The sequence below is a fragment of the Solanum pennellii genome, chromosome 8 (genome assembly GCF_001406875.1).
Source record: "Solanum pennellii chromosome 8, SPENNV200".
NCBI classification, from domain to species: Eukaryota; Viridiplantae; Streptophyta; class Magnoliopsida; order Solanales; family Solanaceae; genus Solanum; species Solanum pennellii.
Genome location: NC_028644.1, coordinates 69,330,221 through 69,474,399, shown reverse-complemented (window position 1 = coordinate 69,474,399; position 144,179 = coordinate 69,330,221). Strand labels below are relative to the sequence as shown.

General features: G+C 30.9%; 15 protein-coding genes, 1 long non-coding RNA gene and 1 pseudogene across 21 annotated transcripts; 7 read left to right on the top strand and 10 right to left on the bottom strand.

The window, feature by feature from the left end:
• Positions 1 to 1,863: 1,863 nt before the first annotated feature.
• On the bottom strand, positions 1,864 to 3,652 carry LOC107027210 (ethylene-responsive transcription factor CRF2). Its single transcript, XM_015228390.2, has one exon. It carries the CDS (start codon positions 3,132 to 3,134, stop codon positions 2,115 to 2,117), a length of 1,020 nt encoding a protein of 339 aa, XP_015083876.1. The 5' UTR covers positions 3,135 to 3,652; the 3' UTR covers positions 1,864 to 2,114.
• A 19,503-nt stretch (positions 3,653 to 23,155) lies between these two features.
• LOC107026689 (SUMO-conjugating enzyme UBC9-like) lies at positions 23,156 to 26,595 on the bottom strand. Its single transcript, XM_015227758.2, has 5 exons — positions 26,457 to 26,595; positions 26,276 to 26,359; positions 24,470 to 24,597; positions 24,035 to 24,139; positions 23,156 to 23,576 (listed from the first exon to the last, which is right to left on the bottom strand). Exons 2-5 carry the CDS (start codon positions 26,343 to 26,345, stop codon positions 23,433 to 23,435), a joined length of 447 nt encoding a protein of 148 aa, XP_015083244.1. The 5' UTR covers positions 26,346 to 26,359; positions 26,457 to 26,595; the 3' UTR covers positions 23,156 to 23,432.
• Positions 26,596 to 27,814: 1,219 nt separating this feature from the next.
• LOC107028599 (probable inactive receptor kinase At4g23740) lies at positions 27,815 to 32,645 on the bottom strand. The gene is made up of 2 exons (XM_015229728.2): positions 30,398 to 32,645; positions 27,815 to 28,622 (listed from the first exon to the last, which is right to left on the bottom strand). Exons 1-2 carry the CDS (start codon positions 31,659 to 31,661, stop codon positions 27,958 to 27,960), a joined length of 1,929 nt encoding a protein of 642 aa, XP_015085214.1. The 5' UTR covers positions 31,662 to 32,645; the 3' UTR covers positions 27,815 to 27,957.
• A 6,112-nt stretch (positions 32,646 to 38,757) lies between these two features.
• LOC107028741 (putative glucose-6-phosphate 1-epimerase) lies at positions 38,758 to 42,813 on the bottom strand. Its single transcript, XM_015229921.2, has 8 exons — positions 42,224 to 42,813; positions 42,054 to 42,128; positions 41,614 to 41,670; positions 41,353 to 41,516; positions 41,073 to 41,207; positions 40,619 to 40,721; positions 39,444 to 39,543; positions 38,758 to 39,254 (listed from the first exon to the last, which is right to left on the bottom strand). Exons 1-8 carry the CDS (start codon positions 42,329 to 42,331, stop codon positions 39,085 to 39,087), a joined length of 912 nt encoding a protein of 303 aa, XP_015085407.1. The 5' UTR covers positions 42,332 to 42,813; the 3' UTR covers positions 38,758 to 39,084.
• Positions 42,814 to 46,198: 3,385 nt separating this feature from the next.
• On the bottom strand, positions 46,199 to 53,616 carry LOC107026773 (hydroxyproline O-galactosyltransferase HPGT1). Its single transcript, XM_015227856.1, has 12 exons — positions 53,271 to 53,616; positions 52,736 to 52,799; positions 51,768 to 51,817; positions 51,472 to 51,665; positions 51,123 to 51,186; positions 50,934 to 51,006; positions 49,734 to 49,857; positions 48,718 to 48,805; positions 48,580 to 48,630; positions 47,855 to 47,926; positions 47,421 to 47,533; positions 46,199 to 46,539 (listed from the first exon to the last, which is right to left on the bottom strand). Exons 1-12 carry the CDS (start codon positions 53,384 to 53,386, stop codon positions 46,517 to 46,519), a joined length of 1,032 nt encoding a protein of 343 aa, XP_015083342.1. The 5' UTR covers positions 53,387 to 53,616; the 3' UTR covers positions 46,199 to 46,516.
• Positions 53,617 to 56,184: 2,568 nt separating this feature from the next.
• Positions 56,185 to 61,416, top strand: LOC107028727 (V-type proton ATPase subunit E). The gene is made up of 6 exons (XM_015229904.2): positions 56,185 to 56,438; positions 58,146 to 58,246; positions 59,013 to 59,175; positions 59,691 to 59,884; positions 60,115 to 60,214; positions 61,114 to 61,416. Exons 1-6 carry the CDS (start codon positions 56,337 to 56,339, stop codon positions 61,147 to 61,149), a joined length of 696 nt encoding a protein of 231 aa, XP_015085390.1. The 5' UTR covers positions 56,185 to 56,336; the 3' UTR covers positions 61,150 to 61,416.
• Positions 61,417 to 62,086: 670 nt separating this feature from the next.
• On the top strand, positions 62,087 to 69,270 carry LOC107028659 (translation initiation factor IF-2). Its single transcript, XM_015229818.2, has 8 exons — positions 62,087 to 62,302; positions 63,601 to 63,651; positions 64,167 to 64,290; positions 64,756 to 64,825; positions 66,764 to 67,097; positions 67,209 to 68,279; positions 68,399 to 68,548; positions 68,653 to 69,270. Exons 2-8 carry the CDS (start codon positions 63,625 to 63,627, stop codon positions 69,085 to 69,087), a joined length of 2,211 nt encoding a protein of 736 aa, XP_015085304.1. The 5' UTR covers positions 62,087 to 62,302; positions 63,601 to 63,624; the 3' UTR covers positions 69,088 to 69,270.
• Positions 69,271 to 70,759: 1,489 nt separating this feature from the next.
• Positions 70,760 to 79,378, top strand: LOC107028795 (ABC transporter C family member 10-like). 5 transcript variants are annotated; one of them, XM_015229995.2, is made up of 14 exons: positions 70,760 to 71,046; positions 71,537 to 71,877; positions 71,968 to 71,997; positions 72,118 to 74,130; positions 74,243 to 74,563; positions 74,643 to 74,729; positions 74,835 to 75,422; positions 75,503 to 75,667; positions 75,944 to 76,238; positions 76,308 to 76,522; positions 76,604 to 76,909; positions 78,318 to 78,381; positions 78,547 to 78,786; positions 78,878 to 79,378. In XM_015229995.2, exons 4-14 carry the CDS (start codon positions 72,127 to 72,129, stop codon positions 79,012 to 79,014), a joined length of 4,422 nt encoding a protein of 1,473 aa, XP_015085481.1. In that variant the 5' UTR covers positions 70,760 to 71,046; positions 71,537 to 71,877; positions 71,968 to 71,997; positions 72,118 to 72,126; the 3' UTR covers positions 79,015 to 79,378. The 5 variants fall into 5 exon arrangements, with proteins under 5 accessions (XP_015085481.1, XP_015085482.1, XP_027774893.1 ...); XM_015229996.2 differs by lacking the exon at positions 71,537 to 71,877; XM_027919092.1 differs by having other exon boundaries at positions 71,968 to 74,130.
• A 657-nt stretch (positions 79,379 to 80,035) lies between these two features.
• On the bottom strand, positions 80,036 to 80,732 carry LOC107028222 (BTB/POZ domain-containing protein POB1-like). Its single transcript, XM_027919344.1, has 2 exons — positions 80,528 to 80,732; positions 80,036 to 80,382 (listed from the first exon to the last, which is right to left on the bottom strand). The coding sequence occupies exons 1-2, from the start codon at positions 80,730 to 80,732 to the stop codon at positions 80,036 to 80,038; spliced, it is 552 nt and encodes a 183-aa protein (XP_027775145.1).
• Positions 80,733 to 82,218: 1,486 nt separating this feature from the next.
• Positions 82,219 to 85,989, top strand: LOC114078329. Its single transcript, XM_027918952.1, has 4 exons — positions 82,219 to 84,164; positions 84,258 to 85,205; positions 85,295 to 85,450; positions 85,531 to 85,989. Exons 1-4 carry the CDS (start codon positions 82,356 to 82,358, stop codon positions 85,765 to 85,767), a joined length of 3,150 nt encoding a protein of 1,049 aa, XP_027774753.1. The 5' UTR covers positions 82,219 to 82,355; the 3' UTR covers positions 85,768 to 85,989.
• A 232-nt stretch (positions 85,990 to 86,221) lies between these two features.
• On the bottom strand, positions 86,222 to 86,845 carry LOC114078271. The gene is made up of 2 exons (XR_003579853.1): positions 86,709 to 86,845; positions 86,222 to 86,620 (listed from the first exon to the last, which is right to left on the bottom strand). It is a non-coding gene; the product is annotated as an uncharacterized LOC114078271 (long non-coding RNA).
• A 3,069-nt stretch (positions 86,846 to 89,914) lies between these two features.
• On the bottom strand, positions 89,915 to 96,876 carry LOC107028980 (annotated as a pseudogene). The gene is made up of 6 exons (XR_003580022.1): positions 94,598 to 96,876; positions 94,220 to 94,341; positions 94,073 to 94,136; positions 93,173 to 93,452; positions 91,701 to 93,077; positions 89,915 to 90,737 (listed from the first exon to the last, which is right to left on the bottom strand). The product of XR_003580022.1 is annotated as a BTB/POZ domain-containing protein POB1-like (transcript).
• On the bottom strand, positions 90,037 to 90,963 carry LOC114078457. Its single transcript, XM_027919343.1, has one exon. It carries the CDS (start codon positions 90,961 to 90,963, stop codon positions 90,037 to 90,039), a length of 927 nt encoding a protein of 308 aa, XP_027775144.1.
• An 11,741-nt stretch (positions 96,877 to 108,617) lies between the features above and the next one.
• LOC107026841 (uncharacterized protein At5g41620) lies at positions 108,618 to 113,315 on the bottom strand. Its single transcript, XM_015227931.2, has 3 exons — positions 112,622 to 113,315; positions 111,147 to 111,272; positions 108,618 to 110,613 (listed from the first exon to the last, which is right to left on the bottom strand). Exons 1-3 carry the CDS (start codon positions 113,012 to 113,014, stop codon positions 109,096 to 109,098), a joined length of 2,037 nt encoding a protein of 678 aa, XP_015083417.1. The 5' UTR covers positions 113,015 to 113,315; the 3' UTR covers positions 108,618 to 109,095.
• Positions 113,316 to 120,500: 7,185 nt separating this feature from the next.
• LOC107027250 (cation/H(+) antiporter 18-like) lies at positions 120,501 to 125,189 on the top strand. Its single transcript, XM_015228432.2, has 4 exons — positions 120,501 to 120,642; positions 122,121 to 122,383; positions 122,681 to 123,682; positions 123,769 to 125,189. Exons 2-4 carry the CDS (start codon positions 122,186 to 122,188, stop codon positions 124,975 to 124,977), a joined length of 2,409 nt encoding a protein of 802 aa, XP_015083918.1. The 5' UTR covers positions 120,501 to 120,642; positions 122,121 to 122,185; the 3' UTR covers positions 124,978 to 125,189.
• Positions 125,190 to 133,628: 8,439 nt separating this feature from the next.
• On the top strand, positions 133,629 to 138,934 carry LOC107026694 (cation/H(+) antiporter 18-like). Its single transcript, XM_015227763.2, has 4 exons — positions 133,629 to 133,745; positions 134,909 to 135,160; positions 136,461 to 137,462; positions 137,549 to 138,934. The coding sequence occupies exons 2-4, from the start codon at positions 134,966 to 134,968 to the stop codon at positions 138,758 to 138,760; spliced, it is 2,409 nt and encodes an 802-aa protein (XP_015083249.1). The 5' UTR covers positions 133,629 to 133,745; positions 134,909 to 134,965; the 3' UTR covers positions 138,761 to 138,934.
• A 3,577-nt stretch (positions 138,935 to 142,511) lies between these two features.
• LOC107028029 (disease resistance response protein 206-like) lies at positions 142,512 to 143,374 on the top strand. The gene has a single exon (XM_015229083.2). It carries the CDS (start codon positions 142,528 to 142,530, stop codon positions 143,095 to 143,097), a length of 570 nt encoding a protein of 189 aa, XP_015084569.1. The 5' UTR covers positions 142,512 to 142,527; the 3' UTR covers positions 143,098 to 143,374.
• Positions 143,375 to 144,179: the final 805 nt, after the last annotated feature.

The following is a 144,179-nucleotide window of genomic DNA, read 5'->3' as shown; positions in this document are numbered from 1 at the left end:
ATTATTGCCTCATTTTCCTATAATTCCAACAATATTATTTGTGTTTCTCTAACTGAATTTTCTGACTACATTTCATATCAAAAATCACAATTCATTTTTCAACAAATTATTCCTTCATTCATTAGAAGATATTACTTATTGGTGCAAAAATTAGAAGAGAAATTAATGTATTGACAATATACAATTACTAAACTAGGACAACGTGATAAAGCTTATAAGCTGATCAAAATTAATCAGATACTTACTAAATCAAGATAAACATTTTAACTTATAAGTTGATCAAAACTAGCGAGAGTATTTACTAAACTAAGACATCAAGGTAAATTAGTCAAACGAGTAACATATTAGATAAACTAAAAACAAATCATAAGCTAAACTCAAACAAAAATCATAAGTTGGTCAAAACCAAATTGTAGTTTTAAAAGTTATTATAAGTATTTTTTGTTTAACGTACTAACATTTTGCTATTTGATTATCTCCGTTTTCAATATTTGCTAATCATCCTTTTTTATGTAAAAAAAAAACACTTCTAAGCATTAATTTCGATATTTAATGTTTTTAATTTCGAATGCTTATCAACTATTTTTAATCCGTTAATTTGCCTGATCAAATAAAGGCTCACTAATAAAATAATTGTACTATAGTGTGGCATTTAGTTAGTTAAGTCCTTTTACAACTCATACATGCCGTTTTTAATTCGTGTGGACTAGTATTTATATATCTACAAACATTATGCTAAAAGGCTATATTATAATTAATAATTATAATGTACACATGTGACCTATTTGTCCCGCTTTCTTGCAATTTACTTTACATGATTAAACACTATACTAAATTATTGTTTAATTGCACTAAAGATATCATATAATAAAACCATAAAAATATAAACAAATATAAGAATGTAGTCTAAGAAACTACAATAGTAGTAGTTGCAAATCCATCTTACATTCTTTAAGTGTAGAGTTATAATCCCGCTAACAATTCCCCGAGAATATTTGGTACGTTAGAAGAAAATTTTGTATTGTGTTTGATTGAAGGTATAAATTTATTCTGAATACAATAGTAAATTTTAGATAGAATGACATCGAAGGTTCTTGCCCTTGGATTGAAATATCAACTGGATCCCTTTACTCACGGCTTTGTTAGCTGAATACTTATTTATTAGTTGGTTAATCATGAATAAAAAGTCATTAGTACCAATGCTTTGTGAATCTTGAAATGCAACGTGGAAAAACCAAAACCAAAACTCTCATATTGTCCTCTATTATATAGTTTGTGGTACCAAAAGTTTCATCCTATACATTTATTGGTAAAAAAATATACCTTTTTTCCGTTCAACTAATGTTGGAGCACAATTAGTTAGGTAAAAAGTTCATACATTTATTCCTTTGTGTGAGCATTTTGAATTTGAATTAGAATAAAATACAGAGTGATGAGTTGAACTTAGTGTATACATATAAATAAAGGTTTGTACTATTAAGTCTAACTCTAAGATAAAGCATATGTAATCATCAAACACATTAATAATACAAGAAATCTCTAGAGTTGTGAAGATAGAAATTCTTTATTAAAAATTTCGAGTTCAATATATATTTAAAATAATCAAAACTTTAAATATTGAATACAGATATGAAATATCGAACAAAACGAATTATAAAATTTGAAGGATTGAGAATGTGTTCAGGTTAAGCATGTGTTAATGCAGGCTAAAAGCATTCATGCCATTTCATTCTTTCACCTAATTCTTGTTGCTACTAAAGTCACGTGTCCGTACACGTGCTTTTATCAGACCCCACCCCACCCCCTTCACAATAGAAAAATAATAATAATTAATTAGCAATTAAAATAATAATTAGTGAATAATTAACAATTGCTAAAGTCGTTTATTGTTATTAACAAAATAGTAATAGAAGCACAAAACACAAAAATAACACTGTACCGCAAAATCTCATCCATCATCATCACCGTTAATGTGACGGAGCTGTTACATATTAATACTACTAATCACTAATCACTCACATTAATCAACAAATTTAAACAAAACTGGTAAACTAAACATAAAATTAAATTTTAAAATACGAATATTAGACCATTTATACTTATCGCCGATGAAATCAAAGAGCCACAAGCGGGTCAGACCCAAATACATCTCCGAAATCCTGAAAGAAGTCCTCTTCGGGCCAGGATGAAGATCCGAAACTGTAATCAGTAGTACTTGACCCGAATAACATGTTATTGCAGTCGGGTAAAGTATCCGGTTCAAAAAACAAGTCGGATATGGTAATCGGATTCTCGAACTGAAACAAATCATCGGGGAAGAAACTCTCGAACGGTGGTAAATCGCAGAAGTTTTCCGACATGGAAATGTCATTTTTGTCCTTGATATCGGAGGGTAAAATCGATAATGACTCAGCTTCAGCTTCCTCGTTATTCTGAGATTCATCAAATGAAGTTGAAGCACACCGTAGAACGGACTTCGGCGAGCGTTGATCGTTGTGGGATTCTTCGCCGGAGTTGTAGCCGGAGCAGCTGGTTTTCGTCGCCGGAGGAGTGGCGAAGTTTGTGAGCGCGTCAGGTCCACGTAGCTGAATAGCCGCGTGGTCATAAACCATGGCAGCTTCTTCAGCAGTATCGTAAGTGCCTAACCATAAGCGTACACGTCTCAGTGGATCTCTGATTTCTGCCGCCCATTTGCCCCAAGGCCGTTGCCGTACGCCGCGAAACTTTTTAACATGGTTCACTTTTAGCTTACTCGCCGCCGTCGTTGCTCCGGCGGTCTTCTTCCTCCTCTTCGGTGCTGCAGCGACAACGGGAGCAGTTTCCGACGATGACCCATTTCTCAAAACCCCATTTACACTTCCATTACAGTTGCTGCTCTGCTCTATCCGAACTTCATTCACAAACTTTCTCACTCTTTGACGGCCATAAAACCCCTGTTCCCCTTCATCACTCGAAGAGTCAGTAGCATCAGCATCAGTAACAGTAATCCTTACAACTCTAGGACCGGCAGCATTCATCTCAGAGCTTCTCCTCCGACCAGTAAAAGTCTCCGGAGGTGCTGGTCTAACCATAGTGATTTGCTTTCTATGTTCAGTATACTTAACACCACTAGACAACATGGTTTGTTGGTCCATTTTTATGTGATTTTCTCAGATTCGCATTGAAAGCGAAAGTGTGAGAGAGGGCGTGAAGTAGAAAAGGGGAAAAAGATTCTACGAATAAAGACGACTAAAGAGAGAAGAGGGTCTTTAAGTTCACAAGCTTTTGTAACAGTTTTTAGTATGAAAAAAAAGTGAAAAAACAAAAATCTTCGAAGAACTGATTATGTTGGAAACCACCCCTTTTAAACCCAAAAAAAAAAGTAGCATATAAATAAAAAAGAAGATTAAGAGCTTCAAAATCTTTTTTCAAAGATAAGAATATCAAAAAAAATATGGGTTACGTCAGTTCTGCAACACCAGAAGCAGAAAAAAAGTTTCAGAAGAAAACAGAGACAGACAGAACTGTATAAAAGGAGCCCAAAAAAAAATCAACTCTGAAGAATCAATCACTTTGTTATATAAGAAGTAAAAATTAGTGAAGAAATTTGAAATTTTCAGAGAGAAAATGAAACAGAGTACAATATTGAACTGAGTGTAAAGAAGGAAGAGTAAAGAGTGGAGACCGAAACAACTGGAAATCCTATTATATAGGATCTTCTAGTCGAAACAGTGCAAAAAAAATAAAAATAATTAATTAAGACTAATTAAACAGTAAAAATGTAATTAACGGTGGGGTTCTACCGGAGGTTTAAGGTACCGGCGAATGAGGTTGAGATATTTTACGAGCCGCCGCATTTTTGGTGGAAGGTGATGGCGACACGTGGGTTATGGTCCCATTAACGGCGTGAATTAACGGTGTAGATAAGTTAAGGTGAGTCAGCAATGGGCGGAAACTTGTGAGCCTTGAAAACTGTGATTCAGGTCACGTGATACCGGACCGGGCGGTTCCGTTAATTTAGTCAGTCAAATGGTTTAAGTACTACCACGTCAGTCTATCTTTGACTAAAAAGTAAATTTAATCTCCCATATTAACATTAATTTATTTGTATTAAGTGCTTACCGATCAAATGATGTGGTGCAGTTGATACGATTATATTTTTTTTATTTAAAAATCTCAATTACGAGACCTGGATATGGAAAACACTTGTTTGAGAGAGCTTGATAAGCTTTATATGGCGTGAATCTAAATTTGAGATATCATATGTATGTTAGTAATATTATGTATTACTCCGTCTGTTCTTAATTATTTATTTATTTCTTCATTTAGATTTTTTAAAAATTTTAAATTATCAACTTCATAACTAATAAGACTAAAATGGTAAAGTTAATTTTTATTTTTGTAATAGTATTATCAATTTCGATTTAAAGGAACAAATAATTAGGAGCGGATAAATTATTATTATTTATAGCATTTTCATGTTACTTATGACCTTTCTTAAATTACTGTGAAAAAATCTATCTGACTTTTCAAAAACAAAAGCTTTATCTAAATGCTTTTTTTTTTTTATCACACAAGATATTTTCTTACTACCACCTTAATAGAAACATAACAAAGATGATTGAATATATAAAATTATAAACTTTACTCTAGGAAAAATGGCAAGTAACTCATTATAATTTTTAAAAAATTTCCTTCTGGGTAACATGTGTAAGAAAGTTTTATATTAGAATAATAAAGTCGATCTCATATTTAAAATTCAAATTTTAAATAATTTATTATATTGATTAAACTACTCTGAAATATAAAATGTAAATGTATTCTGAATTATATACTTGGATTACAGGATTTAAACAATTTAACTATATATTTCCTTTGTTAATAATTTCCTTTATTCTGTATTTGGCGCTTAATGACTCGAGGCCTATAAACAGAAAAAAAAAAGTTTAATCTTTTACCCCACTTGACTTGTTTTAAAAAAATTTTAATCAATATATTTTAAAAGTTTAAATTACCTTAATTACAGCTTATGAACAGAACAACGTGGGAAGGCAACCTCGTTTTTTGGTAACATTTTAAATAAAAGTTCTGTTTTTTTAATATCAATTGATTAATAAATTAATAAATTAATTAATTATTTACTGAGACTCTGTTCCCTTCCACTTATCTTTACAAAATTTGTAGTAGTTTCTGTTTCCCCAATCGTCACCAACTTTCTCCTATAATCAATCTTTTCATTACACGTGGCATTTCTTTTTCTAAAATAAAATTTTTAATATGAAATAAAAATTAAAACTTATAGTAAATAGATTAACTTTTAAATACTTAAAGATTTTATTTCTCTTAAATCGACATACAAATAAATTGGTTCAATTTGTTATTCGATCATTTTCAAGACGTTGATGCAAAGTTTTTAAGAAGAAGTTGATGCAAAGTTTTTAAGAGCGGCTCTCTGTGCTTAAGTTACTTGTAAATTGTCTGTTAGATTACAAGTCTAAAGATATTGTTTCAAGGCTTTTCACGAATCTTAATTACAAATTATTTGCATTCTACATAAGTTACTTGATTGTAAATTTTTTTAATCAACAAATCATAAGAGTATTTATATAAATATCTACAGTACGTTATATTTCTAAGGTTGAAATATCTTAGATATTTATATAGTTTTTATCTTTTATTGTGATAATATAGCTTAAAATTTTTATTTTTTTTATAATCAAAAAGTGATATAATTAATGATGAAATTTAAATATAATTATATCATTTATAAAATTTATGCCACGTAATACTAATGCAGATATCCTATTTTTTTTTCAAGATTATAAAATATCATATTTTAACATATAGATATAACTTCATATTTTCAAGATAATTTTTTTTTTTTTTTAAAAAAAAGTAGATGAAATATAAAGTTTGATCCAAAGGAATTTGAAGGAATATGACTGTGAAACTTATCTAGTTCGTACAGTTGGATTCTTGATTATCCAAATTAACAGATTCAATCCAAATAAAACGGCCTAACAGTATCTACCTTCTACCAATGGGTGCAACGTGTAATAAACTTACTAGTACTATTTTTTTTTACAATATATATAAATTTTAATATTTATATTATTTTCAAATGGGGAAAATATGAATTTATTTCATATATGTTATTCAAAAATAAGTAAATTGGTATCTTTTAAACTTCTTATTAAACAAGTATGAGAAGTTGGTTGTATTAGTAGAAAGGAGAGGTAAAATATGTTTAAAAACTATTATTTTAAGAAAAAAGTGATTAAACAAGATATAATTTTTAGATAAATATGTATAAATATCGATCATAACAGGTGTTGTCTCGTTTAATGTAGGATCGTAAAGGGCAAGACTCCTCCTTCACAATTTATTGGTAGTCATATCTAGTAATGACATTGTCTCTTATTATTTTATGTGGGGTATTATTTTTTGCAATTTTGCTTTGATTATATTCCTTGTAAGTTGAAGATTTATTTAAAAATAATACTTTAACCTATAAAGATACAATATACATATTAGTCAAAATTTAAATGTTATAATCATGAGTTATGTATGACATGTACATATGACATTCGTTTTACGCATCAAACTAAAAACTTCATTAATTTTGATTATATGATAACAAATAATTTTTTAGAAATTTATCTGTATCGATTCAAATTGTATCGCATATTATATTACATAAATAAGTGTTACCATCTAGGAAACAAGCACAAATGATGAAGTAGCAATAACTTGGGAAGTAAAATTGTCTGAGATTACTAGGAATTAATTAGAGTACTTAATTAGCCGGATTAAGCTAATTGGATTATTGCTTAATTACCTACAAACTCCAAACATTTCTTAACACCGTATCAAACAAACAAAGCCGTCTTCTCTTTGTTTCATTTGATCATTTTTGTTTTTAAAATCAAATTATAGAATTAATTATTGTTTTTTCTCAATTAAGAACGGCTAATCATTCAGAATTATTGCCATAATGCCGGATTAAAATTAAGTGATTTTTCCCACTTTCGTAGTAAAAATCGAACTTGTTGTATTGTTGGAATTATCTTTAACATTATATTTACTTCGAATTTTAACGGTCAAATCACTATAAGTAATTAATTTATCAGTCAATTATCAGCATGAATAAGTTAGTTTTGTGATATGGAATAGTTTAAAGTAATTCGACATTTATAAGATTGATCAAGTTTTTATAATGAGTGAATAAATGAATTTATTCGAACTCAATATTTTTAATCTCAGAAAACTTAATATTAAAAATTTAAAAGTTAAAATCGAATTAAAATTATGAATTCACCTTTCGTATTAATATACGCAACAAACAATTATAATCAATGCATGATGTTTGTAACTAGCTAAGTGCTTTAGAGACAATAAGTACATATCTTTCAAAATTAGTGGTGTTTTTTTTGTTTTGTTTTAAGTAGTGTTTTCATAATGAAGAATTAAGAATTAATTCTCGTCTTTTAAAATTATCCTTATTTTAATATATGAAGTTTTATACCATCGAAGAGTAATTAATTTATTTTGTTGAGGCATTTAATTAAGGGTAAAATAGTAAGTACATCCCTCTTAATATGAGTTAAACAAAAAAAATCGATACAAAATTTAATTTAATTATACTTCAATATATATACTATGATATTTAAAACTTTATAAGCTAATTAAGAATATTTTTTGAGCGGCCATTAGAAACAAATGGTGTTAGATGTTCAAATTAAATTCTATTTAAAATGATTGATTGCATATATAGAGAATATTATTGTCAAGTCATAGTTAGAATTATAATATGGTTCCAAATTCCACTTGATTTGAGTCATATATTCATACAAAAAGTCATAATCAAATCCAAAATTAGTAAATATGAGAATCATTCGATGCAAACAAAATTGTCCTAACATGTATGAAAAAGTTGATTTAAGTCTTTTTCTTCTTTAGCACTTAATTTATGTAACAATTTGGATAAAGGTTAACACGTCTTTATTAAGTTATTCCCTTTCAAGTAATTTTGTCTTTAAATAGTTTAATTCCATATTTTTGTACGTTTCACATTTTATTTCCCATTAAATATTTAATTTTTTTTTTTTTATAATTTAATACATATATTATTCAATATATAAATATCATTATTTTTATATTATATTATATTAAATGTGTGAAATTTTATTATGAATTAAGTGGTTTAATTACTATCAAACAAAAGGCACCTTTGTGTTTGCCTGGCAATACCCTATTAATTTGAATTATTTGGTGTTTAAAAATTTAAATTCATAATTAATATTTGCCGTTTTGTCTTTTACTTTAAATTTGGACCTTCTATGATCACTTAGTGCTTAGTTTTGAGTATTTGTTTTTATATCTCAAAGTGGGGCAAAAAATTCTTATTAAATTTTATTATTACATTTTTTTTCTACCTCATCATTAAGAACGTGATTAACATATAGGAGTTAAAAATTATACGAAAATATTTATTTGATTAACCTTATAGAAATTTGTCACTTGTTTACGTGGTTGGCGAATATCAAAGTATTTATAAATTAAAAATTAATCAAAAATCATAAATTGAGAGTGATCATATTATGATTTTACAATTTATATGTATAAAAAGTTATTTACCAAGCCTATTATGTTTTATCTCTAATATGTTTTGTAATCTCTAATATATACTCTTCCCAAAGCAAAACTTTTAATTTTTTTTCTCATCTCATGGTCAAAAATATTTGTAAAATTACTTTTAAGTTATTTTAATAAAAATAAATACTTATTTATCTTTTTTTAAAAAAAAAAAAACAAACGCGCTAAGTATTATTCTATTCATTACTATTAATTTTCACATTTCCATCCAAATTTGTGTTCTTTTTATATTAACTTAAACATTTGATTTTTATCAACTATTTTTAATCTGCTAATTTAAACGCACTTTGTATAACTTATAAACTTGAAAAAATAGATGTAATAAGACATTGAATTTTGCACAAGTTTGACCATCATATTGTCTTTAAGTAAAGAGGATAGATTGATGAATGGTCATTATAAGATTATAGTCTAATTAAACTGTTACTCCCCAACTTGACAAGTTGATTCAAGAAAAGACTGCAGTGAAATTTGATCAAAATTGATTCCTCTTGTTTTATTAGAGATATATTAACTATATGCTAAATTATTAATCGAATAAAAAGAATCTAATCAAAGAGAAGAGAACAAAGTACACACTGCTATAAATTTTGCTACAAACTTTATTGTTAGTTTGTCCTCTCATATTCATTAAAACAATAAAGGTTGTTGGAGAATATTATTGTCCAAATTATTTTGTCTTAAGCCTTAACTACTTGTTTCAAAGAGGCAGCTATTTTTAGTTTGTTTTATTTCTAGTCCAACGTGTTTTGAAAATAGCCTCTTCATTTTTATGAAGTAAAAATAAAATTTACGTACATATTCTATTTTTTTCAAACTCCATTTTTAAAACATTGTATACATTAGGTTAGTGTTCTATATGGTTACTCAACTTTACTAACTATAATTTACTTTAAAGTTATGATTAGTTGGAACGTGAATTTTCACATGTCTAGTTATGACATATCATCTCTATATTAATAGAAGTGGAGCTATAGTATAGTTTATGAATTAATCAAATTTAATTCAGTAATTCTAATTCAAAACTTACATTGATAGTAAGATAAATTTAGCGATTATGTATCAATTACTAATTTAAAAATTAACCACTTTAAAGAACTGAAATAACGAGTTCATAATTTTTAAATTCTGACTATGTCACTAAAAAAATTATTCATATTTTTTCCTCTTTGTTTTATTTAGGTTGGGAGTTGTGGGTGGTGGGGGTCGGTGGCTGGTTGGAGACAACCAACAATTTCAAGGACGTTTATGAGAAACAATTAATAACAACTTAAGATGATTAGTAAATGAATAATAAGTACAAAGGCACTCATATCATTAATAATATCTAGGGGTTAGAAAGTTTAGTTTAAGTTATATATATTGTCAGTATATGATTTTTTTATAATAGGATTAGTTGATTGCTTTAGATATTGATCGATTGGCAAGTTGAGTTTCTTTAAATGCAGTAAATTAAATTTGTAATTTTAAAAATAAGAAATGTGATTTCATGTTGTAAATTTTTTTATATTAATATCAACGAGGATGATGATTGATATTCTTTTATTTTTAAGTAGGAATTTCGTGTTCGAGTACTAAATATGAAGTTTCTTTTTTGTTAAAATGTGTTTACCCTGCCCGCCCCCTCTTGGCAATGCATGTGAGATTTTCCTATACTTGGTCGTGTTTCGATGTTTATATTAGACATCGAATGAGAAATAAAAGAATTCAAAATTATAGTAATTGTGTGAGATACTTTTTTATTTTAAATTAAATTAATCTTTCGTTCATTTTTTAGTTAAAAAAAATATTTAAAATGATAAAATAATATTAATAAAATATTATTCTGGCTAAATTTTCTGGCCAAACAATTTTTTCCGTACTGTGTTACTAAAGCTTATTCATTTAATAAAAGTGAAGAATATTTTGGGAAATCTCAAAAAAAGAAAGTGAAGCATTTGAATCATAAAATGTGTGTGTCTGTGTGAAAAGACTTGAAAAAGTTCTTGAAAATTGCTTAATAGTAATTTTTTTAATGTTAATTAATTTTAATTATAAGTGAAAAATACAGAAGGGTATATAGATTAGCACAAAGACAAAATAAGAGCTAGTTGTGGTTTTCTTTTTTTCTTGGACTAAACAAAAATTTCAACGTGCATGAGACCAATCACAAAAAGACAAACAATTAAGAAACATTAGAATCGACAAAATTATCTCTTAAGAAAGTTTCTCGTTAAAATTTACATTGATATTTGTTTTGATTTCTCAAATCTTGAAAAAAATTTAATTTCGAATATTAACAAAATAATTGAGATTTTTATTTTTTAATCGACAGTTTCAGGTTGAAATAGGAAAATTTTCTTTTAGGAGAGTCACTTTCAGAAATAAATCTTGCAATATATAAATTTAAATTAGTAGAGTTTTAATATAGATACGGAACAACGAATATGAAATTTTTAATTAATAATTTATTTGCAAGTGGTGATAATAAATTACAAAACAACAAAGAAAATTTATCAACCCCAAGATAGCAAGTGGAGTACTAGTTTGTTACTTCGAGCTACGAAAAAAATGGAGAAAAAAAAACAGTTCTATTATTAATCATTTTTAATTGGAGACAGAATTATTAGTTGGTTCTAAAGGTTCTAAGAAGTCAAGATTATGCATCAAGTTCCAGATTAGTACCTTGATTTATGCTAAATATAATTGAATTATGAACCTATTAATTATTGGGAAAAAGAGAAAACAAAAACATGTTTGGGAACACTTAGAATAATATTTTTTAATTCATGTTGGACGCATTGTATTTTTAGATTTATTCGTTCACTTACATAGAAATATTTTAATTTGACTGAGTTTTAGAGTTTAGAATTTAGGGTTCCACCTACAAAACTTATATCTCATATTAAAAATATCAAGTTCAGATGAACTCAACTATATAACAATGCACTTCTCATGAGCATTAAGTAATACAAATTAATATAAGATATTTTCAAATTAGTCAGTAAAAAGAAAAAAAATTGACTGCAAAATTGAACACACACTGTTTAGTTACCCTTTGGATTTTGGACAATAAAAATATATTTTTTAATCATAATTTTTTCAATACTTTCTAAATATCTTTTTTTCTCTCTTAACATTAAAACAAATCAATAGACATGGAATATTCGTTAAATTTTTGGCTTTAAATAAATAAAAGAGAGGAAAAAGATGATACTTGTCTGCATGCTTATATATATATATATATATATTAATTTTTTTTAAAGTTTTGTTAGTGTTAAATCAGTATTGTTGTTTGTAATACGTTCAAAAGGACATGAAATAAGACAACCGACAATTCATTCCAAATTTTATTTTTCCACATTATTATTACAATATTTTAATTAATATAATCAAAGTTGAAAATAATAATTATATCCATGCAGGGACCTATAAGTAATTAGAAGACAAAACTTGGATCTTCTATATATGAGGTTTAGTTCTTCAACTTAGAATTTAGATACCTACTTTTATTCATTTTTTATTTTAGTAGTAATAATTTATAGTATAAAAAGTATCCCTACAAGTACCAACATTAAATTTCTTGGAGTTCAGTATATTTTTTCCTTTAGGTGTAATAATTTGATACGTATTTAAAGTTCACTGGCTCGACTAATTAATCCATATTCATACGAAAAGGATTATTGGTGAGATAAGTTTACAAAAAAATTTCGTTTCAAAACTTAAAATTCGAGATATTCAATTAAAGTTGAAGATATCAATCCTAACATCTGTCACATTGCTCGATGATTATTTTGATATTTTTGCATGTAAGTATATGAACTACATATTTGATGTTAATTTGTGTCCTTTGAATTTTTTTGAAATATCGGATGAGGCAAAGTTCCAAGTTAAGCTTCCAAATTCATGCGATGGTACGTACAAGCAAAGTCAATGACTTTTGCTATATGCATGGTTTAAATTTTTATGAATTTGTGATTTTTTTTTCGTGATATGTGTATTGAGACTCGACTAAATATAAATATATTTATGTTAAAAAGTCCTACAATGGAAATAGATATAACTCCTTGACAAAGGTAACTACTCTCTTTATATATAGAAGTTGATCTCAAAATTTTTAATTTAAAATGAAAAAATACTGATCATTTCACGTAATGGTAGTTGGTATATATATATATATATATAATATTTTGCATGCGTGTACGTGTGTTTTCATCTTCAATTTGTTTTTTTCCATCGTGCAGGCTACTACTCGAGCACTACGAACTACATTCTACTGCTATTTGACTTTCATAAATACTATTACATATATATATTAAGTTTGGATTGGAGCTACTTTATTAATACTCGATCCATAGTTTATGATTAAATTTGTAAGTAATTTATTTAAAAAATTAATAGTTGAGTTATGTTCTAGAGTTTAAAATCTACATACTCTCTCCGTGCATGTGCAGACCTGTCAATTAGAGCATTGACGACATGATATGTGGGTTCAACGCAGGGGCGTAGCTAGACTCATGTCAGGGTGTTCAATTGGACATTATTTATCGGAAAACTATACAATATATAAAAGTAAAATGTTTAAATAAAGTGATTAAATAACATATTTTGGAAATCCTTAATATAACAATATGTAGTTCAGTGGATTCAGGCCCCTAGAAAGAGCAAAGACATACAAACTTAAAAATTTTGTGTGTTTGAATCTAACTAGCTAGTGCCAACTCTTTTTTTTTTAACTTTTTAAGTAGAGGACACTCTTCATGAAATTTCTGATTCTATCATTGATCCAATAATATTAGAGAAATCAAGAATTGAGAAGAGTCTATATTCTAATTTCATTATAAATAATGAATTTTGGGCCTAACTTGAATATAAAAAACTAGTTGAATGGGCAAGAGTTTCCTATGACTATTATAGTATATACTAATATACAAGATATAAATTAGTAATTTTTTGTAATATATAATAAATATGAATTCTCGTGACTTTTTTTACGTTATACTTTATTATTTTTGAAATATTTTTAGTGAAAATTTTGAGTTTATTAGCACTATTAATAAATAACAATATCATTTGTTTTGTCTGATATGCTATAATGTTATTCACGGTGATTATATTTACCTAAAAATGAAATGAAAATTAAATTACCTCGTGTTTCATCCTTGGATACATAGTATTTGGACATAAATATTATAAAGGCTTGTGACGTGTTAAGAATATTTAGAGTCTAATTATTTGATACTTGTTGTAAGCTGAACAGTCAAAATAATATCAGATGATTAATGTTAATATTCTGTCTAAATCGAATTGCACATTGAATTTAAAATAATATAATTACATTTATAATTAAACATAACGTTTGCTTGTGTGACTTGATTCAAGCCTCATAAACATAGTAATATGTTTGTAAATCGATCTACTAACATTTAATATACAAATTAGAAGTAATACGATCATAACGATTTGATAATTACATGAAAAAGGACTCTCGCTCAACAAATTTAATTTAATAATCATTGTTATTTCATTAACATTTTAATTTCTTCTATAAATATTAGTAAAGAAAAATCATGTAATAGAGTAAATAAATTTATTTAGGAGAGAAAAGGCTCATAGGAAGAATAACCGGACCGTACGGGCTATGTCTCGAAAGTCCAAAATAATTTAATGATAAGACATTATTTATTTGCTAAATCACTTTTATTTATTACGATTATTTAAATTAATATTTTAAAACAATCTTTCTTATATTAATCCGAGAAAGATTACAACTCTATTTATATTTCTTCAGTCCTAATTTATATAACATTTTTTATGTATTAAGAGTCAAATTATTAAAGTTTAATTAGAATTTTATATGTGTATTTTTAATTTTTTAAATAAAATTTATATATTTGTAAACTACGTAAAAAGTATTACGAGTCACAATAATTGATAACTCAAAATGATTATAAGGTCTTTGAAAAATTTACGATCAAAGATAAACTTATTTGGCTCTTGAAATCGTAGATTTTAAAGAGTAATGCTAAATGATCAGAAAATTTGATCAGAGTTCGGTCAAAAATTTAAAAATTTAAAAATTCTTTTTTATTTTAAAATAAACTGATCCTTTTTTGATTTTTAATTAAAAAGTATTAAAATTAAATTAATTTAATTCGATAAGTTTTAAATATTAGTCAAATTAATTAAATATTAAACGTGACAGGTAAAAGTGAACGACTCGGAGTAAATGGGCCCACCTGCTTCCACACCGTCAACCCATTTGAATACTTCCGTTACCGGCACCGTTTGTGCTCCTCCGTTAGATGAAACGTGTACTACCATGTGACGTCGACGTGTCACCGTCATGAATGGCTTGGAAATTTAAGAAGTAATAAAAAAAATCTTTCACATATTTTTACTTAAACGATTAAATATTTAAAATTTTATGATTTTTAAATTACTTCGCGATTCCACTATTGCTCAAGTGAGTAATATTGTCTTGTATTTAAATTAAAATATGTTTTAGGAAGGAACATTTGTACATTTTTTCTTATCATATGATATTTTTTTTAATAAAAAATAGAGTGAAGAATCTAAAATCTTACATAAACATGCAACAACACTATGTTCTACAATATTTTAGTTAATTACATATGAGTAGTAGCTAAAAATTAATCAAGTTAATCTAATTGAAGAATCTATTTTCTTTAATTAATGTCAATTAGTCTACATAAAGCATGAAGCATGACGTTTCTGTTTGAAAATTTGACTTTCTTTTATTTTTCGTTTAAAAAATACAATTAATCCAGTTAGGAGTTTAGTAAAAAAATAATTTATTTATGAATTTGGTCGCTAATTATTCGTATCTTATAGAAATTTGTTGTTAATTTGTTATTAAATAAGATTGGCAGACAAATTTTATTGCTTAGATATAAAATTTATCCTAAGTTTTGTTTTTTTTAGTTTCAAGTGTTAATTTAGTTTAACTTGATATGAATTTAAGAAAGTAATAATTTTGAATATTATAATCTTAAAGTAAAAATATATTGAAATATTTTTAAATTTTTTAATATTAAACATATCACGTGGAAGAGTGACAAATAAGTGGAGAAATATTTTTTTTTTTAAATCAACTAATATTTAGTGAAAAATTAATACTATTTCACCTTTATAAAAAAAAATTCAATATAAAAATAGTTTTTTTCTTCACAAAAGGCTAGATTCATGGGACTTTAATTTGTTTTAGCTTAGTACTCTGGTGCCTACCTCTTAGTCAATTAAATTTATTTTATATTTGCTGTGAATAAATGTGGCAATTACTTCTTTTTCACCCAAACAAAATATATTTAATTTATTATTATATACATCTTATAATATGATTAATATAAATGTAATATTATGTTTAAAATGTGAGATATAGGTTTAGGTAAGGGACATTAAAATACTGAAACACTCTTGGAATGTATGCCTATATTGCTAGATATATATATGTAGGTATTTTTTTAATATATATTTTTAAACATTTTAATTTTTGCTTCATTATGAAACCATATCAAATTAAACTAAGGTTGACTATAGTTTTTTTTGTAGCATTAATTCTGTCTAAATTCGTTTTGTTAACTTAAAGTTCACTTTTACTTCTTACAAAATGCATATATTCTTTTGGTCCTCACTTAAATTATTTTTATTAAAATAAAATTAATAATTAAAAGAGATGTATGAGTCATCACTACTATTTGTCTAAAATGAATTGAAGTAGACAACTCAAAAGTAAATAAAAAAGGTAAAAATTATTTATGCCAACACATATTATTGATCAAAAGCACAATTTTTATAGTACAATTAAGGTACCCCAAAGGGCAATTTAATTATCTTAATAAAATATTAGAATCAAATGATTAATGAAAGATTATACAAGCTTAAGAGTGATTAGGGAATTATTAAGGTTGATGTTAATTATTATAAGGTTTTTTAAAATGAGAATCAAGGAATTCCAAGTCAGCAATGGCTAAGCATCCATGTGGGGAACTCAGCTAGCATATGGAGTTATGGATTAATACCATCGGAAATTAGATGCGATTTCAGAAATTAAACTTAATAATTCAACGTTTAAAATTTTTAAGATTGACTATATTGTACTTTTAAAAATGTGTTTAAAATTTAAATATTTGTCAAAACAAAGTAACAAAAATATTAAGTTTAGTTAAATTCGTGATTTATTAGTCATACTAACGTCTAGTTTGGATCATAAAATAGGAGGAAGGATGTAACCTTTCGACTTTGATTCATCCGAATTCATAATTTTCGACACGAGATATTAATATATACTTCATAAGAATCAATCAACGTATCAAGAAATATTATATTCAGACCCATAAATAAGTTTAAACCTTAATTTTTTAGAAAAGTTCAATGAAACATGAATAACAATAATAATATATTTAGTATAATTCTAAAAAGTTGTCCGTAAAAATGATAAAATTGGAAATATTATTTCTATATTTATGGAATAAGGAGGTTGTTTGAGATTCATAACGCAAATTATTCGAAAGATTACAAAAATATATATTATAGAATAAATAAACCATATGTATATTGTATTTTTCATCCACTAGTTTAAATTTGGTCTACATTAGGTGGATTGTCAGGTTGTAATTTTTATTTTATTTTTGGTAGAGAAGAATACGTTGTGATTCTTTAAACTGTTTTAGTTATAATAGAGACAATATCTAAGTACATAATTAAGGAATAATCTAGAGGAGATTAGCATTAATGTATTAGGTATAGTGATTAAAATATACAGGGTTTAATATTAATTATGATTAAACTAGAGAAGTTTAATTAGAACTAATATAATATCTAAAATAATAATGTAACATATCACTCGTGTGCACGACTATACTTTGCCTGAATTAAAATACAATTTTTTTTAATTAATTGTTTTTTTGATCTTCAATAGGGTCTGCACGTGCCATATTTTATGCTGAAAATACAGATTATTATTTTTTTGAAAAAGTATCTTGTAATTTTCCTTTCATACTAATAGTGTTTGTTTAATAAACTATTTTTCCTAATTTTAGGAAAAATGAACAAGCACCCTCTCAATCTATATTCGAAATTTCAGAGACACACTTATACTATAGGTCATATTACCATCTGAATTTATTTTATAAATAATTTTCTACTTTTTTTCGATCGACGTGGCATTAGCTTGAGAATAAAGTCAACAGCATTTGACTTACAAGATAGTGTCATGTAGGTCAAAAAGGGGTAGAAAATTATTAATAAAATTATTAATAAAATAAGTTCAGGGGGTAATAGGACCTTAGTATAACATAAGTGTGTCTCTGAAATTTCGGGCATAGATTGAGTGGGTACTTGTGCATTATCCCTAATTTTTATTGTTATTGATATTCTTTTTCTGAAGAATATATAATATTTCTTCTATTATTCGGTAACTTTTTTCCTTTTCATATTATTGTAATATATGACTTATTTGAGTAGAAGATTTTTTGAAAATAACCTCTTGATCTATGATGTATAATCTGTTCTTTTCAGATTAAAAATGTGAAATTATATTGAGTATGCTATTATTATTATTATTATTGTTATTATTATTATTATTATTATTGTTGTATCTTAAATGATAAAAAAAAGGATTTTAATTAATGATGGGAAAAGGTTGAATAAAATTCCAGAATAAAAGACAAGGGTCACAGTGTCCCATACACATAAAGCAAATAATTAAAAGAAGATACAAACAGCTCTTTATTTGCTTTAATTCCACTTTCTTTTTATGGGAAAGATTAAAGAAATCCAATTTATTTAAATTATAATTAAATTCTTTGAATTTTGACTCCGTATTTTCCGCTGTCATTAATTCTATATTTACTGCAAATTATATATAAATAGAATTGGTGATCTTTATAGTAATGCTTTTTTGGTTCATAAATATACAGCAAATCTATATTTATTTCCATATTTTTATATAGTGCGTATTGAAGTAGTAAGAATCAAGATTCTATCTTTTGGTGAATTGAACTTATTTCTGAGTTTAATTCTCTCCAAATATCGTACTTCCTTTTTATAGTAACGATCACTGGTGGAGTTAGAATTTTATCTAAGAAATATCAAAATATAAAAAAATAAAATTTTGTAGAAGTCAAGGATTCTGAATTAGGTAATATATATATAAAGATATTCTTACCCTAGTTTTCCGACAAAAAAAGTATCGATCGACACCCCTAAACTACATTTGGCTTTGCCATTGGTAACAATGTTCGAGTCAGCTTGCATGTTCGAGTCAACCTGCTTCTCGAATATTCTACCAAGTATTTGGTCTTCGATCTAGAGATATAGAGCTACATTTTCTCAAGGTTTTAACTGAACGTCCTTCGTTGAGAAATTATAATAAATAAATAGACTCATATGAATCTCATTACATTATATTCATACTTTGCCAATCAAATTTAGATAAATGGTACTTCTTCCGTTTCAATTTGCTGTAACTCATATATCAACAATGTTTTATCTTACTCGTTCATCTAAGAAAATTAAAAGAGATCTTTTAGTATTTCTTTTTGTACCACATTTAATATTAGATAATTATGTAGAGTAGTAGTAGTGAAATTAAAAGTTCAAAACATTATTAAGAAGATTATAAGTGTATAAAAAAAGCACGTGTCAAGTCAATAAGGATCAAATAATATAAAACGGAGGGCGTATCTCTTTTTGTCTCTTTTGATGTATTTATGAATTATTATTGATCTTAACTAACCATAAGGGAGAAACTCTGGTGTTGGGATTTATTGCATTTAAGTTGACATGAATGTTGGGTTTATCATTATTGAGGTTTTGAACATGGCAAATACAATAAAGAAGAAATATTACATCCTACTAAACCTTTTCTACTTTGAGAGTCTGATTGCATATACAAAACGAGATCAATATAATATATCTTATTTTATTAAAGGTACCTTTCACATATAGCAAATAAAAAATTCATATGTATATGTTATAGCAAAGTTTGTGTAATTGCGCTCCATAGCAAATATAGAAACTGTATAATTTGCTATACATATACAGTTGAAGCAAATTGTATAAAACGAAGTGTATAAAACAAGAAAGAGAAAGACACTTGGGCAGAGAACTGTATAAAAACGAAAGTGTATAAAACGAATTGTATTATTATAAGTGTATAGAACGATTATATACAATTTGAATTTGTATAAAATGAGAAAGAGAGAAAGACAAAAGAGACATGACAAGGAATATACAATTGAATCGAATTGTATATAACGAGAAAGAGAGAAATTAGATACAATTTGAAATTGTATAAAACGAGAAAGAGAGAAAGGCAAAAGAAACTGGGCAGGAGAGTATTTTTATTGTATAATTATAAGTGTATAGGACGAAAATATATGTACTTGCATGTGTATATACAATTTTCTCACGCTTTATACAAACAGAAACACAATTTATACATTTCGCTTCTGTTTGAATAAGTGAGAAAGGCGAGGGTGGCGAGCGAGATTTGGGAGAATGGAGAGCGAGATCTGGAGAAGGGAGAGAGGGGAACAAAAATATATGCATTTATACAATTTTCTCTGCTTTATACAATTAGAAACAATTTTTATACACTTGTGTTTGTATAAAAAGTGAGGAAGCGAGCGAGAGATTGGAGGAGAGTGGCGAGCGAGATATTTGGGAGAGAGGCACCTGACAATTTTTTACAAACGTTTGCCATGGAGTACAATTAAATTAAACCCTAGCTACTCCATTTATTTTAGGTTATTAGTTTGCTATTATATACAATTTTTTCCCTTTTATTAATTCTTTGATAAATATAAAAGGAGAAATTCTGTTTGGCCAAAAAATTTGGCTAGAATTTGATTAGAATGATATTTTACCTTTTTGAACATTTTTACCATTTTAACTTTAATATCTTTTAGCAAAAAAATAAAAATAAAAAAATTTATTTTAAAATAAAAAAGATATCATAGTTTTTTTCAAATTCTGACTAAATTTACGATCTCAATAAAAAAAACAAAGAATAGAAAAGCTCGTAGTGGTAAAGTCGTGATGTTATAAGTACTATATATTTTGCTTTGGAATTAGTTCAATTCATTGATTTGTATATATTATATTGCTCATAAATGAGTATGGTAGAGTAATACCTAATTCTTTTAGTTTTCATAACTCTCTAGTGTGCATTAAATATAAAACTACTTTTTCAGATAACTTCAAATGCATTTATGCAAAATATATTTTCTTCGATGCTCTTCTATATTTCATTAATTATATTTGGTTGATGAACAAAGAAATACTAATGGAAATGAAGAGGAAAGTAAAAGTATATTATTGATCCAAAAGTATTATATTAATTATTGGTTTGGGACTTTTGGTGAATTGATAAGTTAACTTCTATAAGCGCCCTGACGTGTATTTTTCTATTTTAAAGAAGTTAGTGTTTATACTAACACAAAGCCATTGCTATCACAAACAATGACGTGAGCTCAATCAATTGAATAATCAGAGACATATTCAGGATTTTCGGAAGGATAAGTGCACTATTACCAAAAATGTATCTAAGATATAATTTGATCGATTTGACCTTTACGTGTTTAAGATTAAATCGTTAAATTTTAAAAGTTATAGGTCCAACATATATAATATTACTATCACCGTTCCATTTTATGTGTCACCTTTCGGAGTTCAAGAGTTAAACAAGTCTATCTTTGACCGTAAACTTCGCATAAATCTTTTAAACATTTTGAATTGTCAATTATTGTGACTCATAATACTTTTTACGTAGTTTACAAATATATAAATTTCATTTCAAAAATTGAAGACTTAATGCGCAAATTTTCAATCAAACTTAAACTGTTTGACTCTCAAAACATAAAAGGTGTCGTATAAATTGAGACAGAGGGAGTACTAGTTTTAAATTTTAATATTACAAATTTAATTTATTATATAATTTTTTGATAATGCTATATATATTTTTTTAAGAATTTCTAATGTAACACACTTGAAAATTTTGAGATTAAAGCCAGAAAACAATAGCTACTAATTCACGTAAATCTAGAAGTTATCTTCTTTAACCGCCGCTAATATATATTTTACTTTGAAAAGTCATGGTCCATACTAACACTAGCCCTTATTATCACAAGCTAAAGCCAAAGCTCAAACCACTTAGGTACATGACTGGATAGATTCGACTTTTTTAGAAATCAAATTAAATTATTTGTGTCTGTTTAATCAAATCAAATCAAAGAAATTCGAATTTTTAAACCTCGAGTTAATTTGAACCTTTTTGGATTTTTGAGTTTTTTTCAAAATTTTCCGACAAAATATTCATGCAAACGTATAGTTTATTTGTACTTCAAATATTCTACTTTGAAAAGTCATGGTCCAATGTCCATACTAACACTAGCCCTTATTGTCACAAACTATAACCAAAGCTCAAACCACTTAGATCATACCTTAGGTAAGTACTGCTAAGAGCAATTGACAATACACATTTCTACCCAAGGCCATGATCACCAATTGAAATCATCTAGATATGTTCAAATGATACAAAGTTTGGTTAAAGAAGTTAACAAATAAAGGAGAGGAAATGATTTCTTTCATTTTACAATTGAGATGGGCTGACCCATAAGAGATGCTTGGGCTTGCAATTAGGCCCTTCATGATATTGTCTCACTTGTAAATTTTCAAGAGAAAATTTCAGAAATAACAAACATAATAGATATAATAAGGCTCTATAATTATAATATTGATAATTGCGTTTCATATTCCATCTACTATGGAGGTTTTGGTTTCTATTTTTCTGCCTATTTGTATATTTCACTTGTGAATATATAAATAATTCAATCTAGAATTTTTTTCAGAACCTTATTTATATATTTCTCTTGCCTAAATATAAATTAGGTAATTTATTATGAATTTTTAGAAATAATATATAAAATAACTTAGATAAGCATATACACGATTCTGAGTCTATACAATCAAGAACCGAATAATATAAATCAAACGAATAGCAAAAATTGAATAAATTACAATTTTCTTAATATACGCAAAATATTTATTATTCTACTTCCCCAATTTTTAGAATTGGACACTTTCTACTTCTTAAAAAACCGCCGAAAAGTGATCAACAAGAACATATCCAAAGCGTACACAAATTTTATTCCTATCTTTACGATGCAGGAGAACTTATTTTCAATAAACAAAAAAACTATTACTACCTTTGAATCCTTGAAGGAGGAGGGGAGGGAAAGACAACATACTTATTCAGTTTATGGTGTGTTGGGTAGTAGGAAAATATTTTCTAATTCCTCATGTTTAGTTGGCCAAATTATTCTTAAAAACATTTTCTTTAGAAAAAAGAATGATTTCCTAAATAAAGATGAGAAAAACAAATTCCATTAGTACATTTCAAGTTCCTTATTCCTTATTCACTCACCCACTACCCCCAAATCCCTTAACCATGCCACCCCATTCCCCACATATAAATACTCTTTGGTATTTTTTTACTTACTTACCCAACAACACTAAATAAAATGTAAGAAACCCATTCATATTTTAAGGAAACATTTTCATACACATACAAAATGGTCAAACTGCTTAATTTTGACCTATCCATAAGAGTAGCATAAACCGTTGGATTTTACAAAACAAAAGGCAAAGATTTGTGTTTCAAGAGACAAAAACACAACTGTTCCCCTTGAACTGATTAAGCCATAAGAAACACTTCATATCTAAACACATTACTGATAATGCCCAAAAACACAGAGGGAAAGGAGACCCCCTCTACAGATGCATTGCAACAGCGACTAACCCATGGCGTACTTTTGGGTCCAGCTCCGAGCAGTTGTTTCATACTTGTTTCGATCAGTCTTGTACATATGAGCAATCTCCGGCACCAAAGGGTCATCAGGATTAGGGTCTGTTAGCAGAGAACAGATGGACAGCAACACCTGCAAGGAACGGACTTTGATCAATCGATTATGTTTAAAAGATATTATGAAACAAGGAGCAGTATCTATTTTTAACTGATAAAAGATCTTCATTAGGAATGAGGTAGTCATTTTTTTGTCAGAATTAGGAAAGGGAAAGACTAAGGTGCTGGTTCTCACACAACTTCAATCTCAAAATATCGAAGATGTTCCATAAGAACTATACAAGCAGTGTATTAGGTGAATATATTTTAATCTCACATGTTTGAATCACTTATGTTAACCTTGAACGAGAACTAGAACTAGATAATTAATGCGTTAAAGTCCACATAGTCGATCATCGATATACAGTTGATAACTAACGTGAGCACTCTATCCAAACAGGGATGGTTTTAGACCTGAGAACTCTTGGGGGACGTAAATAAGAAGAAAAATCAAAAGATAATTTCAGCATGAGAAAGAATACAAATGAACCTCACCTTGGAGATTGTAAGAGCTGGGCTCCACTGCTCCTTCAGAATGTCAAGGCAAATACTACCATTGCTGTTGATGTTCGGGTGGAAAACCTTTGTCCTAAAAGCAACCTGCACAATTATCTTGTATTAGTCATGGTTTTTGTCCAGGAAAAAGCGTGTCAAGGAAGAATAAGAACTACAACACATCATAGAACACAACATTCTCCAAACCACCCAGTTTCCCTTTTTTATGTTTTGAAAAGCAGTTCTCTCCCTACTAGTAAAATTTAATAATGAACAAATATATTTGTTTACACAAAGATATCGCAACGTTACAAGCCAAGAAAATGATTGCACCTCTGGGTCTGCAAGAGAATCTCTGCACAATTTACCATACGTAGGAAACCTATTAAGCAAGTCATTTAAAATTGTGTACAATTCATGCTGTAGGTAAAATACCTTGGGTGGCTTAAATGGATAATCAGGTGGAAAATGAATGGTAATGAGAAACAGTCCACCGGTATAGGGACTGTCAGGTGGACCCATGATTGTTGCTTGCCAGTGAAACATATCTTCGCCAACTGGACCTAATATAAACAATAGGAGGCAAGAACATAACAATCAGAAATCTCCAAATGCAGACCTCGGGCAATTTTTCACATAATATTTGGGGATTTAGGCTTAATACAGTGACATTTACATTAGCTTGCCTAAAAGAACGGCACATAGATAAAAGCACACAGAATCAGAGATCCACTTTGGAGATGCAGACTACAAACAAGTCTCAAGCATGAGCATGGAGATGGTAAGCTTGGGAAGAGATAGGCATTTCTAAATATACGGGTCATTTCCAAGTTTTAGAATCTTGTCTCGTCAAATTCTTAGCCTTCACCAAACCAAAATATATGTTTCTGTTCCAACTCCTCTTCCTAATCTTTCTAATAAACGAAAATGTTCAAGGACTATAGTTATTTTGGATAAAGAACTAATTCAAACACCAAAAGATCATATAACTTGAGATCAATGTAGGAACCCAAAAACTTAAAAACCTGGATCCACCTCTAACCATATCATATAACTTCAACCCTCAACTATCCACAGTCACAAGCTTGCATCATAATTCACTCTACCTATTTTCTCAATCTTGTGATAATCAGCAACAAAAACCCAGGTCGAAATACCACAATTACATCCCCTTTGAACAGAAGATTGGTAATTAAGGGCCCAGCTTTAGTCCAAATAGCATAGGTTGGGATCAATGGTAGGCCCACATCAGTACTTTGATTCTTCTAAGCTGAGTCTGATGATCAAGGGTGCGTTTGGTATGGAGGAAAACATAATGTTTTCCAATTTTTCCATATTCGGTTGGTCAAACTATATTAAAAACATTTTCTAGGAATACAAGTTCCTAAATTGAGGAAAATGACTTCCCTAGCGAAAGACTGAAATAAGGAAAAACCAGTACCACAAGTGGCATTCCACATTGATTGTGACCTCCCTGCCCACCTACACAACTCATCTTCACCTCCCCTTTTGTAGCCCCCATCCCCAAAACCTCACCTCCACCTCCTATTTATATACAAATATTTTTCGAATAATATTATTTTGCTTATGTATCGCACAAAAGAATATAAGTAAAACTCACTTATTTTGCTGATTTTTTTTCCAGAAAATCATTTCCCTTCATACCAAACACGTCCTAAGTGGAAAAGGGTAGAAACTGCCTGAGGCTTCCCATTATCCACCAAGTTCCACAATTAAAAATAAGCTGATTTCAAGTTTAACTTCAGTTCCTAACCTGTTCATCTAGACACCTTGTAACCTAAACTCTCTCATTTTCAGCACAATCGAAATCATGCAGAACAACCCACAGAATTTGACTATTTCTCACCCATACAGCAAAAATCCAAAAGGAAATAACACTTAGCAGATGAAAATTCCGCCATCACTTCGTCGAGCTGCTAATAACAAATCTAAGCAAAAATCAACTAACTTCGCATGAAAAAACACAAGCTATATATCACATGAAGATAAAACAAAACTTCAAACTAAGAACAGGAAGTTTCTAGAAACCTTTAACCCAAACAAACGAAGTTCCTAGAAATTTTAACACAAAAAACAGAAAAAACGTGCGATCACAGCATCGAGCTGCTAAAATGCTAAATCTAAGCAAAGATCACAACTCACAAGCAAAATGAAGAAACACGAGCTATATCAAGTATTTTTGAAAAAAAACAGTAGTTCAGGAAGGTTCTAGAAACTCACCAGCACTGCAAGAAGTAGGAGGATCTTTCTGCAGATCCTTGAGCTCTTTCAGAATCCGCTTGGACGCCATCGCCGACTAAATCCCTAGAGAAAAAAAAAATCAACAACAAAAAATTCAAAAAAATTAACAACTAAACATCAAAAAATAATCAGAACTGATCGAAGAAGATGATGAATTTACCTGAGAGATCCTCCTACAAAGCTTCCGATTTTTTTTCCGATTCTGAGAAGTGAAAGAGTTTTTGCTTTGAACTGAGAACAGTTGTTTATATAGAAGAAAAAAAATGGCTTTTGGTATTTTTTGTTGCACAAATTTCAATTACACCCCTAATGGTTTCAATATTTGGCACTTAGATTCCTTTCTTTCTTTAACATGTGGCAAATACATCCAAATTTTCTTTTTAAAAAAAAATAAAAAAAAAATTGTTAATATAATTTTCAATCTAAGTAAATACGAGTCAAATCAGATTGAGTATATCTCATGCCAATTTCAAATTTTAAAAAAAAATAAAAATAAAAAATTGTTAATATAATTTACAATCTAAATAAATACGAGTCAAATCAGATCAAGTGTATCTCATGCCAATTGCCATAAATATACATTTATAAATTATACTCAATATTTACTCTTATGATTATTAAAAAAATAATTATTTTTGTATTAGCTAATTTAAAACTAATTTAGATAGTGGAAACTCTTTGTCCATTTTTCTAGACAATTTAACCATTTAATACAACACATATAAAATAAAAGGATTAATTATGTCATGGTTAAAAGTGATGAGTAGTAAAGTGTGTTTGTGATAATATGATGTGTTTAGTTGTTGTTTATTTATAATAAAATAAAAAAACACGTTTGTATACAAAATTACAAACAACAGTGGAGCTTTTCTAGCTTAAATAATTAAAGATAGAGTTGACAAGTGTTGAGTTTTAATATTTTTAAATTATTGATTTTATGATTAATTAACTAGTTGTGTATTTGAGTAGCTCAGCTTAAATTAATAATAAAGAACTTCTTTTTCTTCTTTTTTTACCCTGAGATCCCACCCCTTTTCTCACTCGAACTCGCAACTTTCGAAGTGAGGGATGCTTATTATTCGAGCAATTTCCTCTCCATCAATAAAGAAAAACTTAGCAAGTATTTTGTTATAAATTTTGAATCAAATTCGGAATATTTATCTTCAAATATTTATTCGTTCATTGATCTTATATCAGATTTTGAAAATTTATTTACAAAACTTTTGATAAATTCGAGAAAGCATATAAAAAATTTGTAAAACAAAAAATCATGTTTACAACAATTAAGAAGAGAACAAGTAGCATTACAAATAACTCGATAGTTGAAGCAAGGAAAAGAACAAGTACTACTATAGTCAGAAAATAGAAGAAGATACACATGCATACGAAATAATGCACACCTACTCGGAACTTACTGACTCTAAATCTTGAATTCGTCCCACATCAACCATGTTCTTGTGATCATTGCATCAAGAACATGGAAGAGATGGTACTTTGAGAGTGAGAAAGAGAGATTTATAATCAAAGTACTATTTCAAGAATACTTAAAATAAAGTGCCTATTGGAATAAGTTACAAAGTATTCAATATTTCACTGAGAGAGTGAAGTAAAGCATTTTTCAACATGAATTAAGATGGTAAACTATGATAAAAATGGCAAACTCATTGAGAATCAGATTGTGTATCAGGCAGAGGTGTGGCTTCTTCTCTTGGTGTTGAAGTTTCTGCTTTTCCTTCAGATGAAAGCTGATTCTCTAAGCTCGTGGGACGAACGTTCTCGATCATTTTAACAACTTCAAACATTTTTGGTCTTTGATCTGACATCCTTACCACACAAGACATTGCTATCTGCAACATTTCCACCATTTCTTCCTCTATGTTTGGGTACCTCAATAGTTCCAAGTCGAATACTTCAGCAGTCCACTCCTCCCGGACAACTGAATGAACCCATCGGACTAAGTGTATGACCTCATCTCCGTTTGTTGTATGGATGGGGGACTTGCCTGTCAAGAGCTCTAATAACAACACACCAAAGCTGTACACATCAGAAGGTTGAGTGGCTTTACGTGTGTCTGTTACTTCTGGAGCGCGAAAACCAGCAGCACGTGCAACTGGATGAGCTAACGAGCTCATTATTGTTGACAGACCAACATCAGATACACAACCATATTGTTTTGAGTTCAGAAAGATATTTGAGGATTTGACGTTTCCGTGGACTAACTTGCCACCATTCTCAGTATGTATCCTAGCAATACCTCTAGCTGCTCCAATTGCTATCCGAAGTCGAGTTTCCCAGTCTAAAGGGATCCTGTTTTCTCCCCGTTTACCTATAAGTTGCATATTAATAGGTGTCAACACAATCGAGTAGCAAAAGAAATATTTGATAACAGGCAACACAGATCACAATGATATGAACTGCTAACAAAAGGTAGAGAATCGAAAAGGAGAATAACTGGTAGCACAGTCAATCCTGGAATATCTCGCCTTATCCTGCATACCAGACGACCTCTGATACCACAGGTAACCATTACAATTTTAACAAAAAGCGTGTTCGATCCTTTGTCTCTCATTTGTTCATATTTTAGTTATCATTCTATAACATGCCAAATATTAGAGTAAACAGTATCCTTGTAGCTCCTGGTCGATCCTTTAACTTAGAATATGCAAAACGCAAAGTGCTTAAAAGTTGGAACATCCCTTGCTGGACTATTAGGTAGCATAACTGTGATACAATAAGGAAATAGTGACACTTTCTACAAGTTTCCATTTCACTTCATTTCGTTCGAGAAGAACAAACAGAACTCCTAGCTCTAACAGCAAAATTAGGAGAGTAATAAGCAAATAACCAAAAAGAATTTTGTTGTAATGTTCTCAATAGATACTAAGCATATTAAGGTTGACATTAGCTTAGGATTCCTTAACCTAAACTCTTAGTTAATTAAATCAGGTCCCACCAGTGAAAATTGTAAGGAAAGATGCCAACCAACACCAAATAAATTATCACACAAGCTTAGCCATTCATGCACTTTGACATCATGTGCATTTGCCTGGTGGACAAAGAATTAGGGAAAAGGAAGCTGGGACCTCAACACAATCATGAACTATTTTGACTTTGCTATAGATAAAAAGCAGAAACAAAAATCCACTACGACAAAACCGGCTTACACCCACAAGTGGGGTCTGGGGAGGGTAGAGTGTACGCAGACCTTACCCCTACCTCGTGGAGGTAGAGAGGCTGTTTCCAAAAGACTCTCGGTTCAATTGCAACAAATCAAAGTAGTTATGAAAAAAGAAAGAACGGCAGTGGAGAAATTAATACGAAAAACAGTACAGGACATCAAGAAAAGGAACAGTAACAACGACACAAAATAATGCGGTAACTGAAAAACAAGAGAGTAACAGATACAAAGGCAGAAATGATTATCCACATGCAATGAAATAATTCAGTCATATAGTCTAATAGCTGAAAGACTCTAGTGACAAAGGAGAAGTGACAATGATTTGTATATTTTTAAGATAGAGTTAGCATTTTGCTTATTTTGTTAACAGAAAGGAGTCACTGCCCCACAGAGATGCGTAAACCACATGTTAGGATCATTTACATTTTTGGTACAACTAACTATTAAGCTGGAAAGAGAATATATGGAGCATATAATATATGTGGATTCCCATCTTGGCCCTACCCATAACACAACAAATTATATTAGTTGGCCTTTTAGTTTGGAAGATTCTATGTTGTTTTTAATTGCTTAATGTTTTTTCAATTCACTAAACTAGCAAGTCTGGTTGTAAGCACTCACTTAGGGACTATGTAGCTCGGACTCCCCAAGAATGTTGTCGTACCCTTGTCGGATACTCTAAAAGTGCACTAGTTTTGGTGGATCCGACATGCACCCCGTGGCATTTTTTGAAGATTCGTAGCAACTTAGAGTCTACATAGTTTGGGATAACAAACAACTGGTTCCAACAATTATACTCAAAAATACTAACTAATCTACCTATTCAAAGCAAATAACGGAGCAGTATGAATATGCTAACAAAGTGTGACAAAGTTGAAAAGTTCAAAACTATGAAATTAAGACAGTGCGTAAAGTGATCATACCATGGAGCATTGCAGCAACACTACCCTCACTGAAATAGTCAGAGACAGTAAGCTTTTCGTCTTTTGAATAGTAATATGCTCGAAGCTCAACAACATTTTCATGTTTTATGCTTCCCACAACCTCCATTTGCTGCTCAAATTCCTTCTTCCCAGCACCTACATCTTTCAACCTCTTTACCACCACTGTGGTAGCATCTTCTAATATTGCTTTATATGCCATACCAAACGTGCCCTTCCCCAATACCTCTGCGGAAGCTCTAAGCAAATCTTCTAAATCAAAAGCATAGTTACAACCCTCAAAGAAAACCAATCTATTATTAGCATCTTGACTCCTCGAGATCGCCTTATCAGGAGACATATCTCCCTTCTCCATCTTGCCAGGAAACGAACTATGTTCTTTCTTTCTTCTAAAACAACAAACAACCATCAAGAAACCAAATCCAAGAATCCCAGTTACACTACTAGCTACTATAATCCCAAGCAAAGCCCTCTCACTCAATTTACCACCATTATTGAGTTTTGGATTTGGTTGCTGAGGTAGGGAAACAATAGAAGAATTTGAAACGGGATAATCAAGTAAAGACATATTATTACCAATGAACACATTCTTTGGGAATTTTTGAAGTGATTTAGGCACAGTACCTATAAGGTTATTGTTTGACAAATTCAGTAGCTGCAAGTTGGGCAAATGCAAATCAGGAATGGTACCAGAAAGTGAGTTGTTAGCAAGATTAAGGGCAGTAAGATGACTTAAACCCGATATCGAGCTAGGAATGGTGCCATTGAATCTGTTGTTTGACAAGTTCAAACTGGTGAGATTTTGCCAAACAGAGAAATCAAAAGGTAGAGGACCTGAAAAATTGTTGTAATGAAGGTAAAGATAAGACAAGTTTTTCAGGTTATCAAAGTCCATGGGGAAAGTGCCATTGATACCATTAGATCTAAGGCTCAAGATCTGCAATGCAGTCAAACGACTCAGTGTATTACTAGGAATTGGACCATTGAACCCAACCCCAGGTAACCTCAGTGCTATAACTCTAGAACCATCTTCATTACACCCCACTCCTGTCCAGTTCTTGCAAACTGAAGAATTTGCATCCCAGTTCAAAGGGTGCAAATGAGGCAACTGATTAACAAAATCCAACAATGCTTGCTTATCATTTTCAAGAAGAGCAACAGTGCCTTGTGACAACAGAAACAACCCCACCAAGAAACCCAAAGAAACAATCCCCCACCACTCCCTAAAGTTCAAAACTTTAACCATTTCAAAGACTCTGAATGCCCCCAACCCCTCAAAAACTTAGCTTTTATAGTCACATAAGAAGAAAAAAAAGAGCATCAAGAATCTAAAGTTCAAAACTTTTCAAAAACTCTGCAAACATCCTCAATCCACAAAAGGAAATCTAAAGCACAAAACTTTAATTCAAAAAAACCCCTCCAGAACTTAGCTTTTGTAGACACATAAGAAGGAGTAAGCAAGCATCAAGATTCTAAAGTTCAAAACTTTTCAACTATTTCAAACATTCTACAAACACCCTCAATCCACAAAAGGAAATCTAAAGCTCAAAACTTTAATTCAAAAAACAAACCTCAAGAACTTAGCTTTTATAGTCACACAAGTAAGCAACCATCAAGATTCTAAAGTTCAAAACTTTTTCAACTATTTCAAAAACTCTCCAACAACACCCTCAACCCACAACAATCTAAAGCTCACAACTTTAATTCAAAACCTCATTAAAGGTAGTAGCAGCAGCAGCTTAACACAAGCTTAAAGTGAAAAAAAAGAAAGAAACAAAAAAGAGAAATGCACTCTGACAACAACAATATGTAGATGCATGTGTAAATATATATAGGTGTGAGAAAAAAGAGTCAAATTCCCAAGAATGGTGTCTGCAAAAAGCAATGTGGGGTTCTGAAAAAATGTGATTAAAAAATTGGAGGTCACTCACAAGGTTTGAAATAGGGGAAGTTAGGGTCAAAAGGGTGTAATTTTAAAATGAAAGTAGCTGCTAGTCAGAATCTATAGTAGAAGAAGCTTTTCTTTTTGTTCTTTGTGCTTTAACTTTCCATTTGAATGCCAAAACCAAGACACTTACAAAAATTCTCACATTTTCTTGATTTTTTCACTTTGTGTTCTTATTGTTCATGGAGAACTGCGGTTTAATTGGTGGGGAAGAGAAAAAAATTTGATTTTCATTTACATAAAATTAACAAGACATGTGAATGGACATCCAGCTAGTAGTACAATTATCCTGTTTTGATTAAAAAACATGAGTTATGATGGTGCGGTAAAATTTTTTATATATTCGAAATATGAATATAAAATTATTTTTACTAAAAGTTACCATATACAAATATAAAAGGAACTCGTCTTACAATAATAACAATATATTTAATTTAGTTTCATAAATGAATTGTGGAGAGAATTGAGTGTACACTTATCTTATTTCTATTGCGTAGAGGTAGATTATTGTCATCAACTCAAATATGACAATTCAAAGCCGTTATTAAAAAAAAATTATAATATTAAAGAAAATAAAATAACTAATAAAAAAAAAAGTTTTATCAAAATTTGAAATATGGAATAATGAAATTTATTATACACCAATTTATGATGCATTTCTTTTTTCTAAGAGAAAAAAATATTATTTTTCACTGCTATCATGAATATCTTGTCAATGATTTCAAAGGTGTCTTGTTAACCAAAAAATCAGGTATATATATATATATATATTAAGTCCAAACTCTCTAGTACAAAATTTGTGTATTATAACAACATTGAATATATAACAACATTGAATATATGTACAAAAGAAATAGTGAGTAGACCCATCTGTACATAAAATAGAGTTAAAAAGTCACGAGATGAACAAATGAAAATGATCTTATTGGCATTTACCCCACAATATTTTTTAAGAAAAAAATATAAAAAGGTAACTATGACCAACAAAATAACACTAACAAGAATATATAGTAACATATATAATTAAAAATTATATATAAAAAGGTAATCTATGACCAATAAAATATAACAATAAGAAGAATATGTAGTAATTTGTTATTACTTAGAGTAAATATTTTAAAAAATCACTTAAAAATGTAAAAGTGTTACAAAAAGTCACTCAACTTTATTTTGTATCAATAAAGTCATTCAACTTGTGGATTTTTTTTTTTATAAAATCACTCAATTTGAACTATTTTTCCATAAAATCATTATAACCAAAAAATAAAAGAAATAATTACACAAATCACCCTTGAAGTTTAGTTTTGTAATACTTATTTTCGTTGTAGTTTATAATATTATGCTTAACTCTCTTATTTTATTTTCTTTAACAAATATTTTTTTAACCTAATTACTATTAACATAAAAATTTATGATATAATTAAATTTTCATTTATCATACTTTTATTTAATTTTTTATGATTGATATATTTTCTTCCTTCCATTAATATATACCTTTGCGATTATTTGTATATGATTACAATTCACAGACGTGCATCCATAATGATTAAATGAATATATTTGTTGTTGATTTTGGCTTCATTAAGTTGATTTGTACATTCTTTTCATAAACTACGTATTTTGTTTAAGTATTTATTTAATTTTTTTCTTAAGAAATTGCATGTATGTTGACCAATTAAATAAATGTGTGATTGAAAATTTAATTAAATCATAAATTTTTATGTTAATAATAATTATTAGGTTAAGAAAATATTTGTTAAAGAAAATAAAATAAGAGAGTTAAACATAATATTATAAACTATAATGAAAATAAGTATTACAAAACTAAACTTGAAGGGTGAGTTGTGTAAATATTTCTTTTGTTATTTTAGTTATAATGATTTCCTAGAATAATAGTTTAAGTTGATTGATTTTATAAAATAAAATCCATAAGCTGAGTTACTTTATTGATATAAAACAAATTTGAGTGACTTTTTGAAATAATTTCACACACTTGAGTGATCTTTTAAGATATTTACTCTTATTACTTATTAGTATCAACTTTTCTTTAGGGATACCTTTTTAAAAAATCATAACCAAATAAAACTAATTTGACTTAATGGTGATTGTTGATCAAACTTTCTATTTGTATGCGAAATATTGTTAACCGTTTTTAATCAGTTGTGAATAATCACAGACGAACATATAATGTATAATATGAATTAAATAAAATTCAATAGTTTTGAATTAGATTATATATATGTATACAAAAATAGTTGTAAACTTAACGACATAAACGAATTAGGGGTTTAATAGTAAAGGAGACTTGTCAGAATCTATGAATTTCATACTTGAATATATTTCGATAAACAAGAATCGCATGTCGCTATAAACAAATCAAACTTCAAAAAAAGGAAAAAAGGAGGTAAAAAGTGAATTAGTACATATTCACATGATACATACTTCTAAACTCACTAAAAATATAATCCAATTGAGAAATTCGTGAAATTTATTAAATTCAAACGTATAATACATGTTACGAACTTAAATCGTCACACTTATTTTACCTTTTTTTTGTTTTCATCACTTTCTCGATATTTTCATATTCCTTTTCTTTTTTATTAACTTAAAGCCTTAATCTTAATATCGAAAAAAAAATAAAAAAATATTTACCATCTAAATAATTCGTTCTCATCCCTCTAGTACACTATTGGGTCCAACTCCAATTAACAATATTTGTCGTAAAGTTAGTATTTAATTATTAGTACAAATAAGTGGGGACTATTAGGTGTATCATTGTCATACATACAAATTACAATTATACATATTGCAGAGATATAAAAATAGGACAAATTTGGAAATGATGACAACTCTTGTGGCTCTCTTCTCCAAACCAAACACATCTTTTATCTATCCAACTATAATTACCTAATAATATTTTATCAAAGAAATTCAGATGAATATATTTACTTTCTCCTGAGCTAGCGTTTGGTCATAAATTTTTAAATATTTTTGGCAAATATTATTTGAGTGAAGATTTGGTAAAATTTCACCATGTGTTTGGCCATAGGATTTGGAAAATATATTTCACCTTTTTAGAAAAATATAATTTATACCTATAAGATTTAAAAACTATCAAAACTAACTATAGGCTTGTATCACAAGTCAATTGGATGTTCGTTACGACAATAACAAATAGTGTCCATGACACTAGAGCAATGTGGTAATTTAGAGTGAGTGCAACAAACATCATTCCATACATCGTGAAGTATACAAAGCACGTGACTTTGTTACCTTGAGCCAATTTTTCATCATTTTCATCAACAATCAAATCATTATTTAATATTCAGTAAATATTTCATCACTATTTTGGTGTTCCACGTAAAAAATTATGTAATACAACACAAACAACTACTATATAGGGTGTTTTTGTCAAAGATAAAAGTTTGGGGTAAAAATTTAATTTTTAAAAGATCCCAAATAATGAGATTTGACCCAAATATTAGAAAAAACTTGTATTTGAGAATTTGAGATATTTACCAAAAATATTTGCCAAATAATGATAAATTGTATGGACAAATATTATTTGTCAAATTTTTTCCAAATATTATTTGAGAAATCTTATGGCCAAACGCGCCCTAATATAGAAATGTTCGAATAAATCATTGGATTTTGACAAAAGATTTTAGATGATTATTATTTTTCCTACATGTTTAAGGCTAACAAAATGAATTATACGATATATATACACAAAAACGTAGTTGAAATTTAAATTTTATATGTTTTTGAACTTTAAAATGCCTACACCAAGTGTTAACAACTTGCCACTCTAAACTTAATATTTATACAATTAAGTAAAATGTTAACATATTTAAACAATAATTATCAAACTAACTGAACTCGTATACAGACTTTTAGCTAGTACATATATTCATTATTTCCTTCGAAAAAATACATGCCAAGCTAGATAATTGCAAGTGATGGTCCATATAATTCCACGTGAATGACAAATGAACATCCATACTTTATCAGAATATAAATCTCATTAATTAATATAATATATATCCTCTGAGTTATTTTTTGAATTTATTTTACAATCCACAGCTGTGAATTATTAACAACAGATACTAGTATAGGAAATTATTTTAATCGAGATTTAATAAATTAATCGAGGTTCACTAACAACCTTCAATTAATTAAAATACTTGTTTTAGATCCCTTTATACATATTATATACTGTGATAGTTAAGTTATTTATAACTTATCACCTTCAAATATAAAGTAATAGTACAAATTTAATATAATACTTTGACAAATTGAATAATTCTGTACTTAATAATTCATTAATATTTTTTAGAATTTACAATTTGAGAGAATTAAAGTGCATGTATCGATTAAATATGTTTAGTCAAAAATCAAGGACTAAAATGATAAATTATAATTTAGTGATATTTAAAGAACTAAATTCAAATCATTGATTGGTTTTTCATGTTGGTGGGTAGAAAATATTTTGTCAATATGGAATTATTAAAAGGGACTTGCATCATATCATAAATTAATGAAATTAAAATTAAAAACTAAATTTTTTTTAAAAAAAAAAAGAGAGAAAAATCAACTTGGATAATTATTAAGATAATAAAGATAGTCAACTGCCCTTTTGGGAGTATCCAATGAAAACAGAGACAATGCACTTGTAATTTCTTTCTTTTCACTTAACCATCAACATTCATTTGTCCCATTTTTTGGATTTTATCGATATTTCGATATTTATATTAGATCTTAATTTATTTCAAGTCATATATTATATGAATTATTTTTTTAGCGTAGCGTTCTCAATAAAGAATATATGTTGGTTTTAAAGATTTTGACTCGAAAAATTTAATTAAAAATAAAAAGAAAGTATAACCATCTTTAACACGATTTAGTTTGATTTGTCCTTAAATATACGGATGCATATATTTGAAAGGGAACGATTTCAATTATTCCTTTTGCTTTGTATGGGATATACATTAGAATAATAGAATCCATGTGTATTGTTTTGCTATTTAAGTTTTTAGATTTGACTATTTCTTTGTTTTTTGGTGATTTGTATTATGAATGTCAACAATTCCTTGGCCTCTAGCTTCTTGATGTAAGATTGGTCCAACGTTTTTCTATCAGTTTGATTTGATTCGGTAGATATCATGTTAAGATAAGATGATCTTTTCAATTATGTATATAGGTATTGACGGAGCTAGAATTTTCCCTAAAAAATAATAATATATTCAGTGGAATACAGAGAGGGTAGATTGTCAGGACACCTTGTAGAGATAGAGATGTTTTCAGTAAACCTTCAGCTCAAGCGCATCAAAGCCAAATAAAAGAAGAAAAAAACAATACAAAAAAAACATAGTCAATAATAAGGGAAGTAATATAAAGTTTACAAGAAAGAAATAAGAATAATAACAACAAAATAGTGTAATCAAAACATAATACACATCATAGAGCAAGAACTATAAAGATATGAGCTGTATTACAACATGCCCTAACAAGTCTAAACCTACGCATAACAAGACACTCGTTCACCTCTACTAACTGTCAATCCTAATCTACAACCTGCACTCCTTCCTATCTAGACCTCCACTGAAAGAGTTTAAAATTCGAAAAAGTAGGAGGCTGAAAGAGGGTCAATCCTCAACATCGACTCTATATACATAAAACATGATTTTATCCGTATACAGAATAATACAATTTTTTAACCAATAAAGAATGTGTATGATGACAGTCCGAGATAATAATAAATTCTACAAGGAGTTTCTGAAAATTTTGTTATATTAGTGCTTTGGGCAAATTGACAAAAAAAATCAGAGTGGCGCAGCGGAAGCGTGGTGGGCCCATAACCCACAGGTCCCAGGATCGATATATTTTATATCAAATTCTAATAGTGTGAATTTCCTATTTTAATTGAATTCTAATATGAATTTCTATAAACCTTCATTCTTGCAACAGAAAAAGGTTAAAAATGTCCTTTACCTATTTGAAATAGCTTATATTTACTCTTAAACTATATTTTGGTTCAAAACTATCCTACCCTTCAAATTATACGGGCAAATTAACAACTTTCTTATTAATGAAAGTTGTTAAATGTCATGTGGATACCAGATTGCATGCCAATACTAATTACTATATTTTCCACTGCCACATAGACTAAATCTCTAAATCCTAATTACTCTTTTCCCCCTTCATTTCATTATTATTCATAAACGATTTCACCCCTTCTCCCTCGTTACTTCAAAAGTATGCATAGACGTCAACACATTTCCAAAAAGATCCATGCGAGCAAATGTTAGAGAAACATAAAGCATATAAAAAAGTATGCATAGACGTCAACTTATTTTTGCTTTTAAGTTAGTAATTTGCTTAACCCACCAATGCACATTACCTCTGGAAAACAAATTGATATAAAAAGATTCATTCAAATTACACCAGTTTGGGGACACATTAAAAATGACCTTTCCCCAGTTCCATTACATGCTCTGTGTGATGTACACTAACACAAGAATGATAATTGGAACTTCTAAACATCAATCATCTAAGTACATAATGATTTCATATAAACATGAATCGTCTAAGTACATAATAATTTCATACCAATAAAAGAACATTGACATTGAGTTTTAGTGTATGACCTCGCTGCTAATATTAAGGAGGTCATAAATTAGGTTGTGTTGTGCATTTGAGTTGGACACGAGATTAGAGTGATCCTTCAACTTGTAGGCGTGACAGACAGTTCCAACCTTCCGGTCCATTCTTCACCTGGCTTCAAGGTGATTGGTTTCTCAATAGCTGCTCCGTCTACACAAAGCATATGCTTGTATTCTTCATCTCCGAGATCAGCTATGACTTTAGATTTCTTCTCCCATGGATTCCAAACCACTGTCATAGGTTAATGTAGAATGTTGAACGATAATCAGACAGGAAAATATGCAGACACTAGATTACAAACTGAACATGTCCAATGTTTTGAAGTTACCATACAAGGGCTGGTTGCACCGGAATATTCAAATTTAAGAAAAAAATTGATGAATGGGATGAAAAGAAATGCAAAAGTATAGTTGAGCTCACCAACATCAGGAAGTCCTTCTTTCTTTATCAGAAAAGTCCTCTTTTTCTCGTGATCGAAAACTGCTATCACATCAGATGAACTAAGATAAACTCGATCCACCTACCAACAAAGAATTTTTGAAAAAGGTGTGAAATTACAAACTCATTAATTGTTAGGAAACAAAAACATGAATCAAGTTCAACAAATAATTTGCTCCCACAGATTATAATCCAAACAAGGTAGACATTGATCTACTATCATCGTTCATTTCATATCTACTTATTTCTTTTTGGGTCAATTTTGCTCTATATTGGAACAAGAATGTAAACGTAAATAAAAAGTAAGATCTCGGGGAATGTAACCGACAAAAATGATCTGCAGCTAACATCATGCTTATAGAACAAGACATCAGCGGCTGCTTAGCATACATATTTAGAACAAATGAGGAGGAGGGACATTAGTAACAAAACCAACACCACATAGCATAACTAAATTAATATGCATGCTCAAAAGAGTGGAAAAGTAGGTAGGCGTAGAATCAATAGAGGTACTTTTCAGTTCTCACCCATTTAGGAGCCAAAATTATTAAGCAATAGCAAGGAGAAGAAATTTTTCCAAAAAGTCACTTAACTATCATTTCTAACACAAAACTCACTAAACTTTGAATAGACTAATACAAAAGAAAAAACACAACCTGAAAATACCAACTTTCCGATGGATACTCATGTTTTACTCAAAGTTTAGTAAAAGAAGGAATATATTAAAAGAAGGAACAGAACCGCACTTCCCAAAAACGCTGTTGAAAATTAGGGAGGAGGCAACAAAGTTTCAACCTGATTTTTCAGAGGCCTGTTCAGTTCTTTTGATATTTTACTTTCTTCATATGGGTTTTTGGGTTTTGGATCAGGTCGGATTAGAGCTTTTTAGTTGATTTACTGATTTTCTTTTTTTAAAAAAAAAGCAAAATGAGTTATCAACCGGAAAGTTAGTATTTCATGTTGTGTGACTTTTGTGTTAGTATACTCAAAGTTTAGTAATTTTTGTAAATGATCGTCAACTGATTTTTGTCGAAAAAGATAGAAGCAATAGCTAGGTGACCATATGAGAAATTTACCCACCAACTAATAGCCGAATCTTGGGAGTACCTTATTGAACTATGAAATGCTAGTTTGATAAGATGTATGCTGTAATTTACCTCGGATTCAAATGTTAAGGCATCTCCTTGCTCTGTGAAACGTTCTCTGTTGCACAAGTTGTCAAGGTAGTCGAGAGTCTCCAAGCCTTCCACTCTCACTTCACTGTCACAAGAGCAGTTAGTTTAGCTTAGCTATCCATCCAAGGAAGACGGTATGGATATTTCATAACTCATAAGTTTATTCGAACATGTGGAAATAGAAGACTAACAAGATATAATATGACTTTACCAATACAATATACATATTTGGCTTATTAATTGGAACAACAAAAAGGTGTATGCTCTAGGATTAAATTTTAAACAACTAATCATATTCTTGTGTTCATATAGAAAGTTTGACTGTAGATACTCCTCAAAGATTCGATAGCAATTTTTCAATTAGTCAAAACTAGAGCCGGAAAACCATCATTATGCTTAAAAGAATCCTTCAGTAACAAAAGTTTGTGATAGTTACCTGATATCTGAGACAGAAAAATAAGTATGGTATGCAATGGAGAAACTAAAAGGCTTGCAATTAACATTCCTGATGCGTGATGTCAGGGTAAGAGATCCATCAAAAGCCAAAGCCACTCTCAGGCGGAACTCAAAACTGGAGAAAGAGAAAAGATAGGACTAACATCACTAGCTGAAAGTTTACTAGTATATCGTTCAAACATGTAATAGTTATACCTAAGCTCCACAACAGTATAACTATGTTGCCTATTAAGAAAAGAAATGGATTATAAAGTTCGTACCCATGAGGCCAGATTTTAAGATCATCGTCAGATGAGTTAAGTAGTAAGTCAATATATGTTTTGCCATTGGAATCATTTGGGTGCAGTGGGGGAGGATTATCGTCAATGACCCACATCTTATTTCTGGCAAATCCATGTTGCTCGAGAGAGCCCCGGTTTCCAAACTTCAGAAGTATACATACACATCAGTCACATTCCGAAAGGACTAGTGTGAGCATATTTTTAGAGGAACATAAAGTATATAGAAAACTACCGCGTTACCTGAGGAAAACAAATTTGAATCCCTCCCCTCACAGCTGTTGGTGGCTTAAAAGTTGCCTAAAACACATAAAGGAGAGTAAGCTATCAGTTTTCACATAGCAATAGATTCTTTGTTTCACACATATTAGCTCCTCTCTTCTCTTCAGTTTACAAGATTTCCTTTTTAGTTTTCATTGCAAGATTAGTGAAAATATGCCCAAAACTAGACAGATTTAGGAGGCTTCTATTGTTTCAACTGAACTCATTACTTTCAGCTCGAATTATGCATGTATCAGTATATGCCCAAAAAGATTTGAAATAACTGCATATACAATCATGGTCATACTGAACTCACAACTCTAAATTCTGTTTGCCTCTGCTTACAAGCTTTTCATCTGCAAATCAAATCGAGAAGAAAGACAAGAACGATTGTTTCAGCACAATTGGCTTCAGAAATGTACCTTGCTACTTATAAAAAGTAATTCTTCACCATGGTCAGTCTTCCATGAAAGAACCTGTCCTCCATGCAGGCTAACCTGGATACATAAAACAATACAAAAGGATTTACAAAATTCTCATCTTAAACACCCTTCGGTCAAACACAAGATATCAATCTCAAAAGTAAACTAACTCGAACAGAAGCGCCACGTAGACTTCGAAGCAAAACTTGACCAACCCCATTCTTATCCTTTGCAAATTCTACAGCTTTATAATCCTTATCTGCTGCAGAATGATCCATTTCAACAACACAAACTGGATATTAATATGAAGAACTATCTTGTGTTTTTCTCTGATATAACACAGCATAAATCCTCTAAATTTTATACAAATTTCTAATTTAGACAAAACAACAAACACTTGAGCTGCAATTACTCAAAAGCAGTTGAAAATTGATACTTTTCCCCTTGTGACAATCCCAGTTTTCCTGTGAAAAGTCTACCAAAATCCTAACAAACTCAACTCCACTAATTTATCTTTCTTGTGGAAATTATTAATGACCATTAAAAGCAAGAAATACCCTTTTTTACTCAAAAAGATTTGAACTTTTTTACTTTTTTCTCCAAAAATGAAGCAACCCCAAGAATCTACAGTTCTGTAGAATTTCAAGAACAACAAAGGGATGATTCAAATTCTCTAACCAATTATTTTCTTCAAATAGTGATTTTATTTTCTTTTTATCATAATGACTCTTTGGACTTATTTGCAGCTATTAAAGAAAATTAATTAATCTTGAGAAAAGTCAGATATTTGAACAGAAAAAATGTGGAGCATGAATGTATATACATTACATTAAATTATATTATGAAAGCTTAGAATTTGTCATTTCAACATTTAATTGGACGTTGATTACCTGAATTAACGGCCTTTGAAGACAATCTTGGTCTAAACATATGTTCTCTTGACTTTTCCTTTTTTTTAACTTTTAATTTCCGACTCGGTTTATGACTTGATTAAATTCAAATATATGTGAAAACGTCTAATACCAAGGGTAAAACAATGTCACAACTCATATTTTCTTTTTTTTTTGGATTTCCCACACACTATTCGAAATCTCGACTAACTCCAAGCTTCATATTTAGGGTTCAAATTCGAAACATATAATTTAGGGTGAAGCAAATTCACACTGCACCATAATCCATGTTGATCATGAAAAAATATTTATTACTTCATAACAAATCTTATCAATGAAAATATTTATTAAATTCAAGAAGAAAATTCGATTACATCTTAATCATGAACAATTTATAACATTAGATTTTGTATTAGAGTAATTTAAGAAATTCTCATATAAGTCTTGTTTTTTCTTTTTATTCATAATGACTATATAGTAACTTTCATATATATGAAGGATAATATTTCATTCTTGTAATGATCAAATACATTATATCCAATTGCATAATATTTTTTTGCTCTTATCGTCAACTTTTATAATTTTTTTGTCATTTTATACCTTGTTTTCTTTTTTAAGCATCCTAGGAATTTTATTTGATAGGAACATGATTAAAGATGTCTAGATTAAAAGCATCATCCTTGACTATTGAACCAACCTTTTGTAGTTGGTAGGTGGTATATAGCTGTTGAAACATGTTATATATTTTCTTTTTTTCGTTTCGGAATTTGGTATTTGATTTGAGATTTATTAATTTTGAACTCATATTACGTTATTAATTTGTTTCTATTTAAGTTTTTTTTCATCCATTTCATTTTGCTAGTTGGTGTAACTTTTTCTCTTTCTATAGAATTTAATATTGATTTTTTCACTTCTGTAATTTTTTTTCAAATCTGTTTTGAATCATTTTTATTTGAGCAGAGTATCTTTCGAAAATCACTTTGCCATCTTCACATGACCAAAGTTTACATATGCACCATTTTCTTAAATTTCACTTATAAAATTATATCGAATATATTATTATTATTATTATTTTTACTTAGCTTTCTCTCTTACTTATTTCTCCCAACAACCATCTAATTAATTTTCTTAGATTTAATATGGTATGAGTCAATTCCAAGGAGGGGGAGGAATTTGATTTGAATTAGTAGGGATATAGTTGTTGAAATATCCAACTATATCTTTTTTCTCTTTTCTTTTTTGTAATTCGACTTTGATATTTATATTAGGATTTAATTTATTTAAAATTGAAGAGTCCATTTAATAATAAAATATTTTTTATTAAAGATGATTTTATTTTCTGGAATTGAACTTAGTCCCACTGTTTTTATGTTAGGGCGACAAAGAAGGAGAAAATAAAAAGGGAGAGTAAAAAAAGTTAAATCAACATTTTATTCGATGTCAGATATTTACAATAAAGCTAAATTATTTTAAATTTATGTCACGTAGAGTCCAGGGTGGAGGAAATGCTCCCTACCATTTTTTGACTAAATAAATTGCAAATATAGTTCAAATTTAAGCACAACTTGGATGGCTAGTGACTCCAACATGATTTAAGCACTTGTCATCAATTTTTTAAAATAAATATTTTAATGAAAGTATATATAGAATCAAATATAATTATCTTGAACAAGAGATAGTCAATAATTGGATTTAATCATATTATAATTATTATTGCCATTTGTAAAATAATTAGCCCATTTTTGTAATTTGTAAATATCAGTGAATGTCCTTTATTTTTTATGCTATCTAATTATGTGTCCTAAGTTGACTCCTAGGAACAATTTTATTTTATTTTTTCAAATTTTCACAATAATATTTGACCTTGATTATTCAATATTTTGAAAGCAAATGGCAGTCATTTTCGAAAGTAGAATAAAAGTACTTGTCAAATAATTAAAATTTAGCTACAAAACAATATTTTTAACTAATAATTTTTTGGATAAAGCTTTTTCTTTTATGATGAAGAGGGATGTTTCAAGCCAACATAATTAGTTAGATTTGATGTATTCAATCTTTAGATAGTTATCGTTGAATTAATTATACCTTTAAAATTATTAATTCAAAAATCAATATAATAATAACATATTCTCCTTGTATCGAAACTGTTAGATTCGATCAAATCGAGAAGCGAAACTAAGGACATACCTTATCGAAAATCACACTATATGTATAAATTCTGTCTCCGCCATCATAGATCAAATCATTATTTTTTGTAAAAATAATTATTTTATACATAAATTAGCTAACCAACAAAAAGGGACATGGGGACAAATGGTTGGATTGAGGAATAATGCCAAACTCCATAGCCATCTCAACATAAAATATAGGGCCATCCCCAAAACCAAATGACAAAATTCATATAACATCACTTACCCCATCATCATTAATATGAGAATTTTAAAAGTGTGTCACTAGAATAGCCACAAAAGCTCATGTTACATAAGTTTTTGCATATCTCTTAGCTTAAATAAAGGGATACATGACACATGTCTTTACGTATACTCAATATATACCAAATAAATAGCACTAGTTAATTATCCACACATTCTTATTTTAATTTATGATTTATCTCATAATTAGAATATATATGAATATCGAAATAATAATAGAGTAAGTGCATACAAGATACGAACTAATTAAGAATTTAAGACATAGTTGATGTCTTTGATGAATTAATCTAAAGGAGCAAATATATGAGACTGAGTAAAAACAGAAATGACATTATGCCTGTCCACAACATATTAGACCTTTTCCATAAATATTGTTATTATTATTATTATTAGATCTTTTCACCTATTGACTATTATGCACAATTACATTTTACACGTTATTTAGTGATATTGTGTCATGCTCAAATCTCTAAAGAAGATTTAATTCCAATTTGAGGGGATCTTGATTTGGTACAATTTGTAAGAACATGTGATACGTGAGTTAAACATACATCACGAATTCAAATTAAGATAGAAAATGTGATGTTTTTTGGAGAAAAACATAGCTCATGATATTGAGTAGTTGTGGGTCTTGAAGGTGGTTGATCTTGAACTTTTGACCCCACGTACTCATGGGTCGTATCTAACTATTTAGGCTTGTAAATAAGGTGATCGCACAAATCTACACGATATAAGTCCTAAGTTCAAGTTCAAGTTCAAAGCTCACTAATTCATATTTGAAATTGCTATAGAAGCAATCTCAAGAGATTTGACAATCCTCACATAGTTCAACAAACTTAATATCTGCATAACATTGATATTAATAGTCCATGCTTAAATAATGGACAATGTGCACTCTGTGAATACATCATGCAAATAACTTTTCTGACCATAGTGTCTTACACTCCAAGAACCCTTTCTACATTCCTACTACAAGGCATGGTGATGTCAAGAACTAAGGTGTCTGCTCTCTCTATCACGCGGCTCTTCATGATTGGAGTGAAAAACTTCAACCACCTTTGTACAGGGCACCAAAAGGAAATTGCAGCAAAACTGATCTCCAGTGACTTGTTCTCTATATGTACTAAATGAGGCGATCCAATCAAGCTGCTGCACATACAGACCCTAAAAAAAGAAGAGCAATTTAGTATACCATGATGTCACAAGGAGCAATGTGACAATAGCAGTAAATTCCTTGTTCATTTTCTACGACGCAATTGTATAGAGCATCTCTCGACTCTCAAGATACAAACAAACAATATCTATATGTCTCAACTCGTCAGGCAAGAGAGCAAAATGACCTAAGCTTGATGAAAACAACAAAGTAATTGACCTCAAAACAGTTCCCTAAATAAAGACAGGAGTAACTTCAGCTGGCCTCACCAATACAGGAGTTATTTTTTCTCCACCCCTCTTTATATATGCTTTCTTTAACCAAAACACCTACTGACACAATAACTCTGGCAACAATTGTCTTCAGTTCCTTTTCTAGCACCAAGATTTATCTCTTCTACCTTTCACTTCAAAGTGGATCTTCTACCATTCCCTTCAAAGTGGATCAGTTCTATTTCTATAGAAGGAAAAAGAAAATGGGATGCAAGTAAAATTTACTCCAAAAATTACCAAGACAATGTTATCAGTATATTATAACAATGATGTCCATATGTGAAAACTTTCTTTTTTCCTTGTAATAATTCTCTGTGTACTCAAACCGCTCTATCATCTATATTTTTAACGAGGAAAAAACTATTTATAAATAAATAGCTCTCTAATTATCAATTTCTAATAGGAACTAACAATTTTCATACTCAAATTAGAGATACTCCCGTAGAACCTCCTAAATAAAACAATCCACAACTCATACAGAGACAGCAATTCGTTTATATGGTCAATAACTGCTGCAAAAGGAGGCGCCAATCACTTTTTTCTCTCTCCTATTTCCTATGGGGGGAGAGGGAGAGGAGAGGGAGAGGGAGAGAGAGAGAGAGAGAGAGAGAAAGAGAGACCTGAAGACCAGGAAGAACAGCAGAACTTCCCTTCATCAACATACTTCACATCAAGTCCAATGAACCAGGATCCAGCACTCACATCATCATGAGCATATGAGCGAAGCATTGATCTACAAAGTGGAGGGAGACAAAACAGTAAGCATTTCACTATTGCCATCACAATTAATGGAAACATATGGCTTTGTTTTTCTTTTTAAGTGGAGTGATGTGCATAAAAGATAGCCTACTAACAGATACGATCAATCCAACATGGAAACAATTATGGAGAAGTAAACACATGTTACAAACAAAACCGACCCTTTACTGAGAGTAGAAACCCAGCTCAAGGTTCTTGGCACCTCAGTTGTTGCTACTTCAACATGCAATAAAAACATAATGCTAATCCACCTTTTTTCTGATAATAAGTACACAGTCAATCCCTCATATTTTACCTGTTGATAGAAATAAATTGAGCCAAGGCCTTCGATATAGCAAATATTTCACCGGAAGCATGCCTGAAGTATCTGGTTGCGAAAGAGTACAAAAAAATGGAAGAATTAGCATCTAAACAAGTTGAAGACTCAACAGCATGCAGATGCTGGCATGTCATGCCTGATCGATATCAGCAGAATAGCAGCATGACCAAAAAAATTAAGTAATCTCCATTCACAAATATTTTGTGCAATTTCTACAACAAATATTAACATAACTAATGAAATTAAAACTCTTCAAGTTTGCTAACACAAAAGATAAAGAAAGAAGAAAAGGAAGAAGATACGAATCCAACACTCATAATGCAATTTCCCTTGAATATATACTCATATTTATTTTCCTTCTCCAACAATTTTCCTCTTTTGCAATACTACTATATTTATTTTCCTTTGATCATTTGAAATAGTGTATCTTCATTTTTGTTTGGAACATATATGTCAGAAACCATAATTAATATATTTCTTGTCTATCTCGGCAAAAAGATTGTCCTCTCCCTCAGTTTATGAGGGCTGACTCTGAGATTCAAATTATGTATGATCAATATTTCCAACCAAGACTCACGAGCAACTAGCACTAGACAGAGAAGAGGTATAACTACAATACATGCAGCAGTGGGTCTCTGCAGTATATCTAGCACTGCCTGCTTCAGCCAGATGATTTCAGTAAATAGTACAGAAGTACTCACGATTTTCCATCCCCAAATTTCCACCACTCTGGCTCATACCATTTCTGTTCCCTGTGAACAAGAAACAAAAATTAGGTTATGAAGAACTAACACTGTTTCAGCAAAACAGCAATCATCCAATAAACAGGAGAAACTTACGGCTGTGAAAAAACTTCGCCAGATTTCATACACCCGATGTAGGCACGAGGCTTATCCAAATAGGTGGTAAGTACAGTTCCAATAGCATCTGTGGATAAACTAAAGCCCGTAAGCATACAGCACATATTTTTCTAAAAACATAAGAACATTGTAGGTGTTAACAGGTTAAGACCTCAGCAAAGAACATCATAGATATGGCGTTATAATATTATGTTTCAGTGGTTATGGCGTTGCAATTTTCTGTGAAGGACATAGCCAATCGAGATTCTATCACTAGGATTATAGTATCTCAAGGGATCATCTCCAATCAATTTCGCGATGGTTAGAGAGTAGAGTAAGAAGATACAACAAGATTCTCATTGGCATCTTGATACAATCTATTGAATAAATAGACTATTCAAGGTTATTGCAAACTTTATTTAATCAAAAGAAACCCTGATATAGAACTCAGGGTAGTTGTTTGAACGCTCCAAGTCGTAATTCAATAGGATTCATTCTGGTCCTAGCTTTGTAAATGAGGCAACTTTTCTTTTGAGCAACTTTCACACAATATGGCGCATTCTACATTTGCTCACTCAGGGAAATCAATTTAGACCTGGTTGGCCACAAACAGGCACCGTGCCTTTAATATTTTAGGTAACATGACACCTCTTCAACACTGTCTTGCTTTTGTACATTTTTTGTGATTTATGTTAGACCTTACTGTCTCTTTGAGAAGACTACAGCTTGACAAGAATGAAATTTAAAATCACCTAGGTACAACTTCTTTCTGTTCTTTACCTCATTATCATTTCCAAATTCAACATGCCAATGCTGACATACATTAGGTAACTCTTTCGCGATCTCTTTCCTACACTTAAGAGTCTAAAGAATTTAATGACTTCAAATGTACCATAACAGTTTCTTAAATGGAAAAAAATTAAATCATAGATAATGGAAAGAAGTTCGTAGAGCACAGACTACAGAGAACAACAGATACACTAACGTACATATTGGAGGCTCCTAATACTTGTTACCTAAATTAACATAGACATTGTCGTTGACCTTGGCATAAAACTCAGCATCCCAATGCTCAACAGCGTGAGCAAAAAATGACTTTGTCTTCTTTGATTGCTCTTGAGGGGACTCCACATGGTCATTCTGCTCAGGAAGAACATAATATTCACATACTGAGTTTTCTAGAAATATGTACTACAAGAACTAGATTACACAGTAAAGTAACCGATTTTCAGAACGGTAAGATATACTTATAAAAACATACAAATAAGCTAACACGACATGAGTGTGCTGACATATAACAACACAATTGATACCCATTTATTATTTGAAAAATTCTTTTCCTCGAAAAGAAAGTGGAATTTGATTACTGTTAATTTACTACTATTTCTTTCTCTGGTGGAGGAAGGATGTGAATAACTCAAGAAGATTTAATCTATTTTGATCAGTGTTTTGGACAGCGAAAGGCGATAAAAGGCGACAAGGGTCTGCCTCTCCACAAGGCAAGGCGAGCGGCGAGGCGCTCGCCATTTTGAAGTGTGGCACCATTTTATACCAAAAAATTAAAATATTTAATTGCGGATGTAAATAATCAAACAGTAACATTTTAGCAATTTTTTCAATTCAAAATCAAAAAATAGATAGTACATACTAAACGTCTAGAACTTGAATGAGAAAAAAAACATAACAAAAGTCAAAACAAGGGTAGAAGTGACTCTAAAGTCCGAAGAAGAAGAAGAAGGAAAAACAACAGAGGAAGAAGAAATCTGAAGAAGAAAAGAAGAAATATGTATTGGTTAGACTTTGGAGTCGCCAGAGAAGACTGTCTAGTTGCCGGAGGAGTCTAGTCGAAAACCCTAAAATTACCTTTTAACTTTTAAAACCCTAAATTAGTCGCCTTTTTTTAAGAAAATACAAAAAGCGACGCCTTTCTCGCCTCTTCCCTCTCGCCTTTTGTCGTCATGGCATCGCCTTTTGAAGATCGCCTCGCCACAAAGCTAAAAGTCGATGAGGATCGCCTCGCCTCGCCTCTTGCCATTGCGACGAGGCGATCGCCTTTCACAACACTGATTTTGATAGGTTAGAACGACTAACAATTCTCGGTTAAATTAACATTCTTAAAGCTCGTTTCTTTAATGGTAATAAACAAAAAATTTCTATCTTTAGTTGATAACAAGAAACTTAGTTTATAAAAAATGACATGCAAAAGCTTCACATACAAGAATGATGAAGTCATCGAAACTCCTGCTTTCATCATCAATGGCTCTATCCGAACTATCTCCACGATTCAAACTGCATGAGGTGCAAATTCGAGTAAGTGACCTGATTGAAAGAAACATCTAGTTCCTTATTTTCAAAGAGCATTATGGTGTATCCTTTATTTAATTCAGATTTATCAAGGTAGGTACCTTCTTCCTATGACAAATCGAATTACGATACCTTTCTCCTCCTCTAACTTTTTACGAGCAGGACCTGCCAAAAGTAACTTACAAATTTAGAATTTAATCAGTTGTTTCAAAAGTTAACTCATCATGATAGCAGTTGTACTGCAGATACTCCTGATTAAGACAAGATAAATGATATTACTAGGGAATTCCACAGGAATCCAGTCTAAATGTGTTCAACAGACAATGATTTTATCAGCAAGGTGAGCTGAAATATAACTTCAGCATCTTAGTCGAATTGGTTCAATTTTAGCTTTCACAAAAGGCCTACCAAAAGAAATCAAGAAAAAGGGGAGAGGATAAGCAAGCTAACCAGTAGGCATCCATGCTTTGCGAATTGCGTCTCTGTTTTTCTTGTTGCCAAAATTTGTAGAGACACCTATAACAGCTAGAAGTTTTTTCTTTGAATCCTTCTCATTGTTATCCAGTAGATGCTTTGACACAAAACCTTCCTCACTGGCTTTACCCAGTTCCATCTGAAGTGCAGTCAGCCTCTTCTGTTGTTCCCTGGCAAAGACAACATCAGCCTGTATAATCCCAGCATAAAATTCCAATATGAAGAGAAATTCCATCAAAGCTATGACTGAAATTCAATAACAATCATCTAACCTGCAGGTTATGATCTTCAGTGTATCATCTACTGATATAGCCGAACGGCCCTGCAAAGGAAGATAAGCATGCTTCATAACTTTTGATATAACATTAACCATCTCAAGACTCAACTCATCAGGACCAATGAGACAACAAAAAATTGAGATCTCAATGCCAACTTCATCAAACTATCTGAAAAAAAAAACCTTTTTTGAAGTACACTTTTTGACAAAAAACTTATAATTGAAGAAAGAATCTTTATTAGGGTAAGTTTACATCGGATATCAAGCATAAACAGGCATATGTAACGAAGGCTTTTTAGAAGGGCTAGCCTGAGCAGTGCAGTACCATTTACCTTGAGATTCCTCTCGTGAATGAATTTTCAGGTGAACATAAGAAAGAGAGGACTCTTGCCGCTTCCTAAGCCCTTTAAATAGCAATAAAACCCAGGTCTTTCATGTAAAAGGGGTTTGGTGCATAATCTGGCATGACTATGTCATACTAATAATCAATAGAATTTCTTCCTGTTTCTGAGCTCTATTCATTTTATGTTACTAGAACAAGTGAACAACTAGCAAAAACCAGGCATAAAAGGCTTTTGGTGATCTTATTGGTGCACGGTATGGGGGTTCCTCAACTTGGGTGAAGTTCTAGCAGATTAGCCCAAGTAAAACTTGTGACAATGTTGAGTCTTACATGAGGGAAATGCACTCTTCACCAAACCTATACAGATGGCTAGTTAACATTTGATAATGTGGAACCTTGTATTTTCTTTATAATCAATCATATTCTATATTCAGATCAAGGAGACTACCTCATGGTCAGCTATTATAATCCTGACATGACAACCACCTTGATCTTTATAGAGCCTATTTGATCCTACATACTACAACTTACTAAAACAAAGATGACTGGAGAATTCAGGGAAAATGAATCAGCTTTATCTACCACATGAATAGAACAATATTACCATTAGAGAGAAATACCTGTCCGGTTCTCCTATCAAGCTCTTGAATAAGATATACCCTATTCTCCGAGTCCATCCACAACCTGCCAATAATGCAATTACCAGTTGCCACAGTTAAATCATCATCGTCAACTACAAAAACAACACACCCAGTGAAATCCCACAAGTGGGGTTTCCCGTAACTCGTAGAGGACTCTCAACTGACTACAACAAATCAAAGTAGGTATGAAAAGGAAAAACAATAATAAAACAAACATAGAAACTAATAAGGAAACAGTAACAACAACAAAATAGTGTTATAACTGAAACACCATAAACAGCAAATGATGATAGAGCTAATTGAAAGAAATCATTCCATTTATCAACTACACCCTGTTATCAAGGACTAAATACGTATCTCCACTTAGCAAATCTCGCATAGCCAAATTCAGCAAGTTAAAACAAAATTTCACGACACTAGCAGTGTAATAATAAACAAACCAAAAAAAAAAAAGGAAAATGTGCAGCTATGCATGGACGTACAAATAAATATATATACAAAAAGAGAGAGCAACCTGCCGGCAACATAAAGAGCAGCCATTGTAGAGAACATAGAGAGCATTAGAAACGAGATTCGAGATCGGAAATTGGAGGTGGATGATAACCGGTTGGCGGAACCCCTGCTATTCATTTCTACTATACGTCGTCGACTCCGACGGATCAGTACTCGTCAGCGGCCGGATACGTCGATTGATATCGGAGGAATTTAGACTGATCGGAGCTGATTGAATTGCCTAGATTTTCGATCCAATTGTCAATTTGGGATATTTTTTTATTTTTATATTTTAAGAATTTTTTTTCCTATTCAGAATTTTAACTCGGGACATTAATTAAGGATGCAAATAGTCTTACTGATACATTGCAACTCATTAATAAGTTGATAGGTACTTAAATAAAGGTTCTATAAAAGGTAATTAATTTTTTTTTTTTTTTTTGTATATAATGACAAACTAACTATTCGAATTAAATATTATAATTACACTTTGATTTAGTTATGTCATGTAGCAAACAGGTTGTCAGTTTCCTCTCTCGCTAGCTGCCTCTTGCTTTTATACAAAGACAAATGTATAAAATGTGTTTGTGTCTGTGTAAAGCGAGAGAAAATTATATATTTACATATACTTTTGTTCCTCTCTCTCCCCTCTCCCAGATCTCGCTTGCCACCCTCGTCTCTTTCGCTTATACAAACAGAAACGAAATGTATAAATTGTGTCTCTGTCTGTATAAAGCGAGAGAAATTTCTATATACACATGCAAATACATATATCTTCGTCCTATACACTTATAGTTATACAATAAAAATGTTTCTCTGCACAATTTTCTTTTGTTTTTCTTTCTTTCTCGTTTTATACATACACAGATTATACAATTGATTTGTATACAATTGCTTTCTTTTGTATATATATAGCGAATTATATAACTGATATCTTTGTATATGTATAGCAAATTATACAATAATTTTTTATATATATAGCGAAATATACATATTTATATTTACTATGGAGTGCAATTATGCAAAGTATATCTATAACATACAAATATGATTTTTATGTTTGCTATATGTGAAAGTTACTCATTAAAAAATTATGAAATTTTTCAATTTCTTTCTTAAATCTTATATCATGACAAAATTGAAAAAAGAAAAACAATACTCTATAATTTTAACGAAATTTTATTATCCCTACACATATGGTTTAGTGATCGATTGACAAATATTAGTTAAAAAGAATCACAATTCATATGATTAAGTGACCAATTGACAAATATTAGTTAAAAAGAATCACGAAAAATTGGAAAATGATCATTGAAACATAAAATTATTAAATTATTTCAAATATGTGGAGCCATATATGAAGTGTTGTTAACATACCTCATTGAGTTAATTGAGCAAGCCAATATTTTTGGAGATGAGGTTAGTTTAAATTGTATTTTAGTAGTCACATTTAATTTACGATTTGAGTTGATTAAGCAAAAAAATAATTCTAGAGATTGTGTTATTTAAAATCACATTTTAAAATATAAGTTGTCGTTGAACTTTTAAAATATAATGTCAAGAGATCAATAATCATTTGTATAAATAACCATTTTTAAATTAATTGAATTATCCCGTAAATAATACACATAATTTAAACATATATATATATATATATATATATATATTACCTTTATATATAAGTCAGAAACAAAAAGAACTAACACAATAATACTTAATTGTACAATATGTTATGTGATTTATCTTTATTTCACCTTACCAATAATTAGGAATCAATTCTTATAAGGTTAGGAGAACTATATTTATAGAAACGGGATTTAGTCATCATTTTTAGTTCCCCAAATTATATGAGTATCAATTGTCACATATCTAATATTGATATCAACAACTTATGTTTAATTACTTGGGGGGCTATAACAATAATTTATGTAGAGTAAAACTATAATCAATCAATTGGGGCTATACAATAATGAATGGTGACTATTTCTCAAAGAAATTGACTACGTTTACAATTCAAATTAGGCAAAAATATCCAGCAGTTTAACTTTTTAAGTCTCCCAAAAATCAATTAATCCATGTGTGCTACAGAAGTAAACATATAAATTGTGTTTCTTCACCCTAAATTTATGTCATCTAAACCCATCCAACGACTATTATACAATTAACCTTATCATCGCGCCATACACATATTATTTTTTTTAAATCCTCAATAAAAATAAAAATACACACATTTTCCGGCCAAAAATGCACATTTTGAAAAGAAAAAAGTTATACTAAAGGACAAGGGACCATGTGGGGAGGAAACTTCCTTAACATGTGTCATTTGTCTAAACAGTGACAAAAATGTCATAAATCTAATTAATATTTGAAACTTTAAGAAAATGTTATGAGAAAAATAAACTAATAAGATTTATATTATTATTATTATTATTGCTATTATCATTATCATGTTATTTTATTTTCATTACCTAATTGTGATAGCAATCTAAAATCTTCATTCCATATTTTCCTTTTGGTTTCTTTAAATACTTAAGTTGATAACAATTTTGTAAGTTCTTTTTTTAATCAATATAACAGCTTAGTTTGTTACTTTATAGTATATAAAATGCTTGAGCTTATCCACCTAATGCTAATTAATTTTCTTCTTAATATGTAATTGCTATTTGTTCAATATATATTGCATATAAATTATATAATATGACGTGGATATATAATAGAAAACTCAAGAAAGTAGGAAAAGAAAATAATAAAATGAATTCACTCATTATATTTCGATTAAAATTTACCTTTACATACCATATATATTTATTGAAATATCACTTTCGTCTCAAATTATTTAAAATTTATTAGATGAATAATTTATATATTCTAGTATATTTAGTATTAATTCAGACAAATAAATTTAAATTTCGACTATTTCAATTATAGTGTGATTTGATGCGATGTGTGTTGCTGGCCTATAAAAATCGGAGACGTGAGTCATGTGAATTCACCAGAGAATCAATAAAACTACTACTCCTCCTCCACAAGTTTCTCATTTCGCTAATATCAGAATCCACATTTCTTCTACGATCCAAAATTTGCGAAGATGAACGATGCAGATGTATCAAAGCAGATCCAGCAGATGGTCAGATTCATCCGTCAGGAAGCTGAAGAAAAAGCCAATGAGATCTCCGTCTCCGCCGAAGAAGTATGCCCTATTTATTTGCTATTCACTATTTTTTGAACTGAATTCAGTTTTTAGTAGTTCGAAGGATTGAATAAGTATAAGATATGCTCTAATTTGAGGCTAATTTAGTTATTGAGTACGAATTCAAATCACGGATTGATGTTGAAGTTAATTTAGTTTCAGAGTGATAATGTCCTAATTTGTTAGTAATATTCTCTTAGTTTGAAGTTAAATTCAGTCATAGAGTAATGATCTACAAATCATGGCTTGATGTTGAAATTAATTTGTTTTAGAGTAATAATATGAAGCATCGAAGAATTGTAAATCTTAATTATCTAAAAATATGCTCTAATTTTGAATTTAATTTTAGTCATAGAGTAATAATGTGCTTGTGTTCATTGAAGAAGTAAGGCTTAGTAATACAAATCATGGCTTGATGTTGAAAATTAAGTTTTAGAGGAATGATATGAAACATTGAAAAAGTGTGAACCTCAGTTGTTAAAAAATATGCTCTAATTTTGAATTTAGCCTTAGTTACAGAGTAATACTGTGCTCATAGAAGAAGTAAGGCTCAGTAATACAAATCATTGCTTGATGTTGAAGTTGATTTAGTCTTAGAGTTATAATGTGCACATCCAAGAAGTAAGCCTTAGTCATTCAGAATTTGATCCAATGTTGAAGTTAAATTTTGATATAGAGTAATAATTCGCGCATCAAAGAAGTAAGTCTTACTAATACAAAACATGGCTTGATATTGAAGTTAATTTAGTTTAGGGTAATAATGTGTACATGAAAGAAGTAAGCATTATTTTTTCAAGATATGCTCCAATATTGTTGTCAAATTTAGTCATAGTGTAATAATGTGGCATTGGAGAAGTAAGCCTTAATTATAAAAATCATGGTCCGATTTTGAAGTGAATATAAGTCCTATGCATGGACGACATCAAGTCACTTAAAAGGAAACTGCAAGTAATATTTTACAAAAGGTCAAAATACATCGACAAATAAGAAATCTTTGTACTAACTGTGTACATAACTCATAGCTTATTTGGCCAAGCTTGTGGGAGACCAAAAATGCTTATTTTTTAAAAGTGAGGTGTTTGCCCAAAATTTTGGAGAAAATAAGAGCTTCTGGAAAGTAGTATAAGCTGTTTTTCTGAAGCTAAGAAAGTAGTTTTTCCCTAAAAGTTCGGCAAAACACTAATTGTTGCTTAAATGTGCTTTTTCTCCAAACACAAAATGCTTCTTACAAGAATTACTTTTTCGAAAACCGCTTTTAGAAAAAAAGTAAAAAACACTTTTCAAAATGAGCTGATTTTAAAAGTATGGCTAGACATGCTGTTGATCCGCTTGCAGTTGATCTCAGTTTGGTAGTCAGTTTATCTCTCGTTCTCAAAGTAATAACGTTTGCTCCAAAGTACTAAACAGTAATTATAAAATCTACACAACAAATTTGAAGTTAATTTGAGTTTAGTCATAGATATATCTGCTGTTCTTAGAGTAAGAATGTGCGAAGAAGTAAGCTGTTCTTATACAAATTATGCTCATCTTTAAGTAAAATGGAGTTTGTTAATTATATTTATCTCGTCTTAGAGTAATAATGCATTCATGGCAGAATGGAGGCATAATTATACAAATTTGGCTCCAATTGGAAAGTTTACGGTGTTTAGTCATACTGATTCTGTTGTTAGAGTGTTATTGAGCATGTCGGATTTGTGATTGTTTTAGGAATTCAACATTGAGAAGTTGCAGCTAGTGGAAGCAGAGAAAAAGAAGATCAGACAGGAATACGAGCGTAAGGAGAAACAAGTTGATGTTCGCAAGAAAATGTAATTTCCCCAATTTGGTTTGTATAGCAATTTTCATCCATCTTTGACACCAGTCATTAAAAAAAGATTATGCAATTAATTCTGTCTGGATTTGTGGTCTTCCAATGCTCTCAGACACGTATTACAAACATAAAACAAATATCAAAATTGTGCTTAAAATTTACTTGGAAGTTGGAGCTGTTCAGGTGGTTTTATTTGTTTCTCCGTGATTATGAGGTTGAACAGACAATATTGTAATTTGTTTTGCATGACATCATCAGTCTATATTCCGTGGATTAGCTGTGATCTTATTGGGCATTGATTGGATAAAGCATTTGTGGTAACATCTGTATTTGCGGGAGTGTTTTGGCCTTGACATATGCTAAAAGTCATATTCCCTATTATTTGTGAGGTCCTCTTTACTTCTGTATTTTTCTTTTTTAAATTGCTTTGATGTGTGTTTCTCGAGCCAACAGTCTACTGGAACAGCCCTTTCGTGACCCCACCTATGGGATTTACACTGGGCATGTTGTTGTTATATCATGTAAAAAATTTCTGAACAACTGAAGTAATTCGTACAACTGATCTTGATTGATAGATTTTTTAGTGACTCCACTTGGCCTATATAAACCTTCTTTAAACGTATTTCATTGTATTATTAGTCTAAAGTTGATTCTCTAAAATTGTTTTGCTGTGAACACAACATTTTCTGTGGCTAAAGTAATCCAATTTCAATTTTGTTTGGGCAAAGTAGAGTGTTTAAAGTTTCTTGATACTGTATTTGCAGTGAGTACTCCATGCAACTCAATGCCTCTCGAATCAAGGTTCTTCAAGCTCAGGATGACTTGGTCTGCTCCATGAAGGAGGCAGCATCAAAGGAACTTTTAAATGTCAGCCATCACCACAACCACCATATCTATAAGAAGCTTCTGCAAGCTCTTATTGTTCAGGTACTTTGGCTGACAGCAATAAGCTGCATGAGTTTTCTGTCACTGCCTCCCTCTTTTTTCTCTTACTGGAGTTGGCAGAATATACTTTGTATCGTAGAAAATGAGCAGGCTATTTTATGAAAGACAATCTATTTTCATATGACTTCTCATGTGATCTTGTATGAAGTTCTGATTGTGCATTAGAATGTTTAGATGTGAAGATATATTGTAGGAGTGGTTGCAATTAAAGATATTAGAGTATCATTTGAATAGCCTGAGCCTGAAATGAAATCTTCTATTGCTTCTACCCTTCAAGTTGGATCCTTTGGAAGTTGATGTTTTATTTTCAGTATCTCAAGCTGGTTAACATTCTTTTAGGGATAATATGAAGGTTATCACATTTTCTTAGAAACTGTTGAGTGCTGTGCCAAAGTTGCTACAAAGTTTGTGTTTTTCTCTACATTTCTTGATGACTTTTGGGACTTATATTGCTTCCTTATTTGGACATAACTAAAAAGCAACTCTTTGTGCTACAGAGTTTGCTCAGACTTAAAGAGCCTTCTGTCCTACTACGTTGTCGGGAAGATGATGTTCCCTTGGTTGAAGATGTCTTGGATGCAGCAAAGGAAGAGTATGCAGAGAAGTCTCAAGTTCACGCACCTGAGGTCATAGTTGACCAGATCTACCTTCCACCAGCTCCATCACATCACAATGCTCATGGCCCTTCCTGGTACACTGCCATTTATTCTTACTTTCAATAGGGACTTTAGAAAGCTCTTAGTTCTCAAATTGTCGCTCCACTAGATGGAGGCGACTCATGTGCAGTTGGACTTGGATTGGCCTTTTGTTTCTCTTGCTTACCGTGTATCATTGCTCTACAGAGAAAGTTAAAGCACTCAAGCTTGTAGAATCTAATTAGGTACCATTACTGATCTCTCTCTTTCTCTTTCTATGCCACAGCTCTGGAGGAGTAGTTTTGGCTTCTCGAGATGGGAAAATTGTATGTGAAAATACACTTGACGCCAGATTAGAAGTTGTGTTCCGTAAGAAGCTACCAGAGGTACTCTCTGTGCTCCTCAGTCCTTTTGTACTTTTGAAAATTTCCTATTGATGTTGTCAAATTTCTACTTTGACGTTCATGGTTAACTTTAGCTCTTCCCTTCTACTTTGAGGTGTCAATCAAATGAGCTACAAAATCTTACATGTTTTTGATAGGCATCTCAGTGGATTAATTTTCCCCAGCAAGTTCTAGACGTCACGTAGTACTTTCAAGTTTCAACTAAGTTATAGACATTGTCTACCTCTTACCAAATACGGTTTATACTTTAAAAAACTTCAGTCATCTTCTTTTATGTTCTTCCTGGTACAGAACTTAGGTAGTGATGGGGGCAAGTCTGTTGCTTACTAGTGTCTGATGATGTTAGACTATGTGCCCCTCCCCAAAACCACAAATAGGTAATTCAGCCTGTTTGAGGTAGGGTAACACTAAGACTTAGATAACCACATCAACAATGCCAGAGAACATGTGTTGGATGAGAAAATAAGATCACATTCCAGTCTGACGGGTTTAACATTTTCTAGTCTTCCTAAGAAGTATGTGCGAGAGCACGAGGAGATCTCCTACTTTTAGCTATGGTTGTGTCCTATAATTTGGTAATAGGGCTTATAAGCATGCCCTACTTATTTCTTCCCATATATGTAAGCCATCAATGACAAAGTTACTTGGTACGTATGTTGAGTGGGTGCAAGCTGGTCTGGATGCTAGTGTTAATCCGCAATCAAAAAGAAAAAGAAAAACAAACCATAACCTACTTTACTGTAGCTCCATCCATCGATTTGTCTCCATTAGACAAGTGGTACTGTATTTCTCAAATGTTTGTTCTATTGGTTTCCGACGATTCGCAAGTGTCTATTCGTTTAATAATTCGTTTGTGTTAATCAATCTGTCTCTGCATGCAGATCCGCAAGTGTCTGTTCGGTCAAGTTGCTGTCTAATACTACATGAGAAGCATTAGCATTTTTGCTCGCGACTCTTGGGATATTCTGAAAATGGCACCTGCTCGTATACTATTTCCTTTTTCTCTGCACTGTTGTGCTTATATACTATTATAACGGACTCATGTTAAAGGGATATTTTCTTCAACAACATTATATTTTCGTTTTCAATGTTGTACAATAAGTATAAGTCGCTGGAACCCTGAGTTTGCTGGGTCGAGAGAATAAAATTATTCGGAGTTGATGGCTCTCCATACTTTATCAATAGAAGTATTCGCATCTCTATGTCAGCGCTTTATTATCCTTATAATTTCCATATGTTGTCATGTATGAGCCAGCTCAAGAAAATGGACTTAACAATTTAAATTTGTTAATACTAATCTTGAAAGGCCAAAAGTCCCATTATAATTAATTAATAGTAATAATAATAATAGCACTAATAAATGATAGTTGTAACAGGAATAATTTGCAAAATTATCTAAATACAAACCAGAGAAGGAATGCATTAATTTTCTAACACTGTTGGGTTTCCAGTTAGGCAGATTTTACAATCGGAAACCAAGCATTATATAATTAAATAAGTAAACAAATATAAGTTACATATTAAAAAAAGTATGAAATAAAGAAAAAGGTGTCGTATGCAATAGTTAAGTCTTTAAAAATGCTTATCATATAACAATTTCTATACTGTATAACAATTTCATATAATTATTTTATATATTAAGTTTTGTATAATTAATCCATCAAATCTACAAATAACTTCATAAGCAAAATTAATTCTTCTCATCGAAATTCATCATATCCTACTAATAGTAGGGCATAGCAATTTCTCACAAATAAATTTTTTTAAAAGAACTCCATCAAACTAAAATTGCACGTTTCAAAAATATTTTTTTTTTGGTTAATAAAGCTTTTCAAAGATTTTTTCCTTAATTAGTTTTTTTGACTCTGTTTACCCTACTAAAAAATAAAATAAAATCCTTTTCTACCAGTGAGCCTCTTCTCTTCTCCCTCTCTTTGGTCTCGCACCCTCTGGGACTTTCGAACAATAACACAGAAAGAAAAAGCCATTAGACTCTGTGGGGTGCCTTCAAGAATCTGCAGTTTTCATTTCAACATCAGTTCCTCGCCTCTTTAGTAGATCCATTATCAGGTCATTATACCGAACCTCTTCTTTCTTATTCTACTTCATTATATACCAAAGATTGTAATTTCACCTGTATAATTTCCATAAAGATTTTCTTTTTCGCATACCATCTTGCCTTTTTGATATGTTGGAAGCTGTTTAGGGGTTGGAAATATCTGAATTTTATCTTTTCAATGCATTTTTTTCATAAAAATGTGAACTTTATCAGTTTTTATATGTATCTGTCTGTACTTGTTATTATATGAAAATGGTCTCGGATAGAACTGAAAGGATATAGAGTTTTTAGTTAATTGAACCCAAGGGTGTGGCCTAGTGGCTAATTAAGTAGTTGAGAGCGGTGAGGTCTTAGGTTCAAATCCGGAGACAAAAACATTAGGTGATTTATTTGTATCTGTCCTAACCTTGGTAGACAGTGTTACCTAGTACCTTTTGCTAGTGGGAGGTGGCAGGTGTCCCGTGGAATTAGTTGAGCTGAGGGTAAGCTGGCTTGGACACAACGTATGCATCTTTACTTGCTTTTTAAGTATTGAACCAATCTTATGCTAAGATTTGCTCCCTTGGGAAGAGGGGTGTTATGGGTTTGGTGAAGAAATTTGAGGGTATGGATTTATTTTCTGTTTTTAGCTCTTAGGGTGTAAGGTATGCATTTCTATTGTTAGCTTAGGGTTTTGGTCATGTTGTTGATTTGCATTACTGTATTTTATCGTTTATCAATATCACTGTTTTCGATTTAGGTTGATTCTACTCGTGCTTTAGGATATTGTTACCTTTATAATTCTCGGAAAAGCTCTATCATTTGTATTCCATCTTCCCCTGCTGATGTTTGGAAAATGAGAGGCAACCAATATCTGTCTTTTCAATGGGAAGTTCACATAAAAAACGTGAGCTTCTTTTAGTTTTATGTATGTATCTGAACTTCTCTATGAAGCAAACTTATGTTAAGAGTCACTCATTCTGAGGGGATTTGGGTGATTTGCCTGATGTTCTGGGTATACCTTCAGTTTCCGTTTGAACTCAGTGTTTTTGGCCTTACTGATTCACATTAATGTATTCTATTATTTTAGTGAACTCCTTAGGCAATGTAGTGTTGGAATGAATTGGGCCCAAATAGAGAGTAGTAGTTCCCCTGGATTTATATAGCAGAATCCAAATATATTTAGGATAACGTAGTTGGTTGGTACATTCTTTCTTTTGAGGTTAGTTCTATACATTATTTAGCCTTTTTGTCTCAAGTCATTTAACAGTGTCAATTTAGACTAGCATGGCTTATAATAGTGCCTTTCTTTTTGTTTTATTGTCTACAGGTCTGGAGGTTGTAATACATATGAATGGCGTGGAGGGCGGCAGGGAAAAAGGTGTGTTTTTAGCCTCTTCTATTCGGTTCAACTGGAAATCACTTCATAACTGATCCTTGACCTTTCAAATAGTCTATTTGGTTTTATACAGGAAAAGAGAGTTTATTAGCTTTCCATGCTTGTACTTCATAACATCGACATCTATAACATTTCCATTAGCAAAAACAGGAGGGTTGTATGTTTAGATGGTTATGTGGAACCGTCTCCTGCAAAGTGTTGTTTTGGATCTATTTAGAGCTCCAACGATGATGTAAACTGCATTGTCCAAATGAATTCCCAAAATATGTGCTGTTGTGCTCTGCATTGAGCAAATATAAGTTGGTTAATCACTTCTATTGAAAAGCTACCGCCCGATATTATCTGATTTGTCTCTCGTGTACGCCAATGCACAAATCTGTCCACCCCTGTCTACATATTATGTATTCTACTATGCCATTGTTGAGACTCCCTCTTTGCCTAGTTAGTGTGCTTTCGAGGTAGTTCTGTGCAGACTTTTACATGGAGTGTTTCTGCAGGGTACCTTCACTAGTCTTACAAAGGCATTGGCAGTAAGATCCAGGTATACTGCAGCATCAGTTTCCAAATCTAACCTTGAAGAGGTGCAGAGAACAATTCCAGTTTTGGCTGGACAAATACAAGGTCTGTACATTCGTTTTTCTTGATTTCTTCATGTACAAGGCCTGCACTTATTCATTTGTTTATATTAACCATCTTCAGTACAAGGTCTGCACTTAATTTCATTTGTTTATATTAAGCATTGTGCTTAATCATCATCCTTTGAATAGTTTGTTTGGTGATTTTCTAACTCAGATGGGTTGCGAGCTCATCATCTTCCCTATTTTTCTGAACTTGGTTTTTGGTACAGGAGGAGAGGCAAATAATTCTAGTTCTTGTTCCGCTGCTTGTAGACGTTGTTTTTTTTTCTACGTCCCTTGAAATACAAAAGTTTTAGTTTTACTAAGGCCGATTATTCGTGCTACATCTGGGTGACATGCTTCTTATTTTCTAATTCTTGGCTATATTTTCTGAGAGCTGAAATTAAATGAGAACATGGCTTCAGATGATGTACAGGCATGTATCATATATTTTCCCTTTATACTGCAGGATGCTTTCTGATAGCAGCTCAATGGAAGTCGAACTGTACCAACCTCCTAACTTACAGAACTTCAATAAGGTGAAGTCCACAACTTTACTTTAACTTTCCCAGGGATTTTTTGGTTGATTCATTTATAGAAGTAAGTGACATCATTCTGATGATAAGTTGTGTTCTAAGAAATATGGAATTAGATGAATAAATTCACTAAATAAAAATCTTGAATCTTGTTGCATATTGGGTAATGACTAATGGTAAGTTACTTAACACCCAACTGCTTTAGAATGCAAAGAGAATCTTTTTCCTTTAAAAAATGAGGCAAGTGCTGATGTTCAAGATTCTTATTTTATGTTGTATTGAACTGTGGCAGACAGTAGCTAGAAGAACATTCTAGTGCTTCTCAAAGAACTTTACCTTCTCAACAACAATAACATAATTAGTGTGATCCCATAAATGGGGTTTGGGGAGGGTAGAATAAATGCAGATCTTGCCCCCCCTACCTTGTTGAGGTAGAGAGGCTGTTTCCGAAAGACCTTTACCTTTCAGTTTCAGCCAAAATTAGGATAAGATATTTTCCACAAGCTAAAGAACTTGAATCCCTAAGAAATTAAAAGATGGGTCAGAAATAACTTTTTGCTTTTCATAATGAACATGTTGGTTCGGAAAGAGTTCTATCAACCATTTGCTAATTATTTTGTTCTTCAAAATTATGTTGTGCTCAAGTGGAGATCTCTTACTAATTAGCTAGAAGAACACTCTAGTGCTTCCAGTTTTTCCTGTTGAAGGAAATCCCTTTCAGATGCTGAAGGGAATGATCTTTCAACCATTTAATTCTACAATTGCTGGTTTCTTGAATGCTTTTCTTCTCTCTGTGTGGTTGAAAGGGGGGAGAATTATGTGAGAAGAAATTGGTGTGTGAAAAAACTATATTTGAAGCAAGCACAAAGTTTGATCTTTGAAAAGTTTTTGGTTTGCAGATTTCTGTTAGTAGTCTATTATCAAGGCTATCAAACTGGCAAATCAATAAGAGAAAATTACATTAGTGTAACAAAATTTTTGAACACTTAAAAGAAAAAGTTTACAGCTAGGCGGTGCAATGAAGGGAATCATTATTGGTTAGGCGGTGCAATGGAGGGAATCATTATTGGCAAACAAAATGCTTTAACAGTTCCTTTTCAGCAAAATGCATAAGAGTATAATTTAGCACTCCTGTACCAAAAGACTTACCAAAAAAGTGGTGGATGCTACCTGCATTGTCCAGTAATAAGAATTTCAGTGAAGAGGTTAAATCTTGAAATAGAGTGCCTGCTGAATAATGAAACTCAGGAATTAAGACTTATGCAACTCAGGAGGTAGCTGTTAAGCATCAATTTGAGTGGAAACTTTTATGCAAGAATAAAAGGTTTAGCCAGGTTTTTTAATCAATAATTTCAAACAACAGGCAATGGATAGTAATAAAGAAAGAGACTTCACTACAACTTTAGTGAATACACTACATCTTTGGCCTGCTCTTTTTCAGTTGGGGGTCTCAATGTGGTGAAGATTGACATCAAAACAACAAATCATGAGTAAAATTAAATCTCAACTCAACAAGGGAATTTGGTTAAAGTTTAAAATATATTTTCGTTGCGACTTGCAAGTTAACTGAAGTTTTGTGTGACATTGTGTGGAGATGTGTTTTTTTTTCTTCAGATTAGTGGTTTGCCATGGTCAAGTAATAAGTTTGGCAGAACCGAATAATGTTTTACTTCTAAAGTGGTCAAGTTGGTCGCCAATGGTGAGCTGTTATTTTTCCCTTAAAGTTAATTGCACTTCTTTTTATAACACTCCAAAGAAAATAAGGATAAATTTGCACAGTGGTTTCTTCTCTGAGGGTTTATCTAAACATTGATAGGTGAAATTTAAGATCATAGGCAGCGTGATAGAGATAAGTTAAAGACTGTGGGCAGCCTGAAAAACCTAACAGTGTTACCTTTTGGTTGACGTAATAGAGATAATATAGTTTTTTTTTTCCTCTAGGTGTTTTCATGCCAGTCCAGAAACACTGGCTTGGAAAAAAGAACCAGAAGCTTTGGGTTTGAAGATACAGAAGAAAGGGAAGTTCAAGAAAAGGACAAAGGATTCCTCACCACCCGTTGAAGCTCCTTATGTCCCTCCCAAGCTTAAAAAAACTGCTAGCTCCTCCTTATCAGATAGAACTGTAGAGATATTCGAGGGCATGACCATTGTTGAGCTGGCCAAACGTTGTGGCGTGTCAATACCTGTCGTGCAGGATATCCTTAAAAATGTGGGGGAGAAGGTTGACTCAGAATATGATCCTCTTAGCATCGATATTTCTGAGCTTGTTGCGATGGTAAAGCAATTGTTTTTCCTTTCTGTTTTTCAATTTGAGTGTCTGACCTTCCAAGCAGGATGCTATCTGTGGATATGGACTAAAATAAATGTTTTCTTGTTCCCTTTGCAGGAAATTGGAGTGAATGTTAGGAGGCTGCATTCTAACGAAGGTGCTGAAGTCCTTCCACGTCCACCTGTGGTCACAGTGATGGGTCATGTTGATCATGGTAAAACATCCCTTTTAGATGCTCTACGTCTGACTTCTGTGGCTGCTAAGGAAGCTGGAGGCATAACTCAGCATTTGGGAGCATTTGTTGTTGGAATGTCTTCTGGGGCATCTATCACGTTCCTTGACACTCCTGGTCATGCGGCATTTAGCGCTATGCGACAAAGAGGTGCAGCGGTTACTGACATTGTTGTATTGGTAGTGGCTGCTGATGACGGTGTTATGCCACAAACGCTGGAAGCAATGTCCCATGCAAAAGCAGCTGATGTTCCAATCGTTGTCGCTGTCAATAAATGTGATAAGCCGGCAGCAAATCCTGAAAGAGTGAAAATCCAGCTTGCAACAGAAGGGTTGGCTCTGGAGGAGATGGGTGGAGATATTCAGGTTGTTGAAGTCTCTGCTGTAACAAAAACTGGATTGGATAAGCTGGAGGAGGCGTTGCTTCTCCAGGCTGAGATGATGGATCTGAAGTCACGTGTAGATGGACCAGCCCAAGCTTATGTCGTCGAGGCAAGGGTTGATAGAGGACGGGGTCCATTGGCTACTGCAATAGTGAAAGCAGGAACCCTTGTCTGTGGTCAGCATGTTGTTGTAGGTGCCGAGTGGGGAAAAATCAGGGCTATTAGGGATATGCTAGGAAAATCAACTGATAGGGCTAGGCCAGCTATGCCTGTAGAGATCGAAGGACTCAAGGGGCTTCCAATGGCTGGTGATGACATTATTGTCGTTCACACTGAGGAAAGGGCAAGGATGCTTAGCGCTGGGAGGAAAAAGAAATTTGAAAAAGATAGACTTGGGAGGAAGATGGACGCAGAAAAATTAGGAGCTCTAGTGCCAGAATCTAATTTAGAAGATGAAGAAGGTGAGGTTGAAGAGAAGCCCAAGAGGGTTGAAATGACAATAATAGTAAAAGCAGATGTTCAGGGAACTGTCCAAGCCGTTACAGACGCATTGAAGAGTTTGGATAGTTCTCAGGTGAGACAAATAGTAGTGTTTCAGATGCATTGATCAGCTCTATTTAGTGTTCATCCGCATTTTTCATACTTCCTAGAGAAATTTTAGTTTCAAAATTGTGAAAATTGCCCTTTTTATAGGTTTTTGTGAATATTGTCCATGGAGGTGTTGGGCCTATTTCTGAGTCCGACGTGGATTTAGCACAAGCTTGTGGTGCATTTATTGTTGGGTTCAGCATACCAACTCCACCTGGTTCAATAAGTCAAGCAGCAAACAAAGCTGGCATTAAGGTGCTTTTTCTGGTCAATACTTAATGTGGTCACTGTTTCTCATTTGAATGCTCCTATTACACGCTGAAAACGTTAAACTCATACTTATTATGATTCTGTCGCAGATAAAAATCCATCGTGTGATCTATCATCTTCTAGAGGATATTGGCAACTCTATTGTTGAAAAAGCCCCAGGTACATTTGAGACACAGGTTTCAGGCGAGGCACAGATACTGAGCATATTTGAGCTAAAAGGAAGGAGCAAAGCTAAGGGAGAGGACGTCAAGATCGCTGGTTGTCGTGTGATAGATGGCAGACTCATCAGATCATCAACAATGAGGCTACTTAGAAGTGGTGAGGTTGTTTTCGAAGGATCTTGTGCATCGTTAAAGCGTGAGAAGCAGGATGTTGAAGCAGTTGGAAAGGGGAATGAATGTGGACTTGTGATTCAAAACTGGGATGACTTCAAGGTTGGAGATGTCATCCAATGCTTGGAGCAAGTCAATAGAAAACCCAAATTTATTTCATCTCAAAGTGGTGCTGTTAGAATAGAATGTTGATAGAATTTTCACTAAGAAATGAGCAATCTTTTTTTGGCAATGTAGACAGAAACCTTTGCCTCACTAATCTTCTATTTATTCTTATAGAAGTAAAACAATTTTGCTGTATAAAACTCTATATTGAACTCTTTACACTGAACAACAATTAAAAGAGTGTATGGTCATAGCTTTTGTTCTTCTCCATTGTTTGGTTGATTATCACTTGACTTCACTCGAGAGTTTTGTGTTCGAGTTGTTGACTATCACTCAGTCCTTAAATAAGTACGAGCTTAGCGTATTATTCTCTGTTCATTTTTAATTGTTATATTACGTTTTTTCAAATAAATTAAAACATAACTCATATAAATTCGGTATTTTAAAAAAAAATTAAATATTCAATAAAAGGTACTATAAATTTCAATTTTTTTCAAATCAATATGATAAAAAGATACACTATAAAATATTAATTAAAATTATTATTGTTCGATACTATAAAAATAATTGATAATAATTAAAAGTAGATGGAGATTAACAAAAACAAGTTGCTCTGACGTTCACAACTGTCCAAAAAAAGAAATAAAAAAGACAGTGTGACGTGTGGACTACTCAATATCACAGCATTTTGGTGTATTTAATTTAATTTTTGAAAATAAGCAAAACTTTAATTTCATGATTGAGTGTTGAGATAAATTGAAAAAATAAAATACTTGTCCTACCCCTATATATATATTTTATTTTTTTAATCTATTATGTATATGAGTAATTTTTTTTATATATCTATCAAATATCGTATATACTGTCTCTAATATATTTATAAAAACATTTTTTTTATATATTTATCAAACGACCTCTAAGTTAACATTGGTAAAGAAAGACTAAGAATTAAAACTTTATAAAAAAAAAATTCATTCTCAACTCGAAGATATTATTTATATCACAAAATTATATTACTTATTATTATTGTTGATTAATGAATCCCTATACAATTATGTATTGGCGTTTTCTTTATGAATACCATTTGACATTTATTAAATTTATGAAAAAAATTAAATTTTGTTTGATATTTTTCACAACTCGTAAGGTTTTCACGATAAGTTAAAATCATAATGGGTCGGGGCAGACCAAAATATTTCAGTTTTTAATTTGTAGCAGACTGCAAAAGGCAGATTTTTTTTAATATTATTATTATTATTATTATTTTTCAATTTGTGGTTAATACTTTAAATTTAACTTTTGGTATCTTAATTTATTTTAAAAAGTTTGAAGAATGCATGTATGCATGGAACAAATAGGACGGATCAAAATCTTAACAAGACTTTGTTTTATTATTATCTCTATTTTTATATTTACGAAAAAAATATAACTTTAAAAAATTAAAATTATATATCCAAATAGAACGTTAACTTCAAATCAAGATTTCAAAACTGATCTAAACATACTCTTATCTTGAATTCTTGATGTAAATATGAATATACTTTTTTGTCTGATAGCATCTGATTCTCTAACAACCCATTTTTTTTTAGAATAATTTACAAATTTAAAGCAAACAAAGATTTTTGGCTTCTACCCCTTTCTTTTTCAACAAATATATTCTTTGAAACAGACAAAAACTTTTTATTATTACTATCAAAAAGCACAAAAAGATAAAATATCATCAAGTGTTAGTGGTTGAAATTTGTGTGAAAAAAATAACAATCATAGCAATGAAACTTCCCAAGTTTACACTTTTGGTATTTTGCCATATTTTAACAGTTACCAGAACATAATATTAGTACACTTTTATACAAATATGGTATTCAACAAACAAGAATGGAGTTATATTATAGTGTACACACAAACTACTTAAAAAATTCATTGAAGTTGAGGGGATCAAAAAAAAGATTGTTCTTGGAGCTGACATTGTTGGAGATCTTACGAAAAATACTTTTTCACGAACATTGTAGGAAATTCTCATAGCTTGAGACGTATAGACAAAGAAAGGTAAATTCCAAAGCTTTTGATTTTATTACTTTTTTTTTCTTGATTTGATATACTTTAGCTAGTTATGTTAATGTGTTTTGTTCACTTTTAAGTTCAAAGATTAGTGCTTTTAGGGTGTATTGCACTAGTACTTGTCCTTACAACCTACAATGGTTAGAAATGGAGTCAGGATTTGAAGTTTATGAGTTCGGGATTATAGTCTTTTCTGAGTTAGTGAGTTTTAAAATTTGTATATTTTGATGAATATTTTACGATATTATAGAGTTTAGACTAAAGTTATTGAGTTCTGCTGAATCCGTAAGTGAAGGTCTAAGGCAGAGAAATGGTGAACAAAAGCAAAAAGATCTTCCCAATAATGGAAATGCTTGTTTATGATATGTTTTCCCTTTTGTCTGAAAGTGGGACCTTATTTGATTAAAGTAGATGCTTTTTATTGGATTTTTTGATGTCTTGTACATTTAAAGATGCTCCATTTGTACATTTTAAACAGACACTCAAACTCGGACTGACACTCCAACTTTGAGAGTGCACATTTAGACATCTCAACTAACAACTAAAACACCAAATTCGTGTCCGATGTTTCTTGTGGACACCTATGCTAATGTGACACGTAAATTTGGAGGTGTCTAGATGATCATTTTGAAAATTGGAGTTTTTTAACTTATGACACAGTGGAGATGAGTTGAGGTGTCTAGACGTGCGTACTCAAAGCTGGAGTGTATAATTAGTTGTCGGCTGAGGCCAAGTTAAAGTATTATGCCTTTTAGAATGAACCAGCTTTGAAAGAGTAATGATTTGCACTTTCAGCTGTTGGCATCTTGCAATCAAAAGGTGATTTTATTTCTGAACTTACTGTTTCTTGATAGTTGTTTCCGGGATTTTTTTCTTTAAAGTCTGAACATGAAAAATTGTATAATACAGGACTGAAACAAGCTTAAATGGAGTAACACGGTCAGTGAGGATTCATATAGCCGTTGACTCACTTGCATAGAGTTATAGTTGTCGTCGTTGTGAAAATCCAATGAACCTTTCCTATTATCTTTCTTCTTTTGATACTCTTACTTGATTCAGGGACATACAATGATGGATCTCTGGCTGGTTTTCTGTGGGAAGTATGAGTGTTCACAGAAGGCTGGAGAGAGTTGCAGTTCAACTTTTCTTGATACATTTTCATGCACCAGTCATATATTGATCATTTTTGCAAATATCCTGCTTCTGATGATTCTTGTTTTCCTCTTTTCTACCAAGTTCTCATCACGAAAGAGCGTGGCGTCCTCTGAGTTCCAAGGCAATTCTATCTTGTCAAGTTGTTCCTACATTTTCAATGGCAGTTTAGCTTTAGCATACTTGAGTTTTGGGACATGGAAAGTTTTGCAGAAACTCATCGCGGAACAAACTGTTCTACCGCTACATCAATGGCTAGTTCCGTTGTCACAAGGGCTCACGTGGTTGCTACTGAGTTTACTTTCCATTTACAAGAAGCAGTATACTTCTTCACCAGGGAAGCTGTGTGTTTTTCTTGCAAGCTTACTAGCAGCATTTCTTTGTATTTCATCAGTATGGCAAGTAATCGTAGAGAATGTAGTGTACACAAAATCAATCTTGGACATGTTACCACTACTAGGAGTGATTTTAATGACCGTTTCTGCATCCAAAGGCCAACGGGAATTAAGCACTTGTGAACCTCTTCTGGGAGAAGAAGCCGATAATGCCTGTGGTAAAGTTGAATCGAATGAGAAAACAACTCCATTTGCCAAAGCTGGAATATTTAGTAGAATGTCATTTTGCTGGTTGAATGATTTACTGAAGAAGGGCAAGGAGAAAATTCTCAATGATGAGGACATTCCAGAGTTGAGGCCGGAGGATCAAGCTGGGATGTTGTACTCGTTGTTTAAGGAGCAAGTTTCAAATGCTCGGCCTTCTGTATTTTCAGCAATAGTCTGCTGTCAATGGAAAGCCATTGTGGTATCTGGATTGTTCGCGCTGATTAAGACGGTGACTGTGTCAATAGGGCCCTTGTTTCTTTATGCCTTCATTGAACTTGCTAAAGGAAATGGAGCTTTCAAATATGAAGGTTATGTGTTAGCCGGGGGAATCCTTATCGCTAAATGCATAGAATCATTAGCAGAGAGGCAATGGTTTTTCAGGACTAGATTAATCGGTCTTCAAGTTAAATCCTTGTTAACTGCAGCTATATACGATAAGCAACTCCGTCTTTCAAACACTGCTAAGAATACTCACTCACCTGGTGAGATAATAAACTATGCCACAGTTGATACCTTTAAAGTTGGTGAATTTCCATATTGGTGTCATCAATTATGGACAACGGGCGTTCAGGTATGCATTGCACTAGTCATAATGTATTATGCTGTGGGACTGGCTACCGTACCAGCGCTACTATTAGTTGTAGCAAGTGTGCTAGGAAATTCTCCGGTTGCTAAATCACAGCACAAGTACTTGACAGAGCTTATGATTGCGCAAGACAGAATGCTAAGGGCCATAACTGAAGCTCTTACTAGTATGAAAGTGTTGAAGTTATACGCGTGGGAGAAGCATTTTAAGAATGCAATTGAAAAGCTAAGAGAAGACGAATACCGATGGCTATCAGCAGTGCAGATGCAGAAAGGCTATTACCTGGTTTTGTTTTGGTCAACGCCAATTATAGTATCTGCGGTTACTTTCTGTTCTTGCTACCTACTCAAAGTCCCTCTTAATACCACTAATGTCTTCACATTCCTTGCCACTTTACGCATTGTTCAGGAACCTGTTAGGTCAGTTCCTGATATTCTTGGAGTATCCATAGAAGCAAAAGTCTCGTTATCTCGAATTGTGGAATTTCTTGAGGCTCCGGAGTTGCAAAACAGACGTATTGAGCAGAAGTACCAGGGAAAGCAACTTGAGCATTCTATAATCATCAAGTCCAAAGGGATATCATGGGATGCAAGTTCACATAATCCTGCAGTGAAAAGTGTAAACCTTCATGTCAAACAAGGGCAAAAACTAGCTATCTGCGGAGAGGTTGGTTCTGGTAAATCGACTCTTTTAGCTGCAATTCTCGGAGAGGTACCATACGTTGATGGCTTGGTAAGTTTTCACGTCAACTTCTCATTCTCTTTTAACTGTCATTTTATTTTTGTGTAATACTTGGATATCAGCAAATGCTAAAAACCTGTTTCATTGGCTTCTCAATTTTCAGGTTCAAGTTCATGGAACGGTGGCATACGTCTCTCAGAATGCATGGATTCAGACAGGATCAATAAGAGAAAACATACTTTTTGGTTCCACAATGGATCAAATCAAATACCAAGAAGTACTTGATAGGTGTTCTCTTGTCAAGGACCTTGAAATGTTTCCTTTTGGTGACCAGACGATTATTGGAGAAAGAGGTGTTAACCTCAGTGGTGGACAGAAGCAGCGAGTTCAGCTGGCACGTGCACTGTATCAAGATGCAGACATATATCTATTGGACGATCCTTTCAGCGCAGTTGATGCACATACCTCAACCTGTCTATTTAATGTAAGAACATTTATCTCGACAAACTAGAGATCGAAAAAGCATTTTATAAGATAACTAACCTTGAATCTCATATTATCAGGAATATGTCATGGGAGCTCTTTCTGGAAAGACAGTCTTGCTTGTGACTCATCAAGTAGATTTCCTTCCTACATTTGATTCAATATTGGTTAGTAATCTATTCTGCATTCATTTCGATGAGCTTGTGTGCCCGACTTATTTTAGCAGATTTTATGCAAGTACGTGATCTAACAGAGTTCTATTTTGTCATTAGCTAATGTCTGAAGGAAACATCATACAGTCAGCTTCCTTTGATCAGTTGCTTCTTTCTTGTGAAGAGTTTCAAAACCTCATTCATGCACATGATGAGGCGATTAAAAGTGAGAGTAATCGAGGGTGTTCTCCACAACAAAGGACCAAAAGCTCGGTAGAAAATATTCATCCATTGTGTGCAGAAGAACAGCTGATAACACCTGTTGGTGAACAGTTGATCAAGCAAGAAGAACGAGAAACAGGATACACCGGTCTTAAGCCGTATAAACAATATCTTGGCGAAAGCAACGGCCTTTTTTACCTCCTTTTCGTTATATTTTCACACCTCCTATATATGGTTGGCCAGCTAGGACAAAATCTTTTGTTAGCTGCTGATTTACAGAGTTCAAGAACCAGCAAATTGAGTCTCATCCTAATATACTCATCCATAGGTTTTGGTATGTCAGTAACCTTGTTATTTAGGTCCTATGTAGTGCTTAATTTAGGCCTCAAGTCTTCAAAATCTATTTTTGCTAAGTTACTAACGTCTATATTCCGAGCACCAATGTCATTTTACGACTCAACACCACTCGGAAGAATACTTAGTCGGGTAAGAAATGACAACCTAAGCTAGCCTATGACAAAAATGCTTGACAGTATATATAAAACTAACATAGTCTTGTTTTTCAGTTGTCTTCAGACCTCAGTGTTTTGGATCTCGACTTGTCATTTCGATTCAGTCAGGCTGCATCCTCAACCTTGACCACATACTTCAGCTTAGGAATATTGGCTGCTCTCACCTGGCCAATCTTGATTATCATTATACCGATGATTTATATGACAGTGATATTACAGGCGAGCATATTAACTACTCATGATTCGTTACCCGGGGGCGGAGCTACCTTCATACAAGGGGGTTCATCCGAACCCACTTCGGCGGAAAATTATATTATTTATGCATGGTTAAAATAAGTTTATATGTATATATAGTATTCGAACCCCCTTCTGGTATCTATTTCTACAGATTTTGAACCCCCTTTGTTGAAAATCCTAGCTCCGCCTCTGTTCGTTACTAGTCCTTATATCGACTACCTGCTCAACTTTTTAGTCTCACTGTATTTTTCTGCATAGAGATTCTATTTTGCTTCAGCAAAGGAACTCATGAGAATTGATGGCACAACAAAGTCAGCTGTTGCTAGCCATCTTGCTGAAGCCATAGCGGGAGCAATGACCATCAGAGCTTTCGAGGAGGAGGATCGTTTTTGCACAGAATATCTACACCTTGTTGATAGAAATGCAATTGCATTTTTCCACAGCTTTTCAGCAACTGAGTGGTTGATCCAACGTCTAGAAATACTCTGCGCCATAGTTCTCTCATCCTCAGCCTTAGCCATGGTTTTACTTCCCTTTGAAGCTTCTGACTCAGGTAATGAAATTCATTACATAATAAAATGAAGTTTGGTTCATATACTAAGACTTTGTATTTGATTTTCAGGATATATTGGCATGGCTCTATCGTATGCTCTTTCGTTGAACGTGTTCCTAGTTGCTTCGGTCCAAACCCAATGCATGCTAGAAAACGCCATCATTTCAGTAGAAAGACTAGAGCAATACATGCATATTCCTAGCGAACACCCTGAATTTTTACAAGACAATAGACCTGATCCCTCTTGGCCTTCCATTGGTAAAGTGGAGATTGTTGATTTAAAGGTTAGTATCCTAGCTCCTTAGTTGTCGATATTCATTTATTCATCGATGTAGACCATAGATCATACGTGATTTGTATTCCAGGTCAGATATCAACCGACTGCTCCACTTGTTCTACAAGGCATTAGCTGCACCATTGAAGGTGGATATAAAGTTGGAATTGTTGGCAGGACAGGTAGTGGGAAAACAACTCTTATCAGCGCCTTGTTTCGCTTGGTAGAACCAACAGAAGGAATGATCATCATAGATGGCATAAACATCTCAACAATCGGGATTCATGATCTTCGATCCTCTTTATCAATCATTCCACAAGATCCCATGCTTTTTAGCGGAACTGTCAGATACAATCTTGATCCACTGTCAGAGCACACTGATCAGGAGATATGGGAGGTAACACTTCCTTATAAACATTGTTTTCATTCTGCTGCAAAATTACCTTATAGAGCTAACTCGCGTTATATAGTTCTTTTTCGTTGGTTTTTGGGTTCCTTTTCAATGTAATTATATAAGTGAGGTCTTAAAAAAATTATACATATGCATCCTTACTTCTAGCATGTTACTTGTAAATGTAAATATAAATATAGATATAGAGAAGATGTTTACCATGGACCCTTAGTTCAAGCAGTACTTTACTACTACATTAGGAAAGATTATTGAGAGAAATAAGAAAAGAAAATTTATTAAAATAAAATAGAATTTACATCTTAGCACTGACTTTCATCTGAAATGGAGAAAGGAAACAAAACAAAAATTATTTCTGAGATTTTACTTTAAAGGAATAGAAGATAATTGATGAGCAAATAGCTTAATAAAATTACTTCTTTGCTGAATGAGTGATTAGATATAGTGTAAATTTGCAAAATTGAACAACTCAATATTTCATAAAGATTTTAGTTATATAAAAGATCAGGTGGAATATTCACCCTTCAATCAAGAAGAAGAAACTTGATATTAACATATGACAATATAATGGAAGTATCAACGTAACTCCAACAATCCTTTGTCACAATCTACATATAATTAATATTGTTATTGTAATAATATATGATCTTTTTGTCATGCTTTCCCTATTAAAGCAATGAAATATTATTAGAAAGACTCTAATAAGAAAGGATAACAATCTAAAATATTTACTACTATATACCTGCAAAAAATATGAACTACAAATTTATAAGTTATACATACTATATACATACCATTAAAACGAATCTGGATAAATGGACATTATTGCTTGAGCTTTATGTCTTTATCGCTGTTATATATCTTGCAAATTAATGAATTACATTTATAGTTAACGAAGAAGTTGAGGGGTCACATTAATTAGTACATGACAGGATATTAAGAGAATCAATATACTTATTGGAGAGAAGTTTGATGGTCTCGCACATCAGTTGGTGAAACTGATATAATTAATCAAATAAATTGACTAACATCTGGAAGAGAATTAAATGGGGGTAAAAGGAATGACGAATAGAAGTTAATCTTTTTTTATCTTCTTTTAAAATGATTAATTAACTTTTAAAGGATGGTATCTATTATTTATTGTTTTATATTATGTTGATTTATTGTAGGGATAAAATGGTAATTCAACTTTTGTACTTTGAACCTTCCCACTTATAATATAATATGATGTAAAAGGCGTTTCTGTCGCTCTATAAACAGAAGTGTTGTCAGCACATTCTACCAAACGCATTAACTTTGTATTATCACGTTATACACTTCTATCCTGACATATATAACTATTTATTTATAAAATCAATTTCAAACACTTATTTCCGTTTATCATCATGTGTGCAAGGTTTTGAGGAAATGTCAACTTCAAGACGTTGTTCAACAGAAAGAAGGAAGACTATACTCCTCAGGTAATCATGATGATAACTTAAATCCTCTGCTCAGACTCTTCAAAAAATGTCACCAAGTTCGTGTCTGATCTCCTCCTCATGACACGGGTGGTAACAACATTTTTGATGATTCCGAGCAACATAGAAAAGTTATATAGTACTAACAATCAAAAGTACTACATATAGTGTCACAAGATGGATCAAACTGGAGCATGGGACAGAGACAATTATTTTGTCTTGGAAGAGCATTATTACAAAGAAGAAAAATATTAGTTCTTGATGAAGCAACAGCATCAATTGACAATACAACAGATTCAATAATTCAAAAAACAATTAGGACAGAATTTGAGGATTGCACAGTCATAACTGTAGCTCACAGAATCCCAACAGTAATGGATTGCACTATGGTTCTTGCTATAAGTGATGGTAAGATTCAACAGAATATTTACTTACTTCATCAAGGTTGTTTTCGATACGACGAAAAATATTATATTAACATGAAATATTTGTTTTACAGGGAAGCTGGTAGAGTATGATAAGCCAATGGAACTTATGAATAAAGAAAGTTCATTATTTGGACAGCTTGTTGATGAATATTGGTCACATTCTCAACATGTTGACATACATATGAGTAACCAATATGGAACTCATTAATAAGAATTTTAAAGTTATATAAATTAAGCTAAAAAATCTACTAAACACAGAGATGTAACAACCGAAAAACTAAAATACGAGTGCAAGGTAGATCATATCAACACTTGATCTGAGTAATTTCTATTATTAAATGCAAATCCATAGTCCGGTTGAGGTTCCGATACATTCGAAGTTAGTAAATAATTCATTCTCACAATTGAATCGAAGAACAGAGTTTTTTTCAGAGAGAAAATTAAGAGGATTGAAGAAAATCAGTGGCTGAAGCACTTTAAATAAGTGTTCGCTTCTTTCTTTTTGTTATTTTTTTTTTTGTATTTGTGCCAAATCACAAAATCAGTTACAACTCAAAATTTTGGTCTACTAATTTATGTTCTTCTAATCTGTTTTCTTCTTCGTCTTGTTTTCTTTATTGTTCCAACTGTCCAATTTCTATCTAAATTTGCTATAGCATTAATTTCATGACTTGTTTTATGTTTTTCACCATGTAATTTCTTCCAAAATAACTTCCTTGCGTTTAATTTTAGGTCTAAGGTTGCATGCCCACTTTTGTTAACTTTTCACTTACCTTAACTTTACACATATCGACCAATGCATCTATAGGTCGAGACTCGAGAGAGAAGTAGCTAATCTCAATAAAATGACCCAAAATATAGAAACCATAATTCTCACATTCATCTTCTTAATAAAAAATAACAATCGAAAAAATATATACTAAAAAAAGTATATATTTTACTACTACTGTTTAAATGTCGTAAGACAAAATGTTTCTGAAAGGCATATACTTGATAGCCTACAGGCTGGATAGTAAGTGAGAACACTGGTGATCCGCCTGGAGGATGCATCATAATCCATAACAAAAGTTAAAGAGAATGTAACATTAAAAACTAACATTTACTTTGTATGCAGAAATGGTATCCACAGAGCAATATAGAATTTGAAGCATAGATGGAACTTTATAGAACACACATCCAAAGTCACTAGAACTACTAAACAAGTCTGATTTTACTAATTTGCAAATAATTCATTCCCTGATCACACTAATCTCAGCACGAATATGGAGAACTCCGTCGATGAAATACAAACAATCTTCATTGAGAAAAGGGGTCCAACTTATATCACAAAGGTTGCGACACCCCACAACGATGCCATTATTTAAGGTGTGGCTTCCCTTGTACATGCTCACAAATTCGTTGTCTGGTCTCAAACGCACTGAAAACTCGTAATCCACTGCAATTGGCTCAGACTCTTCCCCTTGCATACCGAGGAACAACCCCAAGCAATGTTCAACACCTTGTTGGTCTATGTTGCAATGTGCGGACAGGAAAAGCTCTTGTCTACCCAAATGGAAAACCTGTGAATAGAGTTTTCCTTCAGGAAAGAGGATAGCACACTCATCTCTTTTCAAATCTAGGTAAGCATTTCGTGATTCTTTTTTCTTCTCAAACAAAAAATGTACCCAAAAATGAAAAAAAATATGCAACTACAACCTAATTCAAAATTAAGAAAAACAAACCATTTCTTCTTGTTTTGATTTCTTCTCTCTTACGCTTGCCTTTCCACGCTGAATCATCAACATTGCAACAATCTTCTGGTTTGAGCTCCATCAAATCTGGTACTACCTCTATCATCAACACTCGATCTGAGTAATTTCTATTATTAAATGCAAATCCATAGTCTGGTTGAGGTTCCGACACATTCGAAGTAAGTAGATAATTCATTCTCACAATTGAATCGAAGAACAGAGTTTTTTTTCCAGAGAGAATTAAGAGGATTGAAGAAAATCACTGGCTGAAGCACTTTAAATAAGTGTTTGCTTCTTTCTTTTTGTTATTTTTTTTTTGTATTTATGCCAAATCACAAAATCAGTTACAACTCAAAATTTTGGTCTACTAATTTATGTTCTTCTAATCTGTTTTCTTCTTTGTCTTGTTTTCTTTATTGTTCCAACTGTCCAATTTCTATCTAAATTTGCTATAGCATTAATTTCATGACTTGTTTTATGTTTTTCACCATGTAATTTCTTCAGAGCTCATTGTAGCTTAGTGTTAGTGACAACGCCAGGCCAGGACCGGTCGAATAATATATTATTATTGTTATATACGTGCAAATATATAAAATATTATTAATATGAAATTAATGTTGGTTAAAATATGACTATCCGATTTTGATTGAAAGTCTTTTATGTGTGTTACTGATTAACAAAGTTGGTATTTTTGTACCTTTTCCCAATATTTTTATATAATAGTTTTTAGGCAAAAGTATTCATTACCCCCCTGAACTTGAAGCTTTTTATACAATGTACACCTAAACTTTATTTTGTTTTAATTACCCCCCTGAACTTGCTTATTCATCCTACACGTACACCTTTTCCGTCCACTCAATATGATCGTGTCTACACGCGCATGACACGTAGATAAATAATTTACCACCTAGATAAATAATTTGCCACCTAGATAATTATTATGTTACCTAGATAATACCGACCTTCAAATGTAAACTTCTGAAAGAAGCTTCTCGATTTTCTCTGAACCTCTCTTTGATCTTCCCTAAACCTATCTTTGATCTTCCCTAAACCTCTCTTTGATCTTCCCTAAACCTCTGACGAAAGTGTAATCGACAAAGTAACGAGTAGATTTGTGCCATTAGAGAGTTCGTGAAGTGTTTGGTCGATTTTCTCTAAACCTCTCTTTGATTTTCCCTAAATCTCTCTTTGATTTTCTCTAAACCTCTCACGAAAGTGTAATCGACAAAGTAACGAGTAGATTTGGCAAGTGTATTCGACAAAGTAACGGTAGATTTGTGCCAGTTGCAGTTCGTGAAGTGTTTGGTCGTTTTTCTTTGGATCTTGTCTGAAATTGTGTCTACAAGTAAGTGATTATCCACTCGATTTCGCGTAGTCTTGATGTATTGTTGTCTGTTTTCTTTACTTTTTCATACATATTTTGCCTATTTTGCCTATTTCGTTTAACGTTTCGCCATAGTTTCCGATTGAGTTTCCGATTAGGGGTCTAATACTTTTCAACTAGAATTTTCACTTAATGAATGTATTATTATGAAGCTTTTTACCTTATTCATGCATGAAATTTAGGCTTTTTGGTAAAATTAAGGTTCTAAGTATTAGGGTTTCTGGTATTGTTAAATGGTGGGGTATTTTATAATTGGTAGCCTTTATAATTTGTTTAAGTATATTGTGTGGGATGCCTATTGTATGTTGTTGAGTAATACATCTACTATCCTAAGTACCAATTGTTGCTTATGTTTTGGTGTTATTATATATGTTTCGATTTTGTTGCTTGCATTGTACAATATACTGATTATTATTGTGGTTATAGGTTGACAGTATGACTAGTAAGTACCTCAATTTAAGGTTCAAATTTGGGGGTATGTTGGTGAGTGAGGTAGGTCCAGTATATGTTGGGGGTAGGACTGCATATGTAGACAATGTGGATGAAGATCATTTATCAATTCCTGAACTTGCAGATTATGCTAAGTCTTTTGGGATTAGTAAGTTAGGAAAAACATATGCAGCTCCATCTCTAGGGGGTGATTTGGTGGAATTGAAAAATGACATGGACATTTGTAGCATGGCATTATTTATGCATGATGGGGACACAATAGATATTTATGTGTGTGATAACACTATTCTGGATGATGTGGGTCCCAGTGAAGGTCAAATTAGTCAATCTTTAAGTCAAGTGGTTGAGTCTTTTAATTCACATGGGGAATCTCTAACTGCACAACCAAAAAAATCAGATCTAGGTTTAGGTTCCTCTTCTTCCTTTCCAGCTACTGAAAGACTTGAAAATGATGGGATTGCAAGGGTCGAACAAGAATGCCAACAAGAAAGTGATGATGATTATTCTTCAATAGATTGGACTGATACTGAAGAAGAAGTTGAACCAACTATCCAACAAGGAACTGAACCTTCTATTCAACAAGAAGTTGAGCCAATTACCCAAGAAAATGCAGAGGAAGACATAGACAGTGATTCTGTCTGTTCTGACCAGTCTATTGACTATGGTAGTGATGTGCATGAGGAGTTGAGAATTGTTAAGGAAGATGTGAGAAAACTTAGAGAAAGTAGGAGGAGAAAGAAGAAGGAAAAACCAAAAGGTTTTTTAGGTGAAGTTGGATTTGATGAAGGGTATGAGGATATTGAAAAAGGGAAAAAGAATTTCAAGGGTAAGCTAACAGAGGATGAGCCATACTATGACAGTTCTGACTGTGATAGTTTTCAAAGTGATGAAGAAGAACCTGTTTCTGATGATGAACTTGAAGGAGGGAGTTTAAGGGGGAGAAAGAAGAGTAATAGGGTGGTATATGATTCTTCTTGTGATATTGTAATATGGCAGTGTGGTTTGATATTTGAAAGTGTAAAGCAATTTAGAGAGGCAGTTACAAAATATGCTATAAAAAAAGGAGTTGAGTTAGATAAGTATGTGAATGAGAGTACTAGAGTGAGAGTGAAGTGTAAAAGTGGTTGTCCATGGCTGTTGTATGCAAGCAAGGAAGGAAGGAGTGAGAACTTTACTATCAAGACATACAATCCAAGGCACAAATGTACCAGGACCACCAATAATATTTTGTGTAATTCAAAGTTCTTATGCAAGTATCTGAAAGATAGGATTATTTCTCAACCTAGTATAAAAGGGTGGGAGATACAAGAATTGGTGAGGAAAGAGTTGAATGTTCATGTAGGCAAGGCAGTTTGTTTAAAAACAAGAAAAATTATTTTAAAGGAAATTATGGGAGATCATGTGGCAGAATTTAACAGAATCCTAGACTACAAGGATATGTTACTCCAAACAAATCCTGGTAGCACTTGTGTTGTGAAGCTTAAAGATTCAGAATCAGGAAATGGGATGAAACAATTTCACTCTTTTTATATTTGTTTTGATGCTATGAAAAAGGGTTTTCAACAAGGATGCAGAAGATGTATAGGGCTAGATGGGTGTTTTCTAAAGGGAATTTGTAGGGGTCAACTTTTGGTAGCTGTTGCTAAAGATGCAAACAACCAAATGTATCCAATAGCATGGGCAGTAATTGATACTGAAAGCAAGTTGACATGGAAATGGTTCATGACCATTCTGAAAGATGATCTTAATCTAGGAAATGGTTCCCAGCTAACTATCATTAGTGATATGCAAAAGGTAATTGAATATCTTTCTTTTGTTTATGTTTCATGTAATTGCTAATTTAATTTGACTAAAATTTAACTTGCTTTTTTTGCTTTGCAACTACAGGGACTAATAGCTGCTGTAGATGAACTATTTCCAGAATGTGAGCACAGAATGTGTGCTAGACACATATTAGCAAATTGGTCACAAAACTTCAGAGGCTTAGAGAGAAGAAAGAAATTTTGGGCTTGTGCTAGATCAACATTTGAGGCACAATTTAAGTACAATATAAATGCCCTGTCCAAGCTGGGAATAGGTATTGTTGAATCCCTTATCAAATACAACAAGGAGACATGGTGTAAAGCTTTTATTCAAACATTTTCAAAGTGTGATAGCATAGATAACAACATGGCAGAGAGTTTCAATTCTTGGATCTTGGGACCTAGGAACAAGACCATTGTAACTATGTTGGAAGAAATTAGAGTTAAGGTGATGAGTAGAGTGAGTAAGTCAAGAGCATTTGCTGAAACATGGACAGATGGAATATCTCCAATGGCAATGATGGTATTCAATACAAATGTAACAAGATCAATGCAGTGCAACATTGAATGGAATGGTGATGTTGGATTTGAAGTGTTAGAAGGGGTATACAAGCATACTGTGAACTTGGGTCAACAAAAATGTAGTTGCAGATCATGGGAATTAAAAGGTATCCCATGTGCACATGGTATAGCAGCAATGAACCACTTGAACATGGATGCATCACAAGCAATATCTAGTTGGTATAGAAAAGACACATATATGAAGACATATTCTCATTTCATTCAACCAGTCCCAAACATGGAAATGTGGCCTGAAAGTAGAAACCCAATGGTTGAACCACCTGAGGCAAGACAAATGCCTGGTAGGCCACCAAAGAACAGAAGAAGAGAAATTGGTGAAGTGAGAAAAGCTGGAAAGTTGCCAAGAATGGGGACAGTAATGACATGTTCACTTTGCAAAGGACCAAATCATAACAAGAGAAATTGTCCAAAAAATCCTAAAACTAAGTCTACACCAACACCCACTCAAGAGGTACATTCATATTAATTTGCTTTTATAAATTATGTTAGATTACTTATTAAATTTAATGTCTTGTTGTGTTCTTTTTCCAATCATATTAGTCCACCACTGGAAAAAAGAGGGGTAGAGGTCATTATGAAAGAACAAGCACCAGTAAGACTGGTACAAGAAGAGGTGCAGGAAGTGGTTACAAGAAGAGGCCTAAAGTTGTTGGACAAGGTGTATTTGTTGCTGATACTGGATATACGTGTATTAATGTAAGTGTCTTATAAACTGTCAAAATTATATTTGTCTTCTAAATGTGAATCCCAAAATAACTATGTAGTTGATATTGCAGCAAGGATTGTCTAGCAGAAGGAGGGTTAATACTGGTGTGGTGAGTTCTGCACATGTGACAGGTGATATTGGTTTTAAACCTACCAAGGGACTGAAGTGGAAAGGCAAACAGGCCATGACTCAAAGACAACTTCAAGTCGAAAGTGTTGTGCGTCGTATTCAAACCAGATCAAAAGCTGATGGCATTCAAACAAGGTCACAAGCCAAAGGAAAATCACTCTCAAAGAAAACTTCTTAGTTGTGTGGTTGTGGTGTCCAACCAAACTTGAAATAGTGTTTTATGTGGTTTTATGTGTTGATGAATCTATGGTTGTTCAAACAAACTTAAAGTAGTTACTGTTTTATGTTTTGCTAGTTAACTTAAGTTATTGTGGTTGTTGGTTGGTGCTTGTGTGGTTATTCAACTAACCTTAAAGTAGTGATTGTTTTATGTTTTGCTAGTTAACTTAAGTTATTGTGGTTGTTGGTTGATGCTTGTGTGGTTATTCAACTAACCTTAAAGTAGTGATTGTTTTATGTTTTGCTAGTTAACTTAAGTTATTGTGGTTGTTGGTTGGTGCTTGTGTGGTTATTCAACTAACCTTAAAGTAGTGATTGTTTTATGTTTTGCTAGTTAACTTAAGTTATTGTGGTTGTTGGTTGAAACAATGAAACACTATGATGCTTCTTTTTTATGATCAAGAAAGCACTAGTTATGTTATGTTTGTTGCCTTCATGTTATTATTTCATGGTATCATAGTACCCATTACATGTAATTGTATTGATCAGCAAAAACAGCAAAAACATACATTAATAGAATACCAAACCAAACTAATCCACAAAATGAGTTCCTAGTTCTGTTGAACAAGGAACACCAAACCAAACTAATAACAATTGCATTAAAAAAATATTCAACAACAAACTAAATAAAAGAACAATATCACATTGCATATCAAACTAATACCCAAAATCAGTTTCAATATCCATTTGCACTTGAGCTGTTCTTCTTGTTTGTTGGTTTTCTTCAACAAACCCAAAATTACAATATTCGCTTGGGTCGGAAATTCAGGATCATACCAATCGAAAAACTTACAAGAATTTCGAAATGAGGACTGCATTCATAAAATCAAAGTTAAAAAAATGAAATTGCATAATACGAAGTTGTCAAATAAAAAGCAAAAAAGGAGTAACAATACATACCCCATAGTGTCTACAACCGAAAAATCTACGTCCGGGATTGTCATTTGTCCATGAAATTTTCAGAATTGGAGGAGCCCCACATAAACAAACAAGTCTCCTGCTATTGTTCATGAATTTAGCAATAACAATTAAAATAAAAAAAGTGAGAAAAATCTGAAATTTGAAAAAGGGAGAAGGGATGAAGAAGAATAAATAGGTAGAGAATAGAGAGAGAAAAAATCTTAAAATAACCCAAATATTAAAGAAAAAATAGATTTTTACTAATATTACCGTTGTAACTTTATGATGTGGCAAAAAATTGCTGTCTCACGCGCCGTCTAGAGTTTGATTTCAGTTTCTATGCCAGGTGGACGGAAAAGGTGTACGTGTAGGATGAATAAGCAAGTTCAGGGGGGTAATTAAAACAAAATAAAGTTTAGGTGTACATTGTATAAAAAGCTTCAAGTTCAGGTTTAGGTGTACATTAGTAATTTCTATTATTAAATGCAAATCCATAGTCCGGTTGAGGTTCCGATACATTCGAAGTAAGTAGATAATTCATTCTCACAATTGAATCGAAGAACAGAGTTTTTTTTCAGAGAGAAAATTAATAGAATTGAAGAAAATCATTGGCTGAAGCACATTAAATAAGTGTTCGCTTCTTTCTTTTTGTTATTTTTTTTTTGTATTTATGTCAAATCACAAAATCAGTTACAACTCAAAATTTTGGTCTACTAATTTATGTTCTTCTAATCTGTTTTCTTCTTCGTCTTGTTTTCTTTATTGTTCCAACTGTCCAATTTCTATCTAAATTTGCTATAGCATTAATTTCATGATTTGTTTTATGTTTTTGGCCATGTAATTTCTTCAGAGCTCATTGTAGCTTAGTGTTAGTGACAAGGCCAGTCCAGGACGGGTCGAATAATATATTATTATTGTTATATACGTGCAAATATATAAAATATTATTAATATGAAATTAATGTTGGTTAAAATATGACTATCCGATCTTGATTGAAAGTTTTTTATGCGTGTTACTGATTAACAAAGTTGATATTTTTGTACTTTTTTTCAATATTTTTATATAATAGTTTTTAGGATACATGTGCAAATTTAGGCACATATTTTGCACATCGTGTATCTTATATTTCTTACTATGAAATTTTTAAACATAAATTATATTAAAATACACAACATATTTGATGTTACTACTTTAAATAAGTGTTTTGCTTCTTTGTTTATGTAATTATCTTAAGTAGTTACATAATTTACTGATTTTCATGGCAATTTATCCTGTAACGCAAATAAAACAAAATATGATCAAAGGCAAATTCAAAATTAATTCTTCAAATTGATACCTTTTTTCTTGTTTTCTTCTTCTTTGTGTAGTTGGATGACATTGCTCAAAAGAATTAAATTCGTGACTTTATTATTTTTTTTTCTGCCATTGAATATTATTATTTCACAATAATTAGCAAATGAATAATCCAGTTGTGTATCCAAATTCATTAGAGTTTTTCACAAATTGAATCAATGCAAATAAATTTAAGAAAAAATCCAAAATGTAAAAGGAAGACTAGATTGAGATAACATTGTATTTCAAATTAGTTTATTTATTTATTTATTTATGTCAAATAACAAAATCAGTTACAAAATGAACTTCAGTGATTTTGTCTTTTACACATGACAACTAAGAATTTGGTCTTTTTAATATTTTAATATTAGTTTTTAGGATACATGTGCAAATTTGAACACGTATTTTGCACACGTATTTAGGTATATATATATCATCAACACTTGATTTGAGTAATTTCTGTCATTAAAAGTAAACTCATAGTCTGATTAAGATTTTGATATTCGAAATACGTAGAAAATTCATTTTCAAAATTGAATCGAAGCACAAAAAAAATTCACAGAGAAATTGGAAGAAATGCAGGAAGGAATTGAAGAAAATCATTGATTTTAGCACTTTAAATAAGTGTTTTGTTTCTGTGTTTTTGTAATTATCTTAATCAGTGTAACTGATTTATCAAATCAAATAAAATATTAAAACCAAATTCAAAATTAGTTCTTCCAATTTATACCTTTTTTCTTGTTTTCTTTTTCTTTCTGTAGTTAGATGACATTGCTCCAAATCTCTAATTTGTATCGAAACTTTTAAAAGCATTAAATTTGTGGCTCTGTTTTTTGTTTTGTTTTTTTTATTTCTGTCATTTAAGTTCTTCATAGCTCCATTGCGTATATTATTTCAAAGTAATTTCACTCTTTAAAAATAAATGAATAGTCAAATTGTGTACCCAAAATCATTAGAGTTTTTTCACAAATTGAATCAATACAGTGAAAATTTAAGAAAAAACCCATATGTAAACGGAAGACCATATTGAGATAAATCTCTATATTTCAAATCTTTTTTTTTATATTATGAAATCACAAAATCAGTTACAAAATGAACTTCGGTAATGCTTTGTCTTTTACACATGACAACTCAAAATTGATCTACTTTAATATTTATATATATTAGTTCTTATGATACATGTACAAATTTGGGCACGTATTTTGCACACATATTTGGATACTATCTTTATCACCAACATTGATCTAGGTAATTAATGTTATTAATCGCAAATTCATAGCTTAGTTGAGATTCTGATATATTCGAAGTAAGTAGAAATTTTATTTTCAAAATTGATATGAAACACAGAGTTTATTTCACAGAGAAAATTAGGAGAAATGCAGGTGAAAATTGAAGAAAATCAATTATTGAAGCACTTTAAATAAGTGTTTTGCTTTTTTATTTTTGTAATTATCATTATGAGTTATAAAGTTTACGAATTTTCATGGTTATTTGTCTAGGAACACAAATAAAACAAAATATAAAAGTCAAATTCAAAAAAACAATCATTTCATAAATAGTATTTCGCACACATCAACTACTTCTATAATTAACTCTAAACTAGTTGTATATTAATCCTTTAGATCACTTCCGCTCCATTTGTCCTGTAACGCAAATAAAACAAAAAATAAAAGCCAAATTCAAAATTAATTCTTCTAATTGATAGCATTTTTGTTGTTTTCTTCTTCTTTGTGATCATATTCTCTAATTGTCGTTTATATTTACAAAAGCAATAATTTCATGACTTTATTTTATTTTTTCTTTATGCACTACTTTTCAAGAGAGAAAAAAATGAATTTCTTACAATTTACCAGATTATTTTGTATGTACAAGAGTAAAAAGAAACAAATGATAACTCATCAAAATGGGTTCTTACAAAGTAAAAGAGTTTATCTTTAAAAACCACAAAACAATGTAATGATAACTACGTCTCAGTCTCAAACAAGTTGACGTTAAACTATGGAAAACATGGTCCTTCAAGTACTGGGTGAGTTCTTGCAACCATAGCAACAGGCATTTTGCTTCTACCAACCATAACACTTTCCAAAATCTCACCTTCTTCTGCTTCCCTTTCCATTGCGCATGTTTTCTTGGATTTATAAACTCCCAACACCATCCTTCCTACAACAGCCACCAATCCCACACCTAATAGCCCGATAACGAAACCGATAACCAAAAAACCCCATATTCTCTTCTTCTTCCTTGTCCCTGAAGGTAACACTATAGTGAAATGACCATGATTTCTTGTGTAACATAAGTTGTGAAACCTCATTTCACTAAGTGAAACTTTTCCATTTTCATCAAACATTGCACAGTACTTTGTTGTGCTTCTTCCCTTGATCATCTCTGTTAAATTCTTGAACTCGATCGATATAGGTTGCCCCATTGGTCTAAGATCAAGCTTTCTAAGACTTGTGATGGTGCTAATATGTGATGGTGCATCATAAACAATGAAACCAATAACAGAAGTCAAGAGATTGTAACCTGATATGTTGAAGTAATGAGTAGACAAGTTCCCCATATCGTTGTACACGATATGGATTCTTTTGACATAAGGCACTGGAATTGTTCTTGGAGGAATTGAAAATCCACTGAAGTTTGCACCTTTTTCCCACAATGTCCTGCTTCTTAACCTCACTAATGTGAGTTTCATTCCTGCTAGACTTGAAGGAACAGTAGCATTATATAAAGATCCAGTATGTTGATGAATCAAAGTATTGAAAGCATGTTCATGAAGAATAACATCTAATGATTTCGTAAAGCTGTTATTATTAGAACATTGAACAAGAACAAAGAGTTTCAAGAAGAGGAATAACAGAAGTATGTACAAGTTCTGCACAAAATTTGATCTTCTTGGCCATTGTGATCTATTCTTGGATTTCATTGAATCTGGGTAACTATTCGGTTTGCTTTACTTTTAACGTTATGAAGGACTTTAAGCTTGGAAAATGGCTGAAATTGAGGGGAAGAAAGAGGGGTTGGAGATGGGAAGTCTTTTTCTCTTTTGGACTAAAAGTAGGACTATAACCAAGGGTGTGATAATGAAGTGGGTCAAAATCGTGGAAAATCAAGGCGGTCTGAATTCCAGTATAAACATAAGTGGGGTCTGAGGAGGATAGAATGTACGCAGACTTCATCATTATCAATAAAAAGACAAAGGAAAGGAAAAAAGGAGTAGGATTATGCTCAAAGTCATGCTTAAGTTGGTCCCATTAGCATAATAATAGGAATTACACCTTTAGGGTGAAGCAATGATGACTTTGTCTGTTGATAAAAGAAACCATAGATATTCCATAGAATGCGGAAATTATCATTTATCACATGGACTTTAGTGCATGCTCTTTTGTATTTTTGCAGACAAATCTTTATAATAAGTTGGAACAACTAGGATTTATATGGACAGTTTGATGAGTACTCAAGAAAGTCATGATCTAGGCTGTATTTCCATTGCACAGCCTGTGATGTGGAAACCTATCAAACACGTAGCTGCGTATCTAAAAAGTGTTTCAGCTGAATCAAATAGTCTCTTGAACTCCCTAGGAGCATTTTATTCTTCAATGTCAAAGAGTCAAAGAAGAAGCATGCTATAACAAACATAACAGTCAGTTAAAAAAACATTACCATCTCGAGCAGCTACACGAGGATGTTGCCATTCTCATCACTGGACATCGATGTCTTGTTATCTCAGGACGCTCTGCCAAGCTTTTCCTCGTTACCCAGCCTTCTGATCCTCGTTATAGAATGTAGTGCGCAACAGCTTAATGGAAAGGGTGGCATTGCTCTCTTCTGCCACCCCGAGCCGCAAAGAGTACCTGCATTAGGTCAATCTGAAAACCAACATTTACTGTGTATGCTAGAAGTTCAAACACAGCAGGCAGTCAAAGCTTGTGATGCATTGATGATCTAGCAGAATTGGCATCCACAACCAAAATAGAATTTGAAGCTTCGATGGAATGTACTTAAATACACATCCCAAAGCAACTGGAATCAGCATGATCAAAGTCATTAAAAGATCAAAATATGAAACTACTCAACAAATTTGATTTTACTAATTTACAACAGTGCAACTATGGCAACAGGCAAAAAACATTATAACCCACAAAACTCTAGCTCATATGTGGAGCACTTTAAGCAAGAAAGTAAGATACTATTACAACGTAAAAAATCTCCAGGACTCTGGCTTTCTATTCCCTGACTCTAAGCTCTGCGCGAAGATGGAGAATTCCATTGATGAAGAATAAACTCTCTTCAGACAAAAACGGGGTCCAAGCTACACCAAACAGGTTCCTGTAGCCAACAGCCTTTGCCACTAATGAAGGTGTAATCTCCCTTGTACTTGCTCACATATTCCTCACCTGGACTGATACGAGCTGCAAACTCATAATCAACTGCAAATGACACAGACCCCTTCTCTTGCATGCCCAGAAACAACCCGAAGCAATGGAATGCACTTTGATGATCCATGTTGCAATGAGCTGACAGGAAAAAACCCTGTCCACCCAAATGGAAAGCCTGTGAATAAACTCTACCAGCTGGAAAGAGGCTAGCACATTCGTCTCTTTTCAAATCTAGGTATATAACAAACTGCTGCTGAGGCGTTTCAAACTCAAGAGCTTTAATAGGTCTGTACTTGTATGCACGCTCCACATAACGATGGTACAACGCATTCCCCGCCTCGGCAGCAATTGAACGCTGCCGATACGGTGCTTTGGCCTTATAAAAAAGAGCCTCGAAAACAAGCTTTGAAGCAAGCTTGGGATCAAAGTCAGTGCACATCACGACTTTCTTCAGCTTCCTGCATGTCATGCATGGAATCGAATGAGGTGAAGAAGATGTGAGCTCCATGCTTCCCGTCGTTCCTCAAGTTTTGGGTAATGCATATGAACCCACTTCAACACAAAGTCAAAGACAGCATCCTCTGAAGCAATTTGAAGATTATCACTTGACAAAACAGCCTCAATTCCCAAAAGAGGAAGACTCAATACATCTTCTTGGAACCTGAAGGATTTAAGGAAAAAGAATGCAAATGAAGATACTTTTTTTCTCAAATTCAACCAAACCATAGAGAACCATGTCTACATAGAGCTACTCAATTGGTTATGTCCTTGAAACATTGAGCAAGAAACTGTTTTGCAGCATCTGTTAACGGCTGAACTTCATCCGCCACTAATATATTGGAAGGAAGATCCAAATAGAGCAATGCTGATTCAGTCGTCATGCTTAGATTCCGCAGTAAGTGGCTGCAGTATTTCATGCATGACGCAGCCTCAAATTTGTTAGCAACCATCATCACATCAAGCACAGCAGTAGGTGTTGTAGCTGAAAAAGTATTACTATACATAAAATTCAAGAGATCCATGAGCGCAGCTTCTTCTGCTCAAAAAGTTGAGAAAGGAAAAATTTAGTTCTTTAGTCAACCAACAACAGAAGAAAATATATGCATATAATTTTTTCTTAAAACGAAGGGGAAACAAACAAAGAGGTGCGCAGGATATTTTGCACATAAAAACCATCAAGTGTATAGAGAAGAGAATACTACTAAACTTGCAAACATTATACGCGATAATCCTTGTCAAATTGACTCTTCAAGAGTATCTCATATAAAATTCATGTCAAGGATCCCATAATAAAAAAATAAAAAATATTGGATACATGTGCCCGCGCTAAATACCGAAGTTCCTAGACCCTAGTGTGGTGTTTACTTATCTAGTTGTTTGGACTTTGGCAACCCTAGGAAGATCTCAATTTCAATTCATTGTAGTAGGTAATATGATTTTTATTGATGGTACATTGATATTGAAAAATATAAACAGAAAATGTATCTGGTTCGTACAAAATTCAAATTTCCTATTAGAGAAAAATCTAGTTATTCTAAGCTTTTAACCCTAACAATAGCCGCTGGGAGCAGAAGCAGACGGTTCATCTATTGACAAACATTGCATTCTTTTCAACCTTGCCTTGAGAAGGAAATGTAGTTGAAATAAAGTAATTACCCGACGCATGGATTTGTATAGTTATCTGCCGTAACGCCGACTCTTTCATACCATTTGGGAACAACTACGAACAAAACAAATAGTTGTACAAAAAAAAAGGGAATGCCTAATTATTAAGGCCAAAGTATTACATTAAAGACTACTCACCTTGTAAAAGAATTGACTCTGAGCCACCAATATGGGGGAGATATGTAAAGTTCTCACACGAAGGGGGTTTGAGGGCTCCATGTCAGTAGATGAATCGTCATTTTCAGACTCTTCTTCATCGCCTATAAAATGCATCAAAACCTTGAAAAATAACCAATGACCACGTAGAATAAAAATTAAGAATGCAATTATCATCAACGAAAATTTTGTCTTTTCAATTATTCATGCAGAGTATATATGAAGAAGATTGTGCAATATCAGAATCTAACCTCAGATACTCTGATAATCAGGATTTTATGGAAAGAGCAAAAATCACTAATGACTGATATCCTTGAAATAGAAGGAAAAGACAGCCATTATAAGGAAGTGAATAGGTACCGAGGAGATTTGTAGTCATCACTATGCAAGAAGGCGATTCATCAAGCATTACTAAGCTTCTTCTTCCCGTTCATCATCAGCAAGACCTTCTTCCACTTCTAGAGCAGTATAATTTACAACCTGCTCATCATGTTGCATGACCATATCCGCATCTTACAAGTGAAAGAGATAAGCATACGGAAGAAAATAAATAGGAAACGTCAAGTAGTTTGCAGAACTCCCAAATATACAACTAATAGGGAAAGTTTACAAGACGAAGCATATTTTGTTTTCAATAGGCCACAAACTTTTGAGAATGAATATTTTCGATCAGCCACACAAATTAAGTCCGCTGTGATTTCAAACAGCCAACAAACAATAGCAGCATCTAAAAACTATAGCATCTGCGACAAAATTTAACTGGCAAACACACTTGTACTGGAAGAGGGACTGCAAGATCATAGTATATTAACAACAACAAAATCAATGCTCATCCATTCTAACCTTTATTTTAACAAAAAAGAGAACTCTAAATTGAAGAAGAAAATTGCAGTAGCTATATCTGCAAAGAAAAAAGAGCACTAAATCCATAAACTCTCTTTCGCCCCGGACAAATTTATGCACTAAAACTGGGGCACGTGAACTCGTGGTCTCTTTGTAAAAAATTAGGTATTTTGTCTCTATATTTTCAAAAATGGGTATAATATTAAATGTTGACACGTGGCACCCATCCTACAAGAAGACTAAATGATGCACTTGGTTGAATGTAGACTTATTTACCTAGAGGACTAGGGATCAATTCTTCCTTTAAAACATCTTTTCCTTCTTTGCTTAGAAGTGCACTCATGTTCTACAAATCTTAGATTCGACTCTAATTCCGCAGAACAACTACTATTATAATTCAACTCTAAACTAGTTGAGTCTAGCTATATGATTCATCTACATCGCTTCCACTCCATTTGGATTTGTAAACTGTCTTTTCCATCCATTAACCAAAAAGAAATTCCCACATGAAAAAACCGACTTTATATGTATAGACCAGAAACCAAATAGAATAAAAGAAGTTAAACCCTATCTATTAATGAAGTAGGTGTTAAACCCTTACAAAGAAGTGAAAAATCCATTTTATTTCATTTAATAGTCCGGCTATGTGATGAGGATTAGTGTGAGAGATTAGCTAAAAATGGATTTAGGAGAGGTAAAGATAGACCGAAGAAGTATTGGGGAGTGTGTTCATGCTAGTAGGTAGGAGTGTGTTATCTTGGTGCTCTTACTAGTAGTCTTAGTGCTATGCTTGTAGTTTCTTGTTCTTTGACTTTGTTGATGTCTATTGTTTCGTACAGTTCGATTGCAGTATTATTTTGTTCTAGTGCTACTGTCTATTGTTTTACTACCTATTGTCTCTTGTACTTCATAACATCTTTTTCTAGTCTGTTTTTATCTTGAGGCGAGGTCTAGTGGAAACAACCTCTCTAAAGGTCTACTTACACTCTACCCACCTTAGACCTAACGTACCCTCTACCCACCTCAGACTGCCTCACACTGTACGGATACACATTAACATTGGGTATATTGTTGTTGTTCTCTCTTATAACAAAAATTCTGTATCATTCATGAAAACAATAAGGAAAAAAAGATGATTTTTTTAAAATGTAATGAATAATAACAGAAACCCAAAACTCTAAAGATTTTAAAATATCAATCAAGCATTCAAAAAAAAAAAAAAAACAAGCCCTAAATTAAAATTGAGAATAGCAAACCATTTCCTCTTCTGTTGATTCTTCTCTCCTTCGCTTCCGTTTCCGAGCCCAATCAACAACTAAACTCAAACCTTCCTCCGTTTTCAGTTCCGGCAAGTCCGGTACGACCTCAATCTTCAATACCCGATCAGAAAAGTTGCTATCGTCGAAAGCAAACCCATAGTCCGATTGATTACCTGACCCATTATACCCACGCCCGGAATAGATATGGGTATTCATTATCACCCCGGATATCAAACTGTACAGTTTTTTCACCCAAAATTGAATCAAGTTGCAGAAATTAACTCAAACACAAATGGGGAAAAAAACAAACATTTCTGAAACCCAAATCGAAAATTGAGAAATTACAGTGAATTTCTTCAAAGAATACTTTTTCTGTTTGTTTGTTTTGCTAATTTTTTGTTTTTTTATGTTCAAATCAATTATATAAAGTAGTTGGAAAAATCAAAAATCAAATTCTGTAGTTCCAATTTATGTTCTTTGGAGTAGTATGTTGATGAACTCACTAAATATTTTTGAAGGATGTGTATGGAATCTATCAAAATTAATATTCCAATTTTAATTTGTTTGTACGATTTTTATTTAGTGACAAAATTTAAAAATACTATTTCATTTAATTAGGTACTTCCTATATATGTTAGGTAAAATTTTAAAATTATTAAATAAGATAAAATTTAGAAGGTAAAATTATTTTTTTTAGACAATTCAATATGAGTAAGATAATATTTTTTTTAAAAACATACCATATAAAGACTTGTTTAGTTGGAAAATAAATTATTTTATGATTATTATTTTAAAATTTATTATATTTATTATATTATTATTAATATGAATTAAAAATAACAGTACGATATCGGATACTAATTATACTTCTTTTCTTGTCAAGACTATGTAGAGGGGTTGTGATCAAAAATTTAATTGTGTGTAACTAAAATATCATCTAATCAATGACTTGCTTATAACATGTTGTACTAATTAAGTTATTGATAAGGATATATATTGCATTTTATTCAATTTTCTTTTTAGCTTTGATTTTCAAATTACATCTGTCGTAAGAAGTTATGTTTGATTCTAAAAAACATGTTATAATATGATTAATTATCGAATTTTAATTAATATTTGATGATTTATGTTATGTAATTGATTAATGATAAATTGATCCTTCATCACTTATTTTAATTCATTAATTTTTCATATATATAAATAGTCCAACTAATTATCAACTCCATTGAAAATGAAGAAGAGAAAAGGAACAAAGACTTGTACATACATATAATAAAGTTTAGTTTCAAAATACGATTTTCATGTTCCTCTTTTCTTTGTTTTTCACTTAAATTAGGGTCGGCTTAGTAAGATTAATGAAAATTAATAGTTATGATAAGAAATTCACATACCTGATAGTGTAGATATGAAACTCAAAATATCAAAATACTTTAAATGTGTTTTTGACTTTATACTCAGTTTTAAACATATATATTCTCATTGGTTTTATTCCCTATTTTTATTACTATAAAAGCTTAGCTAACATGTTTTAGAAAAAATAAACTTTAGAAAAATCATGGTTAATACCTCATCTAATAGCAACTGAAGAAGAGGTTTAATTTAAATTTCACTTATAATATACAATATATTATTCGAAAACTATATCTTTTTTTTAATAAGAAAAAGTTATTTGAAAAAGGAAAAGTTTAGTCCTATTGTATTCTACGAGTATAATTGAATATTAATTTTTACTTTTATTTACCTAATTAAAATCGGAAACATGATAATAAGGTTATTGGAATTCAAACTCGTGATACTGCGATTCAAATTATAAGTGATCAACCAGTCAATTAATTGCATAATTTATACAAAATCTGAAACTAAACAAATGTTTTCATACAAATTAGGATGTTTCCATAAATACAGATATGGGCTTGGATTTTCCTGTAAAGCCCAAACCCACAATATATAAAAGCCCAACCTAAAGAAAATGACAAGGAAAATGGGCTAATTTATGCAAATGTCTCTTTTTAGGCTATAATTTAAATTTTGTTCCTTTTTTAAGAAGTGCAAATATAGTCACCAAAAATTACCCTTATGGATAATGTTAGACTCGGGTCTAATGTTTACTCATACAATGTTCAATCATTACAGATAAAGTATCGTCTAACGTTGCAATAACTTACATATATTTTTAGATCGTTGTCTAATATTTTCTTATACGATTTTTCATAACGCTCACAATAGATATACTAACTGTGATTGTCCCTGAAGTATATCCGCGGCTTCTTGTACTAATTTCACAAAAATAACATGAAAAAATATGGAACATACAATATTCTATATTACTCATATTTACCAAAAATGTTCATTTTTTCCTATTTTTAAACTTATTAAAGAAGAATTTAGCATATCAAATTACATCACTAAAGTATTAAACTCATATAGGGTAAAAATTTCAATTGTTATATTCCAAATTAGTACTAAACAATAAGAAAGAACCAAATTAAAAGAAGACAAAAGAAGAATAAGGTCATTCAAAAAGATTTGATGATGTTAATATGCACTTAGAATATATATATTTTTTTTCCTAATTAACAAACAAAATAATTTTTGCTAAATTTGGTTGGTTAATATTAGTACCTATGGGTCATAATTAATTCATATTTATTCTTTTGTTAGTACAAATCCAACAATTTCTTATCATTATTATTTATTCCAATACAGTACCAAAGTGGAATGCTGTCTTCTCATGGAACATAACAATAAAAAAATGATAAAAGATTTTGAAAATTATTATTTGCTTAATACTTTAATTATATTATTGCTAAATGCCAGACATGAAGAACATTATTATTAAATTAATTATTATTATATACCAAGGATCATGGAAGTTGGCAGCCTTATATATTGCAAATCTATTAATAGTATATTTATTATTATTAATACTTGTCATGTCATTAGGTATGTTTATCTAATTATGAAATATGCTGAGGAATTTTAATAAATCATATAGCATTAGAAAAATGAAATTCCTTATTCCTTTTCTTTTTTGTTTCAAGAAGCTAGAATAAAATAAATTACACATGGTGTATACTATTTTTGAACCAAATGTATAGTCTCAAGGGAAGAGATTAAAGTTTTGTTCTATTTTCAAACAAAAAGTTAGGAAATTTTTTCTAAATGGAATTTCTTTTGAAAACTATTCAAACGTGTTTATTAAAATGAGAGATGCTAGTCTTTTGGATCATAATTTAAGTCATAGTCGTAGCGCGTATAATTTATAAGTTTATCGATTTCAGAATAACTTTACGTGATATTTGAGATCTCGACATTACAGAGCCTTCAAATAAAATATCTTTGAGTCATATGTCTAAAATTCCGTCATTTTGCTTGAATTTCAATTGCATGTTAAGTTTTATATAATTATCGTAATCTATATATTTTGAAATAAGGTAACTCGTAAAATTTTTCAAAAACATACAAGTCAAGTAACCTAGGGTATATACCCAAACTTAAGCAAATTGGATGGATTTTTTTTTTTGTATGGATCAATTTTGTCACCCCTAATTATAAACTTCTAATATTCATTCTCTTACCTCTCAAATCCCTAGTGACATTGGAGAAAGATTATAATTCTATGTTTAAAAAGTAATTTTTAAATATTAAAGTCAAAACGACAGGATAACACTCACGTGTTACATAATTTGGGATAGAAAGAACAACAAATGTACTTTTAGGTTAAAAAAAAATATCAATGTAACTTTCATAACACGAATTTAAATTTAATCGAAATACCAGTTACCTAATGTAACTAGGATATTTCCATTTCCATGAAGTGTAACTAATTTGTCCAATTCCAATTATTGTTAAGTTGTAACTAAAATTTGAAATAGAAAAGACTATAGAATGACACAAAATGCAGAAAAAAGAATAATAATGGATTGATGAAATGAAAACTTAGAAGAAGAAAAAAAGGACAATGGCATGTGGGCAGTTGTGTAATTTGCTGGCAATTGAATTGATGTTTGGATTTAACAGGTTATAATGATGAAAATGAAGAAATAAAAATAAATACAGTAAATATTTCAGAGAATATATAAAGTTGCAGAAATAAAATAATTATTAATAATAAAATAAAAACTGGTACAAGCAGTACCAGAAATATTTAGATAATTTTTATTTTCTAGCTAGGAGTTTTTAATTATTCGAGTGAAAAAAAGGAAAGAAACATTAATAAAAACATAGGTAAAATATCTAACAGATAAAGTACATTACATACTTCAGCCATCTATTATTTTAATTTCTCACCTGATGTTCGAAATCTATATTAAAGTTTCGATTAAATTTAAATTACATATTGCAGGGTCCATAACAAGTTATTTTTCTTGGGAAAATGTCTACTATATCTTTCAACATTGTCATTTAAAACTAATATACTCCTCGTTATGAAAATGACACATATATACCCCTATACGAGGGTCATATCACCTCCAAATGACAAAGTTAAAACATGTATATAAATTGAAAATTTGATTCAAGATCTCTAATTAAAGATGGAACAGTTCACTACTGTAGGGACGGAGACAACATATAATGAGGGATTCATCCGAACCCTTTCGATGAATTATTTTTTAGGTATGTATAATAGAAATTGAATCCCCTTCCAGTAGTTCGTTTAGTTCTCAAATTTTGAACCCCGTATTAAAACTTTTGACTTTGCCACTGCACTACTACACCATAAAACTCATGTTAGCATTTCTTCTTGATCTTTCTAGCTTTGTTACATCTAGCCTACAAAATTATAATTTTTTCACTATTCATTTCATGTCTGTCTTCTGTCAACAAATGTTGTGATAATTGGAATAGAGAGAATATGATCAGTAAAATAATTGAGAGAAAAATCAGACCTACAAACACGTAACGTGTTACGTGTATTTATTTGTGCATATTTAAAATTAAAGAACATATAAATATCAAATAAAATTAAGTCTCATTATACATTTACTTATTATGTCTTTTGTAAATGTTATGATAGTATTAGTAATTTTGATAACGAAATGATAACTAGCTACTATTACGCGTTGAAAATTCATAAATAATGTAATATAAAATAATATTAACGATGTATATAACTTAAATTGTTATAAAATGGCTCACACAAAAGCCAAATTTTTTCCAATTCTTTTCCCCTTCCAAATGGTGGGGAAGGGAGGAAGATATGATTTGAACTTCAAAATATTGTGGCCAACAGAGATATGTGGGTTCAGAATTCTGATATAATTTTATAATTTGATATTTATACATTTATAGCTCGAATAATTGTGTTTGACAGGAATATATGTGTACTTTATTAAAGTTCTTTCTTCATCATAGGGATACAGCATGTGATATTATTTTGAGTGATCGGAAATAGTTTCTCTATTCTATAAATATAAAAATAAGTTTATGTATAGCATATAAATAACATTTGAAAAATACTAATGATGTTGTATATATAAATAGATAATCTCAGTTAAATCAATCTTAAAAGCTAATTTACGATGAAAAGATCATTCAAGACTATATAAGAATAATTCATCTCAACGAGCTCACCCCGCACGTCCAAACAAGCTCATGAGTATTGTAAGTTCAATTTGAATATTATGTTAAATGAAATTTATTTAATTTAACATCACAAGTTAGCTTAATAAAAAAGATTTATTTTCAAAGTCATTATAATTCAATTCATCTCATTCATCTTCGATATAAGAGTCTTCTTTTCAATATTTTAACATGTTTAGACACTGTTCGATATTAAATATGTGAACAATTTAATATAAAACTTAAAAAAGTAATAATGTATATTAAAAAAAATAGCTACATTTTCTCCTTAAATTATCAAGAACTTCAATGATTGAATATTCCATTTATTTAATTCTATTTTAATATCATTCTAAATATAGTGTAAAATTCCCTACTGCTCAAGCTTTTGGAGGTATTTGTCTAGTGGCAAGGTGCATTATTTGGTGTGATCAATTATATGAAATGACACATAAAAGAATTACTTTTAGTTTAGGTATTATTTGATATTCGATATTTATTGATTTAATTAATATAGATTTAGTATGCATAATATTCGTTATATAGTAAAAGTTAGTAGATTTTTCACAGAAGTTTTTCTATTTCTAGATTTTGAGTTTGAAATTTCAATTAAATATTATTGTTCAAACACGTACTAGAAGTACTATACCAAACTAAAGAAAATGTGTATTTTAATAATCAAATAAGAAAATTGTATACTAACACATGTAATATTGATATTAATTAAAAATTATAAGATCAATTTATTTTTATTTATCTCTCTACATATATAGCTAGGAGAATAAAAAGAGTAGGCTAGAGACACATAGAGACAAGAATGAACATAACAAAAAGGCTACTAAGAGTAATTGTCAAACTAGGATTAATATACTAATTGGCCCTAATCAAGAAAGAGCTAATTAGGGTCTATTATAAAATCTTTAGGGTTTTTCTGTACATCAAAAGTGGTTTGTCTTAATTAGGTGCTTAATCTTTTTGCTAAATGAGGATTAATGTATTATACTATATCTAAGATTGTTATCAACAGAGTTGGTTAATTTAATCATTAATCGGCATATGAAAAAAGTTTATCTTTGTATGATTAGGAGATCACGAGTTGAAGTCATAAAGATAACCTTTTACATAAATACAATGTTTGTAAGGTTATTAAAAAAACGTTTACAAGGTTAAATTTGGCATTTCTATGAATTTTATGCAGGAGTTTTGTGAATCGAGTCTTTTATTCAATAGACCATGAATGATTTGACGGTGAATATGAAGATTTTCAATTAAGCACATCATAATTTTCTATGATGCATCATTTAATTATTTTTTTTCAAAACTTTATATAGTACGTTCAAGATTTGATTTGACATAACATCATAATTAGATTTATCGGGTCTTCTGTAACACCTACAAACTCTTTTTGTGTGTTTGGGAATTGGAGGGAATATATATTCTTTTTGGCCCTTGAATGTCACTTTTCGAAATGAATGGTAAAATTCTAGATAAAAAATATCCATCTCCAGACGTAAAAGTAACGTTGATAGAAAGAATCTTACATCAAATCGATTGAAGAGTTTTAAATAAAATTTGAACACTTCTCCTCTCTAGCTATACGTGCCAACTTTTAGTGTGTGATATATGATAACATAGTCAATGTCCTATTATTATTCGACCTAAATTTCCCATTAACGTATATAAAAGCTTAACTATTATATTTAGTTTGTTGAATGTACAGAAAAAAAAACTAAGGGAAGTGATAAAATGTTTGACCAAAACTTTCACATACATAAATAAATACAAATTCCCAACATCAAATGTTATAAGTGGTTGATTAATTGTCAGTGCAAGACAGCTTATTTTTCATTTTCTTGCCTATGCTCCTTACAAATCTATCAAATTTCTTTTATAACAATATTATTTGTTCAGATATCGTCTGATTATTATGATAACAAAATATTATAATAGATAACATAAAATAAAAAAAAAACAATTCCAAAAAATATTTAGCTGTTATAATGAAATATAGTTATAAATAATGATTCTTATAAAAAAAAATTAAACAATATATTTAATGCATATATTTTCAATATTAAAATCATAAAAAGCAAAGCATATGCAAAGGAAGTGATGGGCTTTTCCATAATGCATAAAGATTGGAAGGAGTGTACAATACAAAGGCTAGCTAATCAAGGCAACTAAGAAAAAATAATTTAAAAAATAAAATGAAGAATATGAATAACTTTGTTCCATATAATAATAATATATACTATAATAACAATAAAATATATTATCAATATTTCAATTAATTAACCATCATATATTTGTCTTGTCATTGCCTTTTCCCTTGCTTATATAAAGCCCATTTCTTCTACTAATAAATCTCATGAGCTTACACCTAGCTAGTACTCCACATTTCCTCTTTACCCCTTTATATATATTTCTCTCATATCATCTACATTAAAAAATATAATAATAATATGCAAATGTCTTGTGTCATAGGGTTAAGGTTTATAGTATTAAATGGAACGACGTGTATCTGATTGAGGCATAATAATTATTGTTATCTGATTAATATATATATGAAGAGAGCTTTCTTCAGTCCACACATGGGGAGCGATAGGGTTCAATTTGCTGCCGACTCATTCATCCAAATGTTGAGGTCTTGATAATCGAATGTCACCTCAGCAACTGAGTGAATGAAGCGGGAGTACAAGTTGAGTCTTGAGCTTCCTGTACTTGGACTGAAGGGAGCTCCCTCTTACCTTTTTTTCATATCGATTATTTTGTTGAGTACCTAATATTAATTCGACAAATTAAACATATATATAGTAGTGCTCATGCATGGTTTAACTTGCTAGGGTTAAATATACACTTGAAATTTCTTGGTTAATCAATTAAGGTTTACACTAATTAATATCTTTATCTTTTTTTTTTTTTTGCAGCTTATGTTTGCCTGATCCTAATTTAACCTTGAGCTGTTTTTATGTGAAGCTTTAGCTATTGATGCCGGGGCGGAGTTACCATATTAGGTACAGATTCAGATAAATTTAATAACTTTTTACTTTAAACTTTATACTTGTATTATTCAGTTTCAATTTCAGCAACTCATAAATTTTAAATTCCGATTCTGACTTTGAAGATATCAAGGATGTTTAGGGTTTTTGTGAAGTTCTCGAATGGATTTTTTTTAATTATATTGTTGAGATATATACTACATCATGATAAGATGATGAAGTTCAAATATAATTTTATTTTATTTTTGGTTCTTGGTGTAATAAAGTGTTTCTATATTGTTAATTAAAGATCTCAAGTTTAAATTTTATGAGTATGAAATTACTTTTATTAGAGAACGGTTTATCCTATTATGTAATATATGATACGGATGGAAAACTAAAAAAAAAAAAAGTTGTACTAATTTTCTTCTTATTGTCCGACCTTTTTTCTTGTCTTTTTTGTATACTTCCCTTTATATTGTTATATATATATATGTTATGATCGATTATTCTTTTCCACAATATACATTTGTGGAATGAGAACGTGTTGTAAATTTTATTTTATTTCTATATATTATTTTTATATTTCATCAATATTTATCAACTTTGTACTAATGCATATAATTGATATTGAGAATCTTGACCTACTAATCATATTTCAAATCAAATAGGACTTCAATAGATTAGATAAAATATAAGTATTTTGATTGAAATACTAACATTTACTAACCATTATTTGATTAAAATAGAAACATTCAAAAATTACCCCATATTATTTCTCCTTTCCTTTAAAAGGAATCTTTGAAAGATTGACATTTTTATTTTTATATATTTGTTTCAACATGATGTAAATAAATTCTTGAACATTTTGTTATTTAGGATATGCATCATAAAACTCAAATAAAACTATGCTTAGGGCTTTGGTCCTACTTTCCCATAATTCAACAAAAAATAATCTAAAAGTTTATAATTGAAGGATATGCACCATCTTTAACCAACACAAAGGGTGTATTTGATATGGAGGGAAATATTTCAACAAAAAATATTCATAAAAAAAGAAAAAGAAATTTATTTACATTTGATATCTAAGTAAGAAATACTATTCTAGAATATTTGTTTATAATCTTAACAAATACCATGGCCGATACAAATGCTGGGGTGAAGATTCGATAATCGTGAGTAGTGACGGATTCAAGATTTTCATTAAGGGGGTTTCGAAAAAAAGAAAATAGTGATTTGAACCTCTAAATCACTAAGTCAACCTCTAATCTTATATTCAGGAAGTTCAAAATCAATATATAAACATAAAAATTCTTAAGAATACCTTAAATATACAATGTAATTTTTTACCGAGAAAATTCGGGTGAACCCTCTCAGCATACTCTAGGTCCGCCTCTGTACGTGAGAATGACATAATCAACCTGAAATCTACTTATGAAACTTGTTTTTTCTAATATGAAACTTGTTTTTTCTACTTTCATGAAGAAAATGATTTTCTTCTTCTTTTAAGGAGTTTATTTTAAAAAAAAAAAAAAGATTATCCAATTTTTTTTAATCATTCGAATATAAAAAAAGATTATGCAAAATATTTTCCTCATATCGAATGCACCTAAAGTCTATTCAAAGCTATTGTCTCTATACTAGTTAATTTATAATTTTCCTTGTTGGAATAAATTTTTTCTCAATTCTTCTTCCATAAAAATATATATAATTTTTAACTACTTAGAATTCACATAATTTAAATTATGAAAAAGCAAAAGTATCACATTACAAAAATTCCTCAGATATGACATAGAATTAAATTTTGCTAGTTGGTTTCAAGACATGGAAGATTTTAAAGTTTGATTTACCTTTATATAATGGGGCCTATGTATTTTAACCCATTAAGAGGGAAAAAAAATTAGTGTGAATTGAACTTGATTAGTTTATTAATCACTACTATCTTTTCAAGCATCATCTCATAAAATCTTGAATATTACATAGTCAAGTGTTGCAAATCTATATTGAAATGGGTAATTAATTATAAACAAATTCAAGAAAATAAAAAGTCAAAACTTGTAGTGGGCCTCAACTACCTAGCACCAAAAAATGAATTTACAAATGGTGTTTTCTAGTCTCTTATATCACATAATAATAATTAATGTTAATGGTGTTTTTGATTCTGAGCATTAATTAGTCTCAAGATATATTTTGTACTAAAATGATAAAGATTAACTACGTATACCATATAGAAAGTGATTTCACTTATTTCAAGGGATATCTCGATTCATAAGATATCCTTATCTATCTCTTCATGATTTAACCAGATGATCCCTTATAGTCTCCAACGGGAATAAATCTAGCTCGCACTGCCTAGTATTTGAAACACATCCATGTGCTAAGTAGTAGTCATGAGTTCGATTACCAAGAGCAACATAATGCATGAGACAGATTTTTGGAAGCTTGATTGTTGGGTAACACCAACATTCTGCCGATGACAAGGTTTATGAGGCGGCCAGGGTGGTTTAGGTCAGAGTCATGATTGAACGTGACGTTTATTTGAAATCTGAAGGACTTTATTATTAGCTATAACTTTTGGCATAATAATAAGTGCTTGATCCTAAATAATCAATACGATTGGCTACAATATCTCCTTTAAAGTTTGGAGTTGGTTGTTAAATTGTTATTGGTAATTTTGGTCCACTAATGATGCATAATTACAAAATAAATTCAAGAATCATGCAACATAAAAATGCCCCTTTCAATAAGATATCATTTAGATTTGTCTTCAACAAAGTTTTAAAAAAAATCATATTTAGTCAACTCCACTAGCTAAGTTAAGATTTCATAATCTTTGTCCATCTAAAGCAAGAGCATAATAGAACAATTAATTAATTAGTACATATCGCAAGCAAAAACATGAGAGGGCAATACTATTAAAATTATCCATCGGATTATAATCGTCAATAATAATAATAACGATAAAAATGGTCTGATATGCCTCTATATTATACGCAATAGATTAAAATCATCATCACTTTAGAAAAATTAACCCCTAATACTAACGGAGAGACACGTGCCCAGTTAAAAATTAAAATCGTTTAACACATAAGAAGTTGTTTGATTGTTCCATACTTCCATGTTTTGTTGGAGTGAGGCCCAAAGTATATATTGATAAATGAAACACACTAATAGAGAAGCCCATTTTATAAAAAATAAAAACAAAAATACTTGAAACAAGAAGTTGGGCTATAAAGTATTTTATAAACTATAAAAGTGAAAATTTTACAATATAGAGGACTGATTTATGCAAATATACCTATTTTTAGACCCATTTCTATTTTTAAAATTGTTCCCTTGAAATTACCCTTTTGAATAACATTAAATCGGATTTAATATCTGCTCATATTATAATTTTAAATACCATCGAACAATATTAGCAACTAACAAAAAATTTGACCATATTCTAACATTTTTCTCATAAAATTTTTAATTTGCTCAAAAGGAATCTTTCGACAACGATGATCTAATAAAAATTCCATTATGTGAAGATTCTTAATTAAGGGAACCTTGTCTATGAAAGATGTTCGATTATTTCATTCCGTACTACTACCTCCCAATAGACACATGATGGTGTCTGAACTAGCTTACATGCACCTCAACTATTCCGCGGGGACATGCTACCCCATACAAGTACCAAAATTTGCTTGATTATGAAGTTGTACTTAATATACCCTATGCACAGTTGTTGCAGACTTGTATGAAAAGAACAACACCAATTATATATGGATCCCCACCACACACACAAAAAAAAACACCAGAACAAGAATCCTATGTAATTTAGAAGCAAGTTTCTCATGTAACTGTATCTGCATTAATGTACTGAAAGCTGAATGAAACATTTAAGGTATAAAAATCATCCAAAGATCAAAGGCCCATTGTAGTACCTTTCTGAGAAATGTACATGACATTTATCATCTAGATCTGCAGAGGCACTCGAACATAGCGCTGACGGATCTTCTGTTGTGTTTGAACTTGCCATTTCGTCCATCTTTATAAAAGGATCCACTTGATTCGTCTCGTTTTATACAATGACTCTTTATGTAAAGCAAGAAGAGGGGTCCAAATATGTGTATCATCTCGTGGTTATTAGGAACGAATTAAAATATTCACATAGAACGGATCCTCGTGGCATGCAATAAAATGTTTCAAGTTACCAAAACATTTGATTGTATAACTAGAGGGAGATCTTGGTACCTTTCAATCGTGATCGTGAACGTTGACCTCTTGTTCTTGCTTCCATTAACTTGGCCTTCAAAGTGTTCTCCTTTAAATCTGGTGGCATTTTAGTTGATGACTCCGAGATGTTCTCGTTTGAGGGAAGCTTCTCCGTCCATTGTCTGACCGGACTAGCTTGAGCCCTTCTAACAGAAGTAGTATAAGAAGTTAACTCATAATCATTTTCAGGTGGCATGTTTCCACTTTCTGACAATAAATAATGGCTTCTAATTAACTCATCAATCATATAGTTTGAGTTAACTCCAGGAGTTCCATCAGCTTTGTTCTTTTTCCCAGAACTACCTTCTTCTGTTACTTCACATATCTCAAACTTGTTCGAAGTGCTTATTTCAGCTTGGTTCTTTTCACTGGTTTCTCCCAGATCATTACCGTCAAACTCGTTCCTGCTTTCACTTGGTAATGCAGCCCGGTTCATCTGTTCTTCAAACTTCACCTGCAAATTGGACACGCTGTTACTCTTTGACCTTTCGTGTAATGCAGGTTTCCTCAATACGTAATTAGGCCTCATAGTTTCTTCAGCACTCTTTTCCTTGGCACCATTCTCGCGGGATCTCAAGTCAGAAGCACTTGGTTTTTGCAACTCAAAACAATGCGAGTCACTGCTAACAGAATCTTCTTCATCGCCCTCATCTTGCGGAGCGCTGCCAGCAACATTAAGAGGGATAGAATCCAGAGAACCTCGTCGGTAGGTGGTATCCCCTAAGTTAACATTATTCCTAATACCGGTTTGTTTAGTTTTAAGGAATGTCTCTATTTCAGACCTGAATTTTTCTATGATTGAGCTTTTATCACCTTGACCATATTGAGGTTCCATTTTTGTCTGCATCCGTTCATCAATCCATGCTTCGGAAATGTGCAGAATTAGTTGATCATTATTAGTCCTTTCAGTCCAATCTTTGTCAGATTTATGTCTTACAGAATGCAACTCCTGTTCATAATGTCTTATTCCCCAAGCAAACTCATCACAAAGGTCTTCAAGAAGTTGTCGAGACTTTTTCTCTTTGTCCCACTCTTTGGAAGCATTGGCAAGAGATGTTTTCACCTCATACAGCTCCCTAGCTAGTCTCCGATGCAAGCTCTCTGAGCGTTTTCTTAGCTTTCTTTCATCTTCCAGTTCATCTCTGACAGACTGAACCGCAGCACTAATTCGATCTTGCTCCTTACTTTTCCTTACCACTTTATCCTCTGTTATCTGCTTCATCAATTCATCTATTTCATGTCTATCTACTTGCTGATCTCGCACCAGCTCCTTGATCCGCACACGAGCATGATCTAGTTCTTTCTTTAATGCTTTCACGAGTGACATGTTTGACGCATGCTGCTCTTCCAGGCCCCAGATTCTATTCAGCACTTTTAGAAGTTCTGTAGATGTTTTCAGGCTGTAGCCTGTCTCTCCAATCCTCCCTTTCAAGTCTATAGAACTAGACGGTGTAACTGCAGCGTTGTAAGGTGCAATCTGAAAAAAGAATAATCACAAGAGTTATTGCAAAGATGTTTTTGCTCATTTTAGCTAAAACCTTTTAACATATCCACCCTCCTGAAAATTGATCCTCACTAACTAGTTTACAGACATTTCATTATATTGGTCTAACAATAACAGATGTAGAAGATGAACTAAAGAGAAGACCATGCATGCGGCATGTTGGTTTAGAGATGGTGATAACTGTTCCATAGTTACCAAGAGGGGGATACTATATATGGAGCCAATGTTTTAAGTTAATAGTCACTTTCTGGAGCTAATGATCTCAAGATGTTTGCGGTGAGAGAATCTTCTAAGATTAGAATGTTCTATTGCTGCAGGGAGTCAAAACTAAAGTCTTCGGGAATTCCCGATGCTAAAGAGTATAAAATCTTATTACCTAAATTACTTTGAGATTTTCATCAGCTCTAAATTCCTTAATGAAATGTTGTGTTGAAATGACCTAGAGAGGAGTTTGATTAAGTATCACTCTTAAAGATGTCGTCAATGCAGATTAGCACTCTCTTTACCTCCATTGAACTGCCATAGCTTGCAGGAGATACAGGTTGAATCGCATGATTGGTCCTTTCAATCGATCGATGATGTTGCATCAACGATGCAGCAACATGCCGCCTCAAACTGCCAGCACTTCCTGGCTGGCAAAACAAAACACAAATGTTAACGGAGAATGCTGAGCATTTTCAAAACTTTGCAAGCTCAAATTGAACTTTAGTTTAGAAAAGAGACAAGAACTGAAAAATACAACAAATGTGCCTTAATGCCTAACTTAGGGTAGCCTATATGAATACAAAAGAGACATCATCTCAGCCTAAGTCCAAAGGCAGCACAGCACTAAAAAGCATGAAAACAAAGTCAGGCAACGCGATAGCTAAACAAGTTTCCTAGTCCTTGACGGAGACTGAGTTAGAGTCGATAACCATATGTTGGTCCTGAAAAGCTTATTGCACTGAAATTCTCTAAGGAATCAAGGATACAATTTTTAGTGCAGAATAGGCATAGAGTCTATCTACTTGGTCGCGACTGTTGATCAACTTATTTCGGGGTTAACCTGATGATTAACTCTAGGCTGCCAAATCAAAAGGCTAGCGGTATCTCTTGCACGCTAAGATACTTGAATCATAGAACCAATTTCGGGAGTATTTGAGTAAATAAAGAATCTTAGACAGACGATGGATGGTAAAGGTTGGAGTCTTGTGGATCAAATTGAGATCAAATAAGAACAAAAACAGCAGAGACAGAAAAACAGAAGGGGACAGCAAAAACCAGTAACTCCAACAACATCAGTCACCTCAAAGGTCCCAACTTCAGCACAAAAATCAAGAAAATTTAATCAAAAGGATCCATTAAATGACACAAGATTAGTTAAACAACCATGTTCTGCCACTCTTAAACAAAAGGGTAATTGCCATTCAAGAGCTTATTAAGAAAAAGGAGATAATTCTGATGAACTAGCAACTTCAACACATCAGTCAGCTCAAAGTAACCTCAAAGATTCCAACTTTACAACAAACAATCAAGAAAATCAAATCAAAAGCAACCTCCAAATGACACAAGATTAGCTAAACTACCAAATTCTTCCACTATTAAACAAAAAGGTAATTGACATATAGCTCCTTTTTTTCATTTCAAAAGAAAAAAAGTAGAGAATTCAGATCAACCAGCAACTCCAACAACATCAGTCAGCTCAAAAGTAACCTTAAAGATTCCAACTTTACCACAAACAACAAGAAAATTTAATCACCAAATAACACAAATTTGCAAAACTACCACGCTCTGCCACTACTAAACAAAAGGGTAATTGCCACTCACAGAGCCATTAAAAATGAAGAGACTTCTGATGAACTAGCAACTCCAACTACATCAGGTTATCCAAATCACCTCAAAGATTCAAACTTTACCACAAACAATCAAGAAAATCTAGTCAAAAAGATTACTACCAAGTCCTGCCACTACTAAGCAAAAGGGTTTAGGCCAGAGAAATTACCAGGTCAGGTGAACTTGGTGAAGGATCAGGATGTTCAAGAACCCTACTATCCTCATAAATATGGTGTCTATGGTGGCGATAAGGCTGAAGACGGCGGATTCTTGAAGATGTAACATTATTACCATTAACATGATGCATTTCAGAAAAAGGTATCTTGTATTGATGAAGCTCCCAAAGAATTGCAGCAAGTTTTCTAGCAGAAACACAAGAATTCTGAAAAGGGTTTTCTTTAATACTATCACTTTCTTGAACAACAACAACACTTTGTTGATGATTATGTTGGAGCCTCAAAAAGGGTATTACTGGTGTAGTGTGTCCCCCTCTTTTCCCTATTTTCTTCAACTTTTCCCCTAAATTTTCTTGCTTTTCTGCTGTCCCTTCTCCACTTTTCATCTCTCTCTCTCTCTCTCACATCTACACAATTTTCTATTGTTTTCTTTTTCTTTTTCCCCCCTTCAACAACCCATTATCATTTGAGTTTAACTCACTGTAGTAACTGTTACAGCTACTGCTACTCTGTATTGTACATCAGTAGAGTCTTTGAATTCAGATTCTTTGTGTTGTTTAAGTTCAACATCCATGGCCAAAAACCAAAAATAAGACTTTAATAGGGGAAACTCTATGGTTTTTTTGTTTTTTTCTATAGGTGTTGTGGTGTATGCATTGAGCATAGATTAAATCTAAATGAACAACTCTATGTAGACACATAGGCCTTTAATTTTGTTGACTAATATGTTAAATAGTACAACTCATTTTTACCTCCTTTTGGATAAACCAATTTTTTGTAATAAAGTATTTTATTGATATGGATATAGTAATAATATTAGAAAGTGAAAGTTGATATCAAAGACGTGGTGCAGTGAATAAAGTTATTTTTTTTTAATCAAAAGTTTTTTGAGTTTGAAAATTTTTTTATTTTAGTAAGAAGGTTTATCTCTGAATAGTGTTTTATTCGGTTGAATTTTGATTAATTAAATTTTAATATGTGTATTGAACATCGAGTGGGAAAAGAAAGTGAAAGTTGACATTGCTAGCTTCTCTTGCTTTTATTTACACTTTCTTTAACCTAGCATGCATGTTGTGGTGGCTCAGCCCACCGTGGCAGAATAAAATGTTATTTTTTTGGTTACTATTGTCTCAACGTTATTCGAAAAGGTAAGTAAAGGAAAATAATGATTTCGAAATTGAGATATATATATGTGTAAAAAGTAGAAATATTTATATTTTATATTTTCAATGGTATATGATCTAAAGAACAAGAAAAAGGTGATAACGGTGTGTTAAAAAAAGAAGGAAGTTGACAACTGGACATGTTTCAATTTTCGGCTTTTTTCTTCATCAATATTTGTTCTAGACACGTCAGTCATGATTAACAACGAAAATGCATGAATAAATTAAAGGAATTTAACTTTAACCTGGACTTTCGAATTTTGACTTCTAAATAACTCGATATATTGTTATTCCCACCGTCTTTTTTATTTGTGATGTTGCTTTTTAAAAGTCAATTTGATTACTTTTCAAAGTTAAATTAGATTAGATTAATTTGATAATTTAAATGAAAAAATTAGATAATCAAAAACTATACGAAAAGTATTACACGTTGCAATTTTTTGCATATCAATATGATAAAAAAATTATTGTAAAATGTTAATCAAAATTTTTATAATTTGACTTTAAAAATAAAAAATATCAAAATTAATAATGGACAGAGAGTGAAAAAATAGCCGAAAATAGAAAGAAAAGGGCTAAGGCGTAGAATTTATTATTATTATCTCAAAAGAAAGGATTAGTAATATTATTATTAACTCAAAAGATAGGATTATAAACAAATTCTCTCGTAATATCTTTTACTAATTATTTCAATTATTATATCCAAACTATTTTACCAATGATACCCAAAATATTTATTTTTATCGTAATACTTATTCCTTAAATAATTACTCTAATATGCCAAACCTTACAACATAGTAATTAGTAGTATGTGACAAAATTACTGATTAAATTATGATTAGCATAAATTATATCAAAAGAGTTTTTTCACATTACAAGTATATATATTCTCGTCTTTTAACAAAAACAAGAATATCAAATCTCGATGAAATTCCTAAAACCAATATACACGAATCATCATATTTTTTATATAATTTTCTAATATTAAAATTGTAAACTTAAACTATTTAAATTGATCAATTTTTTTATAAAAATAAGTCAAATCAATTATATCATAAAATAAAACATAACAAGTAAGAACGAACAAGAATATAACACCGCACTTATGTTTTATAATACCAAGAAATATGTAGGAAGCATGCCAAACAAAAGGCACAGAAAATTATAGATGTGTCTTCTTCTCATTGAAATCCATTTTTATTATTCAAAAAAAAAAAGAAATTAAAAGAAAAAAACTAAAGCATTGATTAAAGAAGAGTACTTAATTATTAATTAACTATATGTAATAATTAGCATTGATTAAGGTTTGAATATGGTGGCCCCATGGAATGTCCTGCTATCTCAACCAAGTCAAGGTTGTAGGGTATGAAGGCATAATTGTTCATAATGCTTTCTTTTAATTATTAATATAACTTCTAATATTATTCCGAATAGATTGATTTTTACCTTTTGTTACGTATTCTGTTCATAAATATTCTTGTTGTTAATGAGTTATCTGATCAAAAGATGTCCTCCAACTATCGAAATAGCTAATATATAACCTTTCTTTTCTCGAAAGTTGTAAGAAAAAATGAAGTTATATATATAATGTATGAGAACTCCTAATAAGAGGTATTTTGTAAAAAAAATTGTGTGAATTTTCAAATCGAAGTTTGTGTCACCATGTTAAGATCCTAATTATATATCTTTGAGTTTATTTAGCGTGTGCAAATTGATATTATAGTTGATGATCAGCAATAGGATTATTGAAATAATAAAGAATTGATTCTTTAAGGCATGAAAAATTATTGGAAAAATTGTACAAAATAGCAAATTATTGATTTAAACTAAATGTTATAGTTATAGCTTTTGTTTGTTTTTTTTGTAATTCTCAACAAACATTTTATTTTTTTGTCATCCCATTTGTATACGGAAATATACAAATGCAGGACCCAATTGTATACCAAAATATACAAATGCATGATCCATTTGTATACAGAAATATATAAATAGACCAAAATATACAAATGCAAGACCCATTTGTATATCAAAATATTCAAATTCAGCATCCATCTATATATCGAAATATACAAATAAACTGAAATATACAAATACAAGACCCATTTGTATACCGAAATATAAGAATGCAGGATTCATTTGTATATTGAAATATACAAATGCAGGACCCATATACATATTCTTTTTATGTAATATTTATACCGAAATATACAGATTAATAATCATAGAAAATATAAAATTTACTATAAAACTCAACTATATAAACAGAAACTATAACTATGACATACAAATATAATTTTTATGTTTGCTAAACCTAAAATTTACTCGCAATTACTTAGATAAAGAACGAAGAAGTCCTTATTTGCTAGGCCCAATCATGTGGACTGGACTTACTAAAGATGGGTACTGATGGGCTTTAGACCTGTTGGATATTTCATAAAGAAACAATTTTATAAGCTATAAAAGTAGAAATGATATTAGGGGAAATGAAAAACATCTAGAGTATATTATGTGATATAGCTATAGTTTTGATTATTTTTAATTACTATCTATAGTTTCCTGAAATTTTGATATTTGATTTATCAGTTGTATAAATCTCGAATTTATATAATTTAATTTCTTAATTGTATAAATTTTGAATTTGTATTATTCGATTCCTGATTGTATTAATATATACAATTTATGAAAAATTCATAATAGATTATCTTATTTGTATATTGTCAAGTGAAATATACAAACAGAGTTCTAGAAAAATCGTAAAAGTATAAATACATGATTTGTATATACTTACCTTGTTTGTATATTTGCAAGTATATAACCTTGTTTGTATATTTGCAAGTGAATTATACAAACCTCAACCTCCATTTGTATATACTTACTATGCATGTATATTTGCAAGTGAAATATACAAATGACGAAGGCATATACTAACCGCAAACTCCATAGCAAAAGAGAACTATAACTATGAAGAGCAATTATTAAAACCATAATTATACGACCTTATTATATCTATTATTTTTGCTATTTCTGAAATTTTCTCTTTCAACTAGCCCATTTGATGTTTAGGGAACTTTTAGGCTGATTATGTAAATTTCATTTTTAGGTTATTATTTAAAATTTGTTCCAATTTTAAAGTCGTGCAAATATAGCACTTGAAAAATATTTTCTTATACAATGTTAGACTTTATTTTTTTTTTGGGGGGTGGGGTGGGGGCAATTGTTTGTGTTGCGACATTTTTGAAACACCATTACTATATTCTCTCATTAATAGAAATAATAAAGGGTATTTAATTATAAAAAAGATGGTTAAAATAGAAAGATTGCATTTAAGTTTTTATTTCTTGAAATGGAAAAAATATCATGAAAATAGGTAAATAAGATATACAATTAAAATATCCAAGATAAAACGGAATTTCACACTAAAATTATTAAGACATAGGAATTTTATATCTATTGAAGGGGAGTCTATTTATGGTAATTGGAATGGTTGTTAAGATTTTGGTATTTTATTTTCAGTACCTACATTGAAGCTCGACTGAATTTGAATTCACGCCGAGAAGTTCACGTTGAGAGTAAAACGCTCCCTAACAGAGGAAATTTCGTATAAAGGAGACTTGAATCCGAAATCTCTTGATTAAGGATGAATGAATACTTATCGCTCTATCACAACCCTTGTCCCTTGTTAGTGTATAGTTGTTAAGATTACTCGTGATAGCTACACTTTGGAATTATTATATTTGTTACAAAGATATTAATATAGTACTATAAATTTGTATTACAAACAAAAGTTGTTCTCATCGTTAATCAATGAAAAAATTGTGTTATAAAGTATGGTTTTTTCACCGAACCAAATCATCGAAATAATGCACGGAGGAAAAATAACTTTTCACTAAAATTGCTTTTTCTTTTTTTCATTGATTTCCTCAAAATATTTAGAAAAATAACTTATTGAATATTTTTCAATAAAAAATAATGATTTTTTTTAATATAGAGCTCTATTAAATTGAATATATCTCGAAAAAGGTGTATAATAGATTATTAACATAAAATTGTACGTTTCCTTCTCTAAATTTTTTATCTATAGAAATCGAATTTATGTCAACTAAAATTCTTTGATACTTGAGTGTGACATGTGAAATATAACTATATGAGAATATAAATGTATATCTAGTAAACTTTTTTTATCTATTATAAGGACATAAATTAAAGAACTAACATAAAATATGAGCAATAATGCACATGGCCCCTAGTATCATTAGTAAAATATAACGATACGAAAATATAAATTTATATCTAGTAAAAGAAATTATTTATTACAAGGGCATAAATTAAAAAACTAACATAAAATCTGAGAAAAAATGCACATGTAAAATCTAACGATATAGTATATGAGAATATAAATTTATATTTAGTAAAAAAATTATTTATTACGAGGAGATGAATTAAAGGCATAACTATGAACAAAAATCCTAGTATGACTTATAAAATATAACGATATGAGAATATAAATTTATATTTAATAAAAAAATTGTTTATTACAAGGACATAAACTAAAAAACTAACATAAAATATGAGCAAAAATGCACATGGCCCCTAAAATTATTAGGTGATTGCTTTCACATTTTGACTTGGACCTGTAACTTACTACAACAAAAAATATTTCCATAGATGTAAAGTGTATCAAAACAATATTGATGAAAAAGACATAATTTTATCATTATGAGTTAAAGGTTATTAATGTCCTTATGAACTTACTACAATCGAATATATGCGTAAAATTATAATAGCAAAAATTACTATGAATATAACTGTTGTTAATGAATTCGATCTTAATTTAATATTTTTTGATATAAATTAAACATAAGTACAAGTGCTTGTTCACAATTGACACAAATATTAGATTTAAACTCACAAAATTTCATTTTATTTGTACATTTTAACAAGTTACTTAAAAGAGTTGGTTTTTTCATATTATTTTTAGTATTAAATAACTATGTAAAGTAGTATAGCTAAATTTAGTGTTCCAAAACACTATCAATAAGGTTAATTTAATAAAATACACTTCTAATTATTTTTTTAAAAAAGAATGTTCAAAACTTCAAATCGACATGGATCAATTAATATGAAATAATCAACATAATGCTAGTAAAATGATTATGATGCTTCATTCTTAATTAAAATATCAAATTTAAATAATAAATAGATAAAATTATATTAAAAACGTTCCTTTTAATAATCACCATGCATAATTTAAATTTAATTGATGTTTTAAGAAATGGAGCAAAGTACTCATTAAGTTAAAAAAACTTAAAAGAATTATAAATTGTAATTTTTCTCAAGTTAATATGATTGTAATAAATATATCTTAAAATATAAAATATATATATAGTTCAACTATATTTTTATTTTAAAAAACTATATAACAAATATTTTTGAGATAGAAAAAATATTAAATAATGTTTCACTAGCATTACTACATTAATTTGAAGATCCTCTAATAATGCAAAGTTCTAATTGACTTAGCTTTCATGTGCAACAAAGTGGACTGTTATAATTCCAACGTTTAAATTAGTTTAGAAAATGATCACTTTGCAACTCCAATATAATTTGTCAAAACACTTAAAAAGGATGACTATATATTAAAAGGAAAATAGTAGTTTGTATTTTCTCTAAAGATTTGGAGACATTATATATATGAAATAGCATGCAAGATATATACAGAATCTAAAATTTATATGGAAAAACCATAAAATTGGTATTTCTATCTTTTTGAATATATTATTCTTTTAATTTCAATATATTTCAATTAAAAATGAAAAAAAAGATTAATTTATTTTTAAATAGAAAAAACTATAATTTTTTAATTTTCTGATCAAAATTCGGACAAAAATTTCTAGTTCAATCAATATTTTCAAGCAGAGAAATTTGAAATGTGAGACAATTTTGATTCAACCTTTTGAAAATGGGAATAATGAGAGTTCTACGTAAAGTAAATATCAAATTAATGGAAATTTTAAAAGATATATGAAAAAAAGTATTCTTTCTATTTAAAAAAGAATGACCTTCTTTTCTTTTTAGTATATTTAAAAAAAATGACCTCTTTCCTTTTTGGGTAACAATTTTCCACGTTTAAAACCACAAGATCAAAGACAATTTTGTACATTTGACCTAACTTTAATTTAGGACCACAAGATTCAATAGTCTTCTTTATACTCTTAAACTCCGTGCCAAATCAAAATAGGTGATTCTTTGTAAAACAGAGAGAGTTACACATAAATCAAAACAAAAATAAGTATTATTAGCAAAAAGTGTAGTCAAATCTTCAACTAAAACTCAAATAAATTCTAAAAAAAAAAAAAATCTAAAAATCTATGACCAAACGCGAATTTAAAAGAACCCCATTTTTTTCTCCGAAATATTTTTTAATTCTTGTAAATAACCAATCCATCCAAGGGTATAACCGGAACAAAAAAAAAATTTCAAACTCTACAAATACGGAGAACCGAAAACTCCATGTATGGGCCTCTTCTCTTTCTCTTTCTCTCGTTGCCCTTTTTCCTCACTCTTTGGAACTGTCAATTTTTTTTAATTTTTTTTTCCATATTTTTCTGTTTCGTTCGTCTCCCGATTTTTCTGTTTCTTCTTCACATTTTCCAAAAATATTTCACTTATAAATTTCTTATTCCTTCCTAACAAAATTTTCAGAGAAAAAATTGATTCAATTGAACACCATTTTTTCTCTCTATAACTATCTCTTTTATCCCACTTTTTTTTTTTTATCTTATTATAAACTTCTCCAAGTTTTCAAGATTCAGATTCTCTCTATTTGTGTACCATTTCTCTTGAAAATTTAGGTATGCATACATAAACCATTTTTTTAAACTCATTTGAAAAAATATGAAGAAATAACGAAATGGGCCTGAATAAGTCTGAACGAAATTTTGACAGATTGAGTGCATGTTGACTGATGAAATGTCAGAGAGGAAAAAATTTGCATTATGATATTAAGTGTGGAAAATTATACTATTTATAATTAATTAAAATTATTTAATATTTATATTTTATATATAATAACGTGAAATTCTATTTGCTTTGTTTTTTTTGGCGTGTGTTTAGTTCTTTAATATTATGTAACTTTTAGTGGAAATTTTGACTCGAAAATCTTTTGTGTAAATTGAATATGTCCAAGTTTTTTTGTTGTTTTTTTTAATTCGATTTTTGGAAGAATTGTAGTAGGGTGGTTGGTGATGATTTTTGGATATTTTGTGTAATTTTTAAAAAATATTAAAGTTGGCAGAGTTTCGTGGAAATAGAAGGAAATAACACGTTTTAGACTGCAGTTGTGCAGATTTTGGAAATGAATTTTTTAAAATTTTCATTGACTATGACAACAGTCGCGATTATAAACAGACTAGTGATTATGGTAGAGAGGGTTGTATTTTACTGTTTTATTGTAAAGTTTTTTGGTACTTTTTTTATGTAGTTTTTGTGATATCAGCATTTGGCTACATGTCAAATGAGTTTTCATGGTGATCTAGGTGGTTCATTTATGGAGTTTTGTTTTCTTTCTCATATAGTTTTTGCTAGCATTAATTTCTTATGGATTTGAACAAAAGTTGCATGGGGTGTTAGCGCCTAGGATACGTGTAACTCTGTCCATCAAGGCTCGAACATATGAGAAGTTACGTTGTTTTATTTTCTATTACTAGTTAATTTGATGAATGATTTCATTTTACACTAAAAAGTTCATTGCTGATTACGGCATGACGAAAATTTAGTCTTAGGAAATTAATAGTGTGTGCACTTTTCATAAAAAAAAATATATATGTTTTGAGTTTTGAGGATTTATAAATGGCTAGGGCTCTATTTCCAGATTCCTTAAATAGAATAAAGTAGATGTCATTGTTTCATTGTTCCTTTTTCAAGCATTATGTGATTACCACAATTTGTGGTTCTTCTCAAAGTTGTTTATTTAAAATTTGTTGCTTTAGCTTGATGCTTTGGGTCCCCTGTATTTGATGTTAGTATATGTTTTTGTAGTTGCGTGGGACGTGTAGTAATATGTTTCACCAACCCCTTTTTTTAAGTATTGATTTCAATTGCATATGAGGTACGTGCTCCTCGTGTTGAGGTCTGGGGAGGATAGTGTGTATGTGCGAGCACTATGGATAATTTAGAGTTACTTTGTCACATGGGATGTTTTGTAAATCTATGGCCTTAAGGGATTATGACTTAGAGTTCTTATTTTATAATTTGTTTGTCACGCGGATATGTTGTGTATAAAGTAATTCGAGATAGTCTGATTGGTTTTGGACATGATCATGAAATGCAGGTTTTTGAAGGTTTTGGCTGTTTCTTGTTGATTTGGAGTTGTTTTATATAAGGACTAAAGCCAACATGGCTACACCTGCAGCACCCCTGACTTGTCCAAAGCCCATGAAGGCTACATCTAATGGAGTATTCCAAGGGGATGATCCGTTAGATTATGCACTTCCTCTTGCCATTGTGCAGATATGTTTAGTACTTGTACTCACCCGAGTCCTTGCCTATATTCTTCGTCCATTGAGACAACCGCGTGTTGTTGCTGAGATTATTGTGAGTGTTTCTTGCTTTTGGATTTCTTTCATTAATGAACGCACTTACATTTGGCTCTATGTGCATGGAAATACTTTTGAATAGGATGATATGTGTTAAGTTTGGTACTTTTAAGTCTAATTCAGCAATTCAATTTGTTGTGCTCTGAACAGTTTGTGGTTGAAGGTAGGTTTGTGGTTGTAAATTCGATTTCTTTTGCATATTTCTACGCGCATGATTTATTGCTCCACAGAAGTACCTACCAATAACTTAGCCCTGGCGCGAGCAAGAGGTGACATTGGATTTTTGTTTTGGCAGGGAGGAATTTTACTTGGTCCATCTGCTCTAGGCCGCAGTGAGAAGTATCTGCACACAATATTTCCACCAAAGAGCCTGACAGTGTTGGATACTTTAGCCAACTTTGGCCTTCTTTTCTTTCTTTTCCTGGTTGGGCTGGAGTTGGACCCAAAGTCTCTCCGTCGGACTGGAAAGAAAGCTCTATGTATTGCCATTGCTGGAATCAGTGTCCCCTTTGTATTAGGAATAGGAACATCCTTTGCTCTGAGAGCAACTATATCACAAGGGGTTAATCAAGGCCCTTTTTTGGTGTTTATGGGAGTGGCCCTCTCTATCACTGCCTTTCCTGTATTGGCTCGTATTCTAGCTGAACTGAAACTTTTAACAACAGATGTTGGTCGAATGGCCATGTCTGCTGCAGCAGTCAATGATGTGGCTGCATGGATTTTACTTGCTCTTGCCATTGCCCTCTCAGGTAATGGTAGTTCACCCTTTATTTCGCTTTGGGTCCTTTTGTCCGGGGCTGGTTTTGTGCTACTCTGCATACTCATTGGTCCTCCTATATTCACCTGGATGGCTAAACGTTGTTCGGATGGGGAGCATGTAGATGAGATATATGTGTGTGGTACATTGGCAGCAGTTTTGGCTGCAGGATTTGTCACTGACAGTATTGGTATTCATGCTCTATTTGGGGCTTTTGTGCTTGGAGTTCTTGTACCAAAGGAAGGACCATTCGCAGGCGCACTAGTGGAAAAAGTTGAGGACCTTGTATCCGGTTTATTCCTTCCACTCTACTTCGTCTCCAGTGGACTGAAAACAAATGTCGCAACTATTCAGGGGGCTCAATCATGGGGTCTTCTTGCTCTTGTTATATTTACATCATGCTTTGGGAAGATCGTTGGCACGATTGTGGTCTCACTCCTTTGCAAGATGCCTGTACAAGAGGCTCTGACTCTTGGCTTCTTGATGAACACTAAAGGTTTAGTCGAGCTCATTGTTCTAAATATTGGCAAAGACAGAGGGGTATCTTCACTTTCACATCTAATTTGTTGATTATCGAGTTTATTTAAATTTCTAAGCTTACATGGTTTTGACTGATCTTTTTGCAGGTACTGAATGATCAAACATTCGCCATCATGGTGTTGATGGCTCTCTTCACTACATTCATCACAACTCCTATTGTGATATCAGTATACAGGCCAGCTAAACTAGCTGTGACTAAATACAAGCATAGAACCATTGAGAGGAAAGACACGAGCAAACAAGTCCGAATCTTGTCCTGTTTCTACAGCACAAGAAACATTCCCACGCTGATCAATCTCATTGAAGTTTCACGTGGAACTGCTAAAAAGGAAGGACTTCGTGTCTATGCCATGCATCTTATGGAGCTTTCTGAAAGGTCATCAGCAATCTTGATGGTCCACAAGGTTAAAAGGAACGGGCTGCCCTTCTGGAATAAAGGGGAGGTTTCTGATTCTAACCAAGTAGTGGTTGCTTTCGAGACATTTGAGCACCTTAGCAAAGTATCCATTCGACCAACCACAGCAATCTCTCCCATGAACAGCATGCACGAGGACATCATCACAAGTGCTGAGAACAAGAGGGTTGCCATGATAATCCTCCCATTCCACAAGCACCAGAGACTCGATGGACACTTTGAAACCACCAGAACTGATCTAAGGCATGTGAACCGCAAAGTTCTGCAGCAAGCACCATGTTCAGTTGGCATATTAGTAGACAGAGGTCTTGGTGGAGCATCTCATGTAGCAGCTAGCAATGTTGACTTTACAATTACTATCCTGTTCTTCGGAGGCCATGATGACCGTGAAGCACTTTCTTATGGTATGCGCATGGCTGAGCACCCTGGTATTACACTAGTTGTGGTACGCTTTTCTGTTGACCCTGCGCTTGCTGGAGGCAGTGTGAAGCTAAAGATGAGCCACAACTCCAATCCTGAGGTTCAACCTGAAGACGAAGTTGTTATTTCCAAGTTGAAAGAGAGTATCTCAACAGACGGATCCATCAAATATGAAGAGAAGACAGTTAAAGATTCAACAGAACTTATTGAAGCAACAAAATCATATAACAAATGCAATTTATTCCTTGTTGGAAGAATGCCTGAAGGACAAGTTGTTGCATCTTTGAACAAAAACAGTGAATGTCCAGAATTAGGACCTATCGGAAACTTGTTAACATCGTCTGAATTCTCAACAACAGCCTCTCTTCTGGTGGTGCAGCAGTATCGCAGCCAGTTATCACAAGACGCCTTGAATTCTTTGGAGGATGGTGAGACATCAGATGGAAATGAATCTAACTAAAATTCACAAGTACTATACATTTGCATAAAAAATAATAATATTATCATATTAGATTAGAGGGAATTGCCAAACAAGGAAACTTGTAACAATATATATAATTTGGCATTCCCTTCTGCATTAGTCTTATTATGTAAATTGTAATAGCTGCACAATATTACTAATTTTGCTTGTATATATTTTCATTAATGTATCTCACTTATCTGTTTTCTATATTTACTTTTTAAGTGTATCGCGCTTTTGACGTGTCTAAAGTTTATGTTTTGACATAATCAATATAATAGTTCGACAAGCAAATGTATGGAGCAGATTATTCAAAATATAAAATTGTAAATATGTTATAATTATAGTCACCTAGGAAAATTCTTGTTGCTTGTTCCACTTTATGACATTATGGAAAATAATGCAGGAAAACAAACTTTTGGTCTTTTATAGTGTCTTCATCATCATAGAAAAGTACATTTAATTAATAACAATCATGATTCATGTGTTCAATCTTATGGTAATTATTTTATTTTGTCAAACCACTATCTTGTGCACTAGCTCAGTCATTCATACTAGTAGTCATAGAATTGCTTTGCAATTCGATTCGATTATTCTATTATTTTATAATAGTGAATATTTTATTTTAGTACGTATGTGTGTCACGCTTTCTTTAGCATTTTCTCTCGGTTCCTTACACCTATTTTTTCTTTCTTTCCAAATTGCTTTGTACTGTTTTTAAATGAGCCGAGGGTCTATTTAAAAACAGTCTCTTTACATTGTACATATTTACGATATATTAATTTTTACATATTCCACTTATGAAATTAAATGAAAAAAGGAACAAATTAAAGTCATTAGTTGTTCATTGTTGAATGTTAGATTGTATAATGCAAGATGATAAAGATTTATGACTTTGGTCATTTTTATTAATATCATTTATAATTACGTTTCAAATATAGTTTTTGTTGTTGAAATGTCTACTATAACAATAATTTTTCTTTGGCATAATGATTTTCACTCATAATATACTATTATAGAATTATAACAACCGCCAAAAGTTCGACTTTTCCACACATACATTATTGATAATGTCAAATAAATGAGTCTCGATTAAATTTAAGCGGATTAAAATGTAAGTGAAATAATAAATGAAAAATTATTGAATTGTACGACTAAAAGTTACCAAGTAAAATGAATTAAAAGATGAATTATAATTTTAATCCGTCGGGTTTTTAGAAATTATATTATGAAATACATATATGATTTCAATTTAATTACCACTAAAGCAACAGTAGTGCTGACATTAATGCCTTTGTTAATCATATATTATTATAAGAGGGAACAAAAAAAGTTAAAAGTGAATTACAATTTTACCCTTACTATAAATTAAAATGTTATAAAAGCATTTAATTATTTAGTTTAAATATTAAATTGTATCATTTTAATAAAAATGTAGATGACTTTTGCATTTCCTTAAATTAATTCTTAATTAAAATATAAATAAATAATTAAATGTTTGGAATGTGAAAAGATATATTTTAATTGTACATGTTTATCCCAGAATAATTAATGACATATGAAAAGAGTGCCCTCCATTTATTCGATTAATGCCACTGATTTTATTTATTTGATTTATTATTACTAAGATATTAAAAGTGTGTTACTATATATGATGAATTAGTAATAAATTATTAAGATGACTTGTGATTACCTCATTTATTACTAATTACAATGATTTGTGTTTTTCATCTTTTTAATTATTCATTCAAAATAGACTAGATTCCAAGTTCAAAGCAATAATTATTAGTGGTAATGTTAATTCTCTTATTAAGTTTAACTACGATTTGTATTTTTCATCTTTCCATCTATCTATATATTAAAGACTATTATTTAGAACTGAAAAATATAGAATTTAAACAGAAATTTTTACTACTATTTAAGAACTAGGTGATAACCATTGAAAAATAAAAGAAATTGGCATTCAACTTATAATTAAAAAACTATTTCATCTATGATAGGCAAAAAAGCCATGAAAAAATAGAATACATGAGGTGGGGAGAAGAACTTGAAGACTTCTTTTTAGACATGCCTAAGTCGGTAAGTCCTCATATCTCTTTCGATATATATTCTCCATCACGAAGATTATTGTTGTTTCTAATTTCTTTTGCATTTCTAATAAACTCATTGTGGTGTTGTATTCTTGTAGCTATTATTATGAGCTTTTGAAATAGATGTATGTATGAAGTTCAGTGTTTAACTTATATATTTGTCAGTTTTATATTTTAAATGTAATTGCTTTTAATCTTGTATAATTTTGATAGCACTGTCTTTTAATTTTAGAACCTTACTTAAATAATGTAAATATTTCACTCTATCGTTTCTCATTAAAATAAAATAGGCAATCTTATCAATAAGTGAGCATGTATTTTTAATATTCATTTATGGCTATAAAAGGTTATCACTGATATTTAGATCATAAAAAGACTTATACAAAGTTAAAGAAGACTATATTATATTAATTAATTTCACATACTTTTTGCTTGAAGCCAGATGCGTAATTCGTTTTTATTTATTTTTGTTGATACATGAAATATGATTGGTAAAATTTAATATTGTTGATTTAAACATTTTCTATTTGATAGCACAATTTTTTTAAATTATATAACAATAGTAAAAATTAAACGTGCAACGCACGTTGTCAGAAACTAGTTCTCTAAAAAGACTTGAGAAAAAATTAAAAAATATTACAACTCCTTTTAGTAATTAGTGTAATGAAAGGCTGAGCTCAAAAGTAGAATAGTAGCTTAATACTCACTCCATCTCAAAATATTTAGAGTATCATCTTAAATAAAAATTAAGTTAATTAAAAAATTAATAAATACAATGCATAGTTTATTAAACTATCCTATTTATTTCCTTAGATAAAAAAAAACATACTACTACCTTTTTAATCTTGAATTTTTATGAAAATTTTTATTTTTAAATAACACTTATATTAAAACAGAATTATGATGTTATTTGGTAAATATAAAATTGATGTTTCAAAGTTTTTTGATTTGTTATAAAGGTTTGCATGTGTGGCTGAATTTAGAAATTTTTATAACAAAAAAAAGAAAACGATTTGATATAAGTTATAACCAAATGTAATTAAACATTAATCCTTATTAAGGAAAATTATGAATCTTAATTAAATCTTTCAAACTTGCATGTCTATATTTTATATAGCAATATAGTACATATACTAGAATAATATTCAACTCCCTTCGTCCAGAAATGTTTGTCATTTTGCGTTTATCGAAAATCAATTTGACTAATTCTCAAAGGTAAATTAGATCACATTAATTCGATATTTTAAACAAAAAAATAGATATTCTAAAACTATATGAAAAGTACTATAAATTATAATTTTTTCATATTAATATGATAAAAAAATGCATCTTAAAATGTTAGTCAAAGTTTTTATAGTTTGACTCTAAAAATAGAAACCATGACAAACAATACCGGATAGAGGAAATAACAAACTAACAAATTTATAAAATATTAAGTGCACAAATACACAAGTTAAGGTAGCAACAAAGTAATTAATGATTAAAGTTATATCAACATCAATTTTCCAATTCTCCTAACCAAACAATCCCTAATTAGAAAAAAAATTCTTAGTAACACATCAAATTTAGTTTGCTCCAAAATAATGTTTGGGGCATTTTTAGTATTAGATTATCAATCGACGCATAATAATTAACGATCTAGATTTTGTACTATTTGATATTTTATTGTGTGAAGGACTTTGATCGATATATTTTATTGTTCTTCTCCGATATAATTATTTCCTTTTTCAAAGAAAGAAACAAGTTGGAATCTTCTCCCCACACACAAATAGAAATGTCTAACTCAACTATTTTCTTATTTATTAATTTGCTTTAAGAAGGATTTATTAATTAACTATAAACTAATTAAAACAAGTATTAAATCTTTGGTGATTACGTGAAGGAATTAAGTTAATAACACCCTTAATTACTATTATTATTAATTCAATGGGGTGGTTAGATGAATAATATTATTCATTTAAGGTACTTTACTTTTGCTTTTGCTTTTTTATTAGGTGCATAAATACATAAAAATATATATATAATTAGAATAGCATAGACCAAAAGCAACGGTAGAAATCAAATGCAGACAAAAAAAAAATGTGTTTAGTATTTTAGTATAATTAATGGAAAAAATTGGAGAGCCACCATTGATGGCTCAAACTTAATTTCTTCTGGTTTCAACATGTGTAACCAATTACATTATACCACCTAAAAGAGGAAAAGAAACAATAAATAATATATTGATTGTTCACTTTTACGTGTTCAGTATTTTTAAAAAATGAACTTTTATTTTTACGTATCAATTTTTATCGTATCAAAAAAATATATATTTTTTCTTTTGTTTAACGTAATCTTCCTTATTTTTATTAAAACTTTTCCATGTCAAGATTAAACAAAACAAGCAAATTAAAACCGACTGAAGTATAAACTTTTATTGCTTTTTCGTTCTTCTAAAAGAAACAAGGACAACTTTCACATATAACAAATATAAAATTTATATTTGTATGTTACATCAAAGTTTGCATAATTGCGCTCTATAGCAAACATATATATGTATAATTCGTTATACATATACAATTGAAGCGAATTGTATAAAATGAGAAAGAGAAAGAGACTTGGGCAGAGAATTATATAAAAGAAAGTGTATAACACAAAGTGTATAAAATGAATTGTATAATTATAAGTGTATAGGACGATTATATACAATTTGAATTTGTATAAAATGAGAAACAGAGAAAGGCAAATGAGACTTGGGCAGGGAATATACAATTGAATCGAATTGAATAAAACGAGAAAAAGAGAAATTATATACAATTTGAATTTGTACAAAACGAGAAAGAGAGAAAGGCAAAAGAGACTTGAGCAGGCGAGTACTTTTATTATGTAATAATAAGTGTATAGGACAAAAATATATGTATTTGCATGTGTATATACAATTTTCCCTCGCTTTATACAATTAGAAACACAATTTATACAATTCTATTGTATAAAGCGAGAGAGGCGAGCGAGAGATGGAGAGTGGCGAGCGAGAATATGAGGGAGATACAGACTAACAAACAATTTGCTATGAAACACAAATAAATCAAACGATAGCTACTATATTTATTTTATATTATTAATTTGTTATTTTATACAATTATCCCGAGAAGCAATAGTTTTAATAAAATTTCGAGCATGGGCCTAATTGATAGAGTCAATTGGACCCAATAGAGCTTTGGGCCAAGCAACATATAGATGTCATTTGCACTTTTCACCCTATTTTGAAATATGGTCAACTCACACATGAATTTCTATAATTTAATTTACTAATACAACTTGGTAGATGAAAATTTGAGCAACAACTGGAAAGTCAAAAGGTAATATATGTATGGTTGTAGTCACATGATTAATTAATTATAACTATACTCTACAAGCAATTGATGACAAAAAATAAAATAAAATAAAATAGAAACAAATAAAAAGACTCACAAGCCTATCTATTTACATGCTCTATAAATCACTTTATTTTATATATATATCACCTCATACTTAATTGCAGAAAGATACATGCACATGAAATTACAAGTTTATATTTGATAAAAAGTAGGATGAATTAATTAAATTTTATTATAATTATATATAATATACATAAAAAGAATATTGTTAAAGATATTTAATTACATATTAATTAACTTTCAGATAAGCTAAGTAATATAAATTAAACTAGATTGAGTTGATAATTAATTTGTACGAATTTGGCGATCCACATTTTCATTGGCTAATTAAAAAAAAGTTCATATGCAAAAAAGAAAATCGAATTCCTAAGCTATATAAATTCTTTTTATTTCAATAATTGATGTTTAGGGTACATTGTGAACAAAAAGATGTCTTTTAATTTTATCCCACTTTTTGAGGACTTTCCTTCTGGAAAATCACATGTATATATAACTTTTAATTGAAGGCTTGACCATGGAAAATAATGTACTAATTAATACTTAGCCCTAATTATTTTTCGAATGTCTGAATAAAATTTTATATTAATAATTAAAAAGAAAAAATTATAACGATATTATTTATGGTGTCGATAATGATGTGAGGTCTTTTCAAAAATAAAACTCGCATAAGGCTTGATAAAAAGAACAGATAATGAATGTCAATCAAACATTAAGTTGATCTAATTTACATTTCTTATCACGTAAAATATTGTTAATGAAATGGTTAATTAAAGGCAATTACATTATTTAATTTAATCTATTATTGTCCACAGACATAATGTGAACTTTAATTTTTAGCCTCTTGAGTTATTATTTTTTTTTAAAAAATAATTTAATAGCCTAGTAAGTACTGCACGTGCTCTTGAAATTGACTGGCAAAAACATGCAGCTTGCTTCTTTTTCTAACATTTGCCAGCCATTAAACGACTTTTTTTTTAATTATATTTCGTATTTACGTAGAATTTAGAATAGAGAATCGCATCTCAAAAAATATAATATACATATTAACAATTGACTCCACAATTTTAATTCATATTATCTATAAATTATGTAGAGATAATTTTATTATTGCGTTTCAATATTAAAAAGAACTTTAATGCATTTTGAAATTCTCTCTTGTCATGGTTAATTACATAGAAACAATAAATATTTGTGGTAATATCTTAACTTTTTCTTTATAAAAATAATAACAATAATATCTTACCTTATTCAGACATTTATTTACTTTCTTTCACTTAGTGATAGATTTAAAATTCCTTACCAATTCAATAGATCTAGAGAATTATTATAAACATATACTCTTAAAATCATTAATTTTACTAAATAATTCAAGTAGATGGGATTTTTTTCCTAGCGACACTTAAAGTTTAAATAGCCACATATATTATTCTACTCTATTATGTTCACTTTTAATGGTTCATTATATTAAAAACATATATATTTAATACATAAAAAACATAATGACTTTTTTCTATTTTGTTCTTAACATTAATTACGTATTTCCTAAATTATTTCTTTAACACCTAAAACTAGTCATTAGTTAATATAAATATAGTACTTATAAAGTATTCATAATAATTATTATCATATATTATTATAAGAGGGAACAAAAAAAGTTAAAAGTTGAATTACCATTTTATCCTACACTAAATAAAATTATTATAAAAATATTAATTAAATATTCTATCATTAATGAAGAAAATCATCATATACACCATAATGTACACATACATGGCATATTTAAATTTTAATAAAAATCAATTAAGTATTTGGGTATACAAAGAGGTGAATTAATATGCTTGCAATTGTCATTTATTTCAGCATTTTCAATATTTTAAAATAACTTTTCATCTTACTAAATTAATTCAATGTTTGTAAGGTCTTTTCAACTTCCAACTATAGTTATAGAATTTTATAAATAGTCACTTTAGTGAAGCATGGTAAATTCATTGAGATTTTCTTCTGGAGTTTCAATACCACATGTCCTCTTCTTCTTTTTCATTATTTATCTTTAATGTGTCAATTAAAGGGTTTCATACAAGGGCCGGTAGATATAGTTAAAAATGTTATTGGCATGAATAAATGAAAAGGGTGTGTCTGTTTGTTCAAGATTTAAGCTGATACCTCTTTTTTTTCCTATTGTTTTTATTTAGTTAGTTACGTTTGAGTATTATTCTATTAAGATGTTTGATGTTTCTGATTTGAAGAAGATTTGAAAGTTGTGTTAATTGCAAGAATATTATGACTTCGCTAATTTCTTTCATTTTATCTAATAATAATATTTCAATACTCTCGTGACGTAGGAATCAAAATAAATATTTTGATTTCAGTTCATTTGTGAAATTGTTTTTTAAATAACCCTCATGAATTGTTTTTTAATTAGTTCGAGAGAAGAGTATTATGAAGGAATTTCATGTAGCAATGATAGTTTTATCCATATTGAATCTTAAAATTGTTGAGTCTAACTCTTTATCTTTATCTTGTCTATGCCAAAAAAGATCATTATGAAACTTGAATTTTAATTATCAAAAAGTAGTAAAATAAAGAGTTACAAGATTTAGGAGCTTAATAAATTGCAATCTTTTAGTCTTTCAACAATTTCAATAATACCAACTTCTTATGAACCATTCACATACAAAAGAAAAAGAAAACATAATTAACAATTAATTAAGTAAACTAAGAATATAATATTACATCATCGTGTGTATATATGTTAGGAAAAAGTTAGATTACAATTCTATTCCTACATTAAATTTCAATGTTATAAACTATTTAATAAACTAAATATTGAATAGTAAATCATCATATTAGTACATGAATTAACCATTTATGCACTTTTAGTCAATTTTATAATTAAGAATTTGCGTTTTTTTTATTAGGATGATATATGAACTTTCAATTGTAAAAACAATGATTTTTTTAGTAAATACCAATAAATTTGAAGTGGAGAAAATATGTCATTTATAAAACAAAATTTATATAAAATATTTTGAGATAAACGTGCAACGCACGTTTCTAAAACTAGTCTCTTAAAAGACGTGTAAAATTTAAAATAAACAAATAAAAATAAATAGTCAAAATAACCATATAAATAGCCTATCTTCTTTTCTCTTCTCTTGTTTGGTTCCATTCTTTCTCTTTTCTCCCTCACTCTATCGTCTTCAGAACTCATAAAAATACTAGCAATAGTGCAAGTCTTGTTGAATATTCGAAAATTATTCAGGTCTCTCTCTTCTCTCCCTCGCTCGTTTTTATTTTATATTATTATTTTCATACATATAAACATATGCATATACATAGAGAGTCGATTTCAAAATTCAATTTTGTTTTATTATCGTAATGATATGATACGTATAATTATTGGAGTTTATTTATAAATTTTGAATATTTTATTTTATTAAATCTATTTAACGTGAATTCAAATTAATAGGTAATAAAATGAAAAAGAGATCATGATGATGCAAATAATTAGGTGGCAAGGTTTGAGGAAAATGAATAAGCATGAAAAAATAAAGACACGTATAATAAGGTGGTTTTTGAAGCATTTGTTAATTGTTGGAGGTGGGGGTTGAGTCTGCCACATTTTATGTACTACAAGCCAAATTAAGTTTTTAATGTAACTCGTTAACGTATGAGTGTTAAATGAGCGGGTTATATATAAATTTAAATAGATTAAAATGATTTAAGTTTATAAATAAATGATTAAGTTAACTTGTTTAGGAGTATTTGAATTGAAAAAAAAAATTAAAATAGATCATAATTAACTTAATTTGTTCTATTCTTATTAAGTCTTCAATCTTAATTGTTTTATAGATTTTGAAGTACCTAATATTTTCTTATTTTAGATTGTACACACTCCTTAAAAAAGTCACTCATCCCTAAAGATTATTTTTAGTAAATTATCCTTAATTAAATAGTAAGTACCTATTTAATATTATTCACATTCACTTGCCTAAATAAGGATATAAATTAAAAGAAAAGGTGAACAATTCTTCTTCACTATGTAAATATTATTTATTTAGTTTAAATATAAAACTTAAATTATCACATAGTAATATATTTATTTTTAAATTACATATCTTTTTTTTTGAAGTTATTTAAAACTAATTAAACATATCTTGCTTGGGAAAGAAAAAAAAATTAAATGTACCTGGTGTTCTCTCTATTCTATAAATATAAATTTTCTCCATGCACATATTTTTAAAATTTAATTTTTTGGAAGGTGAAAATTTTTTAGCAAAAATTAATCTTTCCCTCTAATTAGTGACTGAAATACAAATCAGCATTGAATTTCATTAGTCCTATCAATATAAGGGCTAAAGAAAATCCCTTTTTTTCATCTTGACTCTGTTTTTTTGTTTTCTTGAAAATGTTGAGAATTTGCAGAAATTGAAGATAAAGATTGAATCTTTTTGAGTTTTGATCAAGTGGGGTTGTTTTACTATGGCTTCTAATGGAAGTATGAAGTGTCCATCACCAATGAAAGCAGCCTCTAATGGAGTTTTTCAAGGGGATAATCCATTGGATTATGCACTTCCTTTGGCTATTGTTCAAATATGTTTAGTACTTGTGCTTACTAGACTTCTTGCTTATATTTTAAGGCCATTGAGACAACCTAGAGTCATTGCTGAGATTGTTGTAAGTATTCTATCTTTCTGATTCGATTATGGTATTATTTTATTGTTATTACTATTCTTTTTTTTATGTGAAATTACACTGAGTATGTTGTTATTGTTATAGTGTTTGGTTTAGCTTATGCAGACGAGTGATATGCAGATCAATTTTTGTGTATCTTGACTATAGCATCGGACTTAGAGATTTAAATTTGATGGGTTCGAATATTATGTTTAACTATTGAATTTATTACACTTGAAAGTTATAGGTTCAATTTTATTTAAGAAATAAGTATTATTTTTTTGCTATTCCTTTTGTGTTAAAAATGATGGGTTCAGATGAATTCGTTGACTATATACTATATTTGCCACTAAATGATGGGTTCAGTTAAATCCGTTGACTATATGCGATATTTGCCACTCGAATACTTACTAGTACCTCTCATTAGTATAATAGATACCGAGTAACTCTGCTACGAATACTTGTATTTGATTTCTTTTCTTGATTGTTATTTATCTTTCTTTTCAATTTTCTCCAATTTACTTTTAGTTGGATGTACCTTGATTATTTTACCAGATACTCATACACACACATATATTCAGTATTTTGTTGAAAATGTGGATACTTATTATTTTCACCAGCACAAGTACTTGATAACTCTAGTTTTTTCTTTTAAGTTTTACTCTAATTTTCACCACGTTATCCCATGTGTTGGTGTTTTCAGATTTTTCTTGAGTTATACATTTGTGACTTTATGTTTTACAATTTTCTCCAATAAGCATATAGTTGCACTCTTTTTGGAAACATTGTTGGGAAAAATGATTGGTGTTATATATATTTATATTGTTATCTTGAAAGTTCAGTATTCTTGTTACTTTTGTTAGATATTAACTCAAAACACATGGTCCCTTGGTAATTTGCCATTAACGCAAAGGAGTTAATTATTTCTGTTACTTGTACTTCAATTATAGTATTATTATGTTGTAGTTATTGTTCCTGTTTTCAGAACGCTTTGTCATGCTATCTTTCGTATTTTCTCGTGGCTTCTTGACTTGAGTTTCACTGTGGGAATGCAAAGGACTTACTTAGTATTTTACGAGGAATGTATTAGGGATGAAATTTCTTGGATGCATGACACTAGTTGTGAGTCTAAACCATTTATGTTGGTTGAGTTTTCGTGTATTAATGAGTTGTGATATCATGGATGAATGTTTGAACCACAATTATATTGTGTTATGGCACCATAAGAACATGATTTATAATGTTCATTGGTACTACTTGTTAGTGCAAGAAATTGATTTGAGCCGATATTTCACTTTGTTAGGGAGGGGTTCTACTAGGTCCATCTGCTCTAGGACGCAACCAGAAGTATCTGCACGCTATATTTCCACCGAAGAGCCTTACAGTGCTAGACACCTTAGCCAATTTTGGACTCCTCTTTTTTCTTTTCCTTGTTGGACTGGAGCTAGATCCAAAGTCCCTTCGTCGGACTGGAAAGAAAGCTCTAAGCATTGCTCTTGCAGGAATCAGTGTTCCTTTTGCATTAGGAATTGGGACATCCTTTGTTCTCCGGGCAACTGTTTCTCAAGGAGTTAACCAAGGCCCTTTTCTCATCTTCATGGGAGTAGCTCTTTCTATCACTGCCTTCCCCGTTTTGGCTCGTATCCTGGCTGAACTCAAGCTTTTAACAACAGATGTTGGTCGAATGGCGATGTCTGCTGCAGCTGTCAATGATGTGGCTGCATGGATTCTACTCGCTCTAGCTATTGCCCTCTCAGGTGTTGGTCGTTCTCCTGTTATCTCGTTATGGGTCCTTTTGTGTGGAACTGGTTTCGTGCTACTCTGCATACTCATTGCTCCTCGTATATTCAAATGGATGGCTAGACGTTGTTCTGAGGGTGAGCCAGTGGACGAAAAATACGTTTGTGCTACACTTGCAGCTGTTTTGGCTGCATCGTTTGTGACTGACATGATTGGTATTCATGCATTGTTTGGGGCTTTTGTGCTTGGAGTTCTCGTCCCAAAGGAAGGGCCTTTCGCGGGTGCTCTGGTGGAAAAAGTTGAGGATCTCGTGTCTGGTCTATTCCTTCCTCTGTACTTTGTGTCTAGTGGATTGAAAACGAACGTAGCCACCATTCAAGGGGCTCAATCATGGGGTCTTCTTGTTCTAGTCATAGTTACGGCATGTTTTGGGAAAATTGTTGGCACTATTGTGGTGTCACTACTGTGCAAATTGCCCACCCAAGAGGCTGTAACTCTCGGTTTCTTGATGAACACTAAAGGTTTGGTGGAGCTCATTGTTCTCAACATTGGCAAAGATAGAGGAGTAAGTTCAGCTTGATTAAACTTAATTTTCGATTTACTACTTTTAGCTGTGTAACATTGATTTTTGACCGATGTTCGGTTTCACAGGTACTTAATGATCAAACATTTGCCATCATGGTGTTGATGGCTCTCTTCACGACGTTCATCACAACACCTATAGTGATATCAGTATATAAGCCAGCAAAACTAGCTGTGACAGCATACAAACACAGAACTATACAGAGGAAAAACACGAGTAAACAGCTCCGAATCTTGGCCTGCTTCCACAGCTCTAGGAACATTCCTGCAATGCTCAATCTCATTGAGGTTTCTCGGGGTATTGAGAAGAGGGAAGGGCTTCGTGTATATGCAATGCACCTCATGGAGCTTTCAGAAAGATCCTCTGCAATTCTGATGGTCCACAAGGCTAAAAAGAACGGACTACCCTTTTGGAACAACGAACAGGTGCAAGACTCGAATCAAATTGTTGTAGCTTTTGATACATTCTCAAATCTGAGTAAGGTGTCTATTCGACCAACTACTGCAATCTCTCCTATGAACAGCATGCACGAGGACATAGTCGCTAGTGCAGAGAGAAAAAGGGTTGCAATGATAATCCTCCCATTCCATAAGCACCCGAGACTCGATGGTCATTTGGAAACAACCCGAGGCGAACTTAGGCATGTGAACAGAAGAGTTCTTCAGCATGCACCATGTTCAGTTGGCATATTAGTAGACCGTGGTCTCGGTGGAGCTTCTCATGTATCTTCAAGTAACGTCGACTTCTCAGTGACTGCCTTGTTCTTCGGTGGCCATGATGATCGCGAAGCACTTGCTTATGGTGTACGTATCGCTGAACACCCTGGCATTAGTTTGATTGTGGTTCGATTCATAGTAGACCCTGAGGTTTCGGGGACAAGTTTCAAGGTAGAAATGAATGACAAAACTAACCCCGAGGCTCAATCTGATGATGAAGAGTTCCTTGCAGATGTGAAGCAAAAATCCTCAACAGATGGATCGATCAAATTTGAGGAGAGGATCGTGAAAGATGCTCGTGGGACTATAGAAGCCATTCGTGAGTACAATCGTTGCAATCTGTATCTGGTTGGCAGAATGCCCGAGGGACAAGTAGTCGTAGCATTGGACAAAAAGAGTGACTGCCCTGAGTTAGGATCATTGGGGAACTTATTGACATCACCAGAGTTTTCGACTACTGCATCAGTGTTGGTGGTGCAGCAGTACCGCAGCCAGTTACCTGAAGAATCTCTGAGTTCTTTGAAGGAAGGAGAGTCATCAGACGGCGATTGTGATTCAGAATAAACGTCGTTTTTGATTAGCAATTCATCAAGGTTTTTAAGTACTCAATGTACAGTACAATGCTAGTTACTCAGGGCTTATTATACATGACATTTGTTCTGTTATTGTAAGACTGAAAACTGTTTCTTTGCATTAATACTTAGTGTTCCTTTATGAGTTTCAACTTTGTTGCCTTAAGAATTATCAGTGTTTGTCTTTGTTGTTGAATTACAATTGGATTTTGCTGTGGCAATACAGAGTGTGATAGATGATATCTGTAACGTATAATGAATTTAAGTTTTGTGTAAAACTCGTAAAGAAAAATACTTCTTAATATAAATTTTTTTATTTTCAAAACTCAAATCCGAAGTCTATTATACAACCCCAAATATTGAAATAAAAATTGATGAGTGAAGAGGGAATATGCCCACTCCCAAAATCTTAGTTTAGCATCAACAATATAGTGTGGTAGGTAATAAACACCCTCATTTTTATAAAATAATCAGCCCTGCAGCTTTGTCTTATTTGTTGAAAGACTTCATATTTTATTACTATAATTATATGATTTTCAAGGATGAAAACACTAAATAAAACAAGTCGGATTATTAATTTACTAGACATATTATCTAAAAGAAGTGTTCTTGCAACTTAACCAATTTGTCTTACACTAACTAGGGTTGCGATAGAGTAATATTTAAGTATTTTTTTCATTTTTAATCAGAGATTTCGAGTTTGAGTTCTCTTAAATACTAAATTGTTTTTATTAAAAAAATATTGAAACTTTTCGGTGCAAATCCAAATTTAGTCAGACGTATCAAATATTGAGTGGAAAATAAAAAAAAAAATCTAATTTTGTTTCCATTGAAACAAACAAATGAAGTTTTCTCCAAAAATTGCACTAGGCTAGTAAAGTATATTCTTGATATCACTAAATATAACATCATCATAATCTTTTAATTTCCACTATATAAACTTGAACAAAATCACTTAAATCTCTCAAACAATTAAACCATGAAGAAATCATATTATTATTTCAACATCCTTTTTATTATCATACTCACTTCTTTTTTTCTCGTAGCCAATTCTAAAACCCTAAACCCTAAAAAACCCTGTAAACGACTCGTTCTCTATTACCACGACATCCTTTTCAACGTAACAAATGCTTCAAACGCTACATCTGCAAATGTCACAAACCCTCTTAATAACGTCCTAGGAGATTTCAATTTTGGTATGTTAGTAGTTTTCGACGATCCAATAACAATAGATCAAAATTTGATGTCAACACCTATTGCGCGAGCTCAAGGATTTTATTTATATAACATGAAGAGTAAGTATAATGCATGGTTTGCATATACTTTGGTTTTTAATTCAAGTGAATATTATGGTACATTAAATATTATGGGGGCAGATATCATTGATCAAAAAACTAGAGATCTTAATATTGTTGGAGGGACAGGAGATTTTTTTATGGCTAGAGGTGTTGTAACATTTAATACTGATGCTGTTGAAGGATTGGGGTATTTTCGTCTTAAAATGGATATTAAGTTGTATGAATGCTATTAGATAGATTTTATTAAGAATATTATAATTTTTTGGGGTATAATTGTTACGAGGATAATCGTAATTTTAGTCTCTCGATTATTGATAAATTCTAAGTTTGGTCCTCGATCGTGATATTTGACTAAGAATGTATGTAATAATTAAAAGCAGGAAAATGTGGTATTAAATCGGGGTAACTTTCTACGTCGAATTAATTAAAAAAAGACTTATTTAATAGAATTTTAAGAAGTGAAATACTAAAAATACCCTTATAATTTAGAATCTGAATAAGCATCTAAATATGTGAATGTACATATGAAAGTTCAAGATTATATCAATTAAATTTTATAAAAGATTTATTTTATTTCAACAGAAAAGTATACTACTTTTTTAATAAGAATAAATACAAAAATATTAATCATTATCTAATTGTTACAATGTATGTCTAATTTCCAAGCATGAGATCATCCTTTAGGTTCTTTAAGTTGCCCACAAATTTTAAGGTTAATTCATTATTTAATAATCGAAAAAAGATTTTTTTTTTTTAAAAAAAATGTCTCTTAAACGGTGTGGAAACAAATAAAATACTTTCAGTTAATAATTTGGTTAATTTAAAAATATTGTTATTACTGATAATTTGGTCCAAAACTGCTTCTATTGCTAATGAGTTTGATAAAATAATGTCCTTAAATTATAAAATTTAAGTTAATTTTTTTTTTCCAAAAATATCTTCAATTAACTCTAGGAGAAATGGATGGTGAAATTGACAAAACACAAGTTGGCAGGCTCACCTAATTATACTAAGATTTCTTTTGTTATTATTGAAGTCTAACGCTAGCTATGATTTTTATAATTATTAAAATAATGAGTTAAAAATATGGTTAGCACTTAGATTGTCATTTTTAACTAATTTTATATTGATTTTATCTTTAGATTTAAGCTTTCATAATTAATGGATTTGGATACCTAATTTTTATTACCTCTGTACTACTTGTTTCCCCTTCAAAAGCTGTAGTTTCCAATTAGGAGACTTACAAGGTTCCAATAATACTCCCTCTATACACTTTTCTTCGTTATATTACGTTTTTTAAAAGTTAATTTGATTAATTTTTAAAGTTAAATTAGATTATATTTATTTGATATTTTAAATAAAAAAGTTAGATATTTAAAAACTATACAAAGAGTATTATAAATTGCAATTTTTTTTGCATATCAATATGATTAAAAAATACATCATAAAATGTTAGTTAAAATTTTTATTTATTTAACTCTATAAAAGAAAATCATGACAAATAAAAACAGAGGGAGTAGTTCTTTATAATTAGGTTATGACCCCATAATTGATACTATTAGAATATGATTTTATGCAATGATGATATAAAGAATTTTTTTTTTATATTATCAGTCCATTTTAACCTTTTAGAGATTTTCTTTCTTTTGAATTTCATGAGTCTAAACGAGTTTCACTTTGACCTTAATATTTTTCCTAAGTTTTAAAAATATTTTAAATTATCAATAATTATACTTAAAAATTATGTAATTCTGTTTTTCTTTTAAAATGAAGATTTCATGACTAAATTCACGATCAAAATTTTAAAAATTTTGACTCAAAATATCCTAACGATGTCACATAAATTAAAATAAAATAAATATTTAATACATCATTTGATTATTATTGATGCATGAACTTAAACTAGAATATTTTTTTAATTTCAAATCAAACAATGAATAAAAATAGATGTATGTTAGACTTTAGACATCATAACCAAACAAAAATTACTGTTTTTGAAAAAAAGTTTGCAACTTGAATAAGTTATAACTATATGTATATATCAGAAAATCAAATTAAGTATGCAGTTATATTCAGAGAACAGTTAGAATTAAGAACAAAAATGAATTAAAAAAAGAGGATGAAATTAGATTCTTGTAGATCCTCTCTGCGTTTCTTTATAACAACACAATCAAATCTCTCAATTACGACATTATTCATATAAATATTTTTTTAATTGGTATAGCAAAATGTTATATCGTTGATAGAAAAAATCTAAGTGTAATCGTTTATCATAATAATTCAAAAGATATTTATAGTGATCCCTACATCCTCTGTCACATTCTCTATCCTTATAATTAAAAGCAAAGTTTTTAAAAAAATTGGTTCAAGTATCACTATCACCAAGAAATAACAAAAAAAAAAAAAAACCTATATAAAGAGTTGAGATTAAAAAAACAATTCACACCAAAACTATAACAAAATGTCATCCAAAATATCAAATTCCATAGCTATTTCATTTTTCCTTGTCCTTATAATAAACATGTCTATAGTTGAATCATCGAATAAAATTCGCGCACATCGACCTTGTAAAACCCTAATTTTTTACTTCCATGACATATTATACAATGGTGAAAATGGCAAAAATGCAACATCAACTATTGTTGGAGCTCCATCATGGGGAAATCTTACAAAATTGGCTGGACAAAATCATTTTGGAGATTTAATTGTATTTGATGATCCAATTACTTTGGATAATAATATTCATTCAAATCCAATTGGTAGAGCACAAGGTTTTTATGTTTATGATAAAAAAGAAATATTTACTTCATGGTTAGGGTTTTCATTTGTTTTTAATTCAACTCAACATAAAGGGAGTATTAATTTTGCTGGAGCTGATCCAATTATGAATAAAACTAGAGATATTTCTGTTATTGGTGGAACTGGTGATTTCTTCATGGCTAGAGGAATTGCTACTCTCATGACTGATTCCTTTGAAGGTGAAGTTTATTTTCGATTACGAGTCGATATTAAACTTTACGAGTGCTGGTAATAATTTTAGACGTTACGTTATTGTTGTTGTTGTTATATTTGATTTTTTTTTTTTTTTGAATGTGTGGGGTGGTGGAAAGGAGGAGGGGTTTATTGGTTTTTTTTTTTTTTTTTTTTTTTGTGTTGAAAGATATATTATTGATTAAAGATTCGAAGAATCCTATCTAATATATGAAGTTTTATTTTTGATAAAATCATTTGGTATCTGAAATTCATTGTTTTACTAGTCATTTGATTCACACATATCACAACATAAATTTCATTGAAGGACAAAGTTTATTTTTTATTACGTGTCAATATTAATTTACGAGTGTTGTTATTGTTGATTAAAAATTCGAAGAATCTTATCTAATATATGAAGGTTTTATTTAATATAATTATTTTGTATATGAAATTTATTGATTGATTGGCTGGTTCATTAGATTATATTTTGTATATGAAGATTTCATGCCTGTATTCACAATGCCTTTGAATATTTAAATGATGCCATGTAATAAATTAAAAAAAAAAGTAAATATTTAGTACATCATTTGATTATTGATGATCTTTTTATAGAATCAAATAGGCCCAAATATTTATTAGAAGAAATGCAATTTTGATTATTGATGCATGTAAAAATTAGATTATTTTATTTTCATTTCAAATAAAACAGTGAAAGAAAATGAAAATTGATGGACGTTAGACTTTAGACATCAATAACCAAACAAATCATACTTTTATTATGTCTACACATATTTGTTCACTTATTATTTTTTTTAAATTCTATATGTATATATATTCAGAAGATGAAAGCAAGTATGCAGTTATATTCAGAGAATAGTTTGTATACGCAATATTAACTATAAATTATTTGAAAATCTAGGATATCCCTAACGTACAAAAAGTGTTTGACTAAATTTTTCGTGAGTGGATCTGACTTACATCTCAATCTATTTCTTTATAAACTGCTAGTTTGAATTTTTTGGGATTAATAAACGAACGTTTTTTTTTTCATGAGCTAATTTATCACCTTTAAAAGTAATTTATGGTGTTACATAAATTTCATAATTTGCAATCATTGCAATCTCTGTCACAGACTTATTT

Coding starts and splice junctions, on each gene's coding strand:
- LOC107028795 (XM_015229994.2), top strand. CDS start 72,127: ATGATGGATCTCTGGCTGGTTTTCTGTGGGAAGTATGAGTGTTCACAG. Junction 74,564..74,642: donor CCTCAACCTGTCTATTTAAT/GTAAGAACATTT, acceptor TCATATTATCAG/GAATATGTCATGGGAGCTCT. Junction 76,239..76,307: donor CTTTGAAGCTTCTGACTCAG/GTAATGAAATTC, acceptor TTTGATTTTCAG/GATATATTGGCATGGCTCTA.
- LOC114078329 (XM_027918952.1), top strand. CDS start 82,356: ATGACTAGTAAGTACCTCAATTTAAGGTTCAAATTTGGGGGTATGTTG. Junction 84,165..84,257: donor TCATTAGTGATATGCAAAAG/GTAATTGAATAT, acceptor TTGCAACTACAG/GGACTAATAGCTGCTGTAGA. Junction 85,206..85,294: donor CACCAACACCCACTCAAGAG/GTACATTCATAT, acceptor CAATCATATTAG/TCCACCACTGGAAAAAAGAG.
- LOC107026773 (XM_015227856.1), bottom strand. CDS start 53,386: ATGAATAGCAGGGGTTCCGCCAACCGGTTATCATCCACCTCCAATTTC. Junction 51,666..51,767: donor CTGAAGATCATAACCTGCAG/GTTAGATGATTG, acceptor TGTCTTTGCCAG/GGAACAACAGAAGAGGCTGA. Junction 49,858..50,933: donor TCGATGACTTCATCATTCTT/GTATGTGAAGCT, acceptor CTTCCTGAGCAG/AATGACCATGTGGAGTCCCC.
- LOC107026841 (XM_015227931.2), bottom strand. CDS start 113,014: ATGAAAAGTGGAGAAGGGACAGCAGAAAAGCAAGAAAATTTAGGGGAA. Junction 111,273..112,621: donor CACCAAGTTCACCTGACCTG/GTAATTTCTCTG, acceptor TTGTTTTGCCAG/CCAGGAAGTGCTGGCAGTTT. Junction 110,614..111,146: donor GCTATGGCAGTTCAATGGAG/GTAAAGAGAGTG, acceptor TTCTTTTTTCAG/ATTGCACCTTACAACGCTGC.
- LOC107026694 (XM_015227763.2), top strand. CDS start 134,966: ATGGCTTCTAATGGAAGTATGAAGTGTCCATCACCAATGAAAGCAGCC. Junction 135,161..136,460: donor GAGTCATTGCTGAGATTGTT/GTAAGTATTCTA, acceptor TCACTTTGTTAG/GGAGGGGTTCTACTAGGTCC. Junction 137,463..137,548: donor ACATTGGCAAAGATAGAGGA/GTAAGTTCAGCT, acceptor TCGGTTTCACAG/GTACTTAATGATCAAACATT.
- LOC107026689 (XM_015227758.2), bottom strand. CDS start 26,345: ATGGCGTCCAAGCGGATTCTGAAAGAGCTCAAGGATCTGCAGAAAGAT. Junction 24,140..24,469: donor ATCCATTTAAGCCACCCAAG/GTATTTTACCTA, acceptor ATAATTGTGCAG/GTTGCTTTTAGGACAAAGGT. Junction 23,577..24,034: donor CAGCTCTTACAATCTCCAAG/GTGAGGTTCATT, acceptor CGTTCCTTGCAG/GTGTTGCTGTCCATCTGTTC.
- LOC107027250 (XM_015228432.2), top strand. CDS start 122,186: ATGGCTACACCTGCAGCACCCCTGACTTGTCCAAAGCCCATGAAGGCT. Junction 122,384..122,680: donor GTGTTGTTGCTGAGATTATT/GTGAGTGTTTCT, acceptor TTGTTTTGGCAG/GGAGGAATTTTACTTGGTCC. Junction 123,683..123,768: donor ATATTGGCAAAGACAGAGGG/GTATCTTCACTT, acceptor ATCTTTTTGCAG/GTACTGAATGATCAAACATT.
- LOC107028222 (XM_027919344.1), bottom strand. CDS start 80,732: ATGAATTATCTACTTACTTCGAATGTGTCGGAACCTCAACCAGACTAT. Junction 80,383..80,527: donor AATCAAAACAAGAAGAAATG/GTTTGTTTTTCT, acceptor TCTTTCCTGAAG/GAAAACTCTATTCACAGGTT.
- LOC107028741 (XM_015229921.2), bottom strand. CDS start 42,331: ATGGATCATTCTGCAGCAGATAAGGATTATAAAGCTGTAGAATTTGCA. Junction 42,129..42,223: donor TACGTGGCGCTTCTGTTCGA/GTTAGTTTACTT, acceptor TTATGTATCCAG/GTTAGCCTGCATGGAGGACA. Junction 39,255..39,443: donor AGAAGGACTTCCTGATGTTG/GTGAGCTCAACT, acceptor AACCTATGACAG/TGGTTTGGAATCCATGGGAG.
- LOC107028659 (XM_015229818.2), top strand. CDS start 63,625: ATGGCGTGGAGGGCGGCAGGGAAAAAG. Junction 64,826..66,763: donor ACTTACAGAACTTCAATAAG/GTGAAGTCCACA, acceptor TTTTTCCTCTAG/GTGTTTTCATGCCAGTCCAG. Junction 68,549..68,652: donor CAAACAAAGCTGGCATTAAG/GTGCTTTTTCTG, acceptor ATTCTGTCGCAG/ATAAAAATCCATCGTGTGAT.
- LOC114078457 (XM_027919343.1), bottom strand. CDS start 90,963: ATGAAATCCAAGAATAGATCACAATGGCCAAGAAGATCAAATTTTGTG.
- LOC107028029 (XM_015229083.2), top strand. CDS start 142,528: ATGTCATCCAAAATATCAAATTCCATAGCTATTTCATTTTTCCTTGTC.
- LOC107028599 (XM_015229728.2), bottom strand. CDS start 31,661: ATGGTTAAAGTTTTGAACTTTAGGGAGTGGTGGGGGATTGTTTCTTTG. Junction 28,623..30,397: donor TGTTGCTGCAATGCTCCATG/GTATGATCACTT, acceptor TGCAACTTATAG/GTAAACGGGGAGAAAACAGG.
- LOC107028727 (XM_015229904.2), top strand. CDS start 56,337: ATGAACGATGCAGATGTATCAAAGCAGATCCAGCAGATGGTCAGATTC. Junction 58,247..59,012: donor GTTGATGTTCGCAAGAAAAT/GTAATTTCCCCA, acceptor CTGTATTTGCAG/TGAGTACTCCATGCAACTCA. Junction 59,176..59,690: donor TGCAAGCTCTTATTGTTCAG/GTACTTTGGCTG, acceptor TTTGTGCTACAG/AGTTTGCTCAGACTTAAAGA.
- LOC107027210 (XM_015228390.2), bottom strand. CDS start 3,134: ATGGACCAACAAACCATGTTGTCTAGTGGTGTTAAGTATACTGAACAT.